This window comes from Girardinichthys multiradiatus, chromosome 1 (genome assembly GCF_021462225.1).
Source record: "Girardinichthys multiradiatus isolate DD_20200921_A chromosome 1, DD_fGirMul_XY1, whole genome shotgun sequence".
NCBI classification, from domain to species: Eukaryota; Metazoa; Chordata; class Actinopteri; order Cyprinodontiformes; family Goodeidae; genus Girardinichthys; species Girardinichthys multiradiatus.
Window position 1 is genome coordinate 8926958 of NC_061794.1, and position 144179 is coordinate 9071136.

At 40.0% G+C, this 144179-nt stretch overlaps 3 protein-coding genes across 10 annotated transcripts in view; 2 read left to right on the forward strand and 1 right to left on the reverse strand.

Annotated features, from left to right (window-relative positions):
* The window catches only part of zgc:171775 (STKc_p38 domain-containing protein), a 21190-nt gene extending 13303 nt beyond the window's left edge, over positions 1–7887 (reverse strand). Inside the window, exons 1-4 of the mRNA XM_047371265.1 lie at positions 7701–7887; positions 6624–6753; positions 2484–2542; positions 2138–2249 (exon numbers count right to left, since the gene is read on the reverse strand). Of these exons, the coding sequence (XP_047227221.1) occupies positions 2138–2249; positions 2484–2542; positions 6624–6753; positions 7701–7834 (435 nt within the window). The 5' untranslated portion in view covers positions 7835–7887. The remainder of the gene's footprint in view (positions 1–2137; positions 2250–2483; positions 2543–6623; positions 6754–7700) is intronic.
* Positions 7888–12650: 4763 nt separating this feature from the next.
* On the forward strand, positions 12651–107309 carry LOC124871733 (plexin-B1-like). The gene is made up of 39 exons (XM_047371239.1): positions 12651–12977; positions 41791–41878; positions 59075–59948; positions 60083–60322; positions 64841–65023; positions 70108–70236; positions 72025–72125; positions 72212–72344; positions 72526–72682; positions 73794–73902; positions 74963–75071; positions 75315–76079; positions 78274–78372; positions 78738–78860; positions 80629–80722; positions 80878–81047; positions 82215–82366; positions 82450–82555; positions 85778–85914; positions 86050–86223; positions 86578–86812; positions 86900–87142; positions 87303–87479; positions 88421–88569; positions 88657–88757; positions 88843–89060; positions 89154–89332; positions 89413–89479; positions 94169–94315; positions 95520–95694; positions 96017–96120; positions 97670–97754; positions 99029–99201; positions 101557–101717; positions 102502–102649; positions 103082–103146; positions 103634–103709; positions 103821–103895; positions 104408–107309. Exons 3-39 carry the CDS (start codon positions 59085–59087, stop codon positions 104510–104512), a joined length of 6528 nt encoding a protein of 2175 aa, XP_047227195.1. The 5' UTR covers positions 12651–12977; positions 41791–41878; positions 59075–59084; the 3' UTR covers positions 104513–107309.
* An 8497-nt stretch (positions 107310–115806) lies between these two features.
* si:ch211-220i18.4 (SRSF protein kinase 3) lies at positions 115807–126202 on the forward strand. Of its 8 annotated transcripts, none has more exons than XM_047348916.1 (12): positions 115817–116741; positions 117509–117612; positions 119805–119913; positions 122619–122706; positions 122803–122890; positions 123076–123182; positions 123394–123556; positions 123912–123982; positions 124278–124385; positions 125202–125271; positions 125431–125523; positions 125625–126202. In XM_047348916.1, exons 6-12 carry the CDS (start codon positions 123078–123080, stop codon positions 125810–125812), a joined length of 798 nt encoding a protein of 265 aa, XP_047204872.1. In that variant the 5' UTR covers positions 115817–116741; positions 117509–117612; positions 119805–119913; positions 122619–122706; positions 122803–122890; positions 123076–123077; the 3' UTR covers positions 125813–126202. The 8 variants fall into 8 exon arrangements, with proteins under 8 accessions (XP_047205420.1, XP_047205351.1, XP_047205024.1 ...); XM_047348992.1 differs by having other exon boundaries at positions 115817–116595; XM_047349302.1 differs by having other exon boundaries at positions 115820–116741; positions 125431–125490.
* The last annotated feature ends 17977 nt before the right edge of the window (positions 126203–144179 follow it).

Here is a 144179-nt window from a genome sequence, read left to right on the forward strand (position 1 = left end):
CCCAGGACACGCTGGAGGGATTATGTCTCTCGGCTGGCCTGGGAACGCCTTGGGCTCCCCCTGGAGGAACTGGAGGAGGTGTCTGGAGAGAGGGATGTCTGGGCGTCTCTGCTGAGTCTGCTGTCCCCGCGACCCGGTCCCGGATAAGCGGAAGACGACGTGTACGAGTACTTTTATTATCTTAATACGGATGATTTTGGCATACAGCTCATAAAAACCCAAAATTCCTATCTCACAAAATTAGCATATCATTAAAAGGGTCTCTAAACGAGCTATGAACCTAATCATCTGAATCAACGAGTTAACTCTAAACACCTGCAAAAGATTCCTGAGGCCTTTAAAACTCCCAGCCTGGTTCATCACTCAAAACCCCAATCATGGGTAAGACTGCCGACCTGACTGCTGTCCAGAAGGCCACTATTGACACCCTCAAGCAAGAGGGTAAGACACAGAAAGAAATTTCTGAACGAATAAGCTGTTCCCAGAGTGCTGTATCAAGGCACCTCAGTGGGAAGTCTGTGGGAAGGAAAACGTGTGGCAGAAAACGCTGCACAACGAGAAGAGGTGACCGGACCTTGAGGAAGATTGTGGAGAAGGGCCGATTCCAGACCTTGGGGTACCTGCGGAAGCAGAGGACTGAGTCTGGAGTAGAAACATCCAGAGCCACCGTGCACAGGCATGTGCAGGAAATAGGCTACAGGTTCTGCATTCCCCAGGTCAAGCCACTTTTGAACCAGAAACAGCAGCAGAAGCGCCTGACCTGGGCTACAGAGAAGCAGCACTGGACTGTTGCTCAGTGGTCCAAAGTACTTTTTTCGGATGAAAGCAAATTCTGCATGTCATTCGGAAATCAAGGTGCCAGAGTCTGGAGGAAGACTGAAGAGAAGGAAATGCCAAAATGCCAGAAGTCCAGTGTCAAGTACCCATAGTCAGTGATGGTCTGGGGTGCCGTGTCAGCTGCTGGTGTTGGTCCACTGTGTTTTTATCAAGGGCAGGGTCAATGCAGCTAGCTATCAGGAGATTTTGGAGCACTTCATGCTTCCATCTGCTGAAAAGCTTTATGGAGATGAAGATTTCATTTTTCACCACGACCTGGCACCTGCTCACAGTGCCAAAACCACTGGTAAATGGTTTACTGACCATGGTATCACTGTGCTCAATTGGCCGGCCAACTCTCCTGACCTGAACCCCATAGAGAATCTGTGGGATATTGTGAAGAGAACGTTGAGAGACTCAAGACCCAACACTCTGGATGATCTAAAGGCCGCTATCGAAGCATCCTGGGGCTCCATAAGACCTCAGCAGTGCCACAGGCTGATTGCCTCCATGCCACGCCGCATTGAAGCAGTCATTTCTGCAAAAGGATTCCCACCAAGTATTGAGTGCATAACTGTACATGATTATTTGAAGGTTGATGTTTTTTGTATTAAAAACACTTTTCTTTTATTGGTCGGAAGAAATATGCTAATATTGTGAGATAGGAATTTTGGGTTTTCATGAGCTGTATGCCAAAATCATCCGTATTAAGACAATAAAAGACTTGAAATATTTCAGTTAGTGTGCAATGAATATAAAATATATGAATGTTACATTTTCATCATGACATTATGGAAAATAATGAACTTTATCACAATATGCTAATATTTTGAGAAGGACTTGCACAGCCAGAGCTACAATGGAACAGCTTACATGAAAATATAGTCACGTATTACAGTGGCCTAGTTCAAGTCCAGACTTAAATCTAATTGGGAATCTGTGACATGATTTAAAAATTTGTGTTCACAAAAATCCTTCCGACAGAGCTTTTAAAAAGATGAAAATGCAAAAGTCTCAGTTTGTAGATGTGCAAAGCTGGTATAGCTCAGGAGCAGCTAGCCTCAGGAGCTTTCCAGATTTTTATTTAAAAAAAGAAAATCCTACTGTCCAACTATGCTCTTTGTGTTGGTGCATCAAAGAAAATCAAACAGAAATTTGTGTTGTAACATGACACAAATCTGAAAAATACTAAGGGATGTGAATACTTTTGGAAGACACTAGATATTTTCAAAAGTCTATGCAATAAGTAACCCGTACAGTACTGGTACTGTAGGAGTTAATATTTAAAACTAATTGTAAGATAAGACTCCAAACCACTCACCTTCAAGCCTCTCAGGAGTTGGTAAAACAGATATGTGATAATACGGTCTGATAACCTCTTCCTCTTTATAATGTGGCCCAGATCTTGGGCTACAAAGGGCATCACCATATAACTAAAGACAGACAAACATCAAGGAAGGAAAGAAACAAAAGGATAAAGATAAAAAAATAAAAAAAACATCCATGACCAAAGCTAAAATTTAGGATATCTGAAGCACCTTATAAAAACTAAACATGAGATCAAAATATCCAAATTAACAAACCAAGAAAAATAAACAAGATGAAGCTGAAACATAGATGCAAACTTGAACAGATAATGCAGAAACTAGCAGTAGTTCTCTACTTACAAGGTTTGGAATTTCTCCAGTGTGGAGTCGGGTGTAAAGACGTTAAGAAGGCAGATCACCTTTAAAGAAAAATATATGAATCCATAAACAAGCTCATTGATTAGATTTACTTGTGATAAGTTTCCCATTTTTTATATTTATATTTAAACATGGTAAATGTATCATTTCTATCAGAAAGTGTGAGCAGTAGATTGAAAAAGCACATGTAACATCATAAGTTATACTGGCATTCATGTTGAGAATACCAAAGAGTGTTCTCTGTGGTACCCTCTGAAAATAACTGCAGATTGCATGTTCTTGATTAGTGCATTTTATGTATAGACACTCACAGACAAAAAGAGCTGAGCACCGTCTAAAAACGATGGTTTGATTTGGATGTTATATAGTACACATTTAGACCAGTGAGCTACATATATGATTCAGTTTGCAAGGAGTTGACCCCACAGGGTTGCTCTTCTGAGTCGAGGGATGTGCTACAGGCGCTCACAGGAGCATCCAACAGTCAAAAACAGGGAGAGAAGGTCATCTGTTACAGGAGATGCCTCATAGATTTCACTAGACCGCATTACCAGTACTTGACAGAGCATCATGGGTTTCGCATTTTTGGTTTGGAAAAGGCTGTACTTGCATGGCATCAGGGCCTCAGTCAGGATACTGATGCCTTAATTTAAAGAGCTTGGTTTGAGTTTTGAGTTGACTTTGGGTGATTCTTTGTTAGCTTGTGTTCCGGAATTGTTTTGATAATAGATTTCCAATGTTTCGGTGTTGGCTCTGTCTCAGTTCACCCCTTCATCATTTTTTGCCTCCATTTCGTACCTAAGCCTTGCCAATTTCCACTTCCGTTCTGCAACTATAAACAAACCATTTCATATCCATGTATCTAAAAATTGCATATCAATTTAAGTATTTCTAAGATACATAGCTATCAAACTACCCAAATCTCATAAAAAGTTAACTTAATTGTATTTTATTTTCAGAACACTTTGTGTTATACCCTATTTTCATGTATTTTGGTTCTGATCCCTATTTGACCACAAATAACCAGTGATTCTAATGAAATATGAGATTAAGAAAAACGACTTTAAAACATCGTTCCCTGATAGGCACGGATCAAAGAATGGTCGTTGGGAAATCTCCCGTGTCGGATGGTTCCTTTTTGTATCTGAAAAAGCTGGGTACATAAAGCTGTCTCACACCTGGTTCCAAAATCACCCTCGTCAGTACTTATACTGCTTGGTTTGAGTGATTACTTGTCAGATCCTCTGTTTTCATGCATGTTTGGAACCTTTTTTCACTCCCCAGTTTTAGCATGTATGTGGAGCTCATTGTCATATTAAACAAACCATTTTGTGATGATTTGAGTTTTGTGACATGGGGCATTATCCTGCTGGAAGTAGCTATCAGAAGAGGGGTACACTGTGGTCATAAAGGGATGGACATGGTCAGGATCAATACTTAGCAAGGCTGTGGCAATACAACGAGGCTCAAATGGTGCTAAGGGGCCCACAGTTTGCAAAGAAAATATCTTCTACACCATTATGTCACAACCAGCAGCCTAGATCGTTAGTACAAAGTAGGATGGTTCCATAGTTTCATGTTTTTATGCCAAATTCTGACCCTACCATCTTAATGTGTCAGCTTAAACTAAGACTTATCCAACAAGGCAAACTATTACCAATCTGTGAGAACATGGGTGAACTGTAGCCTGAGTTCTCTGTTCTCAGCTGACAGGAATGATACCTTAGTGTGATCTTCTGCTGGTGTAGCCCATCTCTTTTGAGATTTTAAGTGTTGTGCACTTAGTGGAGGGATTCTACATACCCTAACTGTAACAAATGATCATTTGGGCTGATACTACTTATCATCTCAAACCCATCTGCCCATTTTCCTTTGGCCTCTCTCATCAATGAGGCTTTTTAGTCACACAACTGCTGCTCGTCGGATATGTTCTGTTTTTCAGCAGTCAACTGTTATTGAAACACTCAGACCAGCCCGTATGGCACCAACAACCATAGTACATTTTAAAAGGCACTTAAATCTCATTTTTTCTCCATACTGATGTTCGTTTTTAGCTTGATCATGCCCATACATGGTTGCCTGAATTGGCATTTGCATTAGCCACCAATTGAACATATTTACTTCATAAAGTGTCTGCTGAGTGTATATTTCACACTTGACAGTGGGACATACACACATTGTTTACATGTTTGTTCACAGTGTGCAATTAAGTTGAAACTAATAAAAGATAAAATAACTTTTATAAAAGATGATTAGTTGTTAGTTGCATACATTCTTGGACATCTTGGCAATATATGTACCAGCTCTTTGCTAAATTAATTACATATTATATCCATGAATGGCTACTAAATTAAATATATGCTAACCTAGTTGCTTAACCGTTTTCCTACAGAGGGTACATGTGAAAAGGTTGTTGCTGATAGCTGCTGCCTCTATGAGGGTTACAACAACACACATCCCTTCCAGCCTGTCAGGACACACCTGTGAGGTTATGAGCTTTTGTTTTGCGTATCTGCAAAAATCCCCTTTCACTGAAAGGATAGAAAAGCTTTTTGAGCCAGTCAAGAGTAATCACGTCTTTGATAATGGCAGTTTCACCAGAGGTCCTACATTGTCATAACAGAAACACAAAGAAGATCCAGTGGGGAGGTATTATTCTTAATCAGGAATGAAGGCATGATAAAAATGTAACCAATTTTAACATCAGTCAAAGATAAACTGAGTAAATACAAAAAGCAGTTTTCAAATTTCATTCATTTAGAGAACAAAACCAACCAAACCAGTCCAGGTGAAAAACCAAATAACCCCCCTAAACCTGATAGCTGCTTCTATCACTCTTGGCATTGAGTCATCAAGTGTTTGCTATAACCGGCTTAAATCACTGGAGAAATTTTGGCCCGCTCTTCTGTGCAGAATTGCTTTGCACATTGGAGGGTCTTCAACCATGATTGGCATGTTTAAAGCCATGCCTCATCACGACTGGATTCAACTCCGGACTTTGACTAGACCACTCCAAAACTTTTTTTGTAGCCATTCAAAGTTGCACTTGCTGGTATGCTTTGGATCATTGTCCTGCTACATAACCTAAATATTTTTGGCCTTAAAGTGATGGCCAGACATTCTTCTTTAGGATCTTCTACTAGAGAGCACAAGTCATAGTTCCATCAACTTCAACAAGTCATCCATGTACTGAAGCTGCAAAGCAAGCCCAGATCATCACACTATGACCACCATGTTTGATTGTCAGTATGATGTTTTTTTTCTGAAATGCTGATTTTTAACCCAGATTTAACAAATAGTTAGATTATGTCCTGTCAGTCCACAGGACAAAAGAAAATTGTTGGGTATCATCACAATGTTTTTCTGGATGTGAGATGGGCCTTCATGTTCTTTTTGATCAGCAGTGGTTTTCAACTTGGACCAACTGCATGGATGCCAGTTTAGCCCAATCTCTTTTTATTGTTGAATCATGAAACCTGACCTTAACAGAGGCAAGTGAAGCCTGAAGGCTTGATGTACTGTTTTGGGTTCTTTTGTGACCTCCAAGATAAGCCACCAATGTGCTCTTGGCATGATATTGGTAGGCCGGCTGTTGATGTGCATATTCCATGTTTTCTCCATTTAATAACGGCTCTCATTGTGGTTTGCTGGAATCCCATTGCATTAGAAATGGCTTTGCAACCAGACTGATGGCTGTAACTCTTTAGATTAGGGCATGAAGTGTTGTTGTTTATTTATTATTTATCTTCTACCCTGCTTCATATTGTTCAACAGGTTCTATTCAACTGATTTATTAATCCTACAGATCAGGCAGTAACCAGACCTGCATGTGGCTTGTGAAAATAAACCAAAGAAACATGGTTAATTCATGATTTAACAAGGGTGGCAATTAAATTCTTACATAAGTTTAGGTTGCTTTAGATGGCATCTTCCTCTAATAGATGAAATCATTTAAAAACTGCCTTTTGTATTTATCCAGGTAATGTTTTTCTAATGCTAAATCTTGATAACCTGAAACATTTAAGTGTGACAAGGTAATCTTTAAGGGGGGAAATGATTTTTTTTAGCAGTACTGTATTTGTAGAATGCAGACTCATTGTCCTTTCCTGTACTGTTCCTCACATTGTCATGCTGAATGTGGCGGAGCAGCCTGAGCTCCCTGTAGGCCCGCTTTGCATGGATGAGGGACTGGAAAGGCCGATACAGCTTCTTGATTGCCACCTTCTCTTTGGTCTTCTGGTCGATGGCAGAGCTAAACAAGATTAAACACATGGTCTTATTTACAGGAAAGAGAGTGGCTCACATGATTCATATGGATACAGTGATGGAAGCCTGCAACCTAAGGGTTGCTGTTTTAAATATTTAAAACTTATATAGCCTGATAATAAGAAAAACTATAAATCTGCTGGCTGAAATAAATTCTGATCTCTGATTTGTGATTTAAAAAAACTAAATACAACATTTAATAACATAAAAAGAAATCAGACAAACCATTTGTCTATATAGGATCTTAACAAAAACAGTGTCATAGGTCAGGACCTTCTGTTTTTCAGTGACCACTTTAGATAACTCATCGAGTGTATCTGCTCTTTCAGTGAGTGATCACTAGAAAGAACTGCATCTTGGGACAGCTTGCATTCCTGCCTGTTGTTTTGAAAGTTGGTGGTGGATGGATTCTTATCATGTCAGGGGACTTGCATTGACTTGCTGTTTTGCTTCAGGCAAAAAGTGTTTCTGTAAGCAAAACGTTTCACCTTGGCCTCTTGGGCTGCCTGAGACACACAGCAATGGAATGCACATTTAAGGCCTAAAAGCACATAGCCTCTAGAGAATAATTTAGAATGTCAGACAATTTGTGCCCAACCTTAGTCAAACACTTCAAATACTAAGTTTGGTTGCTCTAAAGCATCTATAAAACTACAATAGCAGCTTTAAGAATGATTATTGTAGCAAAAGGAACAGCCTGAACATTAGAAAAGCTGTGGGATCTAAATGTATTCCCATAGGATCTGATGGAGAACAGCCATAAAAAAGTTAACTGTAGACTTTAGCGCAGTCAGCAGAATTAAAATCTAAATCTGTGATTATATGAAGGAGAAAAAAAGAGTTCCAATATCTATTGTTTTACAAAATGAACGCTGTTTTCAAGGAGTGTGACTCTTTTCACCTGTTCACCCAAGGTCCTGCGGTTCAACTCACCACACTGTCCCGTAAGCTCCGGAGCCGATCGCCCACAGCGTCGTGTATCTGTCCGGTACAACCCAGGTGGTTTTCTGGACCTCCACCCTGTGGAAACCCGGTCTGACAGGAGAATCGCTGACCGGAGACTGCATGGCGCTGCTGGATTTCAGGCCGCTGTGGGCACTTTGACCACGCACAGTTTCTACCTGACAGGTGGGGTCTGCGCAGGGACACGCCCCCACGGGTTTTCCGACACACTTCCTCCGTTTATTCAAGAGGAGCTGCAGAAAACCCAAACATAGACAGTCTGATCGAAAATATAGGACATTTATTTAACACATTTCAAAACAGAAAAAGATTAATTAGTTCATGTTTTACAGTCCAATACCATTCCGCGATCATCTCCTTTAATTCGCTGTGGGACTTTGCTCCTGCTTTATTTACAGGACAGAGCGAGAGAAATGCGACTACTTGGCATGTTTCTGAAATTCTAATTTTGGGGGACAAAAGATTATTTGTGTGTGTGTGTTGATTTTTTAAGATTTACAACTTCGTGTTTTGGCGTTTTCAATTTCATAAAATGGTTTATGGCAGTCCATTACTGCCATTTTTTTAAACAAATCCAAATTATTTGAGACAAGGTTGCAATTAAAGGTTCCCTTACATTTCAACAATAATAGAGACTGTAATAAAGACTGGAGACAAAAAAAAAATTATAAATCCAAATTTGTACTTACAGTCATGTGAAAAAGTCAGGAACCCCCATTAGACAGTTCTTTTAAAATAAATCTTCAAATATTATTGCCTAATCGTTTTATTTTCTCTGGAAAGTACTCTGCCTGAAGAAAAACTAGGTAACCCTACCCTAACCTCCTTCGACTAAAATCCTTTCATTGAGTATGTGAAAAATGCCCCCAAAAGGATAAAAATCTGGACAACAGTTTTTGAATATACTGGTATCTTTTTTGGTCATTGTGATGTTTCAGGGTCCAGTTTTGATTAAGTGTTTTTTAACAGATGGTCTCACATTTTCCTCAAGCACCCTCTACTACATGTTGCATGGTGGGTTACGCACACACCCCGCTGTAGCAAAATATCCCCAAATTATGACACTAGCACCTCCATGCTTCACAGTTGGTTTGAAAGAGTACCAAGTGAGCTTTCTCTGTGTTGTCTCTGGTGAACTTTAGTCAATCCTGCATGTTTTCCTTAAAGAGCAAATCCCCTACCAGACTCATAAGCTGCTATAATCTTCTTTCTGAAGATCTCGGCAGCTTGCTCAATCTCAGCATGGTATTCACTCTCACTTCAACGGACAGGAGCACCAAACTAAACGTCTAAACATGACTAAACTAAACTAAACAGGACAATCCTCCTCATTTATCCCTTACCAGAAATTACATGTTTGTACTACAATTCGCAGAAAATGTTCAAATGTTTTTTCTTTAGTTTTTATTGTTAATTTATACTTGACTTCCCAGCGTTGATAGAATTTATAAGATGTCCTAATTTTTTCACTTGACTGTTCACCAATCATGAGAAATATCAATGACACCTGCTGATGATCGTAGGTGGTTCAAGGAGAGGAGGAGGTTGGCTATTCATTCATAAGCTTGGGTGACATCCCATTCTATCAATTCTAGTTCTTATGGGAAGGCTTTCAACCAGGTTTAGAGGTCTGTTTATGTATATTTTTAATCCTTCTTCTGAAACGCATTTGTGAGGTCAGGCACTGATGTTGGACGAGACGATCTGCCTGCAGTCCCCCTTTTAATTCATCCTGACTATTTAACCTAACATGTATTCCAAAAACATGCATGTTAAGTTAATGTGTCTCCCTAAATTTCCCTTCGATATGAATGTGGATATTTCTTTGTCCTGTGTGCCACTGTGGGTTGCACTGGTAACTTGGAGACCTGTCCAAAGTGTACCCTACCTTTGTCTGATGACTGCTGGAGAAAGGCATCAGTAGCCCAATACATGTGTAAAGGTAAACCATTTTAGACAATGACTAAATGAATAATAAAAGTGCATCAAAGTACATGCTGTTGGTTGACGTGTTTGTACTCCAAAGCAAAGGTGGTGGATGTCTTAGATTTAAAACATATAAAAAATAGGAATAAAACTTCAAATTTTCCAATGTTCGACCGGATAACTGACCAGAGCTGATCAAGGAAAAGCTGGCTGAGAGATTTGATTTAGTTTATTACACTTTCATAAAAAAGGATTCAGTTAGTTTGCAGCTCTCACTGAAGTATTTTATATTGAACACTGTCAAAAATCAACACGTTTAAGCTGTTTTGGTTGTTCCTGGAGTGTGGGTGTACATTATTAAGGACAACACAATTTCATGAATGCCTAATTTTAAGCCAACTAAATGGAAAGGTTTTCGTGTAGTTGGTGGTTAGGTTCCACATTTCAATTTCATTGTACTTCAATGACAATAAAGGATATTCTATTCTAGTAAACTTAACAAAGATAACAGGTTTAATGTCACAAAAAATGGAAAATCAGCGTACAACGTTTGTTGTTATTGTTGTCGAAGCTCCTAATCAAAATAAAATAAAACTAATTTTCTTGAGTCTTGTTTAAGAAGAAAACTATTTATATGAACTTTTTGATACATAGCTTTTGGTGCTGGGCTTTGCTGATACTCTCAAGTAAGGATATTTCAACAAAGTAGATAAGCACATAAAGTTTGAGGTGTGCTTAAAGAACTGAACAGCTCTTAGGTTTTTGCTTTTAATCCTTAATGAGGAATGTAGATCTATTTAGATCTGAAAACCTTTCTTTTTTTTCTCTGAAAAACAAAACATCATTCAGTAGGAGACCTTAGAAACTAAAGACTTAAAACAAAGAAAACCGTTACACAAAGACACAGTTAACCTTCGATTAAAAAGTAACGGGTTCACTAAACACTGTCCTAAAATCTCAGCACTTTCCGGCCCGGTGTACAAATTCAATAATGCTATCTCTCAACCAGCAGAGGGCAGTCTCTCCTTCTCCGCGCTTCACCAGACCATGAGTAGCTGTCTTCAGCCTGACTGAAAGCTCTGTTTTCATAGTTACCCTCAATGGACATGTCGATTTAAAGCGGTGTAGTTACTTTGCAGAATTGAGATTAGTTGATGATGAAAAATAATAGCAGTAACAACAGGAATAAACGACTTCTACAAGTGCCGAAGAAGCTAAAATAATTTAAAAGATGCGTAAAGAAAAACTTATTTGGTGGGGAATTTGATCACAGAACTAGATTTATAACATCTAATACCATCCATGCTTCTCCGTTTAATATTGAGTGCTACTGGCAGCCTTCAGCATGCAACAAGGAGCTTGCAGATTACATTGTGAAGCCAGCAGAGGCATGACAGTCTCCCGGAAAAAGATTTCCAAAATAAAATACCGACTGTTGAAACTGTTTTGGCCTAAAGCATGTAAATACAGTTTGTTTAAGTTCTAGCCATAGTCAAGACGTTTATTTTGACACTTAATCTGAATAACTGAACCCAGGTTTCTATTAAAAGTTTATAAATCTGAGCCTCTCGCAGTCAGTTTGCCAAAAGCCCTGCTGGACTTTGAACTTTGTGGCAGGATGTAATGTGTGCAGGATCTACACTGCACACTATCACTCAGAACAAACTATCCTGACAGTTAAACAGGGGTGTGGCACCGTCATGCTTTTCTTCAGCAGGGACAGAGAAGCTGAGCAGAGTTGATCGGAAGATGGCTGGGGCTAATTACAGGATAATCTCTGAGGAAAAGCCATCAGAGGCTGTAATTGACTTGAGACTGGGGTGGAGATTCATCTTCCAACAGGACAATGACCTTCAACATACAGCCAGAGCTAAAATGAAATGGTTTCGATCATAGCATATCCATGCTGTAGAATAGCACAGTCAAAGTCAAAACCTACATCTAAACAATAATCTTTTTGTTTTACCAGACTCGAAAATGTGTTTCCAAACAATCTTCATCCAATCCGACTGAGCTTGAGCTGCTTTGCTAGATAGAATGAGACAAAAAACAAACAAACTCTATTTGCAGCAAAAGCTCGTTGGGGCTAAACACAAAGGCATGCCACACTTTTCAGCTTTTCATTTGTGATACATTTGAAAATCACATATCCTTTTCCTCAAATAAGAAACATACAAATAGATTTCAGGTAGGGGTTGTCACATGAAGCATCACTGAAGAGGTAGCGCAGATATGTGAGACACACAAACCATATAGAATACACATTATGTTTGCTCATATAAATCTTATATAAAAATATTTCTAATCTAAGTATTTAGAATAGAAATATTGTAAATGTCTGTGTTTATTAAAATGGTGCTCATCTTTGGACAATGGTGCTCAATTGCGCGAAAGGCGGGGTACACCCTGGACAGGCAACACACACACACACACACACACACACACACACTCTTGTTTTGCTATATGTAGTGAGGACCATGTGTTGACTCCCATTGACTTCCATTGATTTTCAGTCATTTTCAACCCTTTCTATGCCCTAACCCTGACAATAACCCTAAACCTAACCATTACCAGTGCATACCTAAACCTAACCTTAACCTAAAGTCAATTCACACCTTAGTCCTAAACCTAACCGTTAGCAAAATAGGTCATGAGGACCAGCAAAATGTCCTCACTTTGGTACAAACGGTCCTCAATTTGATGGTGAAATTGGGAAAATGGTTCTCACTGTGATGCCAAGACAGGAACACACACACACACACACACACACACACACACACACACCATGTACTCGTACACACTCATACTAAAAGGATAATTAAGAGAGACCAATTAACAACCATGCTAACCCCCTCCCTCTCGATCATAGACTGCGGGAGAAAAGGCCCAGTATGGAAGAAAATGGATGGACGGATTATTATTGTTAACTTTATTTTGAAGGTGACCACACGGCACTTCCGGTCTCCTCCCGTCTAACTCCGTGTTGTCGTCGCTGGATGCTGTCTGTCCGTTCCGCTGCTCTGACTGCTCCTGAAAGCTCTCAGATGTGCAGAGAGCTGCGTCTTCCTTAGCGGCAGAAAGCAGCCGCTCTCACTCACACCGCCGTCCTCGTTTATTTATTTTTTTGAAGTTCACAGGAATTCGGTTTTAAACTCTCTCCCTCTTTTTCGCTGTAGTTTCTTCCACGCTTTGTGTTTTCTCTGTTTCTCGCCGGCTGGTGAAGTGGAAGCTGAGTCTCATCAGCTGCTCCAACCAGCGTGGATGTGCGGCTGCTTCCCTGCTCACCATGAACGGCTGAGTCACCAACTTAGCACCTAACAGGTAAGCTTCAACCGCATTGTTTTCGGCGTGTTCATATAAAAACAACATAAATCGACTAAATAAAACGCAACTCAAGTTTTTATTAGAAGTTTGAAGCGAGTTCTAGTAAACAGGTGTATTAGCGTCCCACCGACGCATTTCCCCCCAGAGGTACCATTGCGACCGTTTAACATTCTGAGCCCGGACCTGTGTCCACGCTGCTGGGACCCCACGCTGCAGTCAGCTGATCCAGGAATGTCTGTGAGCTGTGGGAGCCAAATGTCAGATATGCTTTGTTCACCTGCCGCTGTTCTGCAGCTGCCTCTTCCAGAGGGCAGCAGAACCGTCTGCCACCAGCTGAACTGGACACAAGTTTCCTGCGCTCAGTTTTCTGGATGGTCCGCATGCCGCGGTGTGGAGAAACATGAGCAGGGTTGAAGCGGCGCTGATAAAGCGTCTTTCCTGGGAGCAGAGAAAAGTAGAAACGCGTGTGTCAGGCAGGAATTCCTCCTTGGCGTGGCTGTGTGTGTGTGTGTGTGTGTTTTTTTTTTTTTTAGATGGCTATAAAAGGAAGATGGAGACTGGTTCGGTGCCGACTGTCACATTTAATCTGCCAGAATCGGTGGAAACGACACATGAATAAATCAGACCCGAAGCCTCAACACAGACTGAACAGTTGAACTCATCTGAACTGCAGGAAGTCCTTCACGTTTTGATGTAGAACTTCTCATACATTTAGAAAACTTTATATAGATTTTTGTGGTTGAACGGCCCAGCCTTTAACCTCAATCATGTGGCTCTTTGTTTCCAGACATTTTTGAATAGCTGGCCATCTGCTTACTGAGGGCTCTGCTCCAAAGTATGATATCACATTACCTAGTGTGGACCATGGGGGATCAATGGAGCTGTGCCCTTATAGTATTATCAGGAACACTGTTCTTTATTGAAGTTGGGTTGTTCACACTCTTCATGGCCCATAGATCAACCTTGGTAATTGTTAACCTGTCTTGGAGCCTGAAAAACAAAAATAAAGCTATGCATTTATGCATCAAACATTATTTTACCCTTCCATTAAGAGCAATTTCAAAATTTAAAGTTGCCACAGTAAAATTCCTTTGGCGTCTGATCGACCAATTCCGATTTTTTTTTAAATTTGTATTTTGTTTTTTCCTAAGTGCTGTAAAACATAAAAGAGAAAAATGTGCTGCAGGTTCTTAGAACGGTAAACAAAGGGGTTAAAAGATTATTCGCTCTCATGCATCAAATGACACAACCCCGTCCAATATCTACATTTTTATTAAACTCATAAAAGTGGGTCAAAAAACATGATGCATTTATAGACTGAAACTGGTGGGGAGTTCCACGTTTTTTCTTAGTGGGTGGGAAGCTCAGATGACAGTGTCAATTTTATTTACATACAACAAATGTTGACCAGCCATTGCAGCCTCTATCCTTCTATTTCAGAGCCTTTTCCACATATGTTTGAAGGAATTGAATGGATATGTTAATTTGTTGAGGAAATCTATTACATGTCATGCAATTAACAGCTTAAAATGATATTAATGAGTGAATTTTGCACATCAGATTTCAGAGGAAAACATGCTTTGGGGGCCTTTTACAATTGAAATAGTTTTGATATACGAATTGTCAAATGAACCAGAAAGAAAATGGCCAAAGTTCCTATAGAAAATATAAACATTGGTAATTGATTGGCTGATAGACCTTTACTTTAACTAGATAGGCACCTCCTATCGTCCATTGATCAAAATCTTTCAGTTTTCTCAATATTGGCATTGACCAGTAATTGGCATGCCAAAAATGGTATAGCATTTTTTTTTTGTTCATTAAATACATCGAACTGAAAACTCAAAACAACATAGTTTTGCTGTTATGGTCAATGTTGGTAAGATTGACTGATGAATTAAAAAAATGTTTACACAAATGATTTTTACACAACAGGTCAGACCTCAAAGAAAACCCAAAAATATCACCCAGGTAAAACTTAATCAGTTTGTTTTCCTTGACCTTTGATCAGAAATTGGTCAGTTTCTTAGGGAATTGAATGTGTATTAGTAGACTGTAATGATCTGGCTGGACCAGCATCTTTCTCCTCCCTCTATAGATCTTGTGGTGGAGGTGTTTTCAGGTTAGTCATGCATATCATGTTTATGCATTTGCTCCACCACCTGTGCCTTTAAAGGAATGAGACCCCTTTAGCGGCACAGTGAGATTATAATCTGGGAGCTGCTTGCTTTGGGATCTGCTTTTTGTCAGAACTCCTCTGTACTTCCTTGATAGTGTAACCACCAGAAGAAGAAAGGCCCTATCCCGCCACTGGATGCGGTACCTGATTCTCAGACTTTGATACAGAACAACTCTGATGTAATACGTTTCAACTTTTGTCTGCTGAAATCGGCTTTAGGTCACATTGCTCATTTTCCAATTTAACACCGCATCCCCCAAGCAGGTATAAACTGATATTCTTTTTTTACAGAAAAAGTCTGGCACGAAGCAGCCAAACTGGCCAAAAGTAGAAAATAGTGAAGAAGTGAATGACCAGCGCCTCCTGAAGTCTAGTTCTGTGTTGTGTTGGCCTCAAGGAAGAGCTGAAATGCTTCTGTAGAAGAAATATTTAACTTGTAAATTGCTTCTTACAGTTTTCTGCTTCCTTAGGCTTCATTTTTAAACACCTCGTTAATGCTGGAAAAGTTAACTTTGGATCTTGAACCTACAGTAACATCTTCAACACCAGAGTGTTGTTGACCTGGTAGTTTTCACTGATTGAATAAAATTGGGATTTAAAATTTTCAAATTTGGTGGTCACTGGCCAGGGCTGGTAAAGCTGAAAAACGACCAATTCTGTTCGCCAGCGTATTTTTTGGTGCATTTCCAATTTTCAACTTTATTAGAAAAGTAAAGAAAAGGAAGAACTTTTCACTGAGTTCAAAATATCGGCTGCTTCTAGTCACCACCAAATTGATTTGTACATTACTAGTTTTGAATTTCTTCATTCTGACTTAAAATCTGAAGCAGTATTGCAGAAATGTCTGGTTTTTAGTCATTCTAAAATGAATTGCATGCAGGAAGTGATTAGGTTGCCTCTTATTCTTCTCAGACCTTTCATGACACATCAAGAGGAATGGGTCGAAAGGCCACTTCAGATGCAGCTGGTCATTGAAAGGCAATGCTCCACTGCTGAAACCATCAGTTTGCTTTGCTTTCTATAAATCATAAAAAAGTGACTCCCGGGCATGTTTGCGGCATGGAAGGGGTTTCCTGATTTATAGGTGTCAGGGGTCGAGCATATTTTGAGATGGGTATTTTGTCTTTTATCAGCATGAGAACAGGAAACGAATGAGATCAATGAAACAAAATGGCTTCAATGTTTCAGTTCAGAATGTAAGAATCTCTTCATGGGGGCCTCCTCATCTGTCCACCACATTCTGTAGTAAGATGTGAGGTGTATATTTAGCTGTATTTGTAGCACTCCAGGCATGAGCTGTGTGGTACGTAATCATAAAAACAGGACAGGAATGACAGTCTGGATTGTATCTAGTAAATAAGTGACTGTGCTGTTGGTTAAAACCAGAGGATGAAATCACACAGAGAGCAATCAGAGTGTGAAGAGCCTGACCGTGTAGGTAAATCTGTGTCAGAGCGGGGAAGAATGTGTGCAACAGATTTTGAAGATAGAAGTATTTTGGGGCGTTCCCCATATCAGTCGCTGCAACAGCTGGTGGTCCCTCATGGTACATTCTACCCTGCCTCTGTCTTTCTGTGTGTGTGTATGTGCGTGCTGTAATGGGGTGTGGGAGAACACTTGCCCGGGCACCACTGTGGCCACAGGCATCTTTGGGAAGATAATGGAAACTGAGAGCCATTGTGCAAACTCTAACCTCATACCTCATATTTTCCTCCCCTCTTTCCAAGCCTTTCCTTTTATTATTTTTAAAATCATAGTGAAAACACATTGCATTTAGTTGAACTCAGCTTTAGATGTGCTTGCTATCTGTTGAGTAGATCAAATCCCCTTGGCCTCGGTAAGCCCCCGAGGGAGTTGGCGGACAGTCAGATTGGCAGCCTAATAAATACTGCTTTTCATTAGCAGCAAGCCTCTATTCGTTGTACTTAAATGGAAATCCTCCTCCATCCTCTCATCCTATTTACTGCACAGACTTTACAATAGAGGTACAGGACATCTGTCAAGAGAAGAACTTAAACAGATGTGTCAGACAGACAGTCACATAATGTGCCTTGATACGATGTTCTTGAGTGTAGGTTTAGCCTAATCTAAAATCATTTTACTCACCAAACAACAGCTCCTGGTTAACCACCACTTTATAGTGTCATCAGGGTTTATTTTGAGTAGCTTTGTGTCAGGCTGATATTGATATGTAACATCATACTTAATCAGCTCTACAGGATGAGGTTGCAAGATGGTTGAACTGCTCTTTCATGGCTACCCAATGATTTCTTTTGGTTTTTTTATTAGACTTAATAGTTCAGTATCTGGTACTCAGCTTTCTTGGAGCATTTGTATTCATAAGTGTTGACCGTACGCTCAATTTAGATTAGTGAGGCACTTAGGAATCTGGTGGCGATCAGATAAGTTTATGTTCGATTCCAGTTGGCTAATGCACCATGCCGAGTGCTATTAGGTGGAGCCAGCAACAGTCTTCGGTGGCTAAGTTGTTACTGAAGGAAGAAGACTTAGTTAGCTTCTTTCAGTAAGTGAGATGTTTAAAAAAAACAACCTATATATATATATATATATATATATATATATATATATATATATATATATATATATATATATATATTCGCCAATACACAACAAATGCCGTCTCAATATCCAATTTATCTACACACATACAAACAAAAGTATTGGGACACACCACAAAATCAATAAATTCTGGTGTTTCAATCATTTGCGCGGCTGCAGGTATATAAAGTTTGGCCTGGAGAAACTTGACTAGCCTGCACAGAGTCCTGACCTCAACCTTCTTGAAACCAATTTGGGATGAATTGGAGCGGAGGCTACAATTCTGGATTTTTCGTCTAACTATAAACACACTCCAAAACATTATGGAAGAGGTTTACAGAATAGTTAAAGCTACTATTGCTGGCAATGGTGGGCCCACCAACAAAATGGACATTTTATAGATTAAGAATAGGATGTCATCAAAGTTCATGTAAAATTAAACAGACAAATACTTTTGGCAATATAATGTATATAATCAATGTATTCATGTAGAGAGTTTTGAATGTAAGTACATTCGTTCCAGTTTGACAATTTAGTCGGGTTCCATTTATTCTTCGAACTAAAGTTGTTGTTTTTTTAACTTCAGAACAATGCGCCAATTGCATTGAGTCACTGACTTTGCATCAATCCCTTCAAATGAATGAGAATGTAACAGCAGTGGATGGCTGACTGCCTCAAGTCTTTCAATTTGCAGCAACCCCTAAGAGAGAGAAGAGGAAGTTAATGGCAAACTTTATTTCAAGAAATGGATAAATGGAGAGTAGTAGGGGAAAGTAGCAGAGGGAGTAATGTGTAAGTGAGTTCTAGAAAGAAAAGTGCATTTTTAATTGGAGGCATGTTGGCTATTGATTCAGGAAGTTGGACTTTTGCTGAAGCTAAATATGTTACTGAGGTTTCTCTGGTTCACCACTTTTGAAGAGTTCAATGATCTATCATGGAACGTTCTGGAATAGTAAATGCTGGCTGTCTTTTCAAAATCTTACAGTTTAGGTACAGGTCCACTCCCTCTCTTGGTAATACACACGTAGTAACGCTAACTGCATTAAATATCGGTTTAAATGTGAAGTCTGTAATAATTCTTTTATTGCTTAAAAACATTAGTGAACCCCCGTTTAACTGCTGTGCTGTGTAACATCTAGATTCACTTTTCAAGCTCTTTTTGGCAAAAGACTAGCATGAATACTGCAGTTCTACCCAAACCTAGACTGAATTAGATTACAGATTTATTAAAACACAATTTGTAAACCTTTACTCTAATTGTGAAAATAAACAAAGGTAATTCTTAGTTTCCCCAAACATATTGCAAAACTCTTAATTATTGAATGAATTCTTCTACCTTGCTGTTCTGGTGGGCCTGATGGTGGTGTTTCTTCACGTCAGTTTGAAACAAAAAGTGGAATATGCTGAACTGAGCCCTGAAAACACTTTGTAGTAGTTAAAATGTCCTGCTTGCAAGACTAAATATGTGTATGAAACACTGGATTAAATATCACATGTTACCAGAGTCCGTCCTCCCTACATGAACTCTTTATTTAAACCTCAAATGTTGCTTCTTTTTGGATGCTTGAATCGAGCTACTAATATGAGCAATATGGTCACCATAATCCTCACCAATGTAATCCTTTTTTAGTGTAATCTTCTTACACAATGTCAGAAAATGGGATACCTTATTAGACCTAAAGGGTGTGGTTTTTATTGTTCTGAGGCAGCCCTACATCTTGGTACAGTTGTGTATGTGTGTGCCATGTCACCAGCGCTTGGCTTCAACCACAACCCCTGTTCTCTTACACAACTCCCCAGAGAGTCAGGGTCCACCCTCCAGCCCATCATCTACACAAAACCTTAAGCCCCCAGCTGCCCTTTTCTATATTGCCTCAGGCTCTCAATTTTCCCTCTCTCTGTTTAGAACACATAGATGTGCTTTTTGTCTGTGATTTTACAGCAGTTAAAATAACTGGATTATAAACCTTGATCTTATTCTTGTTAAAAGGTATAGTGTTTTCTAATGGTTGATAAATTTATATTTATGCAGACATTACTTTGAGATATCAGTGCAATGATGCTGATGCAGTTGGGATTAAACAGTTTTAAATGGGGTTGTGGCTATTTATTATTTTAGTATTTGACTATATCACAAAATCCATCACTTTTTCAAATATGCTGAAGGTTTCCATTCTTTATTTTTCCAATAAAACCTGTGTTTCTACTGTCAAACCAAGCAGTGTTTTGGGCTATACCACAAAAGATCAGTCCAGTTGAACCCTATTTATTTAAAACACTTTCTGGATTATTTGTTTTTTTGAATAAAAATAGGAGAAGTTATTTTACCTCCATCATTTGTCCAGGGATTAGATGTCGTGTTATTAGAATTTTGGGGCTGAATTCTGATCTTATTTTTTTTTTCTAAAGCTTTGATCTGCTGATACTGATACTGCCTACCTCCGATTTCTTCTTAAGAACTATAACATCAAAAATTATAACACCTGCATTCAAAATATTTTAGTTCTAACCATATAATTTTCTCAAGAGCAAGGCTTACATCACACTGTGCGAAGGAGTAGACACTGTAAAACAGAGCTTTGCTATTTCAAAACAACCTGATAGCAGAGTTGACATCGTTTTGTTTTTTTCAAAAGTAGGCAGAGAGAAGACATGCAGCTTAGGTCTCCGGGGTCAGGACTCGAATCTGGGACAGCTATGTTGAGGAGTTAGGCCTCTGTATTTGGCAATGAGAAAGGAAATGGGGAACAGTGTTTCAGTGTTCTCTACCCCTACATGCGCTGTGGCCCAGAGTTGACGTTTTAAACTGTCTTTAACATCTTATATTAGGGTTTAACACTGATACTAAACCAGTAATACTCTACTCTGTTCCATAGAAAATGTAGACCCTTACCTTAACTCTGACATTGCCAACATCTCTGAAAATGGCATGCTCCATAAGAGACAGGGGTTGACAGTTTAAAAGGTAAAGACAGAGAAAGCTGTAATATGTGTAGCCTTCCTGTTATCTGCCTAAATTGAGGCTCTTTTTTGCTCTCCAGGCCTATCTAGGAAAAGGTTATTTTTAAATTGCATTTTACATCTCTCTGACTTCATTTTGGACATTGACCGATAATGAAATTATGTGACTAACTTTGATTCTTCATCACTCAGTATCAAGTTTTACATCAAAGAGTGCTGTTTTCAGTGGAACCTGGTAGCACATAGTTCCCTGCATTGACCTGATCTGAAAAATATTGTATTAAAAGTCTGAGACAAGCCGATTTTCTTCTGATCAGCAGCAGATTTCTTGGTTCATCTGAAGATTTCAGAATATTTTTGACACCCTCTTAAAGATTTTTGGTTTTGATCGCTTAAAGGAGAGCAAGTCTGTAGCAGTTATGCTGAGCTGAATCAAAACCAGAATTTAAGGCCCGGTTCTAACCATATGTATTGTTCTATACTGGAATCAAATTGCAGGCAGTTCTCTATAGAACGGTTGATTCTCAATTTGGCTTAATCCTGTCCTGACTTTATTAAATACATTTGTTATAACTTTGCATTTGCTGATCTCATCTGGGGTCTGACTGAATGCTGAACCTCTACTACTAACAAACACTAACTATATAATTCTGAAAAAGGTAGCTCCCTTTCTGTCTATAGGCCTCCTACCTCTGTTTGAGCTCTTTCTGGATATAGTGCTGAATGTATACACATGTGAGGCCATTTGCTGGTGAGCCACAAATATAAATCTCTTCCCTCATTGTATGGTAGTAGGTATCATGTCACCCATGACACCTAGCACCATACACCCAGGGCAGTTGCTTTAGTGTCTGGTAGAGTTATGCTAGCGATCTGACACTCACATGTGGAACATTCCCTTTCTTAAAGAAATGTCCTTGCATTTGTTGATGAGGTCTTTATCATGAGGTGGGGCTTTGGTCTTATGGGCAGCTGGTATTAATACTCTGAAATGTAATCAGTGCACAGCCTGAGAGAGACACCCCATATTTAATTTGCTTCATTATTTGTCCTTCCGAATAGTTCAGTTAATTACTTCAGCTAACAAGGAATGGAACCACCAGTGTTCGAGAAATGATCAATACCATTTGCATAGCAGTCAAGATAACATTCTGGGAATCCATTGATCAAGCAAACCCAACTGGACTTCTTTATGCTTTTGTCTATTGAGATAATGGATTTTGGATTACTTGTGCATACGGACATAAAGTAAGATTGAGAGGCTCTTGCTAGGTCAGCTTCCCCATTTCCTTCCTCATTCTCTGCAGGGTTTCTTTCTTATACGGATGTTCATCTGATCCTTAGATTTATTAGCAGTGAGTGAGATTTCCACTGGCAGTTGAGATCCCAGCAGATACTAGATGAGTTAAATGACTTTAGGTGATGCAAGAGAAGTGGTTCAAAGTGACAAGACGTTTTGTCTGCATGGCCACATCTGCCTTGCATTGTTCACTGGCAAATTGATTATCCACGAATTTGGTTAAAGCTTTCCTTGGTATTTTGTTTGCAGTGCTGTTGGTATTTTGGGTGCAAGTCAGTTTGCCCCTTTCTCAGTTTGTACCCCTATCCTGTAGCTATGCATTGAGATTTTGTCCCTTTCTTCTGTTTCACACTCATATCGTACAAGCAATTGCATATCAGTTTATTTCTTTTTGTAGTTAAGTTCTTTTATAAACTATAAAAAAGAGAAGAATAAACCTTTTATTTGTGTTTAATTGAGGAAAGTTCCATGTATTAGCAGCAAAGTGACAGCAATAGATATAAAAAGTCATCAGGAAATCATGTATGACTTAATATTTTTCTATATTTGCATTTATTTTTGCATGATTCCTGTTTGTTGTCAGTTGGCTGTTTTAAGACATGCTGGTAGATATGATTTATAGAGTTATAAAACCACATTGTCTTACATCAGGGATCTCCCGCTCTAGTCCTTTAGAGCCATTTTCCCGCAACATTCAGATGCATTCCTGTTCCACAACCCTTGAAACAATGAACTGGCTCATTCTAAGGCATCTGCATAACTTGTTGACATGCTCAGGAGGTAATTCAGCCATTTTACTCAGATGTGCTGGAGCAGGGATGCATCTAAGCATTTCCGGACGCGCTTTCCCGGCCTGCATTTGGAGACCCCTGCCTTACACAGACTGTGCGTAAAATATATTACAAAAATTATGATTTTGTATAAGTGGGTACGAAATGTGTCCCTGGTGGGTATGAATTAACTCACAATCAGTACAAAACCTTCGGTGCCAAAAAGCACAATTTTCGGTTTAAAAAGTTAAGGATGAACCATAATAACAATGTAGACTTGATGAAAAGCCTTGTTGTCCAACAGATGTTTCTCTCTACTGTACATACTCTATAAAACAAAAACGATCATGAAACTAGTAATTAGAAAAAGTAACTTATTATGGACATGTTTTTAGGAGGATTTGTTTAGTATTAAACTGAATAAGAAACAATAGAGGCCCAATGAAAGAACAAATCCATAATTCTTTGCTGTAATTAAGGTTCTTCATTAGAAAAACTCCTTCCTTTGTTTGCGAAAAGCCCCATTATTTTCTGTAGAGAGGTTAGCTCTTTCACTCATTATTTGCTGGTGCTCACACAGTTTTCATGCAAATGTTTAACCACTACTTGGTAGCAGGGGGAAGTGAAATTTGAAGCAATTCTTGAATATTTTAATCTTCATGTAAAAGCTAAGGGTGCCTTTGTTTTGTGGAGCTGATGTGCAAAGAAGTACTGAAGTGTTCTCATTATGGTTGTTCCAGAGAAGCTACCAGAGATTTTGAAATTGAATTTGTCTTCTTTTACAATTTTATTTTATGTTTATGATACGAGTGATGAACTTGAAGGTTTATGATGGAAACTGTTCAGGTGAAAGACAAGAAGTGGGCGGAGCAACATCGACTGCTTCAACATTGCTTGAACTTCAAATAATGCATTACATCTGGCATGCATCACTAGATGTTGCCAGAAGACTGTAAAGTCCTCAGAAATCTATTGGAATCCTGTGAAAATATCATTAATATGTTATAACTCTTAAAAAGAAAGCAGAATCTGTAAAAATTGCTGTCACTCGGTGAAAGCGTTATGGAAATCAGAGATTGGCTACAAAATTGTGATCTTTTTCTCATTTTTACTTGAAAATAATCGCAATTTTCTTAAACTAATGAATGCAATTCAGAAAAAAATAACTTCAGAACTTTGTCGTTAGACTTCTTTGTCCAGCCACAGGTGTCACCCCCTGCTGTTCATTAAATAGAATAGGTTTGCATCAAGTTGCATTGGCTTTATTTTTAGACCTTGAGATCAGCGCTACTTATATATTTTACAGTTGAATTTGTGCGTTTACTCAGTTTTAAAGAAAGAAATGTTATACCTTACCAACTTATTAGCTGGACGTATTTCATTTCTATATCATTTTGTACCTATTTTGTGACTTTAAGTATATATTACTTATTTCAAATGTTAATTTCAAAAGGAATAATACATATGAATGAACAACCCTAGAAGGATTTATGTACAGAGATTTGTCAAAAGTCAGTTGTGGATTTAAATTCCCTCAAACAGATATTTATAACATTTCCTTAAATCAGCTTACTGGATACCATAGATTTTCGTATCTAGATGTTGTTGGTAATTTTAAATCCTCTTAAGCATCCCTCTGGTTAATGAAAAGCTGAAGGAAAGTAATAAGGTTGAAGTTTAAACCATAATGCTTCAAAGTCTCAGCCTATTTGGCATCAGGCTGAATGTCTATTTCCAGGGCAGATGAAGCTGTTTTTTTCAAAGCAATGTTCCAACCCAGATCAGCACTTTTCTTTTTGTCATCTTAGATCCAGTTAACTGTCAGTAACCAGAAGAGAAATAAAAATTTGAAAATGCCAGATTTTATGTTGGGTTCTTCGTTCTGAGCATTCTAAAAAACATTCTATTTTGCTTTGTTTTTCTAATTTTATTATTTTCTTTCATGTGAAAGGAAAAATAACTTGATTGTTCTGTAATCCATATTCTTTATTTTCACTGCATCTGAATTAGCAATATGTTGAGTTGTTAATCCAAAGCTGCCGTTTTCATTGGCTTCCCAGGAAACGCTGATCTCGTTCCATGTGAGATTCCTCCGGAAGTTTGTTGTTGAACCTGAAAAGGACTTTTAAATGACTCGGTCCTCTAGCTCACGAGGTCTGACAGATGCCCTTTGTTTACCAAACCGTTCCATGTCTATGAGTGGCTGCTCATTCAGTGTTTTATTAGATGAAGAGAGGAGCAGATCAGAATAATCCAGTAAAGGACCTTGGCCCCTGGGTGGAATACAGCTGAGAAATGGCGTATTTGTGTCTGCTTGCTCCAATTGCAGCAGCTGCAGAAGAAAAAGAGAGGAAATCATTTAGACGGTTTGTGTGGCCTGTGCAACCATGACAAAAGTGAGCATCTAGTTGGCTGCTTATTAACATAAAGAATTGAAACATGTTCTTAGGCTGAATTGCTGTTTATTCACATCTAGAGTAGTATTTAGGTATACGTATTGCAAAACATACATTGAAATAAACAAGGGTTTTGAGAGATGGACGCTGAACTTGTTTCTGAACTGAACCTATTGAAGAATGTTTAGCTCACTGGTTCTAAACACATTCTTCAATAGGTTCAGTTCAGAAAAATGCTCAGCATCTTCCTCTCATGCTCACAGCCAAACAGACATCCCACCCTCCTTTGACCCACAGCTGTCCTGTAACGCCTCAAACGTTTTATCTTCCACGTCAGCCATGGACCCTTCTGCTTCTACATGTTTATCTTCAACCAAATCAGCAGATGCTTATGCTCCTTTGCCTCCCCCTTTCACCTGTGTGTCTCAAGACGTCAGGTGAACATGCAACTGGAGAGACTGAACCAGAACAAGGCTGCAGGTCCAGATCTTGTCAGCCCTAGAGTCCTGAAGGCCTGTGCAGAGCAGCTCTGAGATTCTGCAGCACCTCTTCAACCTTAGCCTGGCCCAGAAGAATGTTCCAGTGTTGTGGAAGACCTCCTGTCTTGTTCCGGTACCAAAGAAAACTCACCCATCAGTCCTTAATGACTATAGACCTGTTGCCTGACATCCCACATCATGAAGGTTCTAGAGAGACTCCTGTTGGCCCACCTGAGTAAACAACAAACTATCAGGACCTCCTTCAGTTTGCTTATTGCTGTGGAGTTGAAGATCCCATTGTATATATGTATATTTAGGGACATACAGATATATGCATAAATATATCTTATAACACATTAAAAAACAAAACAAAAAAAACAACCCAGAGAGCAAAGTGTACCGGAGTCAAATTCCTTGTTTGTATGTACGAACTTGGCAATAAAGTTGATTCTGATCATACACCTGCTTCAACAAACCCACTGTCATCTGGACAACTACAGCAGCACTGTGAGGATCATGTTCTTTGATTTCTCCAGTGCATTTAATACAATCCAACCTGATTTGCTTTGTCAGAAACTCCAGAAGACTCAGGTGGAGGCCTCAACAATCTCTTGGATCAAAGACTACCTGACAAACAGACCACAGTTTGTGAGACTGAAGGGTTGTGAGTCTAACCAGGTAGTCAGCAGCACAGGAGCACCACAGGGGACTGTACTCTCACCATTCGTTTTCACTCTGTACACCTCAAACGTCCAGTACAAGACAGACTCCTGTCATCTGCAGAAATACTCAGATGATTCTGCAGTCATTGGGTGGATCAGAGATGAACCAGACGTTGTATGAACAGTTAACTGGTGAGGTGGTTTGATGATGTGGGGGAGATTTTCTTGGCACACTTTGGGCCCATTTGGACCGATTGAGCATCACTTAAACCCCAAAGCCTACCTGAGTGGACCATGCCCATCTCTTTTATGACCACAATATAGCCATCTTCTGATGGTGCACCATCCTGCTGGAAGTAGCCATGTCACAAAGCTTAAGTCATTTTTAGTATGTATAATCATATAATTTTGAAGAAGCTGCCAAAATCTCAGAGGAATGGTTCTGTCAACTTGTTGGATGTTTGCTGTGAAGAATTAAGGCAGCTCTACTGGCATTTGGGGGTCTAACCCGGTAACAGCAAGGTGCACCTTTTATAAAATGGCCAGTTGTTTTTTAACTCACTTGTTGCATCATGATGGAATGTTCTAATATGCATATCCACAAAACAGGACAGGTCCAAACTGCAATGAACAATCGGTCTGTGGGGTCTGTAGAGAGGATCACCAGGCTCGACCTTCACTTTATCTAGGACATTAACAGGTCTAGGGTCAGGATAGGGGCAGCTAACCTCTTTCAGACCCCACATTGTACATACAATTTACATACATGCAGGGAAAAAAGGTTGTGGTTTTTTCTTCAACCTTTGTTTGTGAAGCAAAGCTGGGTCTTAGGAACGTCTTGAGAGTCTTAGAACTCAGCAGGAGGTTGAGTAAAATGGAATTAATTATTACTGATAAACAACTATTTCAATTTCCTCACATACTAATGAAATATTCATTAGATTAATTAGGCCTTTTTTCCCCAGCTTAATGACATGAGGACATGTATCAGGCTCTTTAAGGTGCAACAAGAAGAATAATCTAGCAAAAGAGGAACAGTGTCAGGACATAGATTTTACCAGCTCTTACAGAACTACTCACCAGACAGAATAGAGGAGGAAATGACCCAAAAACAGAAAACAGATTAGCTGGTCCACTACATGCTTCTGTGTTTTGGTTGGTGGTTTTACCCTGGAAAAACAAAATAGGCAGCTGTATACATATGAAGGATATGAAACTGAATGAAAGTTTGGTTCTATTGTTCAGTTGTTTCATTTCTTTAAGGATCTGAGTTTCTGAACTATCGGCAAATTAATAGTGTGTCCTGTTATGGTATATTCGAATTTCCTCAATTATTAATACAAAAGTCAAATGAGGGAGTCATTAGTTTTTAAAGAACTAAATTTTTTACTTCAAAATAAGCAAGTAGTATTACTTGAATTTAATTGATTCAGTTGTGCTTTTTCAATAACATTTAATCCTGGAGTTAGACCACAGGGAATTCACTTGTAAGCAATATATAAATGTCTTGCAGACAGGAACCACTTCCCATAGTTCCTTTGAAAGGTTTTTTGTTGGACTACAACATTGAAAGATATGTTCATGAAAGTCTAGTCAACAGTGTAGATATTCCTTTAACTAAGGATTCTGAGAGTTCCAACAAGCTCGCCAATATTTTTAAATCCAGCATATTCCATAACAGATAGAAATTCAAGACTCTAAAATAAAACAGAGCAACTTCTCTTGAATTTATTTAGCCTTTCTGTTATCTGCTAAAGCCTGAGCAGTGCCTTATTAATTCTGTCTGCCTCATGGATAAACTGTCTCAGAACAACGCCTTTCTGTTTGCTTCATTGGCTAAAGAGGGCCGCATATGTTTCTGGATGGGCTGGAGTTTAAAACCTTGAACAAAAGCTCGTTGTTTGGGTCAGGTGAGGGAGGGGCTGAGTGTCTCTGATATAGCAGTGCTGCTCCCTGAAGAAGTGAGACAATTTGGGCAAATAAGAAAGGGTCAGTTTGTCTTGATTTTATCTCAAATTAGTATCTTTGAATAATTTGTTGTTGTAGAATCAATTATATTGATTTTTTTGGGACAACTGTTCTGTGTAGTTTAAACAACTCAAGGGCGCAAAATAGGCTTCCATCAGTTTTATTTAAATATGTTTTGTCAGCCTGAGCTCCCTTGCCGAGATCAGCTCAGTGGGCTACTAAATAGTGAACCAATGAACCAAACCACTGAGCCTCCTCTTTACATCCTCTATTTAGTTATAAGGGCATTGGAGACTAACATAGCTAATAATAACGCAGGTTATGGTGGAGCCAGACTGAAGCTAACCATTAGAGCAGAAAAAAGTAGGAACAGGTAGCAACCTACTCTGCTGCTGTAGTTGATTATTAAACACAATATTATCCGTTACCAGAAAGACATAAATTGTATAGGACTGCTGCAGCATTCATTTGCATGGACCAGATCTTTGTTTAAACTGTAAAAATATGTTTTGTATGCGCCAGATCAATGTTTATTTTGAAACAATTTATTATAATAGAACAATCTTTTATTTGTACTAACAGCAAACTGCTGAATGGGAGCAGACAGTATCACACTAAAGATTAGCAGTTATTAAAATAACTGAATTAGACTTTGATTGAATCAAAGGTACATACTTCCATAAAGGATATTAACACTTATATTAACTGGTATCTTGTCTACTATTTGCCAAACAGGAAGTGAAACTTTTAATTTATATATTTTTCTCAACCACTTATTGGTTTTGCCCAAATTAAGGAGATCAAATTTGTTCTTAGTATAATTTATCATCTTTTTTTTTCTTAACCAAAAGAACCATGGTACCAGCGGTATCAAGTATTGAGTATTTTTCTTAGTATTGGTATTGACTGTAAATTTGGTAGTGTGACAACTCTCCCACATGGCCAGATAAAGGTGTAGCAAAAACCTTATTTTTTGCAGTGATGAAAGTTTTGGCATAAATTATTTGTGGGCTCAATCCTCCTATTAGAATAACAATACAAATATTTTTTGTGATTTTTACCAGTGTTTAACATCTGTGGCCTGCCTAGCAATACAGTGAAAAACGTAAAAGGGTTAGGGTTGCTAGGCATAAAATATTGAAAGGGAAGATTTAATCACATTTAAACATCACATCTATCTCTCAGCGGTCTAACTATCACTTTGTGGCATAACCAGAAACTTTCCGACCAGCCAGTTACATATAATGGTATTTATAGGCAGAGCTTGGTTGTTTAGCTGTCACTGAATGGCTGTGATTCCTGTGGCCCTTTGATTTGATTGGTTAAAGTATGTTCATAATAGTGACTTAGTTTAAAAAAAGAATTGGCAGTGGATTGATCAACATGCCGGCCCTCTGACAAATGGTGTCTGCTGAGGACTTTCTAGACTGGTCTGTATAACAGACCATCTGGTGTGTCAGGTTAGCACTCTGTAGGATTCCCCTGAAAAACAGATTGTATGACAAATTATCCTTCCAGTAATATGCATCTTCATCCATCAATGTGAATACATGCAGCTCAGACATGAACCCCTTTAAAGTATTTAATCATGAATGGAACAAAGAGCTTGGCTTAAACAACTTTGACCAACATGACAACCAAATAAAAACAACTATCGTGAGAATAATCATAATCATTTTCCTTTGGCTTTTTAGTTTAGCTCCCACTGATACTGAATATGACAAACTTTGAGTCTTCTTCCTGCATCAAAAACATCCTCACTGAAGACAGTTGTTGTATCTGTGACCTGGTAGTGTTTAGGCATGGCACGTACACTGAATTGAAATATAATGGATTTTTAAGTTTCCAAATGGCCAGTCGCTGCTTAAGGGCAATTGAGCTAATAATCAGTCCAGCCAGTTTCTTGGTACATCTCTAGTTGCAGATCATGTAAAATACCAGGATCACTTATCAAGACAGCAACTATATAAATTTGTATACTTTAATATAAATTTGAAGAGCTACAAATCATTGCCCATGCCATTAGTCTATGATCAAGACATGTTATTAAGTTTTACAAGCCAATCAAATAACTTTGTGTTATCAGCCATAAAAGAAATGGCAATCTTGACCGTGAAGTATCACAGCATGAAAATGGCAGTATTTTACCAAGTGTCTTTAGATTAGTACTTTTACATGCTAGAGAAACACTCTTTCAAGAGTTATTTAGACAGAGGTAGACCAAGTTCATTGCCATAGTGACCATTTAATTATCAGAACCTGGTTACCTGATGCTCTCGGTTTAAGACAGATGGTAGCTGGTTAGTTGGTCTCCAGGTGGGCTCCTCCTCCCTTTGTTGTTCTTGGTTTACGCTGACAATATCCCCCACCAGGCTCTGCTCACAACTTATGCATCATGCTTATTATCAGTAGGTTGTGCTTTCACATTAAAGTGGTTGCTGACAATATGAAAAACCGATGAGTGTAATGCTCAGAGCCGGATGACCAGTCCATTAGTCAAACAGTAGTTGGATCAAGTCTGTTTATCCAGCTGCTGGTTCGTCCCCTGCCAGGTACTCAAACACACTTCTGCCCTGACTGCAGCCTTTCCCTGTTCTACACAAGCTTTAACCCTTCTCTGCTACTTTCTCCAAGGTTCAAAGGATTTTAATTAGATATTTGTGTTGAATGTCCAGTATTTCTGCAGCAGGTTATCCTATACCCTTCCTTCTTCTGTCTTTGTTTCCCCACCTAAATAAATCTTAGTCTACCGTTTTATTTTCAGAGCCCTGTCTACACTGGCCATGTCCGCCTGCCTTTATTCCCCTCCCTCTGTCCTTCTCTCATGTCATTCTTTGTGTCTTTTTTCTTATTATGGGATCTACAGTTTGACCCCAGTTGCCCTTGACACATGCATTTCTATAGCCTCAGCCAATCAATAGAGACTCCTACGTCCCAATGTCAGATGTCGGCTTCGCTAATTGAAACTAACAACAACTCCCTGTGAGCGACAATGAGCGTTTTTTTGCCCTGTTTTTTGTGTGTTGGGATGATGAATGGGAAGGATGGAGGTTCTGCTGCATTCGGATGGTTCGCCCGTCATCAGCTTTTGTCCATGCTTTTGTTATTGGGTTATAAGGAGAAAGATTGTTCCCAGAACATGTCAGCTGAATGGTTTTCATTTAAACGTTTGAAATGAGATAACTTTCATTCCAAATAGGCAAAAGTTATTCAATTTTCATGTTACCAGAAGGTCATACAACAATAAAACGCTATATGACTAGCAGGTTTGTCTTGTTTCTATTTAATTTGGTTTGATTTGTAAGTAATTAATTTATGTAATTAGTTGGTGTGTATTGTTCTCTGTATAGAAAATCTGTTGTAGTTAGCAGATGATTTACACAAGGAAAAAATTACATAGTAAATATGATTTATAATCAAAATAAAAAGCTTTGCAATTTCTGTAGAAGACTTAAAATCTAAATAAATGAATGGTTGACTATATCCAAGAAGACATTTTTCTTTTTACAAATAGGCTAAGGGTTTTACAAATCACAAACTGTTTTAAAGAATCTGTAATCAGTGTGAAATACCCCAGTCCGTGTTTGACAAGTTCATTTATTGTGCTTTTTTTGTTTGTCTGATTCCAAGGCAGTACCTTTGCCAAAAACAGAATTGAAACAGTGCCTTTCTTTATTTTCAAAAATTAACAAAATCTCAGTGATGAATAAATTAATTCAGGTTTGCTCAGTATTTTTAGATTTTATTCTAGAGATGATCAATGCAGTCCAGACAATAAATGGACGATATGGAATTAAAATCTTAACATAATACTATGTAGTAATTTTTGTAACGATGATATAAGGTATTTTAAAAAATCATAGGTATTTTTGGCAATACATACTTTCACTATATTGCTAAAGGTATTCGCTCGCCTTCCTTGACTTGCATATGAACTTCATTGACATCCCATTCTTAATCCATAAGGTTTAATATAATGTTGGTCCACCCTTTGCAGCTATACCAGCTTTAACTCTTCTGGGAAGGCGGTCCACAAGGTTTAGAAGCATGTTCATGGGAATTTGTGACCATACTTCCAGAAGTGCATTTGTGAGGCCATAGACTGATGTTGGACAAGAAGCCCTAGCTCTGTCTCAGCTCTAATTCATCCCAAATGTGCTCTACTAAGTTAAAATCAGGACTCTGTGCAGGCTAGTCAAGCTCATCCACACCAAACTCTCTCATTCATGTATGTATGCACCTTGCTTTGTGCTCTGGTGCACAGTCATGTTGGAAGAGGAAGGGGCCATCTCCAAACTGTTCCCACAAAGTTGGGAGCATCGAATTGTCCAGCTTTAGCAGTTAGCCAGTTGTGGTATTTTCAAAGCACTTGAAAAACATTTGAGTCCTGTCTGTCACTCTGTCATTTCTTTTTTTCTACACAAAAGAGCACAGAAAACGATGTCACACCAAGCTATTAAAAGTGGTGACGTTTTATATGTTGTTTTTTGTCAGCCAGCCAGACTGGGCAACTCAAGATTTACTTGCTTTTTATTTCAAAATAAGAGTCTGAAAAATAGATACAGCAGGGTCTTGAGAATAATGTCCTCTAAGTCATTTAACAAAGTAGACTTTGCTTTGACATGAAATACCATTGCATTTTAATGTCATGAGATCTCATCATACCAGATCTCATCACTGAATGTAGGTGCCGTGGTAAGGCTTTGACGGGGTAATATTGACTTGCACTTTCTTGTGAGGTCTAATCTGATATTTTAAAATGTATTTCTAAGGACAAGTTTTCATAAGCTTTGTTTTAATTCAACAATTACACTTAACATGCATTGAAAACATTGATGCCCTGCAATGGACTGGCGACCTGTCCAGGGTGTACTCCGACACCCACTCATAGACTGCTGGAGATAGGCACCAGCTTCCCCGCGACCCACTATGGAAGAAGCAGTATAGAAAATGACTGACTGACTGAAAGCATTGAAAAGAAAATCGTGCTGCGATTGATAGAGGCAGTTTGAATTCCAGCAAAAAATGAAGGTATTGCAAGATACATTAACCTTTTTTTAATTTTGAAACAAAGAGCAGAAAATAACATGGCGTGTTTACCAACTGAAAACATAAGAGTTTTCAGTTTTGATACACTTAATAAACAAAAATAAACATTCAGTCACCAGTCAGAGCCAATCAAGGGAAAAATCACCATCTGCAGTCACTGGCCAATTGAATGGTCCAGCAGTTTCCCTGTTTGTTTTTGTCTTTTTTGTCTGCATGGATTTCTCCAAATGATAAGAAAGGAGTCACCAGATCAATTCCATCACCACTCGTCTGGCAGAGCCCAGTTTATAGGTGAAAGATCAGGACCCACATTTGAGAGCCAGCATGTTAATTTGTTTCTAGTTTGTGTCGACCACCTTTACTGTCCCTGAGCTTTGTAGACTCAAGAGATTATAAGTGCTGTCAGGAGAGAGAGTCATCGACGGCCCACTGCAGCTGTTCCTCTGTCAGACTTGTTAAAAATGCTTAAGGGCGTCACCTTTAGCATGTTGGGCAGTAGTCACACATTTATGTGTTGCAGTGCGCCTTCCCCATCAGTCTTTCAGGCTTTTATAAAAACCAGTCTGTTTTGGGAGTTGGCTGAAAAATGCAAAATAAGGGGGGTCCCAAAGCTACTGTAATTAGTCTCAAGCATCAGTCAGCCTTTTCTCATTAATAATGTATTTCTTAGCTGCAGTCCTGACAGAGGGAGTGGATTTGGGTCTTTATTCTGAGACTCAGCAACAATGCCAGGCAACCCTTGAGGCCAATCTGCTTTACTCGAAAGCCATCCCCCTGAGAAAACATGTTTCAGTGCTCAGCCAAGTCCTTCATGTCCAAACTGTTAATTAAAATATGTTTACAGCCTAAACTATGTAAGGCCCTAATTTAACTTCACATAACCGTAAAATATGCAAGGCGTTTGTTGAGATTTTTCTAAAACATGCATTACTGGAAATCTTCCGTCAAAGCAACCAGCTGTGCTAATCTTATAGAACAGTAACAACATCTAGAGACCTTAACGGATCTCAGTTTAAATGGAGCATTGTGTCATTTTTATGGGTGGAAGTAAGCATGTCAACCAGGTTATCTCTGATATCTGGAACATTTGGCCTTTTCCTGAAAAGTGCCAGTTTAGCATCAGTGTTTAGAAAGTAATGGTGTAAATATAGAGAAGCCTGAAACACAAACACAGAAAATTAGTCTTAAGTGGACCATCTTGTTCAGGTTATTTATCTTTTCTTTCTACGTCCTTTTCTATTATTCAGTTACTTCATGCATTGTAGAGCTACTTAAAGATTCAATTTGCAGGACTGATTTATGAGCACAGATACACTCTGCATAAAAAACCTCTGTCTTTGCACAGACAAGAAGTTCAGCATGGTTTGGATGCTATATTTGAACTACATGCAATAATGAATAGCAGTTTTGTTTTGAGATAGCACCGAGGTTTTGCTTGTTCATCCTTAAAAGTAAAGTGTTTAAATAAATGTATGAAAGAATCAGGAGCGTCGCGGTGTGTCATGTCATAAGATGGACGTCAGATTGCACCTTTTAAAGTAACAAAATTGAGAAAAGCATTAGTATAAAACTAGAAAAAATACAATGACCGCAGTCACTGAACACTACGGCATGGACAACGCTCATCCACACTGATTGGTCAAACTCATGGAAATAGAAGAAATACACCTCCATGAGGGGCAGATCTGCCGAAGAGAAACCTCTATGCAACTAAAACTTCTATGTTTTTTGCAGCAGGACTTGCCTTGAAGATTACTTACTATAGCCTTTTCTCAGACATACTAAAAGGACCTGGTTTATGCCAGAGCGTATTTTCCATCAGTGTAAAGAAATATTAGTTGGTGTACATTAATGTTTTAAGCTATATAATTAACATGATGTACTTAAATTGTACTTAAACTTTTTTTTTTTTTCTTGCTCTCGGTGGAAGACACACGCATTTTCTCTCCCTCCCTCCCTGCTGATCCCTGCTTCTGCTTTTTGTCTGTATTTTTCTCAGAGCCTCGCTTTGCATATCCTCCAAACTTGTAAATTATGGATTTGGTCAGCTGGACTCTCAACATAATTGGTAAAAAAAAAATTTTTCCTACGGGAAGACAGGGTAAAGGAGACCCTCTTGTCCAGACGGGACGTTCTTCTCTGGAAACACAATGGATTCTTGGCAGCAGTGGAAGATTGTGTGCCTGACTACAATGTCGGTCGCGGACGTAGAAAATGTATGCATATTTGGACTTTGATAACAGGATTTCTGCTTTTTGGAGTTGGTGGTTACCTGGCTTATCGAGTGATTCGCAAAATGTGGGTGGCTGTTCAAAGCATTCCAACGCTGCCTGCGATGTTAGATGGAGTCTGTAGAGCGACCAACACTCAGACTGAAATGTTAAGAGAGCAGAATCGCAAGTTGGACACGATTCTTGAACATAATCGCAGCCTGGCAGCGGTTGGACTCAGAGGTTAAAGGATATAATCTTGGAGAAGTTGTATGCTCCAGATCTGCGGAAAGTACCAGAAATTTGGCTATTTGGATTCACAATTGAGACATACCAGTAAAACTCTTAAGGTAGTTGGAAATTCACAACTGCCTGAACCACAACATTTATTATTTTTCTAAATCTGGCGCCCCAATGTGGCCTTGGCAACTTCTGCTAACTGGCTATCAACAAAATATCTCCTAGTTGTTATATAAACACGACGCTCTTCCCCAGCACTCCCCTATCAGCTGTGTGCTGATAGGACTATGCGGCCGATTGATAAAACGTCCACCTCTCTTCTCAAGGACAATGGCGCTTCTATCAGTGTTGACAGTCTAATTCTTGCAAACACACTCAGACTTATATATTCGCACTCTCAAGATTCCACCGTACCCTTGATAAATCTTTACTTGTGTGTGTTGTTTACCCCTGCTGAGGTTTTTTTGTACTATTTCAGACGCTATTCTGCTAAAAATAGTCTGAAATATGATTTTTTTTTTTCCTCCTGTCTTACTTTACCTAAATGTGTGATTTCATTACTTTTCATAGATTTTACCAGCGAAAACCAAACATTATTAGTAACTTGGACTTTAGCTGCTCTTACACCAATGACCCAGCTTTCTTAATTAGATTATTTAGTTCAACTTCAGCACCAGTAAAAGCAATATATTATTAGCACTTGAAAATGTGGATTGAAGCTGTTTTGTACCAGTGACTCAGCTTCACTAGTTAGAATTCAGTGGAATGAGACTTCTTAGCACAAGATGCTTTCCCCTACATAGAGGACTTAATGATATAATTACCTCTTTAGAAAGATTGGTTTAGAACCAGCTCTTACCAGTAAAACCCAAAGGATTATTAATGTTATCTGTATCATTGTAATATTGACCAGAGATTTCTCAGAAGGATTCATAGATTTTTAGATTTCTTAGCATTTGATTTGTTTTTCTGTGTTCTTTGTGATTCTATTGTAATTGTATGTACAGCGCTTTGAGTGTCTCGTTACTGAAAAGCGCTATATAAATAAACTTACCTTACCTTACCTTTCCTTAAATTGCAAAATTAGAATCCCTTGTTATTTGTGTGAATGGCTTTCACTCAGTCCATGTTGTATGTGTGGCTCTGTGTCAGATTGTCAGTTTAAATCTTTCAAAAGGTAATTATTAATTTTATTTGGATTATGCAAATTAATAATCATAACACTGCTCAAATGTCACATATCATGAATGAATGTATAATGTTTGCAGAAGGCAACTTCCTATAAAACATGAGACATATGCCTCTATTCCATGGACTTTACTTTGGCCAGCTCCGCACCACTCAGCCTGTTGTGTGACCGTTTCCATTAATGGCTTTTCCAGCCCGGTATTTGCTTCTTGGTCGGGCAGGGCCAAAATGTGGTATGGACAGAGTGCTGTTCACTGACTGGCCATGGGCGTGGGCAGTTGTATGTCAGGGGCATGATATACAGGTCCTTCTCAAAATATTAGCATATTGTGATAAAGTTCATTATTTTCCATAATGTCATGATGAAAATTTAACATTCATATATTTTAGATTCATTGCACACTAACTGAAATATTTCATGTCTTTTATTGTCTTAATACGGATGATTTTGGCATACAGCTCATGAAAACCCAAAATTCCTATCTCACAAAATTAGCATATCATTAAAAGGGTCTCTAAACGAGCTATGAACCTAATCATCTGAATCAACGAGTTAACTCTAAACACCTGCAAAAGATTCCTGAGGCCTTTAAAACTCCCAGCCTGGTTCATCACTCAAAACCCCAATCATGGGTAAGACTGCCGATCTATTGACACCCTCAAGCAAGAGGGTAAGACACAGAAATAAATTTCTGAACGAATAGGCTGTTCCCAGAGTGCTGTATCAAGGCACCTCGGTGGGAAGTCTGTGGGAAGGAAAAAGTGTGGCAGAAAACGCTGCACAACGAGAAGAGGTGACCGGACCCTGAGGAAGATTGTGGAGAAGGGCCGATTCCAGACCTTGGGGGACCTGCGGAAGCAGAGGACTGAGTCTGGAGTAGAAACATCCAGAGCCACCGTGCACAGGCGTGTGCAGGAAATAGGCTACAGGTGCTGCATTCCCCAGGTCAAGCCACTTTTGAACCAGAAACAGCAGCAGAAGCGCCTGACCTGGGCTACAGAGAAGCAGCACTGGACTGTTGCTCAGTGGTCCAAAGTACTTTTTTCGGATGATAGCAAATTCTGCATGTCATTCGGAAATCAAGGTGCCAGAGTCTGGAGGAAGACTGGGGAGAAGGAAATGCCTGAAGTCCAGTGTCAAGTACCCACAGTCAGTGATGGTCTGGGGTGCCGTGTCAGCTGCTGGTGTTGGTCCACTGTGTTTTATCAAGGGCAGGGACAATGCAGCAAGCTATCAGGAGATTTTGGAGCACTTCATGCTTCCATCTGCTAAAAACTTTATGGAGATGAAGATTTCATTTTTCAGCACGACCTGGCATCTGCTCACAGTGCCAAAACCACTGGTAAATGGTTTACTGACCATGGTATCACTGTGCTCAATTGGCCTGCCAACTCTCCTGACCTGAACCCCATAGAGAATCTGTGGGATATTGTGAAGAGAACGTTGAGAGACTCAAGACCCAACACTCTGGATGAGCTAAAGGCCGCTATCGAAGCATCCTGGGCCTCCATAAGACCTCAGCAGTGCCACAGGCTGATTGCCTCCATGCCACGCCGCATTGAAGCAGTCATTTCTGCCAAAGGATTCCCGACCAAGTATTGAGTGCATAACTATACATGATTATTTGAAGGTTGACGTTTTTTTGTATTAAAAACACTTTTATTTTATTGGTCAGATGAAATATGCTAATTTTGTGAGATAGGAATTTTGGGTTTTCATGAGCTGTATGGTATGCCAAAATAATACGTATTAAGACAATAAAAGACCTGAAATATTTCAGTTAGTGTGCAATAAATCTAAAATATATGAATGTTAAATTTTCATCATGACATTATGGAAAATAATGAACTTTATCACAATATGCTAATATTTTGAGAAGGACCTGTAGTGTTCGCTGTGGTAGCGGGGAGAATGACAAGCCATGGATTTTACAGCACAGCGCAGTGCTGGGAAAAGCTAAAAATAACTTGAGAGCGACTGGAGGCGGAGCTCCAAGCCATAACTGCAGCCGTCAGTGTGTCAGGGGAAACACAACAGGTTCTGTGGTGAGTGGAGTGGAGACGTATGGTGCTCGAACAGTGAACAGAAAAGAGGCAATTGGGGCGACCAGATTCATAAATCAGGCGTTACCCTTCCAAAACAACAGTGGTACCTTCCAATTAATTGAGTAGCATAACCAGTAGACTCTGAACAGATTGTAGAAAATCATTTTCATCCTTGGTTGGTATAGCAGATACAAAAAATCACTAAGGTGGGTGCCATTTGATGCGCAGTCTGTACAGAATGCCCTGTACGGAAATAGTTTTTACGTATCTATTAATGTTATTGAAACTTCTCAAATGTTGCAGTTTTTTTTTTTTGCCACAGTGAACTGCTGACATTGTTTCTGCAGAGAAAGTACGCATGACCAACTTCCTTTTAGAGATGAATAGTTCCCCTAGGGGGTACCGGCGCCTGGACCTGGGAGTATAGAGTATGCATGGGGAGTGTGAGAGAATGTATGACGTCCATTGTTGTTTGTCTTTACGTTGGGTGCGATTCATTTTATGTGTATGCATGAGGGTGGGAGTGGGTGATTGTGACTGTGTGTGCCTGTTTTTTGTTTGTTTTTTTGTGACAGGTTGGGTCTTGGACTGCTCCCTCTCCTGGATCAGCTTAGGCCCCCCCATATTATGGGGGGCCTATTTCCTCCCTGCCACACTACCTGGCGGTGGTTGGAGTCTCTGCCCGCTGGTGTACTTGTGGTTCTCGGTGTCCGGGGCTGGGTGCTTTGGTGTGTGCTGGCTCACTCCTGGTGGCTGCTTGCCGGGGCCTGGCCCCCTGGGCTCTGTCGGGCCTCTGCTTGGGGGGGTGGTGTGTCCCGGGGTCTTGGGTTTCTGGGTCCATGGCTGGATCTGCTTGGGCGTGGACGGTTGCCGTCGGGGCCTGTGGGCTCGTTGCTGCAGCTCCCTGGGGCTTCTGCACTGTCGCTGCTGGGTGGATCCCCTGGGACTCTCCACTGCTCTTCTCTGGAGGGGTTGCGGTAGTCCCGGCGGTGGTTCTCCTGGGGTTCCTGTGCTTTGGGGGGCCTTTGGATGTCTGTGGCTCGGATCTCCTCAGTGTCCGTCCAGGGACCATGGGGCAGGTCTGTGGGTCCTTGCTATTGCATATTTTTGTGGAGAAACCTTATATTCAAAAGAGCGTCGACACTCATACTCACAGGTGTTAAGCTTCCGGTGTTGACACATACACAGATGTTCTATATTGGGCTGCACCTCTCACTAAGTACATTTTACATTCATAAATATTTTGTTAAAAAAAAAAAACAGCTGCAGGTGTATAAGCAAGCAGGGTGTAATCTTGTATTCTCTTCATCCTTCTTTCTCTCCTCTGCACTTTCCTCCTTTTCTCTGCTTTTTCTCTTTTGCCCCATCTCTCTTTTTCAAGCTTCTTTTTTCCTTTTCATTTCAGTCTCTGTGTCCGCAACAATTGAAATATTCCCAAAGAAGTTTATTATAAAGTTTATTTTATAAATATCAAGCAGAGCTTTAAAGCATTAGCTGTGATGCTCCTCTTGTGAAAGTAAATCTGTTGGGTAATTTCTTGGCACTCAGACAACAATTCTGAGCGCTACTCTGCTGGACAGGACATGGTAAAAAAAAAAAAAAAAGAGATGAAAAGTTCCTCGTTCATATGTTACAGTAAAAGGGACTTCTTTGTGTTTCTAAGCATTATGTTGCGGTCCATTCGGATCAGTTCAAGATTCTGTTTGTCTTTCGCCTCTCTGAGCACAGCCAAAACCATGCAGGCGTGCTGCAGGGTTCCAGTGGTTTGTCTTTGATGGGGCTATTTTACTTCCACACCAGCCCTTTTTTTTTCTACAGTTCACACATTTTGAACTAAACTTGTCAGGGTTTTTTTTCTCTCTGTTGTAGCTTTTGTTAGTTTGCCATTAGTGTAGCATTCTTCTTTTTATGTCTGCTTGGTATTCTTGGTAAAACTCACTTCCATATTATTATTTTTCTACATTTACACACACACACTTGAACACTGCTCCTCCTCTGTATGTCTCGTTCCTTGAGTCAGTTTTTTTTTCTACCCCTCTCTTTTTTGGTTAAACCTTCCATTTTGATGAATCATTGATGACCCCAGGTGTCCTGAGACCTGAGGGGATGTCATGATTGGCTACCCAGTCCTTTTGTAGACCCCCCCCCCCCACCCCTATTACACACACACACACCTGCAGTGCAGGCTCCTCTCGCCCCCTCCTTGCTTTTCAAAATCACAGTTACTCCTTATCCTAACTCCAGCCCCAATTTTCTCCCTCTTGCTCGTTGGCTGTTTCTTATCTCAGTCTTCCCTCTCTCCTCATTGGATGTCGGCAAGCCAGCTTCAATTAAAGAAGCAGCGGGGTTCTCTAAGCCATTAGCCATATTAGTGTTGGGTCCATGCCCATACCCCTCTCGAACAAAGACCTGAATGCTTCCTGGAGCAGTTTGGTTTTGGGGTTTGTCTAGATTTGCTGATTTGCAGCCACACAATCTCTTAGAGACTCAGTCAGTGGCTCAGCAGTCTTAAAGACCAGCACTCTCCCATCTTACTGAATATTGAGTCTTAAAGAAAGCATTTCACCACAATGGAGCAGACTCTAAACTTGACATTCAAGTCTGAACAATACGACAATAAATGTTAGGACAGCTGATTCCCACAATAGGACAATGACTTTGTTGCTCATTGATTGAGAAAGATGTCAACACAATGAAAATGACGACTTGCTCATTTGATTAATTACATCTAAAGTCTTCTCAGTTCCTTCCTGTGGGTTTTATCATATACTTAACCTTTCACAATGATTTTTTTTGTCCCCAGATCACAGTCACACACCTCAGTCCTTCAACACAGCCAGGCTCCACTCATCAATCATCTTTGATTTCCTGCCACACATTCAGATAGCACGGTAATGTCTCTGAGTGTTGGGCCTAATGTGTGTATGCATGTGTTTTGTGCGTGTTCCTGAGCAAGATGGAGAGAGCAAAGTCTATTAAGCATTTGACAACTGAAGACCTCCCACTCTAAAGACCCTGCTCAAATTGTCCTCTCTCCCAATCCCAGAAAGCTTAGGAGCGGACAAAGGCGTGTCTCTGGAATGGAGGGACGACTATTTTCTTTCTAATGAAGCTGTCCATCACATGTCCTGTTGACAGAAGGCCTTGATAACACTCCCACCTGCCCACTCTCCTAAACAACCAGTTAGGAAGCTAAATCCACTGGAGTTTTATTTGTTTGGCATGAAAAGAGTACAGATTCATAAAAAATACCATGACCTTAAGTATTTTCTCCAAGTTTGTATTTACCTTTTTATTAGGGGTGTATCTTTATACTCAGCTCATGAGATACAGAAAAAATAAAGATTTCAGAGATCCTAAACTGTTTTTAAGAATCTGTAATCAGTGTAGAATATTCTAGTCCATACTTAATTCCAACATGGTCAGAATACCATCAGCTGCAGAATATATTCTAGTTGCTGGTCGAAAAACCACTGCCATTTGCTTATTGAAGTGGTACCAACTGATACCAGCAATACAAGCAACAAAACATTGTATTTCTTTCCATTTTGTGCAATGTATTTCATTTAAACACTAAAGGAACGTGTTCCCAAATACGTGGGATGCGAAGCATCAGAAGTGCTAATAGTTTATACCAACAATGTTTATGACATTCTATTCACCTGGCAAAGATGTGTATTTTTCTTTCTAATCCTAAACCTAACATAAAACATTGCGACAGAGCAACAAATCATTTTATTTGGGTCTGTTTCCAAGGCAGGTGGAGGAACGGGTATGCACTAAACTAAAACAAAACCACCTAAATACATTTAAACGTCTGACCAATCACTGCAGGAGGTTTTAAACATAAGGGTAAGAAGTTTTACTAGTGCACATGAGGTCTGCTGATTTACTTACTAATTATTTTAATATTATGGGTCTGTTTTCTAGCTTTTTGAGCTAAATCAAAACCTTACTTGTTTTTCAAACAAAGTTTTTTGCTGATTCATCAGTCTGACCATGTTAATCAATAAAAGTCCCCCACTGTTACAAGTCACATGTTAATAAATGAAGAGTTCATTTTATCTGTAATCAGCCTCAAATTACACCTGAATGAGGTCAACATAACCCAATCTAATCTATAGAGTTAGCAGCTGTTTCCAGTGGTTCCTGTTTAAGAAAGAAGTGTTGTTTAACCAGCTGTTAGTCACCAATGTAAAGATCACATTAGACCCAGGAAGTACCCACCAGCAGCTACCTAATGAGTTAAAAAAAAAAAAGTGAAGGGTGATTGTGAAAGAAATGTGGATTAGGAACGCCTGTCACTGCTCCCTTTTTAAAGCTTCAGTGGGTTTATGTCAGCATGGGCACCCTGGCTGCAGATAAAACACATCCGGGATGAAAGAAGGCAGTCTCGCCACATCTGAGTGACTGGCCAAGCCTGTGAAATATTAATGCAGGGCTTTGTTATATTGTTTGCTCAGTGGTTCAACTGTCGGTGAGTCCCACTCTAGAACCAAGAAGCTGCAAAAAATGAGGTCGGCGTTTTTTTTTAGAAATTTCTCAGCAGAGATTTAGAGGAATTGGTGTGAAATTAAAATGAACCCAACTCTTTTATCAGGCTGCCATGAAGATTACAGGTTCGCGTCAGCACCCCAATTTTGTTGAATGGAAACACTGCTTAGGATAATGAAATATAGTTGACATAATCCTACTGTTATGGAAAGGAAAAGTACACTCCACTTCAAGTCCAGGCTTTACACACTAGAACTTCATCATTATGACCAGATTCTAAAATGATTTACATTTACTTTTAATTCCAGAGTAATAAAATACACGTTTTTCTTCAAATAAAAATGAAGCCCAAATTAAAAAGCCATGTGTAAAAAAACAAAGTACACCCCATCATTTAAAACCTGCAAAGCATAGCCCTTTGTTTCGGCACAGCTCTCCTGAGTTCCTGCCACAGCATTTCAGTTTGGGCTGAGGTCTGGAGATTTACATGTCAACATGCTAATTATTTTCCTTTTTAGTTCTGGTGTAGATTTGCTTTGCCTGCAGTTTACGAGATGTTTGTCTCGATATGCTATTTTGTTTTACAAACATGGTGATGTGCAATATCTTCAAACATCTTCACTTCTTCTTTTTGAGGGTTTTTCAGATGCAACTTTGCAAACCTGAGTCACACTGTCATATAAGTGATTAGCGAGAAAGTAAACTTTCAGGCAACACACACCTGTATGCTCCAGACTTTCAATAGGCCTGGTTTTATAAAGGTTTTTACACTTGCCGATTATCAGTTTATTAAATGGCTGCTCCACTCCCTTATTAATCCTATGGCGGCAACATGGGGAAACTTGGGTGAACATGGGTGTTTTCACACATGTTTTTCCATCTTGACTTGTTTAATAAATAATGACGGTTTGATGTGTGTGTGTGTGTGTGTGTGTTTGTAAACTTGAGGTTATATTTAAATAATGTTACAACCTGGTGAAGACCAGATAATTTTATGTCCTGATCCATAGAATCCTTGAACTTAGAGGGTGTACCTTCTTTTTAAAATGACTGTAATTCTCATTTTCTTTCCTACTATATTAAAGTTGGGGCTTTTTAATTTCATAAGCTTAAACAAAGCTCTTAAAACCAACATAAGTTGTAATCTATTGTGTGCTGTTTAACAGTGTATCCTAACAGTGTTTAGTTGAACTTGTGTCATACATTTCTCTTGGCAAGGAGCTAGTCTTGGCTTGGTGATATTATGCTGGTGGACAACAGCAGTAAGGAATCCCTGTCTAAACATTTAGAAAATGCGTGGCATCTAGAGAGGCGCCTTGGATACCAGGCATGGGGGACAGCGAGAGGGAGAGAGACGGCCAAGAGGAGGTTATACTGAGACGGGTGAGGCAGAAAGGGACATGGGCTGGCTCCACTTAGCATGTTATGAGTCAGGGGTTTGCCAGGGGTCACGAGCTCCATGAATAAAACAAATCATATTCTCACACTACAATGTTTCAACATCCAGCAATAGATTCCACTGGGAATAGATGAAGGGCTCTTTATTCTTGTTCAGGACCTGTTTGAGAAAACACACTGCATGATTCATAATGATAAAAGTTCTAAGAGTGGTGTCTGGGCAGAAAGCATCCTCAAGCCACAGTGCAGGCATACCGCTTTTTTAGATAGATTCTGGTTTATTGCCATTGAAATCGTCTGGATGCAGCTTTTTCCATTTCTTTAATTTAATATCAGAGCTGGAAATCTTATTTGATGTTCCCAGACCTCCTAAAATAACGCTGAAAGGGTTTTTCTATTATAAACAAAAAGCCACCAAGCAACATTGCTGGCCTTTCAGTGAGGTAGAGAGTTGCTCAAGCGTCCAGAAACAGTGTGACAAACCGATTCAAATGCCCACAGATTGGGAGAGCTGGCACTCAACTCTATTCACTGGACCGAGGCATGTCGTCACAACAACGAAGGACGACAAAGGATTTACTGAGTCTATTGAGCGCTGTGAATGAAGAGGCAGCCGTGTGTGTGTGTGTGTGTGTGTGTACGCTCAACTCAGAGTTGTGAGGTGGCCGTACAAGCCGTAGGTGGTAATGTATGCAGGCCATCCACAAACACATGAATACACATGCTCGCCCCGCCCACCTCCTTGTTAGTATTCTGCCACACAATGACTCCGCCAGGATGGGCTTGATGACATCATGTTTTATGCAAGCATATGGTCAGCCTGAATTTAAACCCCAGACTGGCACAGAGATACCACCTGAGTTGGATTTGTCCTGAATGTAAATGCCTTCCTGTTGTCAGCTTTGCATTGCTTCTAGTTTTGGCTTAATAGAATACATCCAATATATTCAGTGCTCTTTATACCTGAACATGTTCTCATAATTATTATGGGAGATTTGCTGCTTGTCATGCACATCATCATTTTAATTGCTTATGCAGTAATGCCAGCTCAGATCTGCTATGCTGCTCTTTGACTTTAATGGGTAGAAGACATTGGGAGTCTCAGCTAACCACACTAAGAGCTACTTGGTTGCGCTGATAGCTAAGGGAAGAAGACTCAAAATTAGCTATTTTCTATTTCAGTGAGATGTTTAAAGTGAAGTCGGAAGAACATCTGAAATGTAGGAAGCTATTTAAAAGAACATTTTAGTTACTACATGTCCAGACGTGTCTGGTCTGTGAGAAGGTGAGAGTGAGACTTTCAGTAGAAAACGGGAATCCAAACATAGTACAGCAAAGGTGGTGTGTTTTGTTCTTTATTGCTTCAGTGTCATCAAACATGCTGGACTTGAGAATTTTGACAAAACTTTGAAAATCTCATAGTTAAGGTAGGAAACTACATTCTCTATGAAATATACACATGTCGCTAATGCTAGTTGTTCTATCCACCTAGATTCTACAACCAGTTTAAAATGTCAGCATCATAATCATTCTGTCTTTGTTTTAAAATAATACTAAAACCCTATTTTACTGTGAACCCCTACCCTCCTCCCACAAACACACACCTGCGGCTTTTTGAGGTGGTCTTGGTTTGCTTCCAAACAAACTCTGGTGCGGTTCACTTATGGTGTGAATATTAACTGGCCTTGATCTGACCCAACTACAGAAAACATAGGTCTCATTGGACTTAGTAAGCCACCATAGCAGTGAACGTCGTACTGAAATCATACCTGAACTGCCCTCTTTTGCTTCGCAGCGCTGTTGCCTGCAAGTTTTAGCTCGGTGAAGAGCACAGCATTTATATTTTCGGCTTGCAGCAAGCATTCTCCAACGGGGTTCCAAAAGTATAAATAGAACGTTGCAAAACCTGTCTTGAATGAGCTGTCTTGGCCCTCACATTGATATTCCAGCTGTAATAACAGCACAAATATGCCGAACAGAGGTGCTGCACACACTACTTCTAGTTGTTTTCCTCCATTTCCCAGTCTGTGCTCTGTCCTGTTGCCGTCATTTCTGTCCAAGGGGAGAAATGATATGCTTATAGTTCACTTGCAGTTGTTTTTCTCCAACGCAGGTTTCACAACATTCTATTTATAATTTTGCAACGCTGCCAGCGAATGGGTGCCGTAAGTCGAAAGAGACGTGTTCTGTCCCACAGAATATTGGTAGCAGCGTTGCTAAGCAACATACAGCTGATGAGGTATGATTTCAGTCCCAACGCACACCTTTGATACCGGCTACGGTGGCTTGTTAAGGCCCAAGGGACGTATGTTTTCTGTTGTTGGGTCGGATTGGAGTTGGTTCGTATTCACACCATAAGCGAACTGCACCAGAGTGTTTGGAAGTGGATAGAGACCACCTCTAAAAGTAGGTCTCGGTATGGTTGTTTGGTCTACACCAGGGTTTGCTTGAGTGTATTCGCACCTGCACAAATCTCCGAATCAAGGGGGGAAACGACTCTGGTTCGTTTAAAGCGGACCAAAAGTGGCAGGTGTGAATACACCCTAGGTGTATTCTGGATTCTACGGGGTCTGCCATTAATCAGACTGGGGTTTGGCTATTTTCACATAGGGCCAAGTGGGTTTGTATATCTTTTCTCCTTAATAAATAAAATCATTTAGCATTTACTCTGCTTATCAAAATAGTTTTATTTGAAGCATTTCAGCATGACAAAAAAGCATAAACAAAAGAAATCTCTGTAATATGAATATATTACATTTTACATGGCAAAAACACATATTTAAAAGCATCTTTTCTTGTACGTTGCTTTGTCATCCAACCCCTGGGTATTCTGATGTCACCCTAAGTCGGGCCAACCCGCTGGCTCCCCTATAGGCCAGAGAGCTGAATTGTGTTGTGATTTGTTGGCTTCTCCTCTTTACTGTTGTCCACTCCTTTCAACAGAAGCTTTTTTTTAATCCGACCTCCACCCTTTTAAGATGCTTTGTCTTATGGTACATAGTGAAAGCGCAGAAAGCTGAGTTGGGCTTAGACTGAAGGACATTTATTCATTGTTATATGTTGCCAATTTCAGTGCAACCTTTGTACCGTAGATGTTAGCCTCAGCTGTTTCTGTCTGTCATAGTTTTTTCTTTGTCTTGTCAAGTCACCACCACCTTCCTTATGGATGCTGGTTGACCCTCCTGTATGTTGAACGTTGAACTTAAAGATTACTGCACCGTCAGCTCCTGCCTGTTATATCTGCATCACAGGTCACCCTATCTGGTTCATAGCCATATAGACTCAGATCTGATTTCGGGAAAGATAGGCTCCAGGTGGGAAAGAGGATTTGGTGAAGTTGTTCCTTACTTAATAAACGGTTGAAGCTGAAGATCAGAACAATAAAGACTGTTTTAACTTGAACACTTAAACAAGAAGCTAAGGATAAAAAAAATGCCCCAGCAAATTGATTTTAATTTGAAATACACAGCTAGTGTGTAACACCTGATGAAGAGAAGGAAGAAGCATAATAAAGAGATTTTATCTTGGTCCAAAAGGAGTAGAAACTCAGAGGTGTCAAAAAATCAATCTCATAATGTTAGCAGCATACAGTATGGCAAACAGGCTCAAAACGTTTTTGGGTTTTTTTGTTTTTTTTACTCAGACTCAATGTTAGTCAGAGCTCTGGTTAAAAAGTAAGCAAAGGTAAATAGTCGGTGCAGCGCAGCTTTTAATAATTATTCCTGATCAATTTAAAAATGATACAGCAGTCATGAAAGTCCAATTGTTTTTGGGCTGGGCTTAGCCCCCCTGCCCTTTAAGGATTGTTAGAACACCCCTGCTCAGAGTAAAAAGGTTTTATATGGTTGAAAGGACCAGAAAGACTTCTTAATGACACTGCCATCTTTATGGGACTGAAATGAATTATTTAGTATTGGAAAAAAAATTTATGTTTAATCATAGCATGATGTTAATGTGTTTAGAATTATTTTTTAAAAGTTTAATTAGATTTATTGAAAATTCATTTAAATAAATGTTTCTTATGAGGATACCTTTTAGTTTTTCTTCATTTTATAAACAGAATTAACTGGAGGCTTTCAGAAGAGGCAGATATGAAAGATAAAAATAATATCGAGCTAATGTTCAAAACTGGACTTGAAATGAAACAGAGAAAACTTTCCACAGCGAGGCACTCCTTGAACTGCAGACACCCTTCTCATTGTATACAACAGATCCTAATCCTATATTTAAAAATGCCTATGCATTGTGGCTTCTTGCTTCCCCAGGGCAGTGTTCAGATAAGCTCCATTCTGTAATTGACTGATTAATTATTTAATGTGGCTCCTCACTTTGAGGAGCCATAAAACTACTGTTAGGAGGGCCTTGTTTCCTCTTTTTCGCAGTAACTCGTTGATGGAGTGGCCTTTTTGGCATTCGCTGATGGTCCACTTTGTTAAACTGCTGCGGTGAATGATCGTCATTATAGGCTCATTAGTAATAGATTAGAAGGCATTTAAACAGCTTTTACAGTGGATCTTGGGTTGTGCATGACGTGTTGGAGCAAGCAGGGGTGCCTAACACCTGCTTTTCCCAACGAAAGTAGCGCTGCCTTCAGGGTGAATGGATCCTGTCATAAAACAGCCTGACTGAGTGTATGTGTGGGTGTTTGCACATGATAGATGTGTGTGTGTGTGTGAAGCCTTTCCTTTTCGTTTTAAGGGAAGTAGCTTTTATCCTGTGTCCGTTTACTGCAGCCACTTGGTCAGAGAGCTGTGAAAGGGACACTATTCGCCCCCAAAGCAGACAGAGAGCCCCTTCAGCACACCGGAGGGACACAGAGAGAGAGAGACCCTCTGTGTCTGCATGAGAACTAAGGGGAGAGAGATGCCCATTGACCCAGACGAAGCCTACGGAAATGGAGAAAGGCCAACCCCGTACATCTGCCTCTCATAATGTTAGTGATCTAAACATACTGATCTGAAAGTCATTCACTCACACACACACACACACACACACACACACACACACACACACACTCTTGTTTTGCTATATGCAGTGAGGACCATGTGTTGACTCCCATTGACTTCCATTGATTTTCAGTCATTTTCAAAACAAAACAATAAAACAATAGCAAAAAAACAATAAATGTTGTGGTTCAGGCAGTTGTGAATTTCCAACCACCTTAAGAGTTTTACTGTTATCTCTCAATTGCAAATCCAAATAGCCAAATTTCTGGTACTTTCCGCAGATCTGGAGCATACAACTTCTCCAAGATTATATCCTTTAACCTCTGAGTCCAACCGCTGCCAGGCTGGGATTCTGTTCAAGAATTGTGTCCAGCTTGCGATTCTGCTCTCTTAACATTTCAGTCTGAGTGTTGATCGCTTTACAGACTCCATCTAACATCGCAGGAAGCTTTGGAATGCTTTGAACAGCCGCCTACGGATCACTCGATAAGCCAGGTAACCACCAACTCCAAAAAGCTGAAATCCTTTTATCAAAGTCCAAATATGCATAGATTTTCTACGTCCGCAACCGACATTGTAGTCAGGCACACAATCTTCCACTGCTGCCAAGAATCCATTGTGTTTCCAGAGAAGAACGTCCCGCCTGGACAAGAGGGTCTCCTTTACCCTGTCTTCCCGTAGGAAAAAATACATTTTGGCCAATTACGTTGAGAGTCCAGCTGACCAAATCCATAATTTACAAGTTTGGAGGATATGCAAAGCGAGACTCTGAGAAAAATACAGACAAAAGCAGAAGCAGGGATCAGCAGGGAGGGAGGGAGGGAGAGAAAATGCGAGAGCAAGAGCTAAAAGTCTCTTAAGATTAAGGGGGCACAGCAAACATGGAAGAAGATATTCTGGGCAGATTAGACCAAATCTCATCTTTTTGGTTTACCACTGCATTTCACTCCCCATTCCCATTGAATGGGAAGCAGGTCAGATTTCATGGAAAGATGCAGGGCAGTCCTGGAAGGAAAAACCTGTTAGAACCTGGGTGGACAATCTTTCATCAGGAGAACAATCCTAAACAGAACAGAGTATTTTATTGTGATTGTTTTTATTTTTTATTATTATTTAGCTTATGCTGTTTGTAACTTTATTTTACTTTTGTTGTACAACTCTCTGGGACTTATTCATGGGGGCCTTAGTCAAAGTCTAAACCTAAATCCAGTTTACGTTCTGTGGCAAGACTTAAAAAAATCTTTCCTCAGGCACTCGCAATCCAACCTGAAGAAACTTCAGCTAGTTTGTAAAGAGGAACGAGCAAATGATTTGGTGTCTAGATGTGCAAAGCTGGTAGAAAACATGTAGTACTTTGTATTGGTCCATCACTTAAATACACTGACATACTTTTGCGAGTCACTGTGTGGCTACATAATATTTGAATAGACTGTTAGTTTCCACAGCAGTGAGTGGTCCAATCAGGTCCAGACAGAAAGTAGCCCATCCATCTCAGACACCAGTGTGGTATACATTTCATGGTGCAGATTCTTCTGTTTTCAATTTTGGTGACAAAATGAAATTAGTGAGTATCCGTTCAGATGCTGCTCAGTTCCACAAGCAGATTCCAATCCATTTGTGCTAATGGAATCACACTTCCATAATTGTGGTCTGCTAAAGCCAAACTAATTTCTTTCTCTTTCTTTCAACATTTAACTCCAGCTTGATAATTTATGCCACTAACCCTCTGAAGTCTGGGATGAAAGTAGTAACATTTGAAGAACCGGAGAACCCTTAAAGGATGGAGCCATTATTATGGCATGTTTGCTGTGTCATATGAGATGTTGCACCATTGAAGCCTCCCGTTTTGGTATAATTACACCATGGGGAAAATTTGGCTCTTCCAGCTCCTAGTTTGCATATTGCCATGGAAGCTTTTACACCTAATGCTGAGTATAGTAGCTTGTTTCAGCCTAGGGGTGTTAGGGTGTGAGCATTGAAAGATACTCAGTCCAGCCTGTCTTCCCTAAACATGCCACAACAACAGGAGGATATGATAAAATCCCTTCTGATTACAGGAACCTTTCTACAGCCTCTTTGTTTGTGTTTTCACCCAATCTGTGGTCAGTTTTAAAATGGCTTCTATTGGGTCTTTGTCAGCAATGTTTGGTCCCTTGGGTACTTTCCTTACACAACAGGAGCACATCTACACTGCTCAAAAAAATAAAGGGAGCACTTAAACAACACAATATAACCCCAAGTAAATCAAACTTCTGTGAAATCAAACTGTCCACTTAGGAAGCAACACTGATTGACCATCAATTTCACAGCTGTTGTGCAAATGGAATAGACAACAGGGGGAAATCTTTGGCGATTAGCAAGACACACTCAATAAAGGAGTGGTTCTGCAGGTGGGGACCACAGACCACTTCTCAGTACCTATGCTTTCTGGCTGATGGTTTGGTCACTTTTGAATGTTGGTGGTGCTTTCACACTCGTGGTAGCATGAGAGTCACACACAAGTGGCTCAGGTAGTGCAGCTCATCCAGGATGGCACATCAATGCAAGCTGTGGTCAGCATGACTGTTTTGGCAGTGGGTCAGTAATGGTGTGGGGTGGCATTTCTTTGGAGGGCCACACGGCCCATGTGCTTGCCAGAGGTAGCCTGACTGCCATTAGGTACTGAGATGAGATCCTCAGACCCCTTGTGAGACCATATGCTGGTGCGGTTGGCCCTGGGTTCTTCCTAATGCAGGACAATGATAGACCTCATGTGGCTGGAGTGTGTCAGCAGTTCCTGCAAGATGAAGACATTGAAGGTATGGACTGGCCCGCCCGTTCCCCAGACCTGAATCTGATTGAGCACATCTAAGACATCATGTCTCGCTCCATTAACGTCACGTTGAACCACAGACTGTCCAGGAGTTGGCGGATGCTTTAGTCCAGGTCTGGAAGGAGATCCCTCAGGAGACCATCTGCCGTCTCATCAGGAGCATGCCCAGGCGTTGTAGGGAGGTAACGGAGTCTTCTTCACTCAGTATTAGCTGAACACCAAAGACTGTTGTTACCGCAGTATCTTCCTGACTTGTGAAGCTGGCCAAGACATAAGCAAACCAGGAATCCTACATTCCTGTACAATTAAGAACTGATTCCAACAGTTCATAAGTCATTGCGTGTCCTGGCATGTACATTTGCCACAGATTAGTTGAGCTTTATTTAAGCAGGCAGCATCTTAAATCTTTTGATGAAGCCATCTTATCTGTTCCAGTACCAATTTAAAACCCAGTGGTTATCAGGCTATGGGAGTCAGCACTCATAAAGTTTGGAAAACAACCCTCCTACCTCAGTTTTCCTTTGATGAATCTATGGTTAAAAAAATACATTTCATCTGGATATTATTCCAGCTGACATTCTCTCCTCTAATTTTCTAGGGTATCGTGGTCCTTTTTGCATTTGCATGTGTTTCTGCTGGTATGTATTTGCTTTTGAGTTTGTTCTTCTTGGCAATGTCTTTCCCAGGCTTTAGCATTAAGAAGACTTGGCTAACAGTGCAACTCGGGCATTTTAGTGACTGAGTCATGAATGTTACACAAACACAAATGTCAGTATGTTCCACACCCCTCTATTAAAACAAATCCAAGTGTTTACTGGCAATACCAAGGGCCTGGACTGCGTGTTCACGCTGCGTGTTGCTATCTGCCCTGCTGCTGTCATCCGTTGCTGCTTACACCACTGTACTGTACTGTTTGGACAAGATGCACAGATGCTACTGTTGCAAAGCCTGGGACCTACTGCCTGGGGCGAGGTGCAGACCGACCCAACTTTCACATAACAATGCAAGGCAGTGCTCTGTGGCTCTGGGCCCAATGTCCCCCACTATCCCGAGGCTGTTGACCTCACATATTTTATGAGGTCTTTGGTGCTCAGTGGGCTGTCATGGCTCATTAAATGCTTTAGAAATGAACTTGCACTGTAATGTCTGCCAGTACTTAATAAACATGGAGGGAGTGAGATGCAGAAGAGGTCTGTACAAATTCTTATTTACAGATAGTGTCAACAAGTATTTACTCCCTTACAAATTTTCTGATTTTACTTTTTTGTTGACACTTTATTGTTTCAGATCCTCAGACTAATTTTGATCTCAGACAGAGATAACCTGAATAAGGGAAAAAAGCTACTCATACCAACCTGGCCCTTATTGGCCACCATTGGCAGCAGCAATTGTCATCAAGGTTTTGTAATCAGATTTAAGCCCTTTGACTATGCCACTCCAAAACTTGAGTTTTTTGTTGTTTTTTTTCTTTAAAGCATCCAGAGATGTACTTGTAAACTTGAGCTTGAGGTCACGAACTGACGGCTCGGCATTCTCCTACAGCATTTATTGATAGAAAGTGAAATTCATGGTTCCATCAAGTACATTGGGCCTTCCAGGACCTGAAGGACTACAGCAGGCTCAGACCACCATGTTCAAATCAGGTGTGATATTCTTTTTCTGGTAGTTTAATGCCAGCCACATCTTGTAACCTTCATCACTGTCTTATATTTTCTCCAAAATTGCTCTCCATTTGGTTTGCTGGAGTCTCAGAGTCTTAGAAATGACTTTGTAACCCTTTCTGGACTGATAGATGTCAGTGAATGTTTCTAATCTGTTCTTGAATTGTTCTAGATTGGGGCATGATGTGTTGCTTTATGAGGTATTTTAGCCTTCACAGATCTGAGTATTCAGGCCTAGGTGTTGCTAATAAAGGTTTACCTCAGCTTTTCAAAATTATGGTTTATAATTTTTTTCAGAGAATTTATGATTACTTTTTTCACATAGGGCCACGTGGCTTTGGGTAGCTTTTCCCTCAATAAATAAAACTATCATTAGAAAACTGTTTTGTATTTACTCAGATTACCTACATCTGATATTAACTTTTATTCAATCATCTGAAACATTTAAGGCTGCCAATAAGGCAAAAACTGAAGAGATCTGCAAGGGGGGCAAATACTTTTTTCACAGCACTGTACACGTATGTAAAAATCTACACTTCTTGATTTATGATCAGGCTGATCCTAGATCTTGGAGGAACTGCCTATTCAGTCCCTGTTGGGGACTGAGGAGATCCCTCATACGTTCTGATGTAAATGTTTACCCCATATCTTAGATGGGACTCTCCTTTCTCTTCCCCACCAGAAGTTATTTTTAGCTCGTTGGTCTGTCACCATGGTGTAACACACTGCAAATCACACACAACAGATGAACTATGGGAATTGTTTTTGGACAGCATGTGAGAAACCACTCCTCTGCTTTTCTGCTGGGTAGTGCTGGTATTTTGCTCCAGAACACGATGCTGCTAGATAAAGAAGACACATTCACAACATGCAACAGATGGTTACAAAAGAGCCATGTAAAGTTCAGAGTGACGGTGTTGATGAATTAAGGCGCTTAAAAGGTCTTCAACATCAGGAGCAATGTGTCAGAGTGGACTTCCCATTTTGCCTTTTTTATGGACCGACTGTATTTCTCATGTTTCCGTTCTTCCCCATCCATCTCCACTTTGTTCCACACCCCAGTCATTAGTCTGATGTCATTGTAGCTTGTTGGTAAGAGGAAGTTCCCATGGCGTTGAGGATCACTGTAGGCTATAAATATGTTGGCTGGTCAAAGAGCAGGTGAGGACGCCTGCCCAGAGTGGCAGGGAGAACTTATCTGAAATTGTTCCCATGCTGTGTGGCAAAGCTGGATTAAGTTTGAAAGTTGCTGGAAAGTATACAGACAGTCTTTTAAAAGTGAGGTCTACTCTGGTTTTGGTATTATGTCTGTGCAACCTTTAAGTGGGAGTGTAGAAAAAGATGAGCCACAGTAAAGACTGGATGTTTTTCTGGAAGAGGTGGAAACTGGTCGGGAGGAAGCCAAAAGGTCGGCAGCAGCACACTACAGTATTTTTTATAATTTTTTTTTCTTGTTCAAAGTGAAGTCTGAAAAAACTGTGAAATCACAAAACAGAGTCCAGCATGTGATTTCATCTGGCAAAACAAACGTAGCTATAATTTTGAGCCCCTGATATTCAGGTTAGTTCTTTAAAATTGACACCCTGTTTTATTTTTAGCCCCTTCCAGACCAAAGTTCTGCTATAAACACACGTCAAACCTCCATTACTGATCGCTCTGTGCTTTCACATCGCACGGATTGATCCTCTGAGATTACAGGCCTGTGTGCTGGGATTACAGAACAAAAGGGGCGTGGCTTACAATTTACAGCATTCACCCGTAGAAAGTATGGTTATGTGTGGAATTTCCCCTTTATCTGAGACAAAATCCCCCACAGATGTGAGCTCTGTGTCCGCTCCTCCTGCAGGCTGTCTAGATGTATTCAGTGCTTTAAATACTGGCAAAGTTGTTGTGTATCATCCTTAGCATGCTATTATCTGCATCAGATTCTGCTGAGCAACTTTCCCAGATCAGACTGACATTGGAAGTTCATCCGGTGGGTGTGCTGTGTGTTTGCCCACAGACTCATGCAGCTGTGTCATGCCTCTATGTTCCACTCGTTCAACACTCCTATTATATCTCTATGTTTCTATGTGGTTACAGAATTTTCTTCACTAGATTAAGTTCACAATACACCTTCAATGTTCCAATCATTTTTCATTGAAAAACATTGAACAATACCTGTGAAACGGTACAAACTCATTTTAACTGCACATGAGGAAGTGCTCTCAAATATAAATGAAAAGTTTCAGGCATTGCAGTTCTTTTTGTCTTTCATTTTTCACATTTTAAAAAGAAATAAAACGTACACACCAGGTTAGACAAGTAGATGCGAACCGTGGATAAGATTGTTTTCACGTGTAAGAATCTGCCGATCACTGATCTCCCACAATTAAGGAAATCAGGGCCGGCCTATAGATCGGTGCACCCATAAAAAAAAAAAAAGAAATTCTTATGATTTCTTATGATGCATTCACTAACCAGAGAATGATAAGAGTTTAAAGTTTTCAATTGGCTGGTCACTAGTGAGGACTGATTAATCAGGAAATTTAATCAACAAGCTTTTCTTAGCAACTGTGAGTGGCTGCTGGTTCTGATGCCTAAATCAGAAAAAAAGTTTAAACATACAATAAAGTTGGATGTGTTTTATTTATTTTTACCTACCTTTACCAAGCTCAAATGTTTTTATTTGAATGTATATCCTGTGATTTTCTGTAACATGCTTTGGATTGCCTTTCTCTGGTCTTAGTAATACTAATTGATGAAATCTGGGGTTTTGTCATTGTTGTTCATTTTTATTGATAAGGAATGTTTTCTTCATTTGATATAAAATTTATTTTAGAGGATTACAGATAAGGTGATCATAAACCTTTGGCTCAGAGCATTTACACAAACGATTAGGCAAAAAAAAAAGGAATGTCCTTCTCCTAAAACCAGGCTTCTGCCTAAATAAAGCTGGAGTCCCAGGATATTGTTTGTTTTTATATGTGTATTCTAAAAGACCTCTCTGCTGTCTCAGAGGACTGTGTGAATATTCAGGCCTGTTTGACAGACTGAATAATCTTTGATTCATCCAGCAAACCCAGAACTCTTGTACTTAGAAAGGGGGCGTAGAGGTTATTTCTTATAATACTTCTTATTGTGCTCATGAATAAATAAAGTGGAGGCCAGAGATGCACTCATCTGACACATGCACCTGCTCCTGTATGGCGCCTGCTTTTGTGCAAACACACCAACCCACACCCACTCACAGAGGTCCCACTCACCTCCCCTTTATCCACCCTTATCTTTGTCCTGATTGGGGGGGGGGCGTAGACACTTAGGTATGGTGCTACTGCATCCCTAATGTCTTTGCAGTCTATTTGCACATTGAGTGAATGCTGCACAATATTACATTTTTCTTAATATCCCAGTCTAACAGAGACATAGATTTGTCATCACTGTCATTATGCAGAGTGTTGAGGTATAAATAATGCTCGCCAGTGCTCATCAGAGTGTCATTCATGTCCTTGGTTTTAGGTGTGCTCCATCCACACTTACTTATTTCAGTGACCTTTCTCACTGGGGTCAGTTAAAGGTCTCAGAAATCTGTTCAAATATTAAAGAGCTTCCCTCTAATGCAAAGCCTCGCTGTGTCCACAGAGCACTTTCCTCAGAGGTGTTGAGTGATGGCAGTTGAAGCGGGAAATGAGAGCTGATGTTATGAACGCTTCATATGTAAAGGATGCTGTGGCTACTGGCATTTTTAAAACACTCGATTATAACGGCTACATTTCACAAAAGCTGCTGCTGCTACTGGAGCATTGAAGATTTACAGTCGCTCTCAAAATTCTACGCAGCCCTGTTTAAATTCCAGTGTTTTGCAATGGAATACAATGAGACCCTTCTAAATTATTTCAAAACCTTTCTCACAAATGGCATTTACCCTGTACAATTCAACTGAAACACAGACTAATCCGTTGGAGAGAAATTTAAAGACTTGAAATAAATCTGCACCTGTTCGCACACATTTAAACTAAAATCTTTGGTTTGTTGGCACACTACAGCTCAACTTGGTGATATTTCCTCACTCTGCCCTGTAAAAGCTCTCCACATCTCCCAGAAAGTGAAGACATCTTTTGTCCTTAGCTCTTTTCAGATGACCCTACAGATCTTTTGTCACATAAGTTCTGGACTCTGGCTAATCTGTCCTGAAACTGAAACTGTATATTTCTTTGTCCAAATCATTCTTTTGCTGATTTGGATGTATCCTTTGACAAACTGAGATGCTAAAAATTAAGGTTCCTCTTCATCTTCAGGCTTACAGCATACATCAGAAGGGTTGGGGTCAGAACTGACTTTTATTGAAAGAGGCTTGTTCGGTATAAAGAAAAGTAACCCCATAGCATCATGCTGCTGCTGCTACCACCACTTTTCAGTATGGCTTTTTTTTAGTGAGCAGCTGTGATGTTGTACCAAACATACCTTTTGGAATTGTGATCAAAAGTTTCAGTTTAGTTCAAACCTCAACAAATTCTTCCTTATGGTTTTGGGACATTTTTTTGAAGGAAACGTTTCTCTCTTTCCACGTACTCCTTAGTCCAGACAAAATGTTGAAAACCATTTTGCATTTCCTTTCACTTGACATTTGAATGTTCTATTTTATGTCCCAAACCCAATAAAACACTTTCTAAAGTATTGATTCCAGAAAGTTTAAAGCTTAGATGTCTAAAACTATATAGAAGCTATTATAGGCCTTTGTAGAAGGCCTATAACATCAAACATCCTCTCTAACTCTTGTTTTTTTTCCTCCAACAGATTATTTGCCATGCTTCATGGGAAGGCTTTGAACTCCTGCCTGGTCTTCTTCCTCCTTCTCTTCACCTTTGCCATTGCCCATGCACACTCCTACCCCCGGTTTTCACGCAATGACACGGAGTTCCAGCACCTGGTGCTGCACCCAGACCCTGCTGTGGGAACGGTGTACCTGGGAGCCAGGAATCACCTCTTCCAGCTAGATGGGTCAGATGGACTCAGGCTGGAGCAAGAGGAGATCACTGGTCCTGTGAGCGACAGCAAAGACTGCCTTCCTCCTGTGACAGAAAGTAACTGTCCCCAAGCTAGAAGGACCATTAATCACAACAAGCTGCTCCTGGTGGATCCAAAGGCATTAGAGCTGATCACGTGTGGCAGTGTTCACCAGGGAACATGCCAAAAACGAAGCTTAGGATCCATCAAGAAAGTTCTCTTCTCCACTGAAAGGCCAGTGGATACTCAGTATGTTGCGGCTAATGATCCGTCAGTGTCAACCGTTGGGTTGGTAGTTGGAGTACCTGGCGGGCAGAGGACGGTGATGTACGTGGGTCGGGGCTACACTGCCAACCACCCACCCATCTCTACCCGCCACCTTTCATCAGAGCCCATATTTTCCTACGAGGAGACCGCCAAGCTGGCCGTAGCCGGACGCCTGTCAGAATATGACCATAATTTCATAACTGCTTTCACACGCCTCTCATACGTGTACTTCCTGTTTTACCGCCGAGACATCAAGTCAGTTTCGAGGGAATACCGGACTTACGTAGCCAGGGTATGCCTGGAAGACACCTCCTACTATTCATATGTAGAAATTCCCCTTGTCTGCCAATCTCCATTTTCTCCATCCATGAAATATAACGTGCTTCAGGCAGCCCAGGTACTTGACTAAAAAAACTCCACTTATTCTAACAGTTGTTATATTATCTGCATCATCTGCATGCTTCTTTTCGTAGCAGGTTAGAGTGCTGTTGTACTATCCTGATTTTTTTGTCCACACCTTTGTTGCAACAGGTGGGCCACGGTGCAGGCCACCAAGGCGAAGATCTTTTGGGCGTCTTCTCCACCCGCACTGGCTCAACAAATAACCCTTTGGATTCCTCAGCCTTGTGCGTTTTCCCTCTGGATGAGCTCGACAGGCACATTGACTCCACCCGTGACCTTTGTTACACCCAAGATGGGTGGGTTGAGGGTAGAGGGGAGGTGGCCTACATAGAGTACGAGGTCAAGTCCAGCTGCGCCAACCTCCCTCTGGTAAGGATGCAAGAGGGATCAAACAAAAATTCAGATGTTGAAGATGAAAAGCAAACTTTTCAGACTGCGGGGTTTTGAAAGCACTGTCACACTCAGAGAGAGGACAGAGAGATTTTTCCTCCTTAATATTTGCTATGGTTATAGTACTTTCCTTTCTTCCTAAATTCCTTCTTTGCTTCTTTCTGTCTTTCCTATCCTCCCTTAAGTCCTTCCTGTGTCTGTAAAAGGAAGACACATAAGCACACATCATAAATGATTTTGAAATGGTTAAACCATGATAACCTTAAGCTTCTGGCATGACATTATACACTACATAATAGATCTGTGCAAGAGAAACGTTCCAATTAAATGAGTTTGAAAAATTCTGTTAAGAAGATTTATTAAATTGTAATAGCTCTAACAGCATGCATATGAGGTGCAACCTGCCAAGGGACCTATAACTACGTTAGTGGTGCGTACATACAGTATTTCAAACAAATCATTAACAGCCCAAAATGATGGCATCCATACCCATGATCAATGCATGAAAGAGTCTAACTGCAACTGTATGCCCCTGTTATTTGATGATATGTATAGGTTTTACAGTAGATGCATTACCATTATACATCATGAGAATAATGCCTGCACCTCAGCTGTATTGACTCACTTGCCTTAAGTGTTCAGTGTAAGGTAGAACAAATGGAATACAGAGCAAAGTAACAAGGAACGACTGGGCTGGCACGATTAGAATAATGGATGGAAGTCTGGTAATGAGGCCCTTTTTTAAAAGGCTCAGAGCTCCCAGATGCCCGAGGAGCAGTTTAACCCAGCTCCAGCTGCCCAGAAAACCCCCTTCCTCTGATCTGCAGTCGCTCTGGTCCCGTCAGCCCTCAGAACCATTTAATAGGATCATTAGAGATTAATAAAGAAAACTAAACCCGAATCATGTGTTCTGCTGCCTAATGAGCTCTGACAAACCAAGATAGGAGGGCAGAGATGAAGAGGGAACAGAACAGGGAGGAAACGTAAACAAAGGAACAGACAAACTGTGGCACAGAAACTGATGAGGGCAAAATAGAGCACTGACAGAACAAGGATAAATGAAAATTCATGAGAACTTATTTTACATAAACAAGCATAAAAGATAAAAACAGTACTCCTACTTTTCCTCTTTCCAATTATTTGAGACCGTGACTTTGGCTTCTGAACAGGATAGTAGTTATTACTTCACGTAATAAAGTGTTTCCTAACCATTTTGCTTTAATCTATGATGCAGTTCTCTTATACTGAAATAAGAGTATTTTTCAGATCTGTAGCAATAATGAGGAAATAACCTTATTTTTCTAAAGAGTTTTTATTAATATACCATATTATCAGTTTGAAAGATGCAGAAAAATGACATTTTTATTTGTGTTGATTTGGTCAGGGGTGGGGGCATGTTGAAGAAATTATTGTTCTTCTCATAAATAATAAGGCCAAAACATTTATAGGTTAACACACTACATTTTTGAAGTAGATCAGGGTTTCCAGGAACTTTGGTAATTCATTACTTCCTGTTTCCTGGGGGTATAAATATGATCTGACTCAGAGGCCCATTTCTTTTAGCCACTGGTCTCTGGGTTGGACAAGGACCCATATTTATCTGCTTCACCTGCTTCAGTAAGTAGAATGATAATTGCGATGAAAATATGTCCAAAGCTCACTGTTGGGGAACTTCAACCATTAGATGCTATCCAAATGTCAACTAGCTGTGAGTGATGCCAGGACAATCATGCCTTATATGTTGGGATATAGAAAAATGCATGTTATGTTGGTGTAAACATGAGTAAAAGAAAGGGATTTTATGGAACATCTAGTCCTGTCATATCTTTGTCTCTTGATTCACTCTCATTCTAAATAGTAAATGTTGGTGCACTCTGACAGTGCACTCAAAATGGATCATCATTAGGTCGTTCAGCAATGTCGTGATCCAAAACATATGACCAAATCAACACAGAGATGGTTTACCAGACACAAATAATCAACCTTCTTCCATGGGATTCTCAGACCTAAATCCTGTAGGGGTGAGCTGTATTCAATTTATGTTTATTGTTTTTTTTGATAGGGACAAGTATGTTTCATGAATCATGTCACACACTATAAGCTTTTAGCCAAAGCTAATTCTCAAGGCCTTTCCCTGTACAATTCAATCCAATTCAGTTTTATTTACACTACCGGTCAACAGTTTTAGAACCCCTTTCCCGTTTTAATGTTTATGACTATTTACGATGTACGTAGATTCTCACTGAAGGCATCACAACTGTGAATGAACACATATGGACTTATGTAATAAACAAAACACTGTAAAATAACTTCCTTAAAGTAGCCGCCCTTTGCTGTGACGACTGAAATATTAACCTTTGGCCGTCTCTCAATGAACCTCTGAGAAGTTCTTTCAGGGCTCTTTGGAAAACCATTTCAGGTGACTGCCTCATGAAGCTTATGGAGAAAGCCAGGAGAGCAAAGCAGTCATCAGAGCAAAGGGTGGCTTTTGAAGAATCTAAAATAATATTTCACACTTTGTGTTTACTATATAATTCCAAATGTGTCTTATTTAAATTGTAGATTCTCACCAAAGGCAACAAAACTGAAAATTCCAAATGTGTCTTTTCAGTTTTGTTGCCTTTGGTGAGAATCTACAATTTAAATAGTCATAAAAATAAAGAGACCCATTAAGTGAGAAAGTAAAACTTTTGACTGGTAGTATATATAGCGCCACATGTCGTCTCAAGGCATAATAAAGTCAATTCAGTCGAATCATACCAATTTCAAGTCGTGTACATACATTATAATTAATCCTTACTATGAAACAATGCAGTCGGGTTCAGCTTGTTATTCAGATTGGTTAAAAAGTTTTTCTATCTAAGGAAACCCAGCAGATTGCATTGAGTCAGTGGCTTGCAGCATTCACTCCTCCTTGATGAGCATGTGGCAACAGTGGGCAGTCGCTTACAAAGTGTCATTGACTTTGCAGCAATCCCTCATACTGAGCATGCATGTAGTGACAGTGGAAAGGAAAACTCCCTTTTAACAGGAAGAAACCTCCAGCAAAACCAGGCTCAGTGTGAGCGGCCATCCGCCACGACCGACTGGGGATTTGAGAGAACAGAGCAGAGACACAAAAATCACACAGAAGCACTGATCTAGGAGTACTTTCTATGGGAAAGAAAAGTAAATCATTAATGGTTGTAGCTCCTTTAGTGGCTTCATCTTGGAGAGAAAGACAGCTAAGCAGATGAACTCTGATTCAGATTTCAAGTCTAGTGTATGAAAGAGAGCACATACAGTTAATAACCATAAAAGCTCAGCCAGTAGCTAGGTCTATGAGAAACAGGGTTAACACTGAAAGTCGACAGGGCTCAGTGTATCATCTGTAGAGGGTGAGCATTAAGTTGTTGGCAGCAGCAGGTGTGCCGATTCCTCCGTCCAGGAAGGTACCACAGCTAAACACAGAGCCAGGCCAGATGTAGCTTCTAGGAAGAAAAAAGAACAGAGAGGGAAGATAAAGTTAAAAGCTGAAATAACAGCAAATAACACAAAATTGGGGAGTAGTATGAGAATGTAGCAGAGAGTTAAAATGGTCATTATGTCCTCCAGTAGCCTAAGCTTATAGCAGCATAACTACAGAGATGGCTCAGCTGAAAGGAGCATAAGACAGGGACCAAGATGATCTAGAGCAGGGGGTTCACAAGGTGGGGGTCATGAGGACACCGAGAGGGGGGTTGCGAGATGATTTTCAGAATCATTGTGAGGACCCAAGGTGTACATAAGGTCAAAAGGGACAACATTTTTATAAATAATTATATGATGAAATAAATATGAATGTCCTATCAAATGATTGTACCATGAAATAAATAATTGTACTATTAAATGTCCCATTAAATCATTAAATGTACAATTTATTTGTTTAATACATTCTTAAATAATTAAACATGCGCTTAAATAATGAAATGCAAAATTAAATTATCGTCACGTTAAATAATTAAATATAGCCTACAATTAAATGCCATTTAAAACATAATTAATAAAAAGGTAATTTTATATAAAAAGACATAATTATTTCACTCTATATTCCAATATAGAGTGAAATAATTATATGTATTTTAAGGGGTTGCCAGTCCCTGACTTTTGGGGGTCACATGCACACATGTTTGGAAACCCCTGATCCCTCTTTCTGTTTGCTCCAACCACGTGAAACGTTATTTGGAAAAGAGTGTTGCCCTGTTGGCAGTGAAAGTGGTTTATTAAAGTACCAGTAATTGCACCTGCAGGGATATTGTTGAAAACAATCACTTCTTAACATGAGAAGTATACTTAAATTTGAATAAATTTACTTGAATTTAAGTTTGGAATTTTCTGTTTGTGTGGTAAAAGCTGGATTTATTTTAAAGCTTTTTACGCATCTATGCCAGTGATTCCCAAAAAATTGTGTTTGTCTTTTATGTAATTTGTTGTTTGTGTAGCAACTGACCAAACTTTTTACCTTTTCACCTGTTTTAGAACACTCTCAATGCATACCCGTGTGGTTCTGACCACACCCCAAGTCCCATGGCGAGCAAAATACCGCTGGAAGCTAAAGCTGTGTGGCAAACGTCCATGGCCCGTCTCACTGCTGTCGCAGTCAGTGTCAGAGAGGGACACAGCATCGCCTTCCTGGGAGACGCCAGAGGCAATCTTCACAAGGTAATCATGCACCCTCCTTATGCACCTGGCTGAATGGGAGACGTTTCTGACTCATCACCATTAACGTGGAAATATTTAATCCATCAAGCAGCTTCCCGTTAAGGAGTGTTCTAATCTTACACTCGCTGGAGTCTTGCAAGAGTTGGTGCTCAGCTAATGCTCTGTACATACAACCTTACCCTCACAGCTCTGTCTGCTCGTCTCTGTATCATATTCCAGCAGAGTGGACACACCATAACTCCACTTTATACATTTGGATTCAGCTTTGTGGACACTATATCTCTTTAGCGGTTTATCCCGAAATAATTCATATCCCTTTCAGATTTAGTTGTATAGAGAATAAAACTATTTAACAGGACTTATGGTTTAAAGTGATCTTTTAATTTTACCAACATGTGTCTTTTGACTGGAAACAGATTACTTTCAACCTAAATTTAAATGAATATTTTTGGGCTTAACTGTATTTCTGCATCACCACTAAGCATGGGTCTTTGTGACAACCAGAAACTTAAAAGTACCATAGTTTATAACAGAAATTATGGGTTTTACATAAAAATGATGAATACAACTTTAGTTGCTTTTATTTAAGAGAAAAGCAACAATTGTTCCTACTACTGGAAAATAAAGTTTACTTGTTTTTTATGGCAAATAGAAATATTTCAGGGTTGCCAAATGTCTTTTTTGAAAGAAAGGGAAAAAAGAATATAGTAGCCTTCTTTCAGCCAGCTGGTCAGCAGTGGGCAGTGGCAGGAGAGGGAGGGGCAACAGAGTGGACCTTTATACAACCAGATTTTTGTTGTGAAACCTTGACCTGGTAAAACCTAAACGTAGAGCTGGCCCATATCTAATCACCACAGTCTCTCATTGCAGTCTGAGATTCTGATTCACAGCATTCCAACACACACAGAATAACATACACTTATGACCCCATACCTCAGACATGCACTTTCTGTTCTCACACTGTGACTGTGATTGTCAGAGACTATGTAAGGATTTGAAGTAGCATGAGTACTTTTGAGCAGTTTGTGGACTTTTTTTGTTCAAGTTTGTCTCGCATCAGTTCTGTTTCCCTACAGTTTTAAAAAAAACGGACATATAATCTAATCTTTTTAACTTCTACATAGATGTGCTGCTTGCAGGTCAGGATCGAGGTAAGGAGTATTCTGTGCGGTTTTCTGTTATCAGAATGTGTGTGGGGAAAAGGGATGGTGAGTCAGAGCTAGACTTAGTAGTTTTACTTAGATCAAACTAGAACTCTGTGTAGCAAGCTGTTGCAACAGGATTATAGTATCACAGAAAGTCAAACCCTCTTTATCCAGATACACATCTTGTGTGTGTGTATGTGTGTGTGTGTGAGAGAGATAGAGAGAGAGAGATTTGGGCACTGGCAATAGGTAAATACTTATCTATTTTAGATTTGATCCTGCAGCAATTTACCTTATTTTCCTTAGATGAGTTGAAATTGTTCATTACCTTAATTTTTTTGTGTGCTGTTTTAGCCAGTAGGGAAGTGCAATAATGAAGCATAATATATTGACCAACTGCACAATAGTATGTTTGCTCTTTTGTTGCCAAAATAGCCCAGGCCATTTTCACTAGACCCCCAAAGGTGTGCTGTGGTATCTGGCCCCAAGAGGTTTGCAGCAGATCCCATAAGTCCTTTTAACTGAGATGTGGGACCTCCATGGTTTGGACTTCCCACAGTGCTCCATTGGTTTCAAAACTGGAGAATTTAAGGTTAAGTCAACACTTTAAACTCCTTGTTGTGCTCCCCACGCATGTTTGTTCTGTGGAAGGTCCATTATCCTGTTAAAAGAGGCCACAAGCATCACTAATGAAAGGGTGTACCTGGTCTGCAACAGTGCTTAGGTAGATGATTTTATCACCTTAACATCTACATGGATGACAGGAAAGTATGCCAGCAGAACATTGCCAAAAAGCTGGGCTGCTCTCTTTAGGTAGTGCATTCTGATAAACAAACTTCATTTACCTGGCTATCTATGTGAAGATCACATGATTCTTCAGAGCAGAACATTGTCTTTTATTGTTCAGAGGTCCAGTTCTGGTGCTGCCATGTTCTTTCAGCAGTGGATGAGTCAGCATGGGCACCCTGACTACTCCATGGCCACATAGCCCCAAAATCAACAACCTGTGATGTGTCTCATGACACCTTTCTAACAGAAGCAGCATTTACTTCTTCTGCAGTTGAAGCTACAGTAGCTTGTCTTCAAATCGACCCACACGGCCCAGCGGCTGCTGCCAAGGTGCATGGATACAGTGCTTTAGAAAGGGTTCTTGGTTCTTTTGTGATCTCCTGGGTGACTCCTTAATGTTCTTTTGGAGTAATTAAAGTAGGCTGGCCACTCCTGGGAAGGTTCACCACTGTTCCATGTTTCTTCATTTGCTAATAATGGCTCTGATTGTGGTTTGCTGGTCTCCCAAAGCTTTAGAAATGGCAGTGTTAACCAGACTGATAGATGTCATCGACTTTGCTTCTCATCTGTTCTTGAATTTCCTTCATCCTAATCTGGCCTAATACAGACCCATTCAATAAATTAGAATATTGTTGAAATGTTCATTTATTTCAGTAACTTAGCTCATTAAGAGAAACACGTTACATAGATTAACTGCAAACAAACTGATGTTTTCAAGCCTTTATTTCTGTTTATTATGAGGATTTTATGCATACAGCTAATGAAAACCTGACATAAGATTAGAATATTGCATCAGACCAATAGAAAAACGACTTTTTATTATAGAAATGTGGGCTTTTGAAAGGTAGATTTTAGACCTGCTTAAAGGTTTTAATTTAGAAAAAATACTCCTAATCTGACAAACAGTCCTCAATGGAACCCATATTCTAATTTATTGAATATGACTGTATGTTGGGTTTTGTGCTTTTATCCTACCTCATGTTGTCAGACAGGTTCTATATAAATAATTTCTTTATTCTACCAGAAGGAGGAGGTAATCGTGCCTGGATGTCGCTAGTGAAACTCAACCAAAACAGTCAGTTAATCCATGGTTTACCAGGGATGTAACTATATTTCTCATAGGGTTCTGGTGGGTTTGGATAGTTTTTCTTTCCATTTATAAATAAAGAAATCAATTAGGTACAAATACTTTAAGACCAAAACAGTTGCTGACACAAAAAAAACAAGATTTTGATCCTAATCTGTTTTTACAGTTTATAGTACTGAGCAAAAATAATTTTCAGCAGGAAAGGAAAGGAAAACCATATTTGTTTTTAAATGGTTTGCTGAAGGTCTTGCAACATTGTTGTTTGGACGTTGGCTGCTTTTTGTCATTTTCAGCCCACTTTTTGTACCTGTATTGTTTCTGAGGGATTTGTCAGTACCCTTAGCTATCATTCATAGCTTGCTGTGCAGACAGAGAAACCACCTTCCAAAATCAATCAATGTTATTATGAAATTTAAAATCCACCCACACTGTGGAGTTGGATCTCCGTTAAAGCTTAAAATATTTCCGCTGCTCTCACTCTGCCTTCTGCTTCCATCTGAAACTAAAAGGACAGTTAAGAGGCCCTCAGCTCTTGATCAAGCCGTAATCAAGTTTGATTTTATTTCACATTTAAAACATTAATACTCATCAATTCTTATTTTCACAGTGGCAGTGAAATAAACCTTTATGAAATAAATTAAAGGATTTGGTGGGTCAGGCTGCATAACAGCATCCCTGGAAATATATAATTTTTCTGCTAAATCTTGAAATCCCCCAGACAGACATCTTGAACCTATGAGCAGTGATTGAAAATATGTCCTTATTTTTGCCTTTTGGTTCTTTCTAGATGCTGGAGGAAGCATGTATTCACAATATGCTTTTATATGAAGGGCCTTGCAAAATGAGACAAACATACCCCTTGAACGTTTTGTACATTATGTCACATTACATACAAACCTAAATTGAATTTATTGGTATTTTGTAATTGCACTTAAATTATAAAATGTATATCTCTTCTAGCTTTGCATATCTAAATACTACATTTGTACTGATTCATAGATTTAGGTCCCGACTTTGACTAGGCCATTCTAACAAAACTCTGAGGTCTTCACAGCACAGCAGGAATTAAACTAAGAATAAATGACACACAGATGGACTTTTCTTAAGCTTCTTAAGTCTTTTGGTCTCATTGGCTATTATTTAAGGGTATCCGAGTATCAGGGAATGAATACGCCAAACTTCTCAGATTAACGTTTTTTTCTTTTTTAAACTATGCATCCCTTTCCTTCCACTTCACAGTTGTGTGATAATTAGAGTTGATCTGTCACATACAATCCAGATAAAATACATATATGCATGAATAAATTCAAAGGTTATGAAAATTTTGAAAAGCCATGTTTAAGTTTTGAACTTGGGTAAAACAGTGCAGCTGCATGAGTTCTACTTTTAGAACTTCCACAGCTCTCTCCATGGGAATATCTGTATGAAATTAAGATTGATTGTTATTCTTCCATGCCTTTCATTATACTACCTCATCATAGAAGCACTCTGCAGCCTCAATGGACATGAATAATACTGGAAAACTCAGTATTCATGTGTACATGAGACTATTGGGATAGATATGCTAAATGCTAAATATAACATAGGAAACAGTTGTTATCCTAGGTTGCTAATCATTGCAAACAACTTCCCTTACCATTATGTGTTGAGTGCATCCTCCTAATGGGACAACAGATTCTCTATTCTGCTTGTAGTGATCTTATTAACATGAGGTAACATGAGAGTTTGAAGGCCTGGGATCACTCAGGCCAGAGGTGTCTTCCTGTGCATCATATTAGATTTCTATGCGTGATAATCGGATCTATGCCCACTTCTGCTGCGATCCTGTGCAAGTTTGATTTGATTTTGTGTTTTGAGCTGCAAGCCAGATAGGTTAGTTCTTTTGTGTCATTTCCTTTTTTCAAAAATTGCATTTTACGCTGCAGCATTGTGGACTATTCCTACCTTAAAATGTCTTCCGATCCAGTTTCTGAAAAATAAGCTCACAAGTGAGTCTTCCTATCTAAAGCATTACATACAGTCAAATGTCTAAAATGTTTTCTTTTTCTTCCGTTATTGGTCAGGTTTATCTCAGCAAGGATGGGGCGGTGGTGGTGTATGCAAACTCAACAATACAACCCAACTCCCCCATCAACAGTGATCTGTTACTTGATGATCGTGGCTCACACATCTATATTATGACCAAAACTACAGTAAGTCCACAAAAACAAACCTAGTCCCACAGTTTGGGCTAGTCAAGTTTCATGGGTCTTTTATTTAAAGTTTTCAGCAGGTGTATAAACAGATGCAGCCATATCCTTCTTTTCAGCCAGATGTCTTCATAAATAAGAATGAACACAGTTTCTCATTCATCAATTTATGATTTGTCAGACTTTTTCACACATACTTCCTCAAGCTGCGTCTCCTTCAAGAAGAACTACAGGCTATTACGAGAACAGAGAAGCCAGCTGGCAGCTGAGGTCAAAAGTCACTAACCCCAGTGAGATTGGCATAACAGTCAGCAGCAGGCAGGAGGTCACACCTAACAATGGTATTGATCTGTAAAATTGGCCTGCATTGTCTTGGCACGCTCCCTACAGAGTACGTGTGGGTTGCTGTAGATTCTGATAAATGATGAGGAGGAATCTGCAAGTCTATACTCTGAATGGTTCGTGTCAGACATAGAACAAATGAGAGCTGTTTTAGGATTCAAAAATATTCTAGAACATTTTATGCGTGAGCTAAGCAAAACTGCTGCTATGTTTCTCTTTTAATGCAGAGTTAAATATTTAAAAGCTTTTATACCAAATTATTTGTGAATTACTGTGAAACAATCTTTTAACTTCAGATGGTATTCACGTTCAGCAAACTAAATAGCTGAGTGTTATTCTGCGTTGCATTTGTCTTGGAGAGCAGAGATCAGATCTAGAACTGTCAGTGGGATCTGGTTGGAGTTGTTCTTCTTGCTACAATTGGCTGGTGTCTAAATGTAGCTTATGTACATATAATTTATTCTAAAGCTTAGGTGCTGAACGAAGACAAAAATCTAATGAAAACAAAGATAAATTCCAAACAGTATATCAATAAACTGTCATTATGTAGGCTAATAAGCTAGACACAGTCAGAATTTTAGGCTATTTCGACATTAGGAAATGAAATAGTCGTCATTAGTAACTTTTAACACCCAAAATTAAATGTGTCCAGGAAGTAGAGAACATAAATTCCCATACTTTCTTGACAAATGGAGAACTCACTTTAATTAGTGTTGTAATGGGAAACATCCGTGGATAAAGTTAGCAGAACATGAGCTGAGCTGACATGTTTAAGGCAAGGACTAAAATCTGTTGATGATTTTCAGAAACATGAAGGTTTTTGACCCCTAGTTAAGGATGAAATATCCTATTTTTATGTGGAGACAGAGATGCTAAAAAGTGAAAGAAAACTTGAAACAGTCAAACACTGAAAAGAAAAAGCACAGAAAAAAGCAACAGATCATCAAATGCTCTCTCAATAAATTGAAGCTAAAAACCGTGATGCTGGAAATCAAAGAAATCTTAAACATTATGATGTAAACATGTATATGGTAAGGCTTCATAACAAGCTAATTTCTTTGTGTTCCCATATGCACAGGTAACCCCTAACATAATTGTTTTACCAATTGGCATAAACTGAAATTGGTTGAATTTTATTATACGTAGGATAAAATTGGAATGTGTGTATGACAGGATTGGCTTGATTTTATATTTCTGTTTAGAAGTTAGAGCTGTTTGTCTTTTTATGTGCCTTGAGATGACCTTTGTTGTGACTTTGGGCTATATAAGAAAACAAAATTGAATTATTGATTCAATCAACAGCTTTTTAAGGGTTAGGGTTAGCTTTTTAAGGCTCTGTTTTGCTGGTCTGGCCTTTTAAAATTTGATTGAATTGGGCCTCATTTATAAAATCCTCTATCAATATGGTGTCAGAAACGTACCGTATGCTTGCTCGTCTGTCATTTTCAGGTAGAGAAGCGTCCTGTAGCAGAATGTGGAGATCACCTGGACTGTCAGTCTTGTCTGTCTGCCAGAGACCCTTACTGCGGTTGGTGTGTCCTTGAGGGACGGTGAGTTTTCTGAGTTTGCATCTCCACCGGTCCTCGTTGCATCCATTTACGGCCCTCCTATGTGTAACACTGCTATGTTATTTCAGTTGTGGCCAGCGGTGGGAGTGCCAGCGAGGCTCTTTGCAGGGCCAGTGGTTGTGGAGTTTCAACCAGACGCAGCAGTGCCTCAGCATACAGCGCCTCAGCCTCTACAACATCAGCCGTGGAGAGAAAGCAGATGTAATGCAGATAGCAGGATGGATAAAATACAAGAGCAATGCACCCAAATGTTTTGTTTGTGATAGTTTTACATCATAGCGTTAGTAATGAAACTTCAGAAGCAGCACTACATTCATGGTTTGCTCTCTTTGCTTTTGTTTCTGGTGTCTTATCCTTCTGTGTAATGTTTGCTCCCATTCAGATTGCATTGTCAGTAGAGGGTCTGCCCAGTCTCCAACAAGACGAGGCCTACTCCTGCTTCTTCCAGGACACAGAAACCCCGGCCTTGCTCACCACTACTGGTGTCATATGCTCCACCCCAGATGCCAGCAACCTGCCCCCCATTGGTCTGGGAGATGGTTAGTTTTATATGCTCAGATCAAATAGGTGCAAACAAATGTATATACCACCACCAATGTTTGGTTAAATGTCTCTTCTAAAATCACACCTCAACCACATGCCTCTTGGTGACCTTTAATACCTTCTGTTTTTATTGAGCTGTTTTAACCAAAATATAAATACATAAACAAATAAATACATATTTAAACCATTAAAAGGTCCATATTTAAAATATTATCTGGTGATTAATCATATCCCTTTCTAATTTATTGTGGCAGGTTATGATAAGCATGTACTGACAGCAAGTTTTAAGGCCAGTCTTGGCCCAAGAAAGAGCATTCATGGTGGGCAGTGGTCATTTGTCCTACAGATATCCTTGATCAATGCTGTAGTTAATTCTATAGTTCACATGAATATACAGTCTTGGTATAACAACAACACAGCATGGCCAACAAATACACTGTTTATGTGCTTTTGTTGTATTTTATTTTACTTTAAAACAATCTTATTTACAAAAGGGGACACTGGTTCTTGGAAACCAGTCCTTTGACTGTCCATTTGTTAGTGAAGGCTGATGGTTTTATTCTAGTGCCTCTAGTGGCAGAGCCAAGTATTACAAGAACAAACACAAAATAAGCCTCTGAAAATAGTTTTTTTCTCACTTGCCTTTTAAGGGAAGAACCAAATAAATAAATTAATGCAACTTAGAAATACTTTAATCTAGATTTATTTTGCTATTTTCAAAATCCAAACTGCTGTCAGCTGTAGTTGTAGCCTCCTGGGACAGAGGTCAATGTTTTGGCCCTCTGATAAAACCATTGAGTATCTGATTAAATGTTAGCTGCTAGTTTTTTCATGGCTATCTACAACCAAGTGTTTGATGTTTCTTTTGCTTTCCATAATGACTGTTTAAACTTCTTAAAACTCACAGAAATGTAATTGATCAATACTGTTCAGAGTTCAAACAGAATGCACAACAAACCTACTGCCTTGCCTGAATTTTCTGTGTTTGATTAAATCCTGTTATGTATCTTGAGAAAATAAAATGACAGATTAGAGTGAATCATGCTAATATTGATTGACTGATGCCTTTTATTTCAAATCTATTTTTTATTTTTTGTTGCAATCCAGAATTTGTGACAGTGCCCTTGGCCCTGCGTTTCATTAATGTGACTGTAGCTGAGACAGAATTCACCTTCTACAACTGCAGCCTGGTGCAGGAGCTTTCTGGGCGCAGGCCGTGAGTATGACTGTCATTCAGGAGAGTACGAACCAAAGATGCGCTGAAAACTTAGCCATTGACCATAATGGGTTAATCGGCCTAGACCAGGGACCAGCCTGCTGGAAACATGTAAATTTGATCTCTTCCAAATCAGTTAAGACTTGTATGATCTACCTAAGTGCTAACAGGTTGCCCTGTCAACAACACTTTTCATTGCAGACGCTGGAACTATGTAAAGAAGAGTCAAAATTATGCATTTTCAGTATCAGTAAGGTGTTTAAAATTAATTCAGACGAGAGGGATATGCAAGAAGGTATTTAAAAGAAACTGCATCTTCGATGACATGTCAAGATGTGTCTGTGGCTCATTTAGGCTGCAAGGAAGGAAGTTTTTCAGCAGATAACAGGAAGGCTGAACAGGGTACAGCAAAGTTAGCGTTTTAGGTATTCGACCTCTGTCTGTTAAAAAACATTCTGGACTTACAAATGTTGGCAATCTTTTGGAAATCTCAGAGTCTAGATAATTATCTACCTTCTCTTGGGCAAAGGTCTTCAGTGATGGGGTCGTGACCCCTACTGGGTTTGTGATGTTACTGCAGGACGGTTGTGAGATTTTTGGTTAGACTTTCTTTTTATGTTGAACTTATGTCGTTAAACACATATATCCAAAATTGTGTAGCAAATTGATAAATGGAGCCATGAAATTACATATATATATATATATATTTATACACACACATACATACATACATAGGAGACTAACTGCTAATCACTAACATAAGATGCTACAGACAGTTAAAAATGTCAGCTCAGTTTTTTTTGTTTTAGAGAATTAATAAAATCCACTTTTACTGTGACTACTTCTTACACACCGTGGTGTAGCATCTGCTCCCAACATAAAATAGTTAATGAACACATGTGGCTGAAAGGCATGAACAAAATTTTGAATGCTTTTCTTTTACCCCCTTTAAGTAAGCAATCTTTGCTGATCTGCACTGTTTTCTCATTGTTCTTTTAGACTTTTTTCCCACTGAAATTTTCATCGTAATGTCTTGTTGTTTCTCCTGCATCCCTGCCAGATGCCACGGCTGTGTCAGCAGCCGCTGGGGATGTAACTGGTGTATCCATGAGCATGTCTGCACACATAAACACACCTGCAGCCAAGGTGTCACCATCCACAACCAACATGTGAGTCATCCTTAGGTCTAAGCTGATCTTTTTTGAGAAACAGTTCAGTTGAAGTTAATTTATCTGTTTGTCTTAATTTAGTTTGATTTGCTCCTTTGTGTCTTTTTAATTTAAACCATTTTTTCTATTATTTTAAAGTTATTTCTCTGTTTTTGCATATCCCATTTGTTTCTTCCTAATTTTGTCTCTGCCCGCCTGCTTTTTCTTTCTCTCTCCCCTCGCTTGTGCGTCTCCATCATCAAGTTCACACCACAAACACCCCTCATTCCACCACCATCCAGAAATCCTACCCCTTCACCTCCATCTGTTTTGACTGCTCCTACAACAACAACAACAGCAACAACAACATGGTCACCACCCACAGAGACATCTGCCCCCACCACAGCAGCTGTCTCCTCAACAACCAGTACAGAGAAACCCCCCACCAGCCCTCATGCTGAATCCAGTACCCCAACTTCCCGCTCCACACCTTCCCCCTTTGTCAGGATCTCCACCCAGGGTAGCACCACTCAAACTGACGTCGCCACCACAGATGGGGCCCTCTCCAACATAGAGGGAGTCACAAGAGAAGCTTTTGGTTCTGTAAGTGGCTTTTTGGAAGATGAGGACACCTTAAATGTCACAGATGAAATGAGCCACACAACATTACCAACCAGCACCAATAGTCACATAGACTCTCTGCTGAGAATCTTAGACCTTTCTGGTGAGGCTATGGGCTCTACCCTTGAGATAAACTCTACTACCTTCAGTGAAGTGGCCCCTTTAATAGACCCCTCTATCAGTGAGGATGAGGAGGCCATTCCTCTATCTACTTCTGAGGAGAATGTCTCACCTCCGGGGCTGAATGGCTGGGCAATGCCAGAGAAAGTGACAGAGATGGACTCTGAAATGACTCCATCTGTCGCCCGTATGTTCATCACGACACAATCACTAGAAACGGTTGTTGATGTCAGCTCTGAATCTCCAACAAACCTCCAGTCTGATTCTTCTTCTGAGTCTTTTACTCTGGTGAGTTCAGAGGCCACGCTGGGAGCAGGGTGCAGAAAATGTCCCTTAAATTACTACAGGAAACAAAATATTGCATCATTGTGAAGTAGAAGCATAAAGATGGATGGGGTCCTTTTTTCTTTTCAAATGAAAATTGGAAAAGTGCATTGTCCATTTCACCCCTTTACTCTGATACCCCTAAATAAAATTCAGTGCAACCAAGTACCTTCAGTAGTCACCTGACCACTGAATGAAGTCAATCTGTGTGTAATTTAATTGCAGAAATCCAGCTGATTTTTGTGAACATTAGTGAACAGACAACATCATGAAGACCAAGGAACACAGCAGACAGGTCAGGGAGAAAGATGCGGACAGGGTTAAAGCAGGGTTAGGGTAAATAACAATGTCCCAAGCTTTGAACATCTTGCAGAGATCTGTTCTTTGCAGACATTGGAGATTCATTACTTGCAAACCTACCAAGAAATAACTCTCCACCTAAACTGACAGGCATGAGGAGGATTAAACAGAGAAGCAGCCAAGAGGCTCATTGTTACTCTGGAGGAGCTGCAGCGATCCACAGCTTATGTGTGAGAATCTGTTGATTTGACAAATATTACTCAGGAGGCCCACACATCTGGACTTTGTGGAAGAATAGCAAGAACAAAATCGTTATTGGAAAAAAAGTCATAAGAATTCCCATTTTGGGCACACTGTAAACAGGTGGAAAAAGGGGCTCTGATCAAATCTGAAATCATTCGTAAAACACTTGTAAACTGCTATGTGCGGCTGAAAACCAACTTCCACCATCCTCACTATGAAACATGGCTGTAGTAGCATCATACTGTGGGGAGGCTTGTCTTCAGCAGGACAGGGAAGCTGGTCAGGGCTGATGGGCAGATGTAGGGTGCTAATCCTGGAAGAAAACTTGTTAGAGGCTGCTATAGACTTGATAATGGGGTGGAGGTTCCGCTTCCAACAGGAGAACGACACCAAGCATAGAGCCAGAGCTACAATGGAGTGGTTGAAATTAAACTGTGTAGTTTGATTGAGAATCTGTTTCAAGACTTGTACATTTAAGTTTACAAACACTATCCGTCCAGTCTGACTGAACAGAGGCTGATCTGCATAGAACAATGAGCAAACATTTCAGTCTATAGATGATGTCCAAAGCTGGTAGAGGCATACCTGTACAAGAGATGCAGCTGTAATTGCTGTGGTTGTTGTTCTGCGAAGTATTCACTGAGTGGGGGCTGAAGTAAAATGCATGGTACATTTTTCAAATTATCTCTTGTAAAAATTGTAAAAACAGTGTTTAACTTCACAATCATGCACTACTGTGTGTTAATCTATCACATAAAATCCAAATAAAATGTCTGTTAGCACAGCATAAATACTGGAATTTGTTAGAAAAGAACCTGTTTGGCAATGGTTGTTTGCCTTACTTCCAGTCTTTATGCTAATCTCTGTTGGCTGACAGATAAGAAAGGCCTGGTACTTCACCAATTCTAAATATCCTAAACTATTTCTGTATTAGACTTTATTAACCTGGGAGAATCAAAGCTTTAATACTAGGCACCACAGTGTTTACTGCACTACACTCCAGTTTATAAATCCTGCAGTGACTGACAAGAAATCAATGCAATCTCATATGTGAAGATGCAGCAGGATGCAGTAATTTAAAGCATTAACCTGACAGGTTTTATTGACTCGTCCACTCAGTCCATATCATTTCTGGTCACCTCATTTAGCTCTACAGGCAGGTAATAAAGTTAGGCTAACTCAGCATTTCGTTCTACATGCAAGGATGTGGCTACATGCATATCTCCAATCCTGTGTTGTACACCTGTGCTGTGTTTCGTTGTTTTCTATTTGGTTTCTTTTTCTCAAACTTTTTTATTGCAGACAAAATCAACAATAGCATGATCTTTTTTTTTTTGGTTTTGTTTTGCAATGTGATTCGCCTTTTTTATTGTAAATAGACACATAGGGTTATTTCAGAGTTGATCAGATGAGCAGATCACTGTGGTTTGAAAGGTCTTTTTCACTGGTTGAGAAAAATGATGCACTTCCATCTCATCTTGTGATTAGAGGAACTGATAATGGTTCAGTAAATCTCAAGACTGCACCTCTATGTGCCAGTGGTTGTTTAATGGAACATTGTGTAATGTTCAGGCTCCAAATGTTGAGTTTATAATGTGTTGTGATGCGTGACCAGGAATGCCCGTGTGTGGAAAAAGTTCAGGATTCTTCTCTGCTCCCTGTCAATGTGGAGAGGAAGATCACGTTGGTGGCCCAACACCTAAACCTCTTTCAGGTAAGAAGAAAAGCCATTAAAAGTAAAAATCTTAAACAAAAATGCAGATCTTATAGTTGCAGACAATATAGTTATATGCACTATAAAAAAAACAAAAACCTGCTATGTCTCTAATGTTGGAGTTATAAATTTTCAATTAAATCATCTTTATTGGTCATTGCACATGCACAACGAAATTTGTCCTCTGCATTTAACCCATCCCTTACAGGGAGCAGTAGGCGCCCAGGGAGCATTCTGGGGCTAAGGGTCTTGCTCAGGGACCCAGAGTGGTAATCTGTGGGATACGAACCCAGCCCCTTGTGGAATGCAAAGCACCACTAGGCCAGTGTTCTTGTTTTAATTTCCTGTGTTGAACGGTGTTACAGGATGAAGATATGGAGTATGAGTGTGTGCTGGACATGGAGAACCAGTCAGTAGTTGTCGAGGCCTCCGTAGAGCCAGATGCTGGTCAACCATCAGTCTTCTTTATCACCTGTCAACCACACCAGGCATGTGTTGTTTTAAACCACATACACGATTAAGCTGGTTTCACATTTATTAATAAACACCATTATTTAAAAACAGTTCCAGTCAAAAGTTTACATCCACACATGTTAATGAATGTCGAGTAAATTTGGGGCTTTTATTGGTTTATTTGACCTGGACTGATTATACAACGTCCAACTTCAGTGATTTTGAGTAACACAAATTAGATGCACAACTTTGAGTTTGTTGGGAATCTTGTCTAACACAGACTAAACTGTGACAATTTGTTCTTTTAATTGTGTTTTTGCATATATTTCTCGATTTATTTTAATATCTTAAAAAGAATGAAATAAAGTAAGCAGACAACAGGCGAGGATGGCCTGCAGAAAAATAGTGGAATTCAAGAAAGTTGCAACTCTAGCAGCGTTCAGGAGGAGGTGGTAATTTCTGCCTAGCATTGTTACTGTGATGCGAGCAGGTCTGCACCAACAATTGCATTTCTTCAAACCGCACTGTCACCTGAACACCATCTTAGCCAGCAATGCAGTGGTTGCATGAAACATAGCAGAAGTGAGTGGAAGCAGCTAAAAGTCTCACTTTTCTACACATAATCAGTTTGTTTTTTTGTCACCACAGTAGTTTAGAGGTCAAAACATTATTCTGAGGACAAAGTCTATCATGCCACTCTCACTTTGTTAGCCTATCTAAAGTTAGTATTTATTTAACTTTCTATTTGGCCCTAAAACATCACGTTAGGCTAATGTGTGTTAGTTAGAAGAGAAGTCAAAATACATATATATATATATAGTTGTTCATTTGGCACAAACAGCTAATTATTTCAGGTTAACATACAGAAGGAATGTTTGGAGAGAGCAGTGATTAATGCGATCTTTGGATGTCAACAGATGTTGACATGCAAACGGACACATAGAACCCTAAAACCACAGCCTTATATCACATTTTACCGGCTGAAAAACGTACAAACAACACCCACAGTTGTCTCGAAGCTCTGGCTGCTGACTCACCTCAGGTTGTCTGTCTTTCCTGTAGCAAGAACTGTGTTGTTTACTATTCCCTACGTTTTAGTTGCTCCTTCCTTGAAGCCAAGATTTAAGTTGTTTCATAATCCCGAGGCCAAAACTGGTTTGAATGCAGAGACTTTTGTGGCAGGAGAGGAGTAATCTGTCGTCTTTACCTGTTAATTTCCATGATTCTGCCCCACATTTTCTGCATTAAAGGATCTTTGGAGATAGTAAGAGCGTTCACTCCATCTTTTTGTGCTGCCAATAAGGAGCTGCATATCCATTTGACTTACTCCTGTTAGAAAGGGCTTTTTAGACAAGAAAATACATCTTACCACTCTGATGTTCCAAATGACGTTATAAGTATATGGAAATGCCTTCCCACTAAAGCGACCGAGGTCCGAAGGCGTTTTTTAAATAAAAAAGCCGGTTTTAATGTATTACATAGTTTCAAGATTTTTAAAGTATAGAGAGTGGCATTGGCCCTTTAAATGTCCCTTTTCAAGTTCTAATATGATCATATGCTTTAGTTACCTTCTCAAGCTTCTAGCATAATTCTTGTTGCATATTTGACACTTCAACCTGGCAGAATTTCTGACATTTATTTAAATTGCTTGATTTCCTAGCAGAGACCGTGCTTTTAAAGCATTTACCACAACCTTGCATTAAGTAAACATTTACACACATTCATGCTGTTTTTTAAATTTTTGTTCATTATACTGTATATGTGATGCATATGTGAATGACCCCTGACCCTTTTCTGTTGCAGTATGTTTATTCCCTGTTTACAGAGGAATACTCGGTAATGATTAACGTGAGGAGAAAAAACAACTTTCTCATTGACAGCGCTGAGAATCTGCATGGTGAGTGCTGTTGGTGAAAGTGTGTTTTTGTGTGTGTTGGAAGTTACTTAACATGTGTCAAAGACGTGTCACGATCTAAATAAATCAGAAATTATTGTGTAGTTATTGAATAAAGACCCTATTCTTTCCTTTGTTTTTATGCTCTTTTGCCTCAGTGACTCTGTTCAACTGTTCAGTGGGCCGATCCGACTGCAGCCGGTGTCGAACAGCTGACCCGAAGTACGGCTGCGTTTGGTGTGGTGGAGCCGTCAGCTCCAGCTGCATGTATCGAGACTCCTGCGCTGATGATATCAAACACACCTGCCCTGCACCGGTCATTCACTTTGTAAGAACGTTGTACCTCCTTCTGAGGCCGATTTATGGGTTTCTAAACTCTAAACACCAAAAAGATCAAAGGTCAATTAGGATGAATTGTTTTGAGAATATTTTAACAGTTGCCCTGTTTATAAGATTATAGTTTATATTTCTCCTAAATGCATGCACTGATTTGAAAAACTAAAGAGGCAGACACTTGCTTTGCGTTCTATGTTGTTGTTCTAGTGTCCCTGTGGACATGCAGCGCTTATTTTTCATTTAGCCGTTTAAGACATTTCATGTGACGAATAAAATGGATGGTGCTGCTTGCTTTTGTGGCAGTGCTTTGAGACATGTTTAACAAATAACACTGTTTTGTTCAGCGGTCGTTGGAGCAGAATGTCTGCCTTGAATCAGATGCAAACTGCAAAAAATGTTGAAAGATATGTACTTGATGTTCACGGTGTAGTAATTAAAGATGACTAAAGAGAGACATGCACAACACATTAAGTGTACGCTTCCTTCCACTCTTATTGACACTCCTGGAAAAACCCTCAAAGAAATCCATCTTTTATTGCAGTGCATTTGTTCAAAACTGGAAAAAAAAGAAACAGATTAAGACATTAAGAAACAGTTCTTACAACTTCACAGGTGCCACAATTTCTGAGCAACAGATGCAAAGGAAGCATTTGTTTTTTTTATTCTTTGCTCTTTCTCTGTGGTATAAATATCATGGAATCATTTCTTTTCACCTCTCTTCAAAATGGAAAGGACTAGAAACATGTTATAACAGTATGATGGATGTGTGCTGATCTTCAGGAAATGCTCATGTCGGCAGAGCAATTAAGATGTTTGGCTGGACCAGGACTCAAGTTAATCCTGTTTTACCTTTTAAATAAATGTCCTCAAATAAAATAGCAGATTTAAAATCATCAGTGTGAGGTGATGCCACTGCAATTTATTTGATCTGTTTGTGGCAGCCGTGTGAACATGTACCAGCTGGATATACTAAACAAAAACAGGGAACTTGAAGGGGCTGATGTCACTTCATTTTTTAGTGTAAAAGATGTGAAAAATATACACCAAACAAGTTAGAACATTTTAGTACTGATTTCAAGAAACAAACTAGCTGTTTTTCTGGTTTGGTGTGATCACCCACAACCGAAATGTTTTGTTTGTGGCTTTCTTATGCTCTCAGCTGGACCCGGTATCTGGTCCAATCGAGGGAGGCACAGTTGTAACCATTTCCGGCTCTAATCTTGGTCAGAGGGCCGAAGACATCGAGAGTTTTGTCACAGTGGCCGGAGTGCCATGCAACGTCATCCACAGCAGATACGAAGTCTCTTCGAGGCAAGCCGTTAGCGCAACTCAACAGACACGTGCTCTGTATCCATTCTTTCTTATGGTAACAGCTGTGTGATTTTATATTGTAGGATAGTGTGTGAGACTACAAGCAGTGGAGGGGAGATCAGGGGACATGCCTCAGTCAGAGTAAGAGGAGGAGGACACGGGCTTTCGGCTCAGATATTCAGTTTTCAGGTCAGTATAGTCATGATAAGATGACAAAGTGTCAGAAATGTTTGATTTTAATGTTGGCGTGCCTCAAGGATCTGTACTGTGTTCCCCACTTTTTAATTTGTATACAGACCCATTGAATTAATTACAATATTATTTAAAGGTTCATTTATTTCAGTATCTCAATTTGCTAGATGAAACACATTATTTAGATTAGTTATAGACAGAACAATATGCATAAGCTCGTATTTCTGTTAATTATTAATTTCCAATTACAGCTAATGAAATGTGACAATTAGGATTAGAATAATAAATCAGCACCATTAAAAAAGCATTTTTAATACAGAAATGTGGGTTTAATGAAAAACCGGTTTAATACCTGCTTAATGTTTATTTTCAAAAGGTGCTTTTAATCTGACAAACGAGCTGAAAACATATTCTATTTTACTGAATATGATTGTATTCATGATTTTTCTGAGGACTACCTAATGTTGCTGCACATGTATTCTGATGATATTGTTAAAAATGGACATGGAAAAACAAGTAGGAGTTTGCAGAGAAGAAAAGTATTTCCCACCATATAGATTTAATCTGTTTTAGGTTTTTGTCACACTTGCATGTTTCAGATCATCAAACACATTTAATAGGGCCAGGTTGGTTCAAATAACATTTTACCTTAATTAATAAAAATTATAATTTGAAAACTGGTGTTTTTTATCTATTTACTCAGGTTATCTTTTTTTGATATTAACATTTGTTTGATGATCTGAAGCATTTAATTGTGGCAAAAAGTAAAAACAAAAGACATGTTCAAGGAGCAAATACTTTATTCATTGGACTGTATAAATATATACATGCTACAGGTCCTTCTCAAAATATTAGCATATTGTGATAAAGTTCATTATTTTCCATAATGTCATGATGAAAATTTAACATTCATATATTTTAGATTCATTGCACACTAACTGAAATATTTCAGGTCTTTTATTGTCTTAATACGGATGATTTTGGCATACAGCTCATGAAAACCCAAAATTCCTATCTCACAAAATTAGCATATCATTAAAAGGGTCTCTAAACGAGCTATGAACCTAATCATCTGAATCAACGAGTTAACTCTAAACACCTGCAAAAGATTCCTGAGGCCTTTAAAACTCCCAGCCTGGTTCATCACTCAAAACCCCAATCATGGGTAAGACTGCCGACCTGACTGCTGTCCAGAAGGCCACTATTGACACCCTCAAGCAAGAGGGTAAGACACAGAAAGACATTTCTGAATGAATAGGCTGTTCCCAGAGTGCTGTATCAAGGCACCTCAGTGGGAAGTCTGTGGGAAGGAAAAAGTGTGGCAGAAAACGCTGCACAACGAGAAGAGGTGACCGGACCCTGAGGAAGATTGTGGAGAAGGGCCGATTCCAGACCTTGGGGGACCTGCGGAAGCAGTGGACTGAGTCTGGAGTAAAACATCCAGAGCCACCGTGCACAGGCGTGTGCAGGAAATGGGCTACAGGGGCCGCATTCCCCAGGTCAAGCCACTTTTGAACCAGAAACAGCAGCAGAAGCGCCTGACCTGGGCTACAGAGAAGCTGCACTGGACTGTTGCTCAGTGGTCCAAAGTACTTTTTTCGGATGAAAGCAAATTCTGCATGTTATTCAGAAATCAAGGTGCCAGAGTCTGGAGGAAGACTGGGGAGAAGGAAATGCCAAAATGCCAGAAGTCCAGTGTCAAGTACCCACAGTCAGTGATGGTCTGGGGTGCCGTGTCAGCTGCTGGTGTTGGTCCACTGTGTTTTATCAAGGGCAGGGTCAATGCAGCTAGCTATCTGGAGATTTTGGAGCACTTCACTGCTGAAAAGCTTTATGGAGATGAAGATTTCATTTTTCAGCACGACCTGGCACCTGCTCACAGTGGCAAAACCACTGGTAAATGGTTTACTGACCATGGTATCACTGTGCTCAATTGGCCTGCCAACTCTCCTGACCTGAACCCCATAGAGAATCTGTGGGATATTGTGAAGAGAACGTTGAGAGACTCAAGACCCAACACTCTGGATGAGCTAAAGGCCGCTATCGAAGCATCTTGGGCCTCCATAAGACCTCAGCAGTGCCACAGGCTGATTGCCTCCATGCCACGCCGCATTGAAGCAGTCATTTCTGCCAAAGGATTCCCGACCAAGTATTGAGTGCATAACTGTACATGATTATTTGAAGGTCGACGTTTTTTGTATTAAAAACACTTTTCTTTTATTGGTCGGATGAAATATGCTAATTTTGTGAGATAGGAATTTTGGGTTTTCATGAGCTGTATGCCAAAATCATCCGTATTAAGACAATAAAAGACCTGAAATATTTCAGTTAGTGTGCAATGAATCTAAAATATATGAATGTTAAATTTTCATCGTGACATTATGGAAAATAATGAACTTTATCACAATATGCTAATATTTTGAGAAGGACCTGTATGTACAGCTATCCATTGATAAATTACATTGATTCAAATGTAAAAAACCAACAAATGGTGCAGGGCTATGCAACTGCACAGAAACGATTAAACAAACATGTTGCACACAAAGTCATCTCTTGGGTTATATTCACACCCTGTTTAAAGACAGCAGTTACTTTGAGTTCTGGCAGGATTCCCCAGAGTTTAACTCAGCTCCACACATGAGAACGCTGCAATCTGTAATGACTTTTGGGCGTGGACTGAAATGGACAAAGCAGGACTTTTCTGAAAACAGGGGGGGGGGGGTTAAACACAAGAAAATAAACATAGAAATGCCTCATTTAAAGAATGTGGTGCAAGTGTGATGTGGTGGGGACTGAATGCAGCATTTTGACAAATCATGCGTAAAAAAGAAAGCTTTTAAGATAACTGATCTAATTATGGGAAAAGCTGCTCCCCCTGTGGCTCTTCCTAATTAGTGCCTGATGAAATGTAAGGGAACCGCTGCAATACAAGAGAAACAACTTGCCTGCCTATTTACATAACCGTAAAACACCCGGATCTTTCACAACAACCTTAATTAAAAGACCTAAATGACAAGGAGCTTAATTAATATATTACATGGCTGTGAGGGAACCTTAACGTGTTTCCCAGAATTCCCTGGTGTTCTGTTTTATCTCCCTAATAAATCACATGCCTAGTATTGGCTTATTGATAGGATTTGCTTTCCTTTTTTTTTCCCCCTTTTTATCTTTACATCTTCCAATGAAAATCTGTTCCTTCTTTCCTGCCTCCATCTCCAGAATCCTGTACTCAGCAGCATTTTTCCTTTAAGAGGGCCAAAAGCTGGGGGCTCGTCGCTCACCATTAGAGGTCAGAGTCTGAGGACCGGGCATCCAAGTGAGGTCGGGGTCCTGATCGGAGGAGTTCCGTGCATGGTGTAAGGGTCCCCAAGGGATCTTAATTAAAAATATAAAACCTCTTTATTCTTGGAGCCAATCGATGCATTTGATTTGTGAGTGACTGTTTAGAGGGGCTGAGATTAAAGATGAAGGAAAACCTCTTTCATGATTAGGCTCAACATCCAGGAGGATCAGATCAAGTGTCTGACGAGAGGAAGCAACAGAACAGGAGAGCACAGCATCATGGTCCGCTTTGGTGGAGCAGAGCGCCACCTGCAGGGTTTGGTGTATCATTACACCCCTAACCCCAACATTACAAAGGCAGCGCCGTCCAAAAGCTTCCTCAGGTACTGTGCTAGGATACAGCTACAGGGATGGTGAAGTAGTAAACTCAGAGAAAAGACTGGTCACAAACATTTTCTGTCTGTTTTATATCACCCGGAAAATTATATTTTAAATTAATTAAATTATATTTTGTACAAGCAGCTTTTTACCTTTTTGTTTCTTTTCATTTTATTTGCCAGTTCTAGATAAAGATATTAAGTCTAAAAATGAGTAAAATCTAGTCCATATTACAATGGTAGCCACTTTCAAAAACTAGTTGTTTATTTTGGTAAACTCAAGCTGCAAGACATAACTGGACTCTTCAAAATGCAAGTGTATGTAAATATTATGACTGATGATGCTTTATGGCACTGCAGTGGAGGGAGGACCATCAAAGTTGATGGCCACAACCTGGATGTGGTCCAGGAGCCAAAAATGAGAGTCACCCTCAGTCCGCCTGATGCTCTGCCTCCCAGACGGAGGAGGAGTGTTGGGAAGAAGGTTAAAGACCACCTCAACAGAGGGGAGAACCACCGGGGCCCACTGAGGAGATGGAGGAGGATTGTTCCAGAAGTAACCTGCCCTGAGGGAATCCTCTGCCATGTAAAACAAGTCAGTCTAGCTTTATTTTCTGTTTTACTTTGAAGCATGAATAGACATAAGGTTCTAAGCACTAAAGCTCCGTTTTCTTCTCTTCAGTATGAATCCCGCTGCGCAGTCCGCAACTCCACTCTCATCTTGTGTCCAACTCCTGCTGTTGGTTCAGAGGCCAAAGGGGCCAGGGTCAAAGTTCACTTCCTTTTAGACAGCCTCCATTTTGACTTCAGCACTGTCGGTGGTGAAACCTTCAGCTATGAGCCCAACCCTAAGCTGTTTGCGTTGAACAGGAATGACCCGAGCAAGCCGTACCACCACAAACCAGGCAGCATCATCTCCGTCGAGGTCAGTTCCACTTACCTTTCGCTTCTAGAAGAAATCATTTAAATCATTTGTAGCAGTATCTTCAACCTCAAACTAACAGTTTCACTAACAAGGTTTTCCTAAGATGCTTGCAACCCTGCTCATAAAAAGTCAATCCATCAAAGTTCTTTTTCGTGTTTAGGGAGAAAACCTGGATCTCGCCATGTACAAGCAGGAGGTGGAGGCCAGGATAGGAGGGGGCTCATGTGTGGTGAAGACCCTGACACACAACCACTTGTACTGTGAGCCGCCAGCTCAGCAGCCCTCCATCATATCCAACAGAAAGCAGGAGAGCATGGAAAGTCTGCCTGACTTCACTGTGAGTGAGCGAGAGAGCTGAGGGAAAGATGCACATATACTTTACGTTTTTCTTGTTTGCAAAATGAAATTGGTGGTACATACCAGCCTTCAGTCTTCTCTCTAACATTTACTTAAAAAACTTTCTCCTTATCTCATTTTAAAAATTTTATTTATTTTGAAGTACTAGAGGCATCTATAACCAAACAAAATAAAATGATCTTGTCTTGAAAAGTTGTCATTTTAAACATAACTGCGAAAAATGTAGAAAATGACAAATTCGACATCTACGTCTAGTTCTCTTTAGAGAATCCATTTGCAAAGAGGAGAATAATCTCCATTTCTCAGGCTCATGACAACCACAAACTTCAGTTTGTTTTGAAATGGAACAATTTTGAATAATCTGTAGTCAGGTTCTTTTACTCTAATTCCCTTAAATAAAATCCGGTGCAACCAAACTACCTTCACAAGTCCCCTACCTGTGTGTAATTTAATCCCAGTATAAACCCAACTGTTCTGTTTCTGGCCTCAGAGGTTTATATGAGAACATTAGTGAACAAACAGCATCACGAAGAGCAAGGAACACAGCCGACATGTATGGGAAAAAACATAGTGGTGGCAGTATCATGCTGTGGGGATCCTTTTCTTTAGGAGGAACAGAAAAATAGTCAGTTGATGGTAAGATGGCCGGAGTTAAATACAAACCTAAAACCTTACAGAGGCTGAAAAAGCCTTGAGAATGGGGGGGGAATCTGTGCAGCCCCAGGGAGAATGAAGTGCAGGCCACACTTTTCAGATTTACAGTTGTAAAAACAAATATTAAAAACTGTTTCCTTTTCACTCCCCTTTCACAATAATGGTCTATATTGTGTCCGCTTACATAAAATCACAATAAATACATCGAAGACATATTTTTAGATAAACCAGAAAATATCTAAAGGTTTGTGAAAATGTTGCTTTCAGGTGAAAATGGGAAATCTGAACTTCTCCCTGGGCAGAGTGCAATACGACATCCAGGCACAGTCTACATTCCCTCTGGAGGCTCAGGTGGGAGTTGGGGTGGGAGCCTCCATCGTGGCTCTAATTGTACTCATCATAGTGCTTATATACAGGTAAACAAAAAAACACTCTCAGCTTTGATTGGACTAGAGCTGTCTCATGTCTTTACATGATCTGTGCACTGTTGCTGTTGGGATCAGGAGAAAGAGCAAACAGGCCATGAGAGACTATAAGAAGGTACAGATCCAGCTTGAAAACCTGGAGACCAGTGTCAGGGACCGCTGTAAGAAAGAGTTCACAGGTACCTTATTTTCTCCTACCATCTTATGCACCATCACCTGAGAGTAAACTTAGAAACCCAACGAAATTCGTTATTCACTTTGTAGACCTGATGACAGAGATGATGGACATGTCCAGTGATTTAGGGGGTTCAGGGATTCCCTTCCTCGATTATCGGGCATATGCAGAGCGTATTTTCTTCCCGGGCCACCAGGAGTCGCCACTGAGGCGAGATCTGGATGTTCCAGAAAGCCGAAGACCGACAGTGGAGCAGGGCCTGGTTCAGCTGTCCAATCTGCTCAACAGCAAGCTTTTTCTCACCAAAGTAAATCATTCAAGACTGTTTTCCACATAATATTTTCTCTATTTCAGCACACAAAGCAGCTGTTTTCACATCATCTTCATGTTGTCCTTCCAGTTCATTCACACTCTTGAGGTCCAGCGGACATTTTCCCCCAGGGACCGGGCCTACGTGGCTTCTCTGCTGACTGTGGCCCTGCACGGTAAACTGGAATACTTCACAGATATCCTTAAAACGCTGCTGAATGACCTGGTCGAACAGTATGTGGCCAAAAATCCCAAACTCATGCTGAGAAGGTGAGGACTCTACCATAAGGAAGCAAGAAATCTTTCTCCCCTGCTTGTAATTTCTGTGAGCACTTTTTCTTTTTTTCCAGAACTGAATCAGTGGTGGAGAAGCTGCTGACAAATTGGATGTCCATTTGTCTCTACACATTTCTGAGGGTATGTACTACTGGATTTCACACCTCACCAAACATTAGGGGCTCAAAAACTATTAAACATAAAAATCTGTCAATATGGAGTCACTATCAAAAGTTTTGGGAGTGATACAAATGTCGAAATTATTGTAATCAGATGTATGGTAGTTAGTTACAAAAAGCTCCATTAGGAATGGTTAGTATGTGCAGTCATCATCACATTCCATCAAGATGATCTCCTATAGAAGCACCTGCTGTTGAGACTTTTGCAGCCAAATGAACTATATATAAGGTGAGAGGTTCCTTTGCTGAGTAGAACGCTTCACAAGCACCAAGATGCTTCCTCTTCCAGAATGCGATACAGAAGGGTTGCCACCAGTGCACAGCTTGTTTAAGATGTGCAGCAGGTGGGTGAGAGTGCATCTGTATGCTCAGTGAGGTAGGACACTTTTGGACAACCTTCTTGTGACAAGGGCAGCAAATGTGTGGTCCATTTGTTTTCAAGAACGGAATCAAATTGTGTAAGAAGTACAGGGATGGACAGGAGAAGACTGGTGCAGTTATGTCTCTGAATAATCCTGATTGCTAGGGACGTTTGAGAAATACTTTGTGTAAGAGGTAAAGGTCAGTCCTGTGTCCAGCTGGCTACTCATCCTAGAGAGTAGTGGTAATCACAGTCTGCCCAAGAAGACCGCCATGTATAAGGAGAGGGATCAAATTGTCCTCAAAAAGCCAATTTTTACAACTATAAGGCGAAATCTGGAGATGATCCGAAGATTTTTTCAGCATCATGGAGCACCGTCTCTAAAGCAAATGTGTTAACTACGTGGTTCAAAGATTAGAAGAAAATAATTTTAGACCTGTTGCCAGGAAACTCCTCATAAGATAAACCCACTTACAAATTTTGGGCAGTTCTCCAAAAGCAGATGGAGAAAAAGAAGCAAATTCCAAGCACTAAGAACACAGGAAGTCGATATCCAGCATATAAGAGAGAAATATAGAAGTTATGAGAGAACTCAACACTCAACCTATTGACTCTACACATGAATGTAATGTATCTTCTAATATGAACCTTTGAAAAAGAGGAAAAGTTTTCAGTTGTTCAGTGAATCATAGAATCGTGAAAAATAAAATCTGAAAATGTGGGAGCTATGATTATTTGTTTCTAAACCAAAACGTTTCTCTGAGACTGTACAGCTAAACAGACCTAAGATTGACATCAGAAAAAGTAGTTAAATGTATTCTCATATACGCTAACTTATTTCACAGAGAAATAATTATGCTTTTTATATCACCAAATACGTCCAAGTTCTGATCTTATCTTCCATTCTGTGACAGGAAAAATGTTCTGATGATCTTTATCAAGCTCCCAGTTCTCAGAGAACTCAGAATTTGAAACTTGATCTTTAAGCAACTTTGGAAGAAATTTCCTTTTTTGAAGTTTTTTGAAAAATGTTTTTAAAGAATAAGACTGAATCCTGTTTCTCCTATTGCCCCTCATTCTTACCCCCAACCCTACAGCAGCAAAGGGTAGAGCTTGCCAGTTTGTATGAAGTAGGCGGGAGCTAAAGGACACGGATTTTTCCCGCCTACATCTCCTGGCTTATTATACTCCTCAATCTATGTGTGTTATTTCTGTTATAGTGTCTAAATGTTGTTATTCAATATACCTTTGTATTATTGTGGCTTTTTGGACATGGTACATGTTTTTGTTTCATTTTATATACAGGTCCTTCTCAAAATATTAGCATATTGTGATAAAGTTCATCATTTTCCATAATGTCATGATGAAAATTTAACATTCATATATTTTAGATTCATTGCACACTAACTGAAATATTTCAGGTCTTTTATTGTCTTAATACGGATGATTTTGTCATACAGCTCATGAAAACCCAAAATTCCTATCTCACAAAATTAGCATATCATTAAAAGGGTCTCTAAACGAGCTATGAACCTAATCATCTGAATCAACGAGTTAACTCTAAACACCTGCAAAAGATTCCTGAGGCCTTTAAAACTCCCAGCCTGGTTCATCACTCAAAACCCCAATCATGGGTAAGACTGCCGACCTGACTGCTGTCCAGAAGGCCACTATTGACACCCTCAAGCAAGAGGGTAAGACACAGAAAGACATTTCTGAACGAATAGGCTGTTCCCAGAGTGCTGTATCAAGGCACCTCAGTGGGAAGTCTGTGGGAAGGAAAAAGTGTGGCAGAAAACGCTGCACAACGAGAAGAGGTGACCGGACCCTGAGGAAGATTGTGGAGAAGGGCCGATTCCAGACCTTGGGGGACCTGCGGAAGTAGTGGACTGAGTCTGGAGTAGAAACATCCAGAGCCACCGTGCACAGGCGTGTGCAGGAAATGGGCTACAGGTGCCGCATTCCCCAGGTCAAGCCACTTTTGAACCAGAAACAGCGGCAGAAGCGCCTGACCTGGGCTACAGAGAAGCAGCACCGGACTGTTGCTCAGTGGTCCAAAGTACTTTTTTCAGATGAAAGCAAATTCTGCATGTCATTCGGAAATCAAGGTGCCAGAGTCTGGAGGAAGACTGGGGAGAAGGAAATGCCAAAATGCCAGAAGTCCAGTGTCAAGTACCCACAGTCAGTGATGGTCTGGGGTGCCGTGTCAGCTGCTGGTGTTGGTCCACTGTGTTTTATCAAGGGCAGGGTCAATGCAGCTAGCTATCAGGAGATTTTGGAGCACTTCATGCTTCCATCTGCTGAAAAGCTTTATGGAGATGAAGATTTCCTTTTTCAGCACGACCTGGTACCTGCTCACAGTGCCAAAACCACTGGTAAATGGTTTACTGACCATGGTATCACTGTGCTCAATTGGCCTGCCAACTCTCCTGACCTGAACCCCATAGAGAATCTGTGGGATATTGTGAAGAGAACGTTGAGAGACTCAAGACCCAACACTCTGGATGAGCTAAAGGCTGCTATCGAAGCATCCTGGGCCTCCATAAGACCTCAGCAGTGCCACAGGCTGATTGCCTCCATGCCACGCCGCATTGAAGCAGTCATTTCTGCAAAAGGATTCCCGACCAAGTATTGAGTGCATAACTGTACATGATTATTTGAAGGTTGACGTTTTTTGTATTAAAAACACTTTTCTTTTATTGGTCGAATGAAATATGCTAATTTTGTGAGATAGGAATTTTGGGTTTTCATGAGCTGTATGCCAAAATCATCCGTATTAAGACAATGAAAGACCTGAAATATTTCAGTTAGTGTGCAATGAATCTAAAATATATGAATGTTAAATTTTCATCATGACATTATGGAAAATAATTAACTTTATCATGATATGCTAATATTTTGAGAAGGACCTGTACTGCACTCCTGACTAAGGGTGCAACTCACAATTAATATTTAGCTAATTGATTAATCTGTCGACTATTTGTTTGATTAACCGATGAATAATCAGATCGTTAAAAGTGCTTAATAGGAGGTGTTTTACAGAATGGGAACCAGGTGAAGCTAAAGCTACGCACTTGATGAGCTCTGGATAGAGCATATGTACATATAAATAAGGGTTTTATGTTAAATGCTCAATATACATCTTGTTTGTGCAGTTTTAACCTAATTACTGCTCTGGGTTGTTTTTTATCAAATGGCATATCTTATTCTGTATACTCCAGTTAATGATTATTTGATTACTGAATGAGTTGACGATTATTTCATTACTCGATTAATTAGATTAATTGTTTCCGCCTTGCTCTTGATTTCTGTCTTATTTGCATGGAGCACCCACAATATTTTTTCTGTATTGTACAATGACAAATTCTATTCCAAATGAAGGGTTAGGAGCTTGGCTAGATGCACAAATGTGTTTTTTCTCCCATATTTTTAATGATACTAATGCTACTGGAATGTTTGATTTGAATTGTTAGACCATTTGGTACCAGCACTATTTAGTGTTAATCAGCACAAACATGGCAGAAATATAGACAGTTATTGCATGGTGCGGTTTAATGATTACTGATCTACTTCCTTCCATATCATTTTCAGTCCTCCTCAACAAATCCTACAAAAAACAGGAAAATATGGGATACTACAGTAGTTCTGTTTACAATGAAATATTTTAGTTATTTGGATTACTTAAAATGTTTTAAGTAAATTAGTTAAATACATTAGAGTAAATGTTTTTCACTAGGTTACATTTGTGTTTTTTGTTGGTTTATTATTCCTAAGAAGAACAGTGTGTGTAACTGTTGGTTGTTTCTCTACACACACAGTCACATGTTTATCTATTAGAAAATAGAACTGATGATGCTTCAGCTTTTTGAAGCATTGTCTCATTTCCTGGTGGGATATTTTAACTGCTACATTAATTAGATGCCAGTAAATAGAGGTTTAAGGTTCAGCAGATGGGTGACTTTAGGAAAATAGAGTTCAGCCGAACCCGACCAGGTACCCTGGCAGAAAAGAGTGCAGTACAACGTTCATGTCTGTTTCGGGTTGTCTGATTCAGCTACAGACTCTGACTGGGTCATTTATAAAGTTTTCTTATAGCTACTATACTGTTTTCAAATGCTGTGTCATCGACTATAAAACAAGGTGTAAAAACATTCCACAGATCTCCTGCGTTGAAGCTATTAGAAATCAGATTTAGTTATTAAGCGAAGACAGTCGGACCTGGCTGCTGAAATGGAGAACAGTTGGTCTTGGAATAAGTCCTAAATGAATAAATCCTTTCTGGTTCGCCAGGAATCAGCGGGGGAGTCGTTTTACATGCTGTTCAGAGCAATAAAACACCAGGTGGACAAGGGACCTGTGGACGCCGTGACCGGTAAAGCCAAGTATACTCTGAATGACAACCGACTGCTACGGGAGGACGTGGAGTATCGTACGCTGGTGAGGATTATTCCCAGTGTGGCATCCACATTGTTTTTTAAAGGAAATTTGTAAAGGGTTTTACAAGAAAAAGTAAATATCTCCTTATTTATAAAGTATTCATATCCCATGTCTATTTTCTTTTTCTTCAAATTGCTAGTTGTGCACACTACAAATATGACCTTTATGGAAAAGAGGCAAGAAAGAAAGCCTTGAGGAGATTGTTTTGTAGTTTGAAACAAGCGGCATGAGGAAGGAGGTGTTCCTGTCAGATGGGACCAAAATTTAACTTTTTGACCTACATCCAAAAATCTGTGTATGTTAGGAATCATGCAGCATTTTACCCTGAACACACACCATCCCCAGTGTGATACATGGTGGTGGCAGCATCATGCTGTGGGCTTTTTTATTAGTAGGGACAGAGGTGTTGTAAAATGGACGCAGGTAAATGGAGGACAGTTCTGGAAGAAACCTTGTTAGAGGCTGCAAAAGACAACTAAATGGTTTAGATTTGGGTTTTATGATATTAGGAAAACACAGTAATGCAATTATAAGATGGATTATGTTTGATCAACGTTTTTCTTTTTTTCCTACTCTTTCTCTTCCATTATCACAATGTCCTCCCAACTCTCCTGCATCTCGGTCTCTAAGCTCTATATCAGGGGTGGGCACAAAGAGCAGGGAAAGTCCAGTTTGAAATCCATCCAAATACTCCTTTGATATTGTAATATTGCACATTGATAATGCAATGATAATATGATGCAATATAATGTGAAGCTCTGGTTTAGGTCAAAGTACATTCATGTTTTAAAGTGGCTCAGTCAAGAGTCTGACGAGAAAATTGATGCTTACGGACGCTCTCCATCCCGTCAGACTGAGGCTGACCTATAAGTCTGTAGATGTGCAGAGCTGGTAGAGACATACCCCAAGAGACTTCCATCTTGAACTGCTGCTAAAGGCCGCTACCTAAATAAACGTATTTATTTAGAGAGAACTCAACACAAATGGATAGCACACTTCAGATCCATGTATCCTTTTTATTTCGCTTCAGTTAGGTGCTCCTAGGTGGTTTATGACATTAAATCGCAGTTTCAAGTTGTAACATTACATATGTCAAAAACATCAAAAGGTATGAATACTTTTAAAAGGACTGTATACCTTTTTTAGTGGTCCTTTGGATGCTTCATTTGAGACTTCTTATCAACTTTCCCGTGTCCTTGTGCAGACTCTGAATGTTGCGACGCCGACCGCAGCGGCCAGCGGAGGAGCCACTAATCAGACGGTCCCGGCGAAGGTTCTAGACTGTGACACCATCACCCAAGTGAAGGAGAAAGTTCTGGAGCAGTCCTGGAAAGGAATGTCTTTTTCGCAGAGGCCGCACGTCGACTCGCTGCACCTTGGTTAGTTTAAAACTAAGGGACTGAATGTGTCATTCGACTGTTAACCTGGTGTGTCGGCTAACTGCTTGACATTTATGTGATAGCAAATGTTTAATATGCAACTTAGATTATTTGTGTTATTTTGACATGTTGTTTTGTCCAGAAGGCTCTTCTGTCTTTTACCAAAACGGGCAACTTTATATGAAGTGTTTGGACTTGAAGTAAAGCAATACATCAGGAAAATAGGATTTCAACGTGCAGATTACTTTGTAGTATTACAATACCTAAAAGTCTTAAATGTCCAGCAGAAGCCTGACACTGCATAAACGTTTCTCCCCTGCAGAGTGGCGGGCAGGGGTTGCAGGTCACCTCATCCTATCAGATGAGGACCTGACATCGGTGGTGCAAGGCTCCTGGAAGCGCCTCAATACATTACAGCACTACAAGGTCAGTGCACTTAAAATTGTTTTACATTATCTCACTTTATAACCACAAACTTTCATGTTTTCCAATCAAATTTTATGTGTAAAGACTAACAAAAAGTAGTGAAGTGGAAGGACAGTTCGACATGGTTTTCATAATGTTTAGGAAGAAGGAATAAGACCTAATAAGTATGGCATGCATTCATATTTACCCCTCATTTTTCTGTGCAAATTAGCTCAATCTCAGATACCTAATTACATTTGGGTCTGGACTTTGACTAGGCCACTACAATGAAACAAAGGCCCTATCCCAATACCCGCATTTCCACCCTTGTGTCCCTGAATTGCACGTTCCCGTTGATGGGTTCGAGTGCGTAGTGTGTCCCAATTCTCCAGAGTGGTCCTTAGCCCCGCCCCCTTTGTGCCCCACATCCGCCCTTTGGCGAAGCCCGCATCAAAGCGGTCTTCGCCGAAGTATATTACCCACAATTCACTGCTGCAGATGACATTCTGAGCAAAAACCAATCACAGCCGTCAACGTAACCAGCCATCAAATCAGAATAATAAGAACTGCGTAAACTTTAGACAGCAAGCCGACAAATATATTTTTTTACTGGTTTTCCAGTTTTCCATTGTAAGATACCACTGGGTTCGGAGTGAGTCTGGGCAGTCAGTAGGTCATAACACTGAAGTTACCTTTCAAACAAACACTGACGTGGTGAGAGTCTGGTGTATAAGTCTCCGTCGCTTCCTGCACTTTGTTCTCCTCAAAACAATTGCTTGTTGCAGTTTTAAATAGTTTTTTTAGCAGCAAAACTGTGAAAACATCGCCAGTTCCCGCCCTTTTTGATGTTGAAGTTATGGTGCAGAGGTGCAAGTCGATGACGTAACTTCTACTGTCCCAATTCTCCAATTTTGCACGTTTGTAACCTGCACACTTCAACCCCTACATGCACTTGTACAAAGTCAACACTTCATAGAGGGGCGTAGGGTGTAGTGTGGGTATTGGGACAGGGCTAATATGCTTTGATCTAAACCATTTCATTGTAGCTCTGGCTGTGTTTGGGATTGTTGTCCTGCTGGAAGTTGGACCTCTGCCCCAGTCTCAAGTCTTTTGGAGCTTCTAACAGGTTTTCTTCCAGAACATTTAAAAAGCATTCAGTCCAGGGCATTGGAAGCTGTGATGTTTTAAAGGATATTTAGGTCTGCAGCCTCCTTATCTTTGTTAAAGACAGCATCCTTGCAGCTTCTGATTCTGCCGCCACCATATGAATTGTGTTCACGTTCTTGGTAAAGTCAGGCTGATTCCAAATGTAAACCACACGTTTCATTTTTATTATTTTTTTTTAAATGCTTAAAACTGTGCACCCTGTTACTTAACGTCTTTATTACCCACTGATTGTTGTTGGTCCATCACATGCATTCCTATTAAAATACATTAAGGTTTGTGGTTGGGATCTGACAAAATATGAAAAACGTTTCATGGGAAAGAATGCTTTTGTACGGCACTGCTTGTTCGTGTTTGTGCTTTTTGTATGGATGGTATACAGCTGTGATGCAACTGTTTGATGCAGGTCCCTGATGGAGCTACTGTGGCCCTCATTCCCAGAAACAACAAGCATCACCTTCATGACAGCCATGACTATATGCCTGGAGAAAGTGAGTCACAAATGCACAGAATTACAGACTAGAGTCAATTAGGACATGCTAGGTCAACATGTGTTTTCTAACATATTTGGAAACATGGATATTTAATATCAATTTGAACAATTTTAAGAAATTCAAGTAATGAACAACAAAAAAGTGCCATTTCTGTTGAGGAATAAATTAAGACACATTTAATCTAAGTTAAAACAGCTAGAAACTCACACCGGTGTATCACATCATGTTCACATGACTAGAACCTTGTTTCTCAGCATGTTGAAGGATTGCCCTGTTTAGACATTCAGTTTGAAGTGGGGGTGAACAACATGGTAAGATCTAAACATCTTATGTAGGACTTTAGAAAAAGGATTGTAGCAGCTTGTGAGTCTTGTAGGGGATTTAAAGAGGTCGCAGTAGATTTTAAAATTAGCCATTCCACTGTACAGAAAATAGACTACAAGTGGAAGACAGTGGAAACTAAAAAAAACAAACATATACAGCATTGGAGGAAAAGAACCTCAGAACCTCTGTGAAGCATGGAGGTAGAAGTTTCATTCTTTGCTGAAGCAGAGTCTGGCCAGTTCACCATCATACAATCTCCCATAAAATCTCCTGTGTATCACAGGGTCCTTAAAAAATGTGACACTATCTGTCAAGAAATTTAAGCTGAAGGAGAGCTGGACCATGAAACATGACAATGACCCGAAACATACCAGTAAATCTACCAAGGAATGGCTGAAAATTAACAGTTGGTCCCTGACCAAATCTGACAGAGTCAATGATTTCTTTCTACATAAGCAAATATGATCTGTTTTATAGTGTTTGGGATGTTTTGTCTTTGCTTGCCCAAAATGACCAGCAGGTGTCACTGTTGTGCTTTTTTGTGTAAAGGTTAGACTGAAGTTTGGAGGCTGGGAGTTCAAGCATAGATGTTTTGCTGGTGAATGGGTTAATCAATAGGTAGTTTGAAATTAGTTAAAGGTTTACAGTAAAATGTAGAAAAAGCTAACAGTCTTCAAAAGGCGTGACCATAAATAGTGGGAAATATTTTCATTAGGAATGTTTTTATCAACTTTTTTAAAAAGTCAATAATATTTATATATTTTAATAATATATGATGTAATAATATCAGAACATAGTTAATTATATATCAGTAATATAATATACATCAAGAATATATTAAATACAAGAAACAATAAAAAGATAATGTATTTCAGTACTGATAATTAGTCTGATTGTCTCTCCAATGATCAGCCTTTCTGATCCAGCTGTTCTGCCGCTCTCCTCAGAGACCCCTATGTTGGATGATGGGGAGGAAGGTGGCGTGAAACTTTGGCATCTGGTTAAAGCCAGCGACGAAGCCGAGTTACCGAAGCACAGGAGAGGCAGCATGAGGGAGAAGGGAGGGGAGCGGGCGAAGGCTATCCCTGAGATCTACCTCACACGGCTGCTCTCCATGAAGGTAAAACAGCCGAGTGGGAAGATGTGGAATCCATCAGGTGGTTGTTGGAATTTAAACCAGCTTGTTTTCTGCTAAGACAACAAATAAATGACTGCAGTAAATACATGTAGTTCTGCAACTGGAATCGGAATGGAAGTGGGTCAGCAGCAGGAACAAGATTGTGATTCATAATGACGTTCCTAACAGGAAAATCAAACTGCACTTTATATGGTTACAACTACCATCAGCATTGGTAGCTTAAACATCAATAATATAATATTAGTCTTCCCCAGTTGTATTTAATGATTCATCACTGTGTGACATTATTCTCATACTTTACTCTGGCCTAATGATGCAATAAAACGTTAGTTGTGTCTCCCTCAGACAGAGTTCTCTTCTGTCTTTTGCATTTTTCACACCATCCTTCATATTTAACTCTACTCAGCTAATGCTAAAAGCAGCAGCCTTAATAACCCATGTCTCTGTGTCTTTCTGAGCCTCTATTTTCAAACAGAACCCTATCTAATGTAAGTTTCCATTATTAAAAACATTTGAAATATTCATCTTTATGATGTATGATGACCCGATAAAAAGTGCACTTTTAGACAAACTTTGTGAGATGGGCTGTGAATTAAAACGTACAATACGTCTGATAATAAAATCAAAGCGGTATGTAATAAACTTACCACAGGGCAGGGTACAGAGTGGTGTTATAGTGCAGATCATTTATTAATTTGTATCTGCAGAGACAGAGAGGCTGATAACAGGAAGGCTGAATGTAGTACAGCAAAGTTGCCAATGCTTTATTCTTTTGAGCTTTCAGCCGCTGTCTGTCATGGAACACACAGGATTTATTATAAATGTTGGCAATCTTTTTGGAAACCTTTTGAATTCAGGTAAATATCTACGTTCTCTAGAAATATACACTGAGACTACTGTTTTTCCAATGCTAGCTGTGCCTGTTCCTTATAGAAGATATCTTTTTTTTAGCTTTTTCTCTTTGCTTTAAAACATTAGTAAAACCCTGTTTTACAGCACTGCTGAGATCAGTATTAGGAGCTTTACAGGAATCAGACATCGGAAATAGACCAATTGTTTTGGGCTGGTTCTTGTACATATTGTAAGGGTTTGCTTAATAAAGTGAGGAAAATCGAACCACAAAGTATCTGAAATAGTCTTTAAGCAAAAAAGGAGAAATCTGACCTGATACAAGACCTGAGAGATACATCAACCTTCATTTGATCTGCTATAAGCCACAAAGACTCTCATAGAGCTCCTAACTTAGCCTAAAAATTCTTGCTAGGACTCCTACCTTAAGTGATTCAGTTCGCTGCGAGGAGACGACAGAGATTCGTATCTTAGTGAGGAGGTGTGGTTGACCCCGTTGCTAGGTGTGACGCTGTCTTCTAAGAGCTGTGATTGGCTGTTAAAAGAAACAAGAAAAAAAAAAAGTGCTCCTAGTAATCAATAGAGAGAAATGAAAAGATGATAGAATTTAGACTGGATTCAGAAATATGTAAATCATGGTGATAAAATTTAGCAAGATTAAACTAATTGTCACTGAGCATCAAAATGTTTGGACTTCTTATATAATGAGGTTTAGTTTGGTAAAACGACCAAAACAAAACGGAGAAAAAAAAGCAAAGAAAACCGAACTGAACAGGAACGGAAGCTGCTGGTGGAGGAGAAGAGAGTGTTTAGATTTGGTTCAGGGATCATGGTGCGAACAAACAGGCATTCCCGAGCAGATCAATGCTTCGTTCCCTCTGCTTTCAGCACTTTCAGTTTTATCACCTTTTTACATATTTCTTTTATGTATATAGTGCTGAGATTATTGTACGTTATCTTGTCAAGAGTTTGTATTTATATATGTATATATTTTTGAGTTTTTCCGGTAAAACACTCTAAAAGTCCTCCTTACTACTCCTGATATTTGCTCACGTTAGGAGCTCTCTTCAAGCCTAAGATGCTTTGTGAATAACTTTGATCTTACTGAGGGAACATTTTAAGAAAAATCTTAGAATTTGATAAATTATACGATTTTTCTTAAAATGACGTCACTAAGAGCTAGTTTTAGTCTTAGGATTCTTTGTGAATACGGGCCCAGGTTAGCAAAAATGTCCTTGGGAATCACCTTGTTGGGTCTAAAATACTAATCTCAGTGTCAAAATGTGTTCATTTCTGCATGACTGCGTGATCCATGGCGAAAGATTTATATAAGTTGTTTACTTTTGACAGGCTTCTGGTAACGACTTATCTAAATATTCAATTTAGGAGCATCAGGTGTAAAATCTGAGGAGCTAACTGTCACCGACAGCCTCTAATCTGTTATGGAGCAGCTCATTTATTACTGTCACCTTCTCTGTGCTATCTCAGGGCACTCTGCAGAAGTTCGTGGATGATTTATTCACCGCCATCCTGAGCACCAGCCGTCCCGTGCCTCTGGCTGTCAAATACTTTTTTGACCTGTTGGATGAGCAGGCTCTGCAGCACAGCATCACAGACCCGGAGACCATCCACATCTGGAAAACTAACAGGTGACTCGGGTTTGGATGTTAGGGAGAGGGAGAGCCCATGCATATGTGGGAGTCACTCCACAGCTAAACCTGCTCCCACAAAATGTTAATTGGTTTTTTTTTCATGGTTTATTAAGACATTCAGAGTAAATATGAATGTTTATGGAATAATTAGAAATGGACAGATCAGGCTTTTCCTGACACTAAAAGACTAAACACAAACAAAAATGCTGCAGGGTACTTTATGAATCCAGCAGAAAATGAAGAAAAAACAAGGTTATCCCGGTTTGTAAGTGGAAGCATTTGTACACAACCTTTAACTCATTCATATTAAACTCAAAACAAAGAACTTGCTGTTTGTTAATGTGTGTATGAACTGCAAAGGTAGCAAATTTCAGTTTTGATGCCTTTTAATAAGCAGGAGAAACACCCTCTGCATTGTTCACCTTCACAGCTGATCAAGGACAAATCCATCCACATAGGAATTATAGTCAGTTTTGTAGAGACTTGATGGTTCTTGTTTTCAGCTAAAAATAACACGTTAATACGATCCATAACCTCTGATTTTTGGAGTTTATTTCTGCAGCACTTAACTAGGAATTCTCAACACACTGATATGAAGCATAGCTGTTGTGTGCTGGATTAGAGGAACATCCACTTCTAGCCCTTATTAATATACTGAAAACAATAAAGCGATTGAGATACAAACGTTTAGAACACAACACTAATGCTAAATGTGCTCCAAAAAGTGTATTTGTATGATAATCATCATAGCACCACTTAAATAAATTTTGTCTTCATACAGTTTACCGCTGCGGTTCTGGATCAATATTCTGAAGAACCCCCAGTTCATCTTTGACGTGCAGACCTCAGATCATGTGGATGCTGTGCTGTCCGTCATCGCTCAGACCTTCATGGATTCCTGCACCATTGCTGACCACAAACTGGGAAGGGTGAGGAGATCTGCCAACGTTACAGAACAGAGTCTCACAACAAGCACTCTTCTTCCAGCCATCCTTTAGTCTGTCATCCATCCATCCATCCATGGTTTTAACTTTTAAAGCTGGGAAACTGATATCTGCCTTAATTTCATGCCGACTTTTTGTAGTCATGAAAATGGACTGGAAAGGGACTGAGAATTCTGGGCATTTGACTGTAGAAACATGAACCTTTACCCTAAAAATGTGAGGAACCCTGTATACAAATTATTGCAATCCCAGCTCACTGAAGTGATTAGTGATGGGAATTAAAGTGCTTAGTTAATGTGCAAGTTCATTAAGAAATTACTTGTAGCAATGAAGCTTAAAGTTCTGTTGATTTGGTTGTTCATTTATTATGTTGTCCATTTACCTGATATCTCAGGACTTTCTGTCTTCTTTGTACAGGACTCTCCCATCAACAAGTTGCTGTATGCCAGAGACATCCCACGTTACAAACAGATGGTGGAGAGGTAAGAATATGGCAGCCAGTCGTTCTGTTGACCTCAGGCACACAAAAAAAACTCTCTGGAGGAGAGACGAAGGAGGGAGTGAAGCTGAGGACATCTGTTAGTGGCGGACAGAAGGTAGACTAAGCCTGCAGGGCTTCCATGCATGGATAGTCTGCAAGCAGACTGCTACAGTTACTACTGTCAGCTGCACATTAAACCATGCAGATTACACTAGTGATATGTTAAAGCATCACTGAGCAGGAGTCTGTCCAACAAATTAGCTGCTTTCTTTGGCCTTATGAGGTCAGTTTAGGAGAAACCACTGCATAAACTCTTGTTTCTTTAATGTTCCTCTAATACATGATAGATTTGTCAGGTTTTGAGAATTTTCTAAGAAAATACAGTCAAGTTAAAAATGAATTGATATTTGTTTTAAATATATCAATAATTTCTTCAGTTCATTGTTTTCCTAATAACTTAGCTCTATGTTTTGCTCTTGTTCTTGAAGGTACTATGGTGACATCAAACAGACCATCTCTGCCAGTGACCAGGAGATGAACTCAGCTCTTGCAGAACTTTCCCGTGTATGTAAATAGCAATGAGAACAGATATTTGGCTGGGATCCATTAAACGTTTGAAACTGAAATATTTACTATTACAGTTTTTCGCTAATATGTTTTTATGTCCCAAAACAGAATTATGCCGCTGAGGTCAACTGTCATGTGGCTTTGCATGAGCTGTATAAGTATATCAACAAATACTATGATCAAGTGAGTATCACAGAACTCTGTTAATCTGGACGTCATGTATTTAGAGAAAAACCCCATAACTTCAGCAGTGAGTCGTGTAGCTTTTCTCAAGCTTTAGTTTGTTTTGTTCTGTTTGGGTGTGGATATGAGGCCGGCTTGGTAAGGTCTGTAAGAAATCTGCCGTTCATGCTGCAGCTGAAATTCAATTTGAAATTCTTTCAACCCGTCTCACCTACAGTTTATTAGTTGCTTTTGTGTTTGTAATTCATCCATCTAGGCTGGTCATAAAACTATTATGGGTTTGTCCGGAATGCCCAATTCACTTTTATGGGGTTAAGTATTTTTCAGCAATTGTTTTGTTTTTTTGCACTTTAGTGGTTGAGATACACTTTAAAGCCATTTTATTCACTACATGAAAAAAATAAATGTATAAATGAAGAGAGGCTGCAAATATATGGCTTATTACGGTTTCTTATTTTGTTCAGCATCTGTTTTTGCCTTTTTTTTAATTGAGTCCTTGCATCCTTTGTCAGATTATCACTGCTTTGGAAGAGGACGCTACAGCTCAGAAGATGCAGCTCGGTTGCAGACTCCAACAGATCGCTGCTGCTGTGGAAAACAAGGTGACGGACCTATGACCCCGGTGCAAGGAATGAGATCGTCTTGATTCATGAAGGGAAGGCATCATTAGAAAAACTTGTCCTATTTTTTCTGGACAGAAAAAAACAAGTTATTTTTTATCTAAGAACAAAAGATGACAAAGAAATATTGTGACCCGAACTGTGATATCGCTGGACGGACCGGTTTTACACGAAGACAGAGTTTGACCGCATTTCTTACGGCCGTCCTCTAAATGGGAGAAAAGGGACAGCACCCAACATGGATGGAAAAATGTGAAAGAATGTGGAATGAAGCAAACATGAAAACATTTTACATTTACCGATGTTTCTCCTTGGATTTAACTCTTCAAAAGAAAGACTTATTATGAAAAATAATCATTTGCTTTGTTGATGGACATGTTGTCATCTGGACAAACTGAGCAGAACATTCCCACCCAACAGGATTTGCTTTCTATTCTAGAAGGAAGACTTCACCCTAAATGTCGACGCTGTTGAAACCTTTTTATTTTTCTCTCCAAGTCTTATGGGTTTCTTGTAATGCCTTTTTTTTTTTTTTTTGCTTTTACCTTCTTCTAAGTCTCACTTTATATTTCTGTGGAATTTTTTACATCGATTTTGCTTCTGAATACTATTGCTGCCAAGGACCACTGTGGGTCTTGTTTTCTCTTTTTGGCTCATCTTCTCAAATATTGATGTACATTTTGTACGATTTTTGTGTTTGAATTGCCCAAATTAAGGTGGATTCTATTGCCTAAACACATCACCTAAAAGAATCTAGTATTCCTTTTTTTTTTATTAAAAACTGGGTAGTTTATTAGTAAAATGAGAGCAGGCCCGACCTTTTAAAGCTCCTCAGATAAAAAACAAATTCCCATTGAAATAACAAGTTAAGAAAAAGGTTACAGGCACATTATTGAAGATACCCAGAGAAATGTTTTACAGCTACACTGACCTGTCTTGACACCTAAAAATTTGATCTTATTCCAGTTAGTGAACGCATCGTAGTAAAGGCAGATATAAGGTTGAAGAAAACCTGTCTTTTTTTAGGGGAGAGGTGGTTTGAAGACTTGTTGTCGGCAGCATTGTGCATGGGATGGATTGATAGATGTTTATGTTGACACAGCTTCTGAGCCTCAAATGATAAAGTTGTTAATGTCAACATTTATCTAAAGGACGGTATGGACTGACCAGCTGATAGCAAGATTAACCCGAGGCAGATGTAGTTTTATCTCTATGAAGGAGGGCCTGAGGTCTGACCCATCAGAATCCACTGCCCATCGCCCGATTCCACCCTACTTCTCTAGATCCAGTTATCGTAACGTTGTCACACGGTACTTATTGTAAAAAACATGCAGTATGCTCTGTATGAAACATCGCCTTCTCTTCATGATGTGGTGCATGCTTTAGCGTGTTCGGTGGGCTGATCGGAAACAAGCTCCTCGTACACCCGAAACTTGAGCTCCATTAAATCCTCATAGCAAAATCATGTCACACTGACAACACTCTTCGGTGTGATAGCTGTTACTAAGTTAAGATGCAAAACAACCTATTTTTATAAGAGGAAGCTTTGCAAGATTGTGAGAGGGAGTAAAACTATGAGCAGATAATAGGAAGGCTCCAATATTCTTCTAGTTTTCGCAACCTTTGTTGTGGAACATGTTGGATCTGGAAAGTTATAGTAGGGATGAATATTCTGTAGAATATACATATGAAATTGGCTAAAATCAGTATTTCAAGTTAAACTTTACAAAAAGCAGAGATCAGAAATCTGCACAAACCTCTGATTGGTGCATCGCTACACATCAATTAGCCTTTCATTCCCAACTTCTGAATTTCTGTTTGGTTTCCCTACTCCAGATTTATTTTCCAAAACCTCTAAAAGTATCATGTTCCAGAAAAAAAGAAATATTGAGAGATTTTAAATCCTGTGGAAATTCCAAAAGAATGAACATTGTCCATTCATGTTATGTAAATATCTTTTCCACATGTGCATTTTTAAGTTTCAGTTGCATTACCTGCACTGTTTTTCTACATCGTGTACTTTTTTTCAATGGATTAACATGTTTTTTTTTTTTTTTTGGAAACTTGATTTCAATGAGTACCTGGACCGATTAAGCTCTACCTGTTGCTACTGTATGAAAAGGAGCTGATTCTGCACAGATGTTTCCACTGACCAACCAGCTGTGCCCAGTTCTTCGCTTTATAAACGTTTCTGTTGTTGCTGTCAAAGTGGACGATTTTAGCAGTATTGTGGCAAAGCGAAGCTTTTTATCTTGTGAATAATTCAGTCAGTCTGATTACTTTTAAACAATGTGCCTCTTGCTCGGTGATGCCACATGTGGAAGGCTTTTAGTTGTTGTTTTCAAATTTAATTTATTGTTTATTTATTTTTTCGCTTATGCTGTTGTTTTTTTTTTTCCTGTCAGACCTACAGAACTGTATTTGTACCCTTAATTCAGATCCTTGTTTTTGTCGTACCGTGTGGTGTTGCTCTAAGATAACTGTAAAGGATCAAGTCCAAATTAAGCTCACAATCAGCTTTTTTTTGATGAATCAGTCTCTCTTTTTCCATTATAAACTAGTTGGAGATTCTGATTTCACATTGTTGCAAGCAGTAACCTTGTACATAAATACCGTTTTCATTTTTTTCACCATGCACAGTAATGTTGCCTGCAGATTATCAGTTATGATATCTGCTCTGTAGTTACGTATCATTTCCCAGTAATCTTCATTCTTAGCCTTCTCTGACTAACTGATAGGATGAGCCTAACAACAGCTTCATTTGATGCAATAAAGTGGTTCATATGTACACAGATTTTTTAGGTATGTTTTTGCACTTCTTTCTCCTACAAAAACTCTGTTGTAGATTTATCCTCATTTAGTAACAAACTAAACCGAAGGGTTAGATGTTATTGGTATTCTTACAATGAATAAAAACATTCAGCTGAAACCAAATACAGTTTCCAGATGCCTGAAGGAGCCGCTTTCCTCTGTACGAACAACTAAATGCAAGTATAAACACCATGGGAATGTCACGCTGTTCTGAAAGGAGACGAATTCTGTGTTATGGTAACAAATGTGCTTGTCAACTTTAGAACACAAGCAACAGGAACTGTACAGATCCTAGAGGAAGGTGAGTGTTATTATCCACAATGAAACAAGTCCAGTACTCACATGGGTGGAAATGGCCTCATGAGGCACAAATGTTATGTGGAAATATTAAAGCAGCATCTCAAGATATTAGCAACTAAGTTAGAGTTTGGGCACAAATTGGTCTTGGGGAATGGAGAATGATCCCAGGCATGTTACAAAATGACTTTGGAGTGGCCATCACAAAGAACGGATGTCATTCTCATAGAAAACCTGTGGGCAAAGCTGAAAAGGGTGCGTGTAAGCAAGGTAGCCCACAAACCTGAGTCTGTTTCAGCAGTTCTGTCAGGAATAATGGGCCAAAATTCCTGAAAACTATTTTGAGTAGCTTGATGGAGACCTAAAACATTTGAAAAGTTATATAGTTTTAAAAGGCAATTCTACCAGTTTTGAAGGAAATGTATAAACTCCTGACTTAAAAACAAAACTTTTAAAAAGTGATCTAAAAACGTCGCTGACTGATTATTCTGGTGTTTAGCAAATATAATTGTTAAATTAAATGTTTTGGTAATACTAATTGACCTAAAATAGAACAAGTTTAGTCGGATTTAATGTCGGCAAGGGGGTAAATGCCTGCTTTTTCTGGTAACTTTATTTGCTTTAGTGATCAACTACAGGAGTAGGGTAGGTAGCTACAGGATACTATGTGGGATTTTCCCTGCCAAAATTAAAAGCACACATTTTCTATTTAAGAGCAGAAATTCATCCTGCTTGCACTGAAAACTTGTGCTTTCATTTAAATACACTCTGTTCTCCTGCAAATCTTTGTGTCCGTGCTCAGATTTAATGCTTCTTGCACAGATATTTTCTCCTCGTCTGCAAACTTGCTCCTTGTACAAATCACAAACATGCTCGCAAACCTGTCTAGAACGACAGCGTGCAAATTCGAAGTCACAGCTTTCTTTGGGGTACGCTTGTTTTCTTCTATTGGGTATGCTTTGTGTGGCTACAATAGATCACTACATCTCTTTTTCTGGTGCTGCCCACTGCATGTAGAGAAAAACAACCTCAGCCTTCTGCTCCAAGTTATCAACGAGGCCTGACAACTTTTTCCTAGAATAACCGTTTGTTTTTGTCAATTTAACAGTTTTGCAGCTGTTTAAAATTTAAAGAGAAGGATTTTGGCCATGTGAGCTGTGATTTTGTTAGCTTTGCATATTTTTAATGTTGAAGCTCTTGGTTATCATCTTGTCATTTATCCTTATGGTTCACAGCTTGGTCCCAGTCAGATGAAATGAATGCAGAACTGTAGCACATGCAGATTCTCAATATAGTCCAAACTGTCGCATAAACTATATAAATGTTTTAAAATTAAATAGTAAATGGCCTGCACTTGTATTGCACTTTATCAAGTCCCCAGAGACTTTGAAGCGCTTTACACTACAATCACTCATCCACCCATTCATACACACATTCAAACACTGACCGTGGTAGGCTAACTATTGACTATTAAAGTCAGTAGTTGGGTATAACACTAAACACCTATGTTGTATTCAGACCTGGTCCTGAAGGCACACTGCCCTGCATGTTTTAGAAGATTCCCAGCTTTAACACACATGATTCAGATGACTGTGGTCCAGTGAAAGCCTGTTAATCAGCCATCAATTGAAATCACGTACGCTGAAGCAGGGAAGCATTTACAACATGAGGGCAGTGTGCCTCGAGGACCAGGGTTGAAAAACACAGAACTAGATGACAAAAAACTGTTTCCAATACAATCCTTGGTACATGTGGAATCTGCATCAACAGGCATTAATGGCATACATACGCCACCTTAGCTGTGTGGTGCTTTGAGGCCGATTTGGAACAATAGACCAAAAGAGATATTAGTGAAGTGTAGCTCTCCTTGAACCGCCACCTAAACGTGGTGGACGGGTTTCAGTGCTATGTTGTCTGGGGCTTAAAAGCCCCTGGTAGGGTCTCCCATGGCAAACAGGCTCTAGGTGACGGGTCAGACAAAGAGCGGTTCAAGACACCTTCATGAGGACTACACAAACGGGGCACGTGACGTCGCCCGGTACAGTGGAGCCGGGGTCCACCGTACCTGGAGCCAGGCCTGGGGTTGGGACCGTCGGAGAGCGCCTGGTGGCTGGGTTGCTGAGTTGCTCCTCGCGGGACCTGGCCGGGCCAAGCCCGAAGGAGAGACGCAAGGCCATCCCCCAGTGGGCCCACCACCTGCAGGGGGAACCGTGAGGTACCGGTGCATAGAGGATTCGGCGGCGGACGAAGGTGGAGACCTCGCTGGCCCGATCCCCGGATGCTTAGACCGGCTCTAGGGATGTGGAATGTCACCTCACTAGGGGGGAAGGAGCCTGAGCTTGTGCGGGAGGTCAAGAGATATCGACTAGAAATAGTCGGGCTCACCTCCACGCACAGCGTGGGCTCTGAAACCCATCTCCTTGAGAGGACCTGGACTCTCTTCTACTCTGGAGTGGCCCATGGGGAGAGGCGGCGGGCTGGGGTGAGGTGGGTTTGCTTGTTGCCCCCCAGCTCAGCTGTCTCATGTTGGGGTTTACCCCAGTGGATGAGAGGGTGTGCCGCTGGGTTGGGGACAGGTCTCTGACTGTCGTTTTGGCCTACAGGCCGGGCGGTAGTGCGGAGTACCTGGCCTTCTTGGCGTCCCTATCAGGGGTGCTGGATAGTGCCCCTCCCGGGGACTCCATTATTCTGCTGGGAGACTTCAACGCCCACGTGGGAATTGACAGTGACACCTGGAGAGGCGTGATCGGGAGGAATGGCCTCCCCTATTTGAATCCGAGTAGTGTTTCGTTATTGGACGTCTGTGCTAGTCACAGATTGTCAATAATGAACACCATGTTCAAGCATAAGGGTGTCCATCAGTGCATTTGGCACCAGGACACCCTAGGCAGGAGGTCGATGATAGACTTTGTTGTCGTATAATCAGACCTTCGGCCTCATGTTTTGGACACTCGGGTGAAGAGGTACTGAGCTGTCCTCTGATCACCACCTGGTGGTGAGTTGGATCCGCTGGAAGAGGAGAACGCCGGACAGACTTGGCAGGCCCAGGCGCATAGTGAGAGTCTGCTGGGAACGTCTGGCAGAGCCCTCGGCCAGGAATGTATTCAACTCCCACCTCTGGGAGAGCTTTGACCAGATTCCGGGGGATGTTGGAGACATAGAGTCCGAGTGGACCATGTTCTCCACATCTATTGTCGATGCTGCTGCCAGTAGCTGCGGCCATAAGGTCTGCGGTGCCTGTTGCGGCAGCAATCCCCGAACCTGGTGGTGGACACCGGCAGTAAGGGACGCTGTCAAGCTGAAGAAGGAGTCCTATTGGCTGTGGTTGGCTTGTGGGACTCCTGAGGCTGCTGACAGGTACCGTGAGGCCAAGCGTGCAGCGGCCCAGGCTGTGGCAGAGGAAAAAACCTGAGCCTGGGAGGAGTTCGGTGAGGCCACAGAGAAGGACTACCGGTTGGCCTCGAAGCGATTCTGGCAAACCGTCTGGCACCTCAGGAGGGGGAAGCAGTGCTTCGCCAACACTGTTTACAGTGGGGGTGGGAGGCTGCTGACCTCGACTCGGGACATTATCGGGCGGTGGAAGGAGTACTTCAAGGATCTCCTCAATCCTGCCGTCACGCATTCCCTGGTAAAAACAGAAGCTGGGGACTCGGGGTTCGACTCTTTCATCACCCAGGCTGAAGTCACCGAGGTGGTTAAACAGCTCCGCGGTGGCAGGGCTTCGAGGGTGGATGAGATCCGGCCCGAGGACCTCAAGTCTCTGGATGTTGTAGGGTTGTAATGGTTGACACGCCTCTTCAATATTGCGTGGCGGTCGGGGATAGTGCCTTTGGACTGGCAGACTGGGGTGGTGGTCCCCCTTCATAAGAAGGGTGACCGGAGGGTGTGTTCCAACTACAGGAGGATCCCAATCCTCAGCCTCCCTGGTAAAGCCTACACCACGGTATTGGAGAGGAGAGTCCGGCCGATAGTCGAACCTCGGCTTCGGGAGGAGCAGTGGGGTTTTCGTCCCGGCTGTGGAACACTGGACCAGCTCTATACCCTCTACAGGGTACAGGGTACAGGGTTCATGGGAGTTTGCCCAACCGGTCCACATGTGTTTTGTGGTCCTGGAGAAGGCATTCGACTGTGTCCCTCGTAGTGCCCTGTGGGAAGTGCTCCAGGAATATGGAATCGGGGACCCTTCACTAGGGACCATCCGGTCTCTGCACAAGCGGAGCAGGAGTTTGATCCGCATTGCCGGCACTAAGTCGGACCTGTTCCGGGTGCATGTTGGACTCCGGCAGGGCTGCCTTTTATCACCGGTCCTGTTCATAACTTTTATGGACAGGATTTCTGGGTGCAGCCAAGGGCTGGAAGGGGGTCTGGTTTGGGGACCAGTGGATTTTGTCTCTTCTTTTTGCAGATGACGTGGTCCTGCTGGCCCCCTCTTGCCAAGACCTACAGCATGCGCTGGGGCACTTCGCCGCAGAGTGTGAAGCAGCTGGGATGAAGATCAGCTCCTCCAAGTCCAAGGCCATGGTTCTCGACCGGAAAATGGTGGCTTGTCCTCTTCAGGTTGGAGTGGAGTTCCTGCCTCAAGAGGAGGAGATCAAGTGTCTCAGGGTGTTGTTCATGAGTGAGGATAGAATGGAGCAGGAGATCGACAGACGGATCGGTACAGATGCCGCAGTAATGGGGGCACTGAGCCGGTCCGTTGTGGGGAAGAGAAAGCTGAGTCGAAAAGCAAAGCTCTTGATTTACCGGTCGGTCTACGTTCCTACCCTCACCTATGGCCATGAACTTTGGGTCACGACTGAAAGAACGGGATCCTGGATACAAGCAGCTGAAATTAGCTTCCTCCGTAGGGTGGCCGGGCACTCCCTTAGAGATAGGGTGAGGAGCTCGGCCATCCGTGAGGGGCTCGGAGTAGAGCTGCTGCTCCTCCACATCGAGAGGAGCCAGTTGAGGTGGCTCGGGCATCTATGCCGGATGCCTCCTGGGTGCCTTCCTCGGGAGGTGTTCCAGGCACGTTCCACTGGGAGGAGGCCCAGGGGACGGCCCAGGACACGCTAGAGGGACTATGTCTCTCGGCTGGCGGCTGGCCTGGGAACGCCTTGGGCTCCCCCCGGAGGAGCTGGAGGAGGTATCTGGGGGAGAGGGACATCCTGGCGTCTCTGCTGAGTCTGCTGCCCCCGCGACCCGGTCCAGGATAAAGCGGAAGATGACGAGTACGAGGATATTAGTGAAGGATTTTTCACAGCTAGCAAAGTTTTTTTAAAGAACTCAAAACTGTCAACATGAAAAATCCAAGACCTCATTAAAAAAAAAAAGTTTATTTGCTTTCATATTTTTCTTGATCAGAGAACTGGATAATAGTTGAAGTTGTCAGGAAATGGACATGTAGTAACCTGGTAGACAGAGACACTGGTAAAAATGCAAAACAAAAGCACAGTAACATATCTGAATGTTGGCAATGCAAACAGAAGATGGAGACATATGATGTGACTTTTATTTGTAAACTGTCTGGTCCAAGGCTAAAACATTAAATAAAACCCAGAACAACTAGCATGGCAGATGCTGAACCTGACTACCTTTTTGTAGGGATGTAAATCTGCTTATTTCAGATATAAATAGGATTAATCAGGATAAGGTTTGTTAAACAATGTGACTGCATCTGGACATCTTGGTCAGCACTGTGGAAAATCATAACATCAAACCTTTATATTGTTTTACAAATAAAAATGATTTTAAAAACAGTCTGCATTACCAGAAATCGAAAAGTTGCTGGATCCGAATAAAGGTCCAACACAGGAGGCCTGGAGATGAGGGCTAAAAGAGAATTAATGGCCAGACACAAGTTCCTGTATTTGCTCCAGGCCTCACCAACAAAGGAGAAAATATGCACAAAAAGTGTGCAATGAATTATTAAATCCACAATTTATTTTGAGCAATCAAAGACTTACATGACAAAATAAAGTTATGTGTCCCAAAATAATAAAACGGATAATGCAAGTTCTGTAAAAAATGTATATAACACAAATGCAGCTGATAGCAAGATTAACCCGAGGCAGATGTAGTTTTATCTCTATGAAGGAGGGCCTGAGGTCTGACCCATCAGAATCCACTGCCCATTGCCCGATTCCACCCTACTTCTCTAGATCCAGTTATCGTAACGTTGTCACACGGTACTTATTGTAAAAAACATGCAGTATGCTCTGTATGAAACATCGCCTTCTCTTCATGATGTGGTGCATGCTTTAGCGTGTTCAGTGGGCTGATCGGAAACAAGCTCCTCGTACACCCGAAACCTGAGCTCCATTAAATCCTCATAGCAAAATAATGTCACACTGACAACACTCTTCGGTGTGATAGCCGTTACTAAGTTAAGATGCAAAACAACCTATTTTTATAAGAGGAAGCTTTGCAAGATTGTGAGAGGGAGTAAAACTATGAGCAGATAATAGGAAGGCTCCAATATTCTTCTAGTTTTCGCAACCTTTGTTGTGGAACATGTTGGATCTGGAAAGTTATAGTAGGGATGAATATTCTGTAGAATATACATATGAAATTGGCTAAAATCAGTAGTTGAAGTTGTCAGGAAATGGACATGTAGTAACCTGGTAGACAGAGACACTGGTAAAAATGCAAAACAAAAGCACAGTAACATATCTGAATGTTGGCAATGCAAACAGAAGATGGAGACATATGATGTGACTTTTATTTGTAAACTGTCTGGTCCAAGGCTAAAACATTAAACAAAACCCAGAACAACTAGCATGGCAGATGCTGAACCTGCCTACCTTTTTGTAGGGATGTAAATCTGCTTATTTCAGATATAAATAGGATTAATCAGGACAAGGTTTGTTAAACAATGTGACTGCATCTGGACATCTTGGTCAGCACTGTGGAAAATCATAACATCAAACCTTTATATTGTTTTACAAATAAAAATGATTTTAAAAACAGTCTGCATTACCAGAAATCGAAAAGTTGCTGGATCCGAATAAAGGTCCAACACAGGAGGCCTGGAGATGAGGGCTAAAAGAGAATTAATGACCAGACACAAGTTCCTGTATTTGCTCCAGGCCTCACCAACAAAGGAGAAAATATGCACAAAAAGTGTGCAATGAATTATTAAATCCACAATTTATTTTGAGCAATCAAAGACATACATGACAAAATAAAGTTATGTGTCCCAAAATAATAAAACGGATAATGCAAGTTCTGTAAAAAATTTATATAACACAAATGCTTTTGACAAGTTGTTCACCAATATGAGACTGATTAGCCAACGATTTACCTTAAATTCTAATTCTACTCATCACATTTAACGAAAATACACCACTCAGTCCAAGTTAGCTTTATTTTAAAAAAAGGAATCCTTAAAATATTTATAGATATAACATCCTGGAGTTCCTGTGCGCTGGGGGGCCTTTGGATGTCTGGGGCTCATATCTCCTCCATATCCGTTTCAGGCACTAGGGGGCAGGTCTTTGGCTCCTCACGCGTGCTATTGAATATTCTCGTGCAGAAAACCTGTATACACAAGCGTGCTCACACATATTAAATAATTAAATGGCTGCAGGAGTGGCTTAAAAAAAACACAGAGGCTTCTTTATCACTACATGCGTCTCCTTAACCTGGTGATCTAAATCCATGCAGGAGGTGGTTTGTCTTCCTTGCACGCATATAGATACATAGATTCATGTTCTGCCCCTGCAGGAGAAGTCTTATTACAACTCTTTGGAAATAGAAAATGGTACTAGCCACCACAGGCATTTGAGCTTAAGCTTGGCCCATCATTAGATTTATGGACACAAAAGGAAACAAGAATAAACACCTACACAGTAATGGATGGTCAGTGCCAGTGGAACAGCCGAGGGAGGATCTAAGAAAGGTTTTTTTTTTACATTACAGCCCAGAGGGAAAGTCTCATTTTCAAGCCTTCCTTGATCTGACTCAATTTGCTTCCCCATGAAAAATATTTTTATTTGTCTTTGCAAATCAAGCGCTATATCACAAGGTGTAGCTCTATGTAATAATAAAACATTTGTTGAAGGATCCTTTTAAGTTATGCAATCTAACAGTGTTTTAAATCTTCATGCATTTCACTTGCAACCTCTGATTGCATATGGCCATTGTCTAAGCCACAAAGATTGTCCCTATTTTATGGTTTAGCCAATTCAGTAGTTCCTGTTTATTTCCCTCTTTGCATTGTACATTTACATTTTGCTCTTTCTTACTCTTTCATGTTTACAAGTGAAAAAAATGGCATACTGCATAACATAACTGCAGTCAGCAGCAAAAACTCACTTTTCAGAATGTTGTTTTTTCTGTTAAGTGTTTTCAAATATTTTAGTTTCTTTATTATCCCACAAGCCCAGCATTAATCTGAAAGCTGGATTAAGAGCACAATAAAATTAAACAGAAAATTTGATTGGAATTGGGAAAAACTGTTAGCTTTACAAACACAGTAATGCTGCAGTTAATTTTTACTCAGGAATCAGGTTTTATCCAGGTTACAAATCAGAAAATTCAACTACAATGCCAATTTAAATCGGAACGCTAACTTGTGAAGCCGAAAGTCAGGGATTCCATTTTGCTGCCATGTTTAGACCAAAGTTTGACCTTCCCTTGAGACCTAAGTTCCAAAAGAAAAATCACCAGCTGTCCCACACTGTCTCTTGAAGCCTGTTGGCCTTATGTGACAGTCCTCTTTTCTCATTCCTCTGCCCACAGCTGTGACCTTCCCACAGTGGAGGACTGGGAGAGACGCAAACATTTAAAGTCAACCAGAGACAGAGGGAGTGAAATCTGGCAGCAGCCAGGTGAAGGCTTGACAGGCGATGAGTTTGGTGTCTGTTGGAGATTTCCATGTTTAGATTCTGCTGACTCCTGCTGGTGCTCCTAGCCTCAGGAGGGATCAATCCAACCACCCCCACCTTCAACCCCTCTGTTTCTCTGCTGTTTCAGCTGCTGCAGCATCAAAGGTGAAAGCGTCATTCATTTCTTGCTACTGTTTTTGTCTGTTGTCTCAGTTTGAAGCCAGGCTTCGATCGTTGCAGGCTGTAAATATCCAACCACTTTAGGGGTTAGACACTGAGCTCCTGAGCCTCCTCATGATGCAGCATCACATGTGAGTATATTTTGCTGCTCAGATGCATGCTATCTTTGGGTTTTACTGAACATTGCAGATCCTTGCAGAATAAACACTTTCAATACCGATGGGGATTCAAATAAGTATTTCTTAAACTGAAGATGCTCTGGCAAAGTGACCAGAGTTTCCATGTTGAAATATGTTCCTCTTTTCAAACTACTTGACTCCTGCAAAGATAAGCGGTTTTGTTTAAGCAGTCTTGCATTCTTACATAAGGGCAGCACAAAAAAAATAAAACACTAATATTTTCCTCACATACAAATGCAGCTTGAAGGAATAAATTTCAGCAAAGGATAGAAGAGAAGTATACTGGGCCTAAGTGAATCTGCTTATTTAGAGTTTTAGCCAACATGTAATTTTGCAGGAAATGAAAAGAAAAAGGATAAGTTACAATCTGGTGCATGAAACAAAGAAAACCAAGTTGTGCTAATTATTTCCAGACATGACATGATTCATGCAAGATATCTGTAGCAGCTGAGACCTTGAGTTCTCAGGTTGCATGAACAGACGACATAATGAATTACAGCACTCAGAAATAGTCCAACTGCCAATACCATTTGTTCACTCTGAGCTTAGCAATGGGGCATTGTTCCCCAGTTTAGGGTCACTGTGTGAAACTCTAGAAACAGTATAGCTCACCTGACCCAAGGAACTCAAACAAAACAGGGACACTTGTGAAGTTTAGAGGTGAAGCAGGAGGCCAAAAATGTCCAGTTTGTATTTCACGTGTTGTTTTGTGGTTGTAGGAGTAGAGATGGCTCATCTGATCCTTTAGGAACCCTTGGAGGCCACGAGCAGCTCTGTCCGAAGGAAAGTCTGGACTGTGAAGACCCCAGAGAATACTGCTATGGTATGTGAATCCCATGCAGATGTTTGTTTCGGTCTCAAATGGGACAGGTATAATTTAAAAGATATAAAATAATGTAAAATGTGTATCATTTTGATACACATTTTACACATTCTTTTTGCATGTTTCCTTGGATATTTTAATGGGATGAGGTTGAAAGGCCTCCTGGCCATTACCCTGACCTTTAGCTTCCTCTATATATTCTCTCTCAGATTTAAGTCAACACTCTGGCTGGGCCACTCCAGTAGGAGGAACCATGTTGCTAAATCTGCCAGGGTATTAATAATTTTAGTCTTAACTGTATTATGTTTATAAGGGGCTGGCTTATGTGAAGGTTTAAGTTTTTTCGAAATAGGGTCCTTGTGAAAAGGTGCGACCTGTGTTAACTCTTAGTCTGATCCATCAGCTTGTAGGGCTGGGGCCAGTCTAAAACAGACTTCTGCCATTTTAAAACACTTTTATAATAGAAGTCAATGGTAATTTTTACATAAGACTGTGGTAGGTTGCTGCCCGTCTTTAACCCTCTGGGGTCCCTTCATTTTGGGTTCCACCTGTTCCTCCAAAAAAAGCTCATTCAAAGTATTATACAGTAACCTACTTTTTCAAAGTTATTTTCATTAATGTGATTCCATTATTAACTTCCTTCCTCACCGTTATTCAGGAAGGAAAGAAACAAAAAGTTGATCATTTTTTCATACCACATTTGTGTATACACATGGTGGTAATAGCCGAGGAGTGTCAAAAATTGGCAGCAAAAATAAAATCCAAATACACATAAGAATATCAAGAGACCAATGCGGGTTAATTCTGTCTTCTGTTACACCACATCACACTATTGTGTATCAGCTTTAGTATTCAATACAGTAGGAAGATCTGAGGTGTTTAGTAAATAATGCCCCACTATCACCTTCCTACACATTTGATGCAATAACATATATAGTTTCATCTCCTGCAAAGCCACGCTGCCATGGATTATATGGACCTGTCAAAATATTCTGTAGCATAAGTGTGCTAGTTCTAAGAAGCCATATGTAAACCATATTTATAGTACTGTAATGGTATTTATGCACGTGCTACTGATGATAACATTACTTTATATCCTACATTATGCAGACCCTCCATCTGCATGGATGAAGATTTATTTTTTATGCGTCCCAAGTCCAAAACACCCGAATTAAAGGATTGAATCGCTTCCTCATGCACTCAGGTTCTAAAGAGATCTGCTGATGACCTAATTATATGATTAGGGTGTATGAGGTGTGTTGACAGTAAGACTCATCTGAAAGTTGCTGGACGCCAGTTTCTGAGGACTGGAGTCTGACACCTGTGGTGCATAGGGTATTGAACTCTGATCTCCAGATCACCAACCAATTGTGGTTTTACACAATGTAAAAATGTGAGTCAAACATGATGTTGCTATAGGACACTATATATTCAGAGGCAACGCAATAAATTATCACATATCCCTTTGGCTGAAGTTTTTCTTGACAGAGACACAAGCAGTGTGGCCTGAACCATGTAGTTTTGTAAATCTGTTGGGTTGCAACATTTTTAAGGTTCCAGTTCCACTGTAAATAGTTCTTACTTTAAACCAAAGGCTGAGATGACTTATCTTCCTTGGTTGAAATCTGTGAAAACAAGAGTGGCTTCTCCCAGATGCCTCACTTTCATGTTTTAATCTGCAGTAATCTGAATCTTTATTCACCTGACCTTGCTTCCCGCTCCTCTGTGTTGCAGCTGTGCAGGTTTCAGCACCTCAGCTGTCCTCTGTTGTCATCTAGATACTACAAATGCTTGACACAGTCATAAATTACACACCAGCTGGTATCATGTGCTGGTATATTAGAAACAAAGACCCATTTCTTAATTTTTAATAATATTTAAAATATAGTAAAAAAAAACATGCCATGTGTCATGCGGGTTAAAGGAGGACAGAAACAGGATTATTCATCATCTTCCTTGGGTGTCCTGCAGGCAGGTCTGAGCATATGACTCATCAACAGACATGTTAGGGCTCTGAGAAAGTTGTTGTGTCAGAAATAGCTAATGTTCCAAAATCATGTGTAAGAAGCTTTGCGCTTCTTTTTTTAATATTCAGAACATTTTGGGAGACAGTTTAAACAAACTATTACTGGTTATTGCTGCATGTTCCTGTAATTAATCCTGGATTATATTACTGTTGTATAACTCCTCAGGTGGGTACCACCCTGTCCGGATTGGTGACACTTTCAACCAAAGATACCACGTGATGTCTAAGCTCGGCTGGGGTTTTTTCTCCACAGTATGGCTCTGCATGGACCTCAGGTAGGGTAACCAGGGTTTTTTTTGTGTGAAAATGGTAATAGTGCGAGGAAAGATTAAAACAAAAGTTTTCATCCCTTCTTGAACTTTTCTACAATAAGCTATTTTATAACCACAGATGTCAATGCAGCAGAAGATAAATTGCACATGCTTTTCAAAAAATATTTTTACATCTAAAAATTAAAAAAATGTGGCATGCATTTTACTCTTTACTTTATTTACTTTGATGCCCCTGAATAAAATCTAGTGCAACCAATTAGCTTCAGAGCTCACCTAATTGGTAAAAAAGGGCTCAGAGGTTTGTTAGAGAACAAACTGCATCATGAAAAACCAAGGAACACAGCACACAGGTCAGGGAGAAAGTTGTGGAGAAGTTGGAGTCAGACTTAAGTAACAAAACAATATCCTGACAAAGCACTGTTCAATCTATCACCTGAACGTGGAAAGTATGACACAACTGCACACCTACCAAGTCATGGCAGTCCACTTAAACTAGCAGGCAGGGCAGGGAAAGTAATAGTCTGAGATGCAACCAAGAGACCATATTAACTCTGGAGGAGCTGCAGAGATCCACAGCTCAGGTGGACGAATCTGTTCAGAGAAAAACTGTTAGTCATGCACTCCACAGATCTGGCCTTTGTTAAAGAGAGACAAGAAAAAATCCTTTGCTGAAAGAAAGCCGTAAAACAGTACCATTTGTAGTTTGTAACAAGCCATGTAGGGGAAATGCATAAAGGTGCTATAGTTTGATGAGAGCAAAACTGAACGTTTTGGCATACAAGGAAAACACTGTGTGTTTGGAGAAAACTAACTCTGCACATCACTTTGAACACTCTATGCCCCTGGTAAAAAAAATTAAAGAACACTGTTAAGCTGTGGAGGTACTTTTCTTAAAAAGGAGCAGGTCCATTTGAAATGCAGGTGCTATCTGGGACGCAAAAATGTCTGTTGTCACTGTGGCCAGAAGGAGGCATAGATAGAATGAGAGATGATGGAGAGAGAGAGAATCGTCTGTACATGTGTTGACAGATATTGGTTGGCAAAAATAAAAATACATGACGATAGAGGATTCTATGTATGATTATCTAAGGTGTGATTTGCCAATCACAAACAGAAGCCATGACATATCTTCTATGATAAAACTCCTTGCAAAACTTTTTTTTTCTGGTGTCTGGATCATTCTAGTGCACCATCGCTTTTGGTGAGATCATTTGCTGCTGAAGTACAAACCTGATCATGGCAAAGTGCGCATAACTGATCATTCAGAGGTGCGCACATAACTGAACATCCGTGAGAAGTGCACACAGCCTGTTAACTGTAAATGCACATCATGTAAAGGACCTACTGTGCTGTGATGTTGATAATATAATTAATAGGAAAGAAATAAAGTCATTATAAAGCAGACTAGATCCTTCATTTGCAAACTGGATGATAAAATCACTTCTTAGCAGGTGAAATTCAGGGGGCTATTCCATGTGGTTAGAAAGACAGTGTATGCTTTAACCTTGTCACGAAACAAAGTGTATTATTGACAGTAACATTGTGTCAATGCAGAGCAATCGGAGTTGGATCAGTTTGATTACATTCTTTGAATGTGAACATATGCATATGCTAGTGGAGGGTTTATACAGTAAAAAATGACTTCATGTTTAGATTAACTCTAAACTCTTCAACCACATACTCTCAAAAAAATAGAATACTCTCCGAAAATAATTAAAAGATCAAGGGAGACAAACCTCTAATAAATTAATCGACATACATATTTGTCTTTTTTATTGTTAATATTGATTGGCCAATTTCTAAGCTGCAACCGTTCAGAGTTAGGTCGAGCAACACAGTTAACAAGCTATGAGCACCCCTATGATGCAGATGCAGCACGGAGCAGCTGCTCCATGTGCGCACCAATGGCGGAGGGTGCGCGCAACTTTGGACACAGCTCTGTCCTCCTGCGCTGTAAGCCTGTAGTCCAATATTTGGATTAAAGGCGAAGCAGAATATAGTCTTTGCCTCACTGAGTCTGTCCGGACATAAAGCATCTGCTTGCAGAACAACTTAAAACTCAGCCTTCTGCGTGCGCAATTACGCACTCAGAAGCACCCTGCGCAAATGAACAGATAGGAGAAATAATCTCGTCAGGGCAGAGGCTGTGACGACAAACCTGCTGCTGTGAAAAATGATGAGAAAAGTTAACAAACTGTAACAGTCCAGAAAAGCTGGAGCAGAACAGAAGGTCAAATCTTCAACTGGATCATTTATAAGGATACTGCAACCCCTGCGTGTTTAAAGCAACGCAGCTTTGGTTCACTTCTCCTGTTGCTTCTTGGACCAGCAGCAGCCAACCATTAGCACACATTTAAATAGGGCGGTCTGTACCTCATTTGCACCTGTTATCTATTGCACGCCCACTTATTGCACATGCAGTTATTTTTTTGTTATTTATTTATTTATTTTTTTGTACAAGCATTTTATCGCCTTCTATTTGGAATCGTTGAAGATCAGGGCCCTTGTGTACGCAGTTCTGTTTTGGTCTATCACATAAAATCCAAATGAAACACACTGAAGTTTGTGTTTGTGACATGACAATGTAAAGAACGTCATTCACTCTTTGCAAGACACTGCAATGATGTTCAGAGGAGGAAGTGATATTTTGCCCATTTATGGCCGTATTAAATAAAAATAATACACTCCTCTGGTATCTGTGTTGGCAGGTCAGGTCGGAGAGTAGCTGTTAAAGTGCTCAAGAGCGGCGCAGGGTTCACCCAGGCAGGACAGGATGAACAGGCACTCCTGCGATATGTTAGTTCCTTGTGTCTGCTTGTACATGGCAACATGAAAATACAACTTCCCTGTCTCATTCTTCAGTGTTTCTTTCTCTTGTCTCTTGTACATCAGTCCAGTGGTCCTGTTAGCCGTCACCCCTCCAGCCAAAGGATCGTTAAGCTGCTCGATAAATTCTAGCTGGCTGGGGTTAACGGTGTCCGTATCCTTCATCGCAATTATATATAATGAATGCTGCAACCTCCAAAATTCATTAGGTACATTACAACTTTCAAATCGCATAGTCTACAAAACGTGCACTCTGTGTTCAGTATGTGGTCTTGCTGACAGACGCATTGTAGTGTAAGCATGTAGATTATAAAACCGTCTTTAACCTGTGTTAATGAGACATGTGTCTGGTGCTGGAGCTGCTAGGGCCCAACCTTAGAAGCTGGCAGCTCTGTTTTGGGAAACCAGGCCTGTTGCAGCCTTGGGTTAAGCAAATACTCACTCAGGTAAGTAATACAAGACCACGATAACATGTGAACCTGACTAAATTTATATAAAATTATTGGCAAAAAAAAAAAATTCAAACAGCATTTTTCTTGACTAACCATTTTTAAGACAAAGCAAAGAGTTGATAATAAAATTTCTAGAACTGTTTTTGTTTGATCTGTCTGTCTTATTTTATTTTAAGCATCATCTGAGTTCTTCATTTCTCCGTAGGTTCTCCAGGGATTAGACTACCTTCACTCTCAATGTAAAATCATCCACGCAGACATCAAGCCAGAAAACATTCTGTTTTACCTGCAGGAGCAGAACAATATTGCACCAGCAGGGGGCAGCAGCTCCCTCTCTTTACCAGCTGGAAAGAAGACTGACACCACAGGTAGATGGTTTTCTTATTTTTACACATGCTGCAGAAAGTGTCAGAGAGAAATATCTGCTGTACAAAGTGTAGTTCTGTTTTATGAGCAAGTTACTGCAATATATGCAATATGTGGATCCTGCTTCTGAACCAATATCAGGCTTCAAGTATAGAAAGTTGGTCATCTACATATAGATGATAATGATAGTGTTAAAACAAAGCCAAAAAATAACAAAAAGTAATTCACCATTAAGGGACAAAAACCTGATGTATTCTTAATAATTAGTTTTACAGTGCTTTAAATCTTTCAGTTTAGTTATTTAAATCAGTTTAATTGAACTTAATTTCATTTAATGGTATTTTGTTTGCCTGACAGAGCAAGCGAACCCCTACCAATTAGAAGACATTTCAGTGAAGATTGCTGATTTGGGAAGCTCCTGTTGGGTGGTCAGTATTTCTGTTTTCCCATATACATGCTCACTTCAGGTTTGTTCCATGTTTCAAACTGCTCTCTGCTGCACCTTAATGGCCACAAAATAGTTTAAAAGTCAGCCAGTCAGTCATCATCAGTCATGACTGACTGACTGACTGAGTTTAAAAGTCATTTTTAAAAAGATGCAGAAACATAAAACTATTGTCAGAAACTATACAAAGGTCATGTTTGACCAGGTCATAATGATGTAGGCTTTGTTTTCTGTCTAACTCTCTGTCTGCCTTTTTTGACTTTTCTGCCCTCCACCAGTACAAGCATTTCTGTGAGGAGATCCAGACCCGTCAGTATCGCTCTCTAGAGGTCCTGCTTGGATCTGAGTACGGTCCGCCAGCTGACATCTGGAGTGTGGCCTGCATGGTGGGATGATAACTGAACACAGTTTGGCAGTGACTGTTTCAGTCAGAGTTCAGAACAGGGGTTAGAATTGATTCTTTGAAGTTAATTAATCACAGCAGCAGGTAAAAAAGTCAACATTTGTCTGAGTTAGTAAATGTATGTTGTCAAAAGTCATGGACTCCTCAAATTATAATTTTTACTTGATATTTTAAAATCGCCTTGATCAGGATCCAGCTCTCATCCAAAGTAAATCCCTGACATCCCTTGTTTAAATTCAAATATAAACATCGACATTTTTTTAAATGAAACAAGTCATGTGGTTTTAAGATTATAAACAAAACAAGTCAACAGCAAATAAGCCGCGCTATCGGCTTAATGGGTTGGCAAGAAAAAGAAGGAATACTTTGAACCCCCTAAATAAATAGTATAACATCAAAAATGTTTTGAACTGTAAGATAAAACATATTTCTATATATATAACTGTCAAACATGTTTTGGCAATTAGCATAACTAAACATAACACTTTGTCAGATCAACTATCCACCAATCATCCTGTTGGGCGTAGTGATTCATTGTGAAATGCATTCTGAAAACTCGTGGAATTACCAGTAAAAACTCTCAGCTGTAAAGATAATACATCATGCTCTTCTTCAGTCTTTCAGTCTGAACAAAACAGCAATGCTGAGGCCAACCATTTGCTAAAGTTCATAGTAAAGCAATGTTATATGAAACTATTTAGTGTGAATAAAAAACAAGAAGCAGAATCTCAAGTTGGAATGGCTTCCTTCTTTAATTGGCCACATATGTCACCCTGAATGTTCTCCTGAATTCTCCCAGGCCTTTGAGTTGGTCACCGGAGACTCTTTGTTCCACCCCAAAGCCGGCGAGTTCATTTCCCTGGAGGAAGGTGGGTTTAATTCACTGAGCTGACACTAACAGGGAAGAGACACGCACTGGCACGGGATTAACTGGGATTACTGCATGCCTTCATTGTAGCTGTAGATGCTAATTTGTCTTGAAATGGTGCATGTGTGTATAATGTTTGTGATGCCTCCATCTATCTCAGACCATATCGCCCAGATCATTGAGCTCCTCGGCAAAATTCCACCAGATGTTGTCTTGTCAGGTAAATATTCAGCTGACTACTTCAACCGCAAAGGTACATCTGCACCATCTTCTTCTTCAAGCTGAAGTTTGCGTTATTTCTATTTTACAGTTAAAACCCTTTGTGTGTTGTTTAAAACTGTATTTGCTGTGCAGGTGATCTCCGTCGTGTAGGTCCACTGAGGCCCTGGAGACTTTACGATGTTCTGGTAGAGAAATATAGCTTCCTGCTAGAGCAGGCCTCTGAATTCTCAGACTTCCTTCTCTGTATGTTGGATTATCACTCTGAGAGAAGGGCAACTGCTGCACAGTGCCTTCGACACCGATGGTTGACCTCCGGTTAACCTTCTAAAGACCCTGAAGGCAGTGTAAAGTTCAGCGGCAAGACCTCAACATTTTCAGGGTATCTTTGAATTTTTATATTTGGGGAATTCCTGTTGCACTCGGTTAGCATCAAAAAGAGAAACTTCTAAATTTGAGCTTCATAAGCACTTTAGGCATTTTCCTATTTTTCTTTATTCTCCCTGAATTTTGTTGTTAGACCTTTGGTGTAAATCCTTAGATTTGTATTTCTTTACAGTGTTGGACCTGACTTGAACTGTCCTGACCATCAAAAGTTATTCAGTACTTTATTTGTCAATTTATTTTTGTCATTGAATGTATTCAATAAAGGATTTTCATTTAAATAACATTTTTACAGCAAAATATTAAAGCTCTGTCGAAGAAATGGTAAATGCATGTTGAGTGAATTTTAATTGTGTAGTCTGGAATTATCCAATGAAAGCACTCTGGTCTGTGTTGGCTCTTTGCTACATGTCACAAAAGGTCTGTACTCATAATTGTTGCAACTGTTCCTTATCCTAATTGTGTCTAAAACACAGAAATGTGTTTGCAATGATATCACAAAACCTACCAATAGCCCATCTTGGAGAACAAGCAGTAAGTGTAACACTGCAACACATGCAGCAACGTCGGAAAAAGCGATCATCAGCAGTGGTTATTAAGGAATAATGGGGGATGAATGATTATTACATTTATTCAGTGGAGTTATTCAGTGGCCTAAACCCAAATAAGATGCCAAAAAGTAAATGTAGTCCGAATAGTCATTGCTTAGGTTATCGAATATTTTATATATCAAACTGGAGAATTAATGTGGTTCATTACCATATTAAGACCGTGTCTCGCCCACGGCCAAAATTGAATAGATTAAAAAATAATCTAAAAGGAGGAAATCCTGAAAATCTCATAAAAATAAACACAGCTCAGACTAAAAAGAAAAATAAAACAATTAAATGTGGCTTACTGAACATAAGATCTCTCTCTTCAAAGACTTTGCTAGTTAGTGACCTGATTTGTGACAATCAGATTGATTTACTTTGCCTCACAGAAACCTGGCTGCAGCAAGAGGATTATGTTACTATAAATGAGTCAACTCCTACTAATTATTTAAATTTTCACATTCCTCTAAATACTGGACGAGGAGGAGGAGTAGCAACCATCTTTCAGTCCAATTTATTGATTAGTCCCAGACCAATTAATAGCTACAACTCTTGAATATTTAATCCTTAGTTTTCCTCATACAAATTGCAAAACACTAATACCACTTCTGTTTGTTGTTTTGTACCGTCCACCGGGCCCTTACTCTCAATTTATAGATCAGTTTTCAGACCTTTTATCTGATTTAGTGTGAAATACAGATAAAGTTATTATAGTGGGGGATTTTAACATTCATGTTGACGCTGAAAGTGATAGCGTAAATATAGCGTTTAACGCTATCTTAGACTCAATTGGCTTTGCTCAAAACATTAACAAACCTACCCACCTTTGTCTTCATTCTCTGGACCTTGTGCTGACATATGGCATTGAGTGTGAAGACATAATATTTTCTCATAACCCTGTCCTGTCTGACCATTTCTTAATAACCTTTCAGTTTAATTTAACCGAGTACTCCACACCTGAAAGAAAATTTCATTATAGTAGATCATTATCAGAAAATGCTGTAACAACTTTTAAAGAATCTGTTCCACTTTTAATTTCCTCATTATCACAGAAAAAGGCAGAGGAGGGCAATAATTTTGTTTCTTCCCCTTCACAAATTGATTCTCTTGTTCATAGTGTTACTTCATCATTGTGTTGTGCATTAGACAATGCAGCCCCCTAGAAAAAGAAGGTAATTATTCATAGGAGGCTAGCTCCCTGGTTTAATTCAGAGCTGCATACTTTAAAGCACAATGTTAGAAAATTGGAGAGAAAATGGCACTCTACACACCTAGAGGATTCCTACTTAATCTGGAAAAATAACCTACTGTTGTATAAAAAGACACTTCGCCAAGCTAGAACAGCTTATTTCTCATCATTAATAGAAGAGAACAAGAATAATCCTAGGTTTCTCTTTAGTACAATTGCTAAACTTACACAGAGTCATAGCTCTGTTGAACCATCTATTCCCTTAGCTCTCAGCAGTCATGACTTTATGGGATTCTTCTTAAATAAAATTGATTCTATTAAAAAGAAAATCTTCGACAAACTCCCGAAGATGATTCATCCTCAGCAAGTGAGACAACATTGGAAATAACTGCAGAACCTGATTTGTGTTTGGACTGTTTTGATCCTGTGGAGCTTCCTGAGTTATCAGAAATATTAGTTACATCTAAACCTTCAACTTGTATGTTAGACCCAATCCCAACCAAATTATTTAAGGAAGTGTTCCCTCTGATTACCAGCCCCATTTTAGATATGATTAACCTATCCTTAGTAAATGGATATGTACCACAAGCTTTTAAGGTAGCTGTAATTAAACCTTTACTTAAGAAACCTTCGCTTGATTGAGATGAAAAATTACAGACCTATATCCAGTATTCCATTCTTATCTAATATTCCTGAGAAAATAGTTGCTAATCAAATGTGTGAGCATTTACACAGCAATGACCTGTTTGAAGAGTTTCAGTCAGGCTTCAGAGCTCATCATAGCACTGAAACAGCTCTGCTGAAAGTCACTAATGATATTCTTATGGCCTCAGATAATGGACTTGTGTCTGTACTGGTTCTTTTAGATCTCAGTGCTGCATTTGATACAGTCGATCACAATATTCTCTTAGAAAGACCTTTACTTTTCAGGCTAGGCTTAAAACTTTCCTTTTTGATACAGCTTATAGTTAGAGTGGCTTAGGTTATCCTGAGCTATCACTGTAGTTATGCTGCTGTAGGCTTAGGCTGCTGGAGGACATAATGACCTCTTTCACTCTCTTCGCTACATTCTCACACTACTCTCCAATTTTGTGTTATTTGCTGTTATTTCAGCTTTTAACTTTATGTTCTCTCTCTTTTCTCTTCCTAGAAGCTACAACTGGCATGACTCTGTGTCTACCTGTGACACCTTCCTGGAGCGGGGCATCATCCAAACTTCTGCTGGCAACAACTTAATGCTCACCCTCTACCGATGACCCACATGGCCCTGTCTTTCAGTGTTTAACCCTTTCTCTCTCCTAGGTATAGCAATTGCCTGAGCTTTTACTGTGGCTATCTCTATGTGCTCTCTTTCAGACTCAAACCTTGAAAACTGGCTGAGAGTTGATCTGTTCTTTCTTTCTAGATGAAATGACTAAAGGAGCTACATCCATTAACATTTACTTTTCCTTCCCATAGAAAGTACTCCTGGATCAGTGCTTCTGTTTTCTTTTTGTGTCTCTGCTCTGTTCTCTCAAACCCCTAGTCGGTCGCGGCAGATGGCCGCTCACACTGAGCCTGGTTCTACTGGAGGTTTCTTCCTGTTAAAAGGGAGTTTTTCCTCTCCACTGTCACTACATGCATGCTCAGTATGAGGGATTGCTGCAAAGTCAACGCCAGGGACTGTCCTCTGTCTCTACATGCTCATCCAGGAGGAATGACTGCTTCAAGTCTCTGACTCGATGCAATCTGCTGGGTTTCCTTAGATAGAAAAACTTTTTATCCAATTTTGAATAAATAACTGAATCTGACTGCACTGTTCAATGGTTAGGATTAATTGGAATGTATGTACCTGACTTTGTGAAGTGCCTTGAGACGACATGTGTTGTGAATGGGCGCTATATAAAAAACTGACTTGAAAACTGAATTGAAATGGTCCAAGACATTCTATTTAAGCAGGTTAAGTTATAAAAAAGATACCCAGCTCGTCGGCAAAAGTTGGTTGGTTTAGACCTACCTGTATCCCGAGAACCAGCCAGGTGATATCCAAAAAACAATGAACCGCTTCAGGTAATATGACAGTTACAGTAAAAGAGACTGATTTAATATAAAATGATACAGGCAGACACAGACACAATGTAGTTTTGATTCACATTATTCACAGGTGTCCACCTCCGGTCTTCGAGAGCTACGATCCTGCAACTTTTAGATGCATCCCTTCTCCAACACACCTGAATCAAATGGCGGAATTACCTCCTTATCAGAGTCATTCAGCTCTCCAGAGGCCTTGTAATCAGCCATTCATTTGATTCAGGTGTGTTGGAGAAGCGATGCATCTAAACATCGCAGGATATTAGCTCTCGAGGACATTAGCCCTCGAGGACTGGAGTTGGACAACCCTAACATAAATCCTCCCATGCTATTTTATAACCAGACCATCTTTCGCTTGATAATTCCTCTGTTTACTTATTCAAGTTTGTGATTATGACCAGTAACCGATAAAATGTTTAATCTAATCCTTTTGTCTCTAATTGGAACAGTTTTTAAAAGCTCAGAAACTTCAGTCTGTGTCAAAAAAAATAAGTCTGTATTGCAGTGGCAGTGTGTGGTTATCACACTGTTCTTTATGTCCTCCATAGTGGTGCATAGGAAGTTAGCCAACATACTATTGCAAACACCCTCTTATCACTCACCCTCTTTTAACTGTTTAGTTACACATGCCAACTGAAGGAACTGGGAAATTTTGTGAAAAATACATAACTACATGAATATGTTTAAAAAAAAATATGACTGCCCTTTTAGACTGCTGTCACGAATACACAATTAAATTGCTTCCAAACTTAATCCATCCCATAGCTGAATTATGAATATTCCACACATGTCTGATTTGTGCCATGTTTTACAGATACCATTGTGCTGATTCCACATCATTACTTAATGTAGCATACGCTCGACAGCAAATGGACAAATCTTTTATATTTTAATGTATTCGCAACTTAATTCACACAGTAAGGGGTTAAATACATAAACACAGAGAAAACATTGTGCATGTTTATATGAGGGGGAAAAAAAGATATGTATGTACAGCCTTCAAGCAGAAATTTTATTTGTAGAACTATAAGGATTGTTTTTCTCTATTTAAGACACAAAGATAACCTGTACAAATAAAGTTAACACAAACCTGGCATATATTGTATTGCACTAAAATGTAATTAAGGCAAAAGGCATTTGCAGATGTTTGATATTTAATACAATTGGGTACAGGGACATATACATCTCACAATTAACATACATCTTTTACACATTTTTAAAGCAGTTCTGATTTAAAATCCATGAAACTGAATATAGAAAAAAGACGTTAGGTCACATTAAAAAAAAACCCAAAAACAACAAAAAACAAAAATTACATAAAAGATCTCAATTCTTTTAAGGTTATGATTATTTCGGAAACTGTCGATTGCAGCCATGTCCCAGTCTGATTCCAGGTACTTTTTTGGGGTGTCAATGAAAGCATTTTTTATGTGGTCAGTATTGAAGTCCCTGACAAAACTCGACTCTTGATTCTGATTTCCTGTCTGGGATTTTGTCAGAGCCTCATTGAGCCATGTGGCTGCAAATTGTTTGACCAGTTTTTTTTAGACCACAGCCAAATTTCACATGCAAGGCATCCAATACATTAACCTTAAAAGAGAGATTGTATTGGCTGCCACCGGCTGTCAGCATAGTGGTGAGCTTTGAGCTCAGCTTAAATACTAGATATAAGATTTCATGCTGTTGAGAGCGGTGCGCTAAATTTTTGAAACAGGACCACAACTTCTTTAAGTTCGGTGGACACACTAACTGGAGTCCAGTTAGTAAGTGAATAAACGCTGCATTGTTAGCTTAGCAATACAGCAAACTTCTTTGCATGAAAACATTATCAGCGGGAGCAAATTAATCCTTCACTATCAAGAAAAACAGACCACACTGATAAGTAAGTTAAGTGGGACACAATCACAATACCAATGTAGACCATGTGATATACTAAAGAATTTCTTTTTTCCCGTTCATGTTAGAATTATTGAGTTTTCAAGCATATACGTAGCATTATTTTAATGCAGAATATGGGTTGGGGTCCATATCTAGAAATGCTTGTTCATAAATGACTGATTGGTACCTGTGACAAAAGATCCCGATCAGCCCCATCAAAAGTAAAGAGGAAGAAAAAAAAAAAAAAAAACTGAAAAAGAAAATTGTAGTTTTAGGAAAAAAACCAAGATGGTTATTTTTTCTTATAGAATTCAAATAATCTTAAAAGGATTTTTAGCTGCTCTTTGTCTCAGTTTCATGTTGCATTTATTCCTTAGATGAGCATCTAGTAAATTGACATGAAACTATCCCATTCTGAGTCCAGCTTTTCCTTGCTCCCTGTCATTTTATCTGATACACCATGTAATGAAGTGGCTCCTAAACCTTTAAGCTTTAGATGTACTAAAAAGCAGCAGCAATTACTTGACTAAAGTAACCGACTGTCATTTTACAAGCACAATAATGACAGCAGAGAACCTCAACAAACATACTATTTTGCCCATGTATCACCACAGTTTAAATCTCTAATGACTGGCAGTTGTTTATCATAAGTCACTTTTGACTTGTTGTTGGTTTAAGACCCATCTGCTTGGGGTTTTATGACAATGGGGTTGAGGACCCCAATTTGGGACCCACTGCATTAAAACTAGTCATTTTTTCAAGCATGGCTAATAACTGCACTATGGACGTGACTTCGCATCTAATATCCTCAGTTGCAAAAACCTGTGTCAATTCCAGACTCAAGAGTTAAATCAAAACAAGTTAAGTAAGCACAGAAATCTCCAAGACACAATAAGGCAACTTAATATTGACTATGGCCAATAATCTGCTTTACCAACTTTTTTAATTTTCACAACCAGCAGTTTATAAGTATTTTAATCACCCTCACTAAAGCCTTCTACATAGTCAAGGGCAAAATGCCCAAATCCATGGGACAAATCTAAAAAGTAATGACACATTACGGTTGTTTTATTTTCAAAGTGACTCTTCCCATTAAGTCAACCAATCCAGCTGTAAGCACGGCACACCACCAGTGGGTTTTCCTTGTAAACGACCACATATCCACAGTCTGTCTGCACCCGATGACACTTCTTGGGCCATGAGGTGGGTTTCATTGGCCTGCATAGGGGTGAGGAGCACTTGTGAGTCACCGAGGCTTTTAAAAGTAATGAACATGCCGAAGAGTGGAAGAATTGACTCACGAGTAGCAGTAGAACCCAAACTCATGACAGAAGCACTTGTCACAGCCTCTCCTGAAGGTATCCCCAGGTTTGAAGAACTTGCCCTTGTATGAACAAATACCTGAGGAAGAAATGTGCACCACAGTGACATAGCTGTTTGATCTGGAGTTAAATGTTACAACAATCCAAAGGTAGTACTATGCTTGGTGAAAATTATCTTTAGACATGTTCCGCCGGGAGGAAATGTACTATTCTTGATGGAACATGTGAAGCCTTGCTGAAAGAGGTCATGCATGCTAATGGCTAAACCTAGTGTCCTCAGTTAGTTCTCCTCCCATGCCTGATGGCTGTGAAAGGCTTTCCATACGGGGTTATCACCTTCAGAAGGGGGGTCAGGGAAAATACACTGATCTGTTGCGAACAGCCCCAAGAGGCCAAATGCAAGGTTAGATCATAGAGGACAGAGAGTTTGTCGTCAGCTATTTAGAGGTACTTCAACTGCTGACAGCAGCGAACTAGTGTTTATTAAAAATTGCAAACTTCTATGACAGAGCTGTACATGGTTTTGAGCAATTACTGCCAGGAATAAAAGGAAGTTGTGCTTACCTTTTCTGCGGTACAATGAAGCGTCCGAGGTTTCACTGCACAACAGAAGGACGAGTGTGAAGCTGAGAGCAAACACCAGCAACAAAGAGAAATGCTGAACATTATTTGCTAGTTCTGACATTGTGAAATGAAAGATGTAGCAACCTTTACTCTTCAAGTGGTTTGATTATTTAAAGTCTAATCCCTAACTTCCGTAGATTCTGTTCAAGATAGTTTGAGAGTCTAGTAGAGACTGCTCAATATTTATAGTCCCAGATCTCTACTCTGGGAAAAAAAAATTATATCCACATGTTTAGTTTTCTGTTTTCTTCCAACTTTTGTTTCAGAGCAAGGTGTGTTTGGATTTTGGCTGTGTACTCAAGCTTGCCTAAGTATTAGCTTCAGCTAATGCCACATAAACGTGTGTTTAAAGAAGGGCTGTGTTTTGTCGTGATGGTCAGCAGTGTCATCGGTGGTCTCTAAACAGCTGGGGTTTCTTTTCTGTGTGCTTACTATGTTTTTTTTCTTTTATTATTTATCAGCTTCAAGCTGGTACAAACAGCTGCTGACTCTTGAAAGTTTAATCTATTTTTATGACTGCTGACTCGTGTAGGAAAACAAAGCGCTCTTTGCTGACATTAGCCTTTATCTGATGGCCAAATTATCCCCCACAACCCATTTTATAATAGCAAAAATGGACAAATTATATATAATCCTATAAATATCAGGATATCTCTGGAGAGTTTAAATATTCCTAACAGACTGGGGACTGCAGAACAAAGAGATAAAGGAGTGTTACAGTTCACACAGGACATTTTTGTTAAAGATTTATGTTGCTCTCCATAAAGCACAAAGTACAGACTCCTTTACTCCCAAAAAACCTGTTATGTACAGTTCTGAGCAAGAGTCTTAAGTTATCCCTTATTTCTTTAAACTTAATTCCTGGTAGACACACCAGATAACTAAATAGGATTTTTATCTGACTGCTTACTAGTAGCATAAAAGACAAACAGATGAACCAAACTACAGCCATTAGCTCCTTTTACTGGTGAATGCTGCTATGAAACATACAGGAAAACCATATGCACTATGTGTAACATTGCCATGAAATGTAAACTTTGCCAACTTTATGGTGCAACAGTATCATTTATTTAAATGATATACACTTGTGCTGAAATGAGCCTGTGACAAACATAGTTTTTCCCGTTTTCTTCTGTAGAAACTGTGAAAATACCAAAAATAAGAAGGTGTGACAGGAAGAAAAGGATTTGTATAAAGTATTTATATATTTTACATATAATAAAACTCATCTGGTTCTACCAGGTTCTGAAAATATTCAAATTTCACCCCCACAAAACACACAACAGATCCAAAGTCTGCATTATTTACTAAACTATATGTGGAAAAGCTAATAAAAACATTGCTGCTTAGGAAGAAATGTGACCACCTCTACAAAATTTGGGAGTTTGGGTATTTTGCTGCTCTAGTGTATACAGATGTGTGTTAGCACAAGGACAAGAAGGAGAACTATCAAGTATCTCATCTGTATATCAAAGTATTCTGGATTCAAAACTGAGACAAAATATTTGACAGCTAAAGCTCGACCAAAAATGGGACAGAGATACCAAACAGTAGCGAATCTACAACATAACGGATAAAACAAATAAATAAATAAGTAGGGGTGCACCGATTGCAGTTTTCTGGCCGATCACAGATTACCAATCTTTAAAAAGACTGAGTGACTGATACCGCTTTTTTAAATTTTATTATAATGACTGACACTGTCAGGTGTTATAAGGTCACATTACCTTCAATATTCCAATCTTATATTCCAATCTTATTTTATTGTAAAACATTGAACAATACGCGTGAAACAATATAAGCTTTTTTTAACTGCACATGAGGTGGTGCTCGCAAATATAAATGAAAAGTTTAGAGCACAGCAGTTCCTTTAGGCTTTCCACATTTTTAAAAGAAACAAATCTTGCAAATAGATAAGATTGGCAGATGGTAGATTAGATTGGTTTTACATGTAAGTATCGTCCGATCACCGATCTCCCACAGATCGAATGGTGCACCCCTGGAAACAAGGTGTTGCAACAGCTCAGTCAAAGTCTAGATATGTGGTGTCCAAACGTTTTGCGCGTGGGCCAAAATCTTTAAGTTGAAAGTACTCAGGCACCATAGGTTTTTTTTTTATTTCAACTTAAAACGCAACATAATAATAATAAAAAAAGGAAGGCTAATAAATACTAAAGAAAAATACTGTTTTGTACCTAATATTTTCCATTTAAGAAGACAGAAGATACTTCTGTCTGTGAAAATCCTTTCCTAAAAAATTATAAACAATGTCCATCTGCATCTGCTTCATTTGACAAATTTGTACTACTCTCGAACTGCAGCCAGGGGACCACACAAAATAATTCTAAGGTCCACAATTGGCCGCACCGAAGACCTGAATGGACTGAACCAACTTTTGCAACAAAGGCTGACCAAAATGCCATCATAATAATGCAAAAGTCAGAAACAACTACTTCAGGTTAATGCTGCTTAAGGTGGTTCTAGAAACTATTCAATCATGGGGTATACTTAGTTGTTCACAGACAGCCTTTCTATTTTGGCTACATCTTTGCCTAATCAGTAATGACACAATAAAATCTTATAGGTGTTTTCATACATCTACATGACTGTAGCTAAAAACCTACTATGTGGTAGATATTCTTCAATGAAGTAATGGATAATGAAGTGATAATTGTTTTCCCATTTCTTCCTACTTTTCAACACACTTTGCAAAATATAGTGTCATGGTCAGGTATAAGGAAAAGCAGCAAGTCACCATAAAACCGTGGAAAATGTGAAGAACAAGTAATCAAGAAAGGTAGACAAAGAGCACAAAGACTCTTCGACTATAAGAGAAATATCAAGAAGTTCACAGTTATGTGATAAATGAAGAATTTGGAGTAGAGGCGTTACACCTCTCCCAGTCTCCATAACACACAAAAACACATGTATACACAGATTTTACCGGATGTGTGATGGACCACAGGACAGTTTGTGGTCGGCCCCTTCCTTCCTGACAGCCTAAGGCCAGTAACCATTTAACACACCAACAGAATAGAAAACAAACCGGACATCAATGGACTGGAAAAGCTGAGGTACAGTACAGACCAAAAGTTTGGACACACCTTCTCATTCAAAGAGCTTTCTTTATTTTCATGACTATGAATATTGTAGCTTCACACTGAAGGCATCAAAACTATGAATTAACACATGTGGAATTAGATACTGAACAAAAAAGTGTGAAACAACTGAAAATACAGGTCCTTCTAAAAATATTAGCATATTGTGATAAAGTTCATTATTTTCCATAATGTCATGATGAAAATTTAACATTCATATATTTTAGATTCATTGCACACTAACTGAAATATTTCAGGTCTTTTATTGTCTTAATACGGATGATTTTGGCATACAGCTCATGAAAACCCAAAATTCCTATCTCACAAAATTAGCATATTTCATCCGACCAATAAAAGAAAAGTGTTTTTAATACAAAAAACGTCAACCTTCAAATAATCATGTACAGTTATGCACTCAATACTTGGTCGGGAATCCTTTGGCAGAAATGACAGCTTCAATGCGGCGTGGCATGGAGGCAATCAGCCTGTGGCACTGCTGAGGTCTTATGGAGGCCCAGGATGCTTCGATAGCGGCCTTTAGCTCATCCAGAGTGTTGGGTCTTGAGTCTCTCAACGTTCTCTTCACAATATCCCACAGATTCTCTATGGGGTTCAGGTCAGGAGAGTTGGCAGGCCAATTGAGCACAGTGATACCATGGTCAGTAAACCATTTACCAGTGGTTTTGGCACTGTGAGCAGGTGCCAGGTCGTGCTGAAAAATGAAATCTTCATCTCCATAAAGCTTTTCAGCAGATGGAAGCATGAAGGGCTCCAAAATCTCCTGATAGCTAGCTGCATTGACCCTGCCCTTGATAAAACACAGTGGACCAACACCAGCAGCTGACACGGCACCCCAGACCATCACTGACTGTGGGTACTTGACACTGGACTTCAGGCATTTTGGCATTTCCTTCTCCCCAGTCTTCCTCCAGACTCTGGCACCTTGATTTCCGAATGACATGCAGAATTTGCTTTCATCCGAAAAAAGTACTTTGGACCACTGAGCAACAGTCCTGTGCTGCTTCTCTGTAGCCCAGGTCAGGCGCTTCTGCCGCTGTTTCTGGTTCAAAAGTGGCTTGACCTGGGGAATGCGGCACCTGTAGCCCATTTCCTGCACACGCCTGTGCACGGTGGCTCTGGATGTTTCTACTCCAGACTCAGTCCACTGCTTCCGCAGGTCCCCCAAGGTCTGGAATCGGCCCTTCTCCACAATCTTCCTCAGGGTCTGGTCACCTCTTCTCGTTGTGCAGCGTTTTCTGCCACACTTTTTCCTTCCCACAGACTTCCCACTGAGGTGCCTTGATATAGCACTCTGGGAACAGCCTATTCGTTCAGAAATTTCTTTCTGTGTCTTACCCTCTTGCTTGAGGGTGTCAATAGTGGCCTTCTGGACAGCAGTCAGGTCGGCAGTCTTACCCATGATTGGGGTTTTGAGTGATGAACCAGGCTGGGAGTTTTAAAGGCCTCAGGAATCTTTTGCAGGTGTTTAGAGTTAACTCATTGATTCAGATGATTAGGTTCATAGGTCGTTTAGAGACCCTTTTAATGATATGCTAATTTTGTGAGATAGGAATTTTGGGTTTTCATGAGCTATATGCCAAAATCATCCGTATTCAGACAATAAAAGACCTGAAATATTTCAGTTAGTGTGTAATGAATCTAAAATATAGTCAGTCAGTCATTTTCTACCACTTATTCCATAGTGGGTCATGGGGGAGCTGGTGCCTATCTCCAGCTGTCTATGGGTGAGAGGCAGGGTACACCCTGGACAGGTTGCCAGTCCATTGCAGGGCAACACACAAACAACCATGCACACACTCATTCATACACCTAAGGGCAATTTAGAGTGACCAATTAACTTAACAGGCATGTTTTTGGACTGTGGGAGGAAGCCAGAGTACCTGGTGAGAACCCACACATGCACAGGGAGAACATGCAAACTCCATGCAGAAAGACCCCCGGTCAGGAATTGAACCCAGGACCTTCTTGCTGCAAGGCAACAGTGCTACCAACTGCGCCACCGTGCAGCCCTCTAAAATATATGAATGTTAAATTTTCATCATGACATTATGGAAAATAATAAACTTTATCACAATATGCTAATATTTTGAGAAGGACCTGTATGTCTTATATCCTAGGTTCTTCAAAGTAGCCACCTTTTGCTTTGATTACTGCTCCGCACACTCTTGGCATTCTGTTGATGAGCTTAAAGAGGTACTCACCTGAAATGGTTTTCACTTCACACGTGTGCCCTGTCAGGTTTAATAAGTGGGATTTCAAGCCTTATAAATAGGGTTGGGACCATCAGTTGTGTTGTGCAGGAGGTGGATACAGTACACAGCTGACAGTCCTACTGAATAGACTGTTAGAATTTGTATTATGACATGAAAAAAGCAGCTAAGTAAAGAAAAATGAGTGGCCATCATTACTTTAAGAAATTAATGTCAGTCAGTCCAAACAATTGGGAAATCTTTTAAAGTGTCCCCAAGTGCAGTTGCAAAAACCATCAAACGCTACAAAGAAACTGGCTCACATGAGGACCGTCCCAGGAAAGGAAGACCAAGAGTCACTCACCTCTGCTGCAGATGATAAGTTGATCCGAATCACCAGCCTCAGAAATCGCAGGTTAACAGCAGCTCAGATCAGAGAACAGGTCAATGCCACACAGAGTTCTAGCAGCAGACACATCTCTAGAACAACTGTTAAGAGGAGACTGTGTGAATCAGGGTAAAATAGCTGCTAGGAAACCATTGCTGAGGACAGGCAACAAGCAGAAGAGACTTGTTTGGTCTAAAGAACACAAGGAGTGGACATTAGACCAGTGGAAATCTGTAGTTTGGTCTGATGAGTCCAAGTTTGAGATCTTTGGTTCCAACCACCGTGTCTTTGTGCGGTACAGAAGAGGTGAACGGATGGACTCTACATGCCTGGTTCCCACCATGAAGCATGGAGGAGGAGGAGTGATGGTGTGGGGGTGCTTTGCTGGTGACACTATTGGGGATTTATTCACAATTTAAGGCATACTGAACCAGCATGGCTACCACAGCATCTTGCAGCGGCATGCTATTCCATCCGGTTTGCGTTTAGTTGGACCATCATTATTTTTCAACAGGACAATGACCCCAAACACACCTCCAGGCTGTGTAAGTCCTATTTGACCAAGAAGGAGAGTGATGGGGTGCTGCGCCAGATGACCTGGCCTCCACAGTCACCGGACCTGAACCCAATCGAGATGGTTTGGGGTGAGCTGGACCGCAGAGTGAAGGCAAAAGGGCCAACAAGTGCTAAGCATCTCTGGGAACTCCTTCAAGACTGTTGGAAAACCATTTCAGGTGACTACCTCTTGAAGATCATCAACAGAATGCCAAGAATGTGCAGAGCAGTAATCAAAGCAAAAGGTGGCTACATTGAAGAACCTAGAATATAAGACATAATTTCAGTTGTTTCACACTTTTTTGTTCAGTATATAATTCCACATGTGTTAATTCATAGTTTTGATGCCTTCAGTGTGAAGCTACAATATTCATAGTCATGAAAATAAAGAAAACTCTTTGAATGAGAAGGTGTGTCCAAACCTTTGGTCTGTACTGTAGCTGAGGGGCACTGCAGAAACATTCCACCACCAGCCTCCATGTTAACCTTGCAGCCATGCAAGATAACTCAGAGTAGCCAGATGGTTCGTTGGTGTTTGTACTCTTGGTTTCTTTGCTGTTTCTCAAATCAGTGTCCAGTGAACACTGAAATTCTAGATATGAAGGGATTTAGGAATTTATAAAATCACATAGTGCGAAAAGCTAAACTTTCTTAAAGAGATTCCGGTTGAGATGTCTAGTTTGCTGGCACTGTTTGTCTGACTTTAAAAAAGGAGGCTTGGACCTTCTTTTCTACAGAACGAGTAAAGAGTGCCTGTGTATCTCGTACCATAATTTTTGGAGGAGTTGTTTTCTTGGCATGGACCGCACATTTAGGAACATACCTCTCTGTGTGCATTAAAGTGGGTCTCTGAAATTGTGTCAACAAGAGTTTCCCCATATTTATGCTATGTTGGGCTCAGCTGAACCATAGAGTTCCACTCAGAGATATATACAGTAGTTTTTACTACAGCCCCATGGGGGCAGTAATTAGGTACTTGGTATATTGTTTAATCAGAAGAGAAGAGCCAAATAGAGGATAAAATCTCAGCAGCACAAGATTTCTTAATAAACAAATGTTTATGGTTTTTGGTTTCCTTCTTCAGCTTGTGATGTAATTGCAGAACACCCATGTTTTTGGTACCACCCCATGAATGGAAATATTATTGTCGCTGTTGGCAAACACAGCATGGTCATGAAAATCTTGACTTCACATGGACTTTCACAAAGTGTCGCAGTGAACTCCAATGGAAGGCAACAGATGAGAAAATATACTCTTAGGCATAGTCAACAAATTGTCAACAGAGTTGAGTTTGTAGTGGTAGATTCAGGAAAATGCCATTCCTGAAAATCAACGGTGGCCTCCTTCATCTACTCACCAAATGGAACATCCAAGCAACATCCTAAGATAACAGAAATTTTTCTAGAATGTTCAGAAACAATCAAGACTAAGACTGCCCTCAACTAGAAACTACTGGAACACTCATACTCGTATCCACAGTAATGGTGCTGTCACACCAGTATAGTCTAGGGAATACAGTTCTATTGAGATGAGAATGCTGAAAAAAAAAAAAAAAAAATCTAATTTGTTTGTTTTACACTGCAATTTCAAAGCAATTCAATTCAATTCAGTTTTATTTATATAGCGCCAATTCACAACACATGTCTCAAGGCACTTCACAACAGTCAGGTACATATATTCCAATTAATCCTAACAATTGAACAGTGCAGTCGGAGTTAGCTTTTTATTCAAATTGGATAAAAAGTTTTTCTATCTAAGGAAACCGAGCAGATTGCATCCAGTCAGTGACTTGCAGCATTCCCTCCTCCCGGATGAGCATGTAGAGACAGTGGACAGTCACTGGCGTTGACTTTGCAGCAATCCCTCATACTGAGCATGCATGTAGCGACAGCGGAGAGGAAAAACTCCCCTTTAACAGGAAGAAACCTCCAGCAAAACCAGGCTCAGTGTGAGCGGCCATCTGCCACGACCGACTGGGGGTTTGAGAGAACAGAGCAGAGACACAAAAAGGACACAGAAGCACTGATCCAGAAGTACTTTCTATGGGAAGGAAAAGTAAATGTTAATGGATGTAGTTCCTTTAGTCGTTTCACCTAGAAAGAAAGAACAGATAAACTCTGAGCCAGTTTTCAAGGTTAGAGTCTGAAAGAGAGCACATATAATTAATTACAGTAAAAGCTCAGTCAATTTCCATGTCTAGGAGAGAGAAAGGCTTAAACACTAAAAGACAGGGCTATGTGGATCATCGGTAGAGGGTGAGCATTAAGTTGTTGCCAGCAGAAGCCCGGACGATTTCCCTCTCCAGAAAGGTGTCACAGGCAGACAGAGCCAGGCCAGATGTAGCTTCTAGGAAGAGAAAAGAGAGAACAAGGTTAGAAGCTGAAATAACAGCAAATAATGCAGAATTGGAAAGTAGTGTGAGAATGTAGCGAAGAGGGTGAAAGTGGTCATTATGTCCTCCAGCTGCCTAAGCCTATAGCAGCATAACTACAGAGATAGTTTCAGTTCAGATTATTTAGTTAAACGGCGCTTATTTACAACAATGTCGTCTCAAGGCACCTCACAAAGGGTCCCACTGATGGTCATTGTTATACTAAAAACCACAATGATTGGGATACATCCCTCTGTCAGACTGATTATAACCATTGGAAAAGAGAAGGGGTCATACAGGTAGCAGAAATGGAGGGTGTGTTTGCACCTCAACCATAACTGAGCCGGTTTAGCAGACCAAACTACCTGAACAATGTCATGCAGTCACACCAACCGTCCTTTTGGGCTGTTTGCACATGAAGCTGTCCACTTTACAGTTCACATCTAAACTACTCAAAAAAAGTTAGGGATATTTAGGTTTCGGCTGAAACTTACAGAAACTTACTGAAAACCTATGGAAAAAAGTACACATTACAGTGACATTTTATGAGGTAGGGCATTTAAGTAGAAGCACGCAATGGTGATTCACTCATCTCAAACAATTTATCGAAACAAAAACCAACAGCAGTGGTAGGTATACCACAACGTCAGTGTCCCAATAATGTCATTGGCCCTTGAGCATCAGTTATAGCTTGACAACAATGTCTAATGCTGTTCACAAGTTGACTTATTGTCTGCTGAGACATGGCATCCCACTCTTCTTGAAGGGCAGCCCTCAGTTCATTGAGGTTCTGGGGTACGGTATTACAAGCATCTAGACAGTGACTCAGCTGATCCCATAAGTTTTCTATGAGATTCAGGTCTTGAGAAAGTGCAGGCCATTCCATTCTGCTGGGGTAGCAGCATCAGAGCCAGGGACTTGAACAAGCAAACGGGCTAGTAAAGAAGCCTGGCTCTCTTTTTGGGACACCTTTGGAACCTCTGGACATCATTGTACAAAGAAGGATTCTTCATAAAATGAAGAACATCATGGAGACCCCTGAGCATCCTCTTCATGAGACTGCCATACAACAACAGTTTCTTCAGTCAGAGGCTTCTTCAGATCTGCTGTAAGACAGCTACAGATGCTTCCTGCCCACAGCCATCCGAATCTACAACAGCTCTTTCAAGAAACCTGCATAATATGAACTACAACAACATTTAATTTCCCTTTGGGATGAATAAAGTATTTTTGAATTTGAATTCAAGGTACCCCACTCTCCAGCAGCTGTTCCCTAATGGTGCAACTGTAACACCACCACCACCACCGAAGGCTCATTTGGTGACAACAGTGGCTAATGCATAGCGCTCACTTTGATGTCTCCAATATTGTTGGCCATGTGATGGTTTCAAATGGTCTGATGTTACTTTAATGTGCCTTCCCTTAAATGTGCCTGGAGTTGAATGGCATTCATCATACAATTGCACAGGGAACTGAAGTGGTCATCTGTGTGGGATGTGGCCTACTGATGTCCACTTCCATGACATTCTGTGACTCTTTCAGTCTCTCTGTATCTTTCTTGCAACCTGCCGATGGCACTCTAAACTTAGAGGTCACTTCTATCTGAGAACATCCTTTTTGAAGCCTTGCAATGGCGATGATCTGTTGATCAATTGTTTGGTGTCATCTTGGTCTCATGATGTCAAAATGTGAACAGCATATTGAGAACTGTTTAAAATATCGATTCTGATTGAACCAGGAAATGTATTGTTTGATTCATGGATCAAAAACATGTTGTGAATTGTGCCATTAAGCTCCTTGTTAGAGAACAGCAAGTCAAGTACTGAAACATTGAACAGCTGGACATGTGCATTCAAACGTTTAGAGAGGGTCACATTGAGGTCACTTGAAAAGGGTATAGTGCATTTTAAGTTCATCTTGAAATTTCACCCAAAACCTGAATATCTCTAAATGTCCATAAATCATATCACTTCCTGTCTTTAGTTCACGTTTATGCTCTGGTTCGCTG

What these genes read in the sequence shown, in the direction of transcription:
- si:ch211-220i18.4 (XM_047349136.1), top strand. Translation starts at nt 123,078, where the DNA reads ATGTGTCTGGTGCTGGAGCTGCTAGGGCCCAACCTTAGAAGCTGGCAG. An exon ending in AAAGAAGACTGACACCACAG is followed by an intron (nt 123,557 to 123,911) that starts GTAGATGGTTTT and finishes TTTGCCTGACAG; the next exon opens with AGCAAGCGAACCCCTACCAA. An exon ending in TGACTACTTCAACCGCAAAG is followed by an intron (nt 125,524 to 125,624) that starts GTACATCTGCAC and finishes TTTGCTGTGCAG; the next exon opens with GTGATCTCCGTCGTGTAGGT.
- LOC124871733 (XM_047371239.1), top strand. Translation starts at nt 59,085, where the DNA reads ATGCTTCATGGGAAGGCTTTGAACTCCTGCCTGGTCTTCTTCCTCCTT. An exon ending in TCACCTGTCAACCACACCAG is followed by an intron (nt 78,861 to 80,628) that starts GCATGTGTTGTT and finishes TTTCTGTTGCAG; the next exon opens with TATGTTTATTCCCTGTTTAC. An exon ending in TCAACAAATACTATGATCAA is followed by an intron (nt 103,896 to 104,407) that starts GTGAGTATCACA and finishes ATCCTTTGTCAG; the next exon opens with ATTATCACTGCTTTGGAAGA.